The following is a 144,179-nucleotide window of genomic DNA, read 5'->3' on the forward strand; positions in this document are numbered from 1 at the left end:
GTGGTATTTGAATTGTGTTTATATAAAAGTCCTCAAACCCCAGGTGGCGGATTACCGCCTAGGTGTGGTATTTGAGTTGATATCTTTTATTCTACTTTTATGCTAAGTGATTATCTGTCTGGTTCCAATTATTAATGAGATCTCGTTTATTGGGGATAGGATATCGAATCCATTCTAGAACTGTATTGAGAGGTTTATAATTGATGACTAAGCGTGGAGTTCCTCTTTCTAATTCGGCATTTTTCTGCACATAAAAGGCAGGACATGACCACGGGGATTTACTTTGTCTGATGATTCTTTTGTGAAGCAAATCTTGAATTTCTTTTTTGCAGAATTCCATGACTTCTTGATTCATTTGAATTGGACGGGCTTTGGTAGGAATATTTTTCTCATTGAATCCCTTAACATAAGGGAGAGTGACAATATGTTTTTTTCTATGCCAAAAGGCAGTAGGGATATCCGAACATAATTCATTAATGATTTTTTCTTCGAATGTTTTGATTTTTTGTTGGAGAAAAGGTTCTTGTAGTTGAGTATCGATTCTTTTGAAATTGATTTCTTCTTTAAGGAAGTTTATCTGTTTATATTTTGCTTGAATACAGTTCAGTGTTTTTGAAATAGAATTTTCTTGGAAAGCCTTTAGTGTATGTATTTCAGGATTGGATAAAAAGGTAAATTTGACTGGTTCACCAAATGGATAGGTGATAATCCCATCATATTCGGTGGTAAAAGGGCATATTAAAGTAATGAAGGGGAGTCCTAAAATTACTTTGTCGGTTAAATTTTTGACTAGGACAAATGGTGTTTTGAAGCATACATTATTTTGACAAACATGTGCTTTAGGGATTTCATACTTCATATCCATTTTGGTTCCATTAGCTGATCTTAATGTTTCTCTTGTTTTCTCAAAGTATTTGGAAGGTATTAGGCCTTCTTGGATACAGTTGAGATCTGCACCAGAATCAATGAGTGCTGTTGTTACTAATAAAAAGTCGTTGATTTTAAGTTGTACTGTGGTATACCATTTTTTAAGTTGAATTTGGCGAATAATACTAATAGTGTTCTGTTCTGATGTTTCTTCGTCATTTTGCTTCGGTGAATCTTCTTCATGAGGAGGCTGTATTTTAAGGAATTGATGTTCTATTTTAAGAATATTTAAGTCACGTTTGATTTCTTTGTTGTTATGACTGATTTCTAAATTTGTTGTTTGTAAGAATTGTATTTGTGTTTTAATTGTCTTGATTTCCTGTTGTAAATCTTGGATTGTTATTTCTTTTTTACTAGTTTTGAATTTGTCAAAAGTTGAAGTAAGACAAATTTTTTCTTGAGGGATGTTGACAACTTTTTCTTGTGTGATTAATTTTTTCAATTTCTTAAGGTATTCTGATTTTAATTCTTGGTTATCGATTTTGCCTATTAGATCAATTAATAACTCTTCCTGTTCTTCTTGTTTAGAAAGAACATTTATGGTTTTGCAACAAGTATCTTTGCACCCGAAAGAGATATCTGGTGAAGAGTGTTCATCAGAATCGGTTGAGGTGGAAGATTCTATTGGCATAAAATCATTTTCACTATGTTCATTTTCTGAGTCAGTATTTCTTAATTCCAAAAGTCGGATAAGATTTTCCTGTTCTTCTTTGCTGATTTTTAATTGTTTAATAGTATTTTTTACTGGGCAGGTATTTGCAAAGTGACCAGTTTTGTTACATTTATAGCATTTGGTTTTACTTTTGTCAAAAGGCTTTTTTGAATGATGATTTGTTTTTCTGGGCCAAGGTTTTCGAAATTTGTTTTTAGAGTAAAATTTGTTTGGTTCAAAATCATTTTTGTTTCTTGAGTAAAATTTATTGCGGTTAAATTTTCTTCTTGTATGATGGTAGTCAAATTCATTATTTTTCTTTTTATGTCGTCGGGAAGGAGGTAAAGATGGGAGACCATATTGTTCACAAAAATTGCCTAATTCATATTTGGCTGTTTTCTTATCGGATTTGACTTGAGAGTTTAGTTTCATATCTATACACATTTTTAATCCTTCTTTTTGGATAACGGTAATAATGTTTCCATAAGTAAGAGTATCATAATTAATGTGTCCTATTTCATTACTTAAGACTTGTCTAATTTTGTGGGCAAATAGTTTAGGCAAACCGTTTATAAATTTTTCTTTCCAAAAGGGTTGGTTACTATCATCTCTAAGCATAACTCTAGAAATAAAAACATCTTTATACCATTTAAAATCACTTAAGGTGGGGCATCTGAGATTACTAAGTTGATCATGGATTCTAGAGGTAATGTGACTAGGTGTGCCTATGAAATGTTGAATAATTTTGATAATTTTATTAGTAACAACAGCACTCATTTATGCTTAAAAACAATTATTTAGAGTCACTATCAGAAATTGTATTAGAGTCACTATCAGAAATTTTGATATTTGCCCAACTGCTCCCAAAAACACAGTCAAACCAGAATCATCAACACCAGTCAAACAAGAGTCATCTTCTAGTTTAGTCCCATATGCTGGACATCCACCCCTACCATTACCACCCAATAATAAATTCAATACCATTGGTAGCACCCTTGGTACTAATCGTCCCAATTACCAGTCAGCCCTAGTTAACCAATATGACCCATTCAAATCCGATTCCCAAACAAATTACAAAAAAACCTCTCCTTATTTTCAGCGAACTGTTCATCATCTTTTTTATGTTGAACCAACCATGAGTCATCTAAAAAATCCAATGTCTTTAGTCAAAGCTTATTACCCTCCTGGTTTTCACTTTTTACCTAGTCACCCTTCCAAGTCATTAAAATTTTACAGAGATATTCTTTTTGAAACTAAGTCGATCACCATTAAACCTATTCCTGACAAAAAAGACCCAACCAAAATCTTATACCATTCTCTCTACATAGTTCGCATCATTTCTCTTTCTCAATGGGGTGATCCTCCTTTCACCTACCACAAATGCGGAGACCTCTCATTCAATTACTATGATTATGAAGAAGCATGGAATACCATCTTCCTTCATCAAACTGATGATTCCAGTCATTCATGGTTCTTAAATTTCAATTTCAAATTCAACAGACAATTTCCAATGTGGTTCCTCGGATGGTGGAGGGCTCATGGTTGCCCCTTCGATATCCTCCCACAAGAAATTAAGAATGCAGTCACCTGTTTCTCAACAGTCATGAATTTCACAAATTATGACTTGAATTTTCCAGTCGCATTACATTTTATGGCCAAATACAAGCTCCCCTGGATCTTTAAATGGCATTACGAAGTCAAAGATCATGTAGTCTCCAGACACTTCCTAGTCAAATGGTGGGATAATTTCAAAATTGAAAGAATTATCTCCCAATTCAATGAAGAATTTCGAGTCACTTCAGCACAACCTTCTCAGTCAAGATCTCCAGTCACTCCAATGCCAACTCAACTGGTCCCCACTCCTCAGTCAAAGCCACAATCCCACAAGTTACCTTCCTCTTCAAAATCCAAGGGGAAAGCAAAATCCGATACATCATCCAAGTCAGAAGAATTGAAAGAGTTAGCCAAGAAACTCTTAGAACAAGCTGCTAACCTCAGTAACGATGAAGAAGAAGAAGAAGAAGAAGCCTCTTCCCGCTCCTCATCCTCATCTCGCAGTCATCACAGTCATCCAGGCACTCCCGGTAAACCAAGCAGGTGGGCTGATTACCAAGATAGTCAAGATCCATATGAAGATTTCGAGTAAAGCCAATACCAGACAGATTCACTATTCATGAATAGTAACTTTTTACTATTCACTCACGAGACAGACAATTCACTATTCATGAATAGTAACTTTTACTATTCACTCACGAGGCGAAAACACAGCTAATCGTGCTGCTTCCTGTTTTTGTTCTTTTCCTAGTAAATGAAGATTCCCTGATCCAAATGCCGGGACGTCAAGTCCTATATAAGGAGCATCCCTCCTTCAGTTAAAGCAAGTTAATTTTTTCAAGTTCATTTCCTCCTTTCATTTTCTCTCTAGTTCTGGCAGAGCAACTCATGTGTTGAGAAGCCTCTGCCTTAGTTACCTTTCCCTTCTGTACTCACTGTAAACCCTTCATGCATTCAAACTAGTAAGTTTATGTTTTATAAACTAGTAAGTTTATGTTTTATATTAAGTCTATGTTTTATATTATCAGATTTCAATTCAATAATCAGTTATATTATCAATATTTTATTATTCTCCACTTCCGCTCGGTTTCTGGTATCAGAGCCGTAAGAGTTGTGTATATTTGATTAGTTAACTAATAATTATTTGATTAGTTAAAACTTCTCAGACCCCAGGTGGCGGGTTACCGCCTAGGTGTGGTATTTGAGTTGATATCTTTTATTCTACTTTTATGCTAAGTGATTATCTGTCTGGTTCCAATTATTAAGTTTGTAAACGCCTATTTTATCTTTTCTTTTCCACCTTTAGCCTATACCTTTCTCCAACCAAACAGTAAGTCCAGGTCCAAACAATGAGTCCCGGGTGAGGCATGAGCAGATGCGGCATGAGCGGAGAAGAGAGATGCCTAGATTAAGGTAGAAAATTAAGGTTTTTTAGTCTTCCAAACTTAACATTTTGTCCCAGCCTTTCTAATCACTTCTCCTAATGAGTAGACTATTTAGATCCAACTCAGTTACCTCCAGTGCGTCTAGATCCTCCCTAAATAGGATCCCTGACATAGTTAATGAAGAACAAATTGAATATCAGTCAAATGATAATATAGATATGAATGATTGGAATATACCCAGAGTCCCTAGTAACGAAATCTATAAGAAAAAATGGTCTCTTTCTTCATTCAAAAGTGAACACCATATTAAAACAGTAGAACAAGTCTATGCCCTTAGCAAACAACACGAAACTTGTCAATTATTTAGTCTTGAGTCAATTAAAAAACACAAAAAAGATGGTCACAATTTCCTACATGTAGGTTTAGTCCAAATCGGCGTTAAACCATTAACCCGAAAAGTTCTAAATGCCTCTATACTCCTATGTCTCAGAGATGCAAGATTCACCGACTTTAATGACAGTACCCTAGGCATAATTGAGTCAAGCCTATTCAACGGTCCAATCCATTTTGATTGTTACCCAGATTTTACAATTAGTCTTAGTGATTCTCACATCTTAAAATCCTTAACCTTAAATATTAAAACTTCAGGTTACAATGTCCTCGAAGGAACCCAACCATTAGCCTTAATTTATAGAATTCACTTTAAAGTCACTGGTACAAACATGAATTTTCAAGCCATAAGTAAAAGCCCAAAAGATCAAACTCTTTTAATTCAAAGTAGTAAAGAAAATGCTAATATTAGAGTTCCACACACAATCAGATGGTCAGATGTTCATCTACCTTCTGAATGGTCTCTTACTAGTGAAAATCAACCTATCAACATACAACATAATTTACCTGACTTAAACTGTATCCAACAATATAATGATGGTACAGTAAGAATCAACTTCCATAATCCTAGAATAAGTCAAAATCTTAGGATTCAAGAATTAGGTCAATCATCAAGACATTCAGAATTAGGTCAATCATCAAGACATTCTTTCACAGCTCCAAGGCATTCTTTTGCAGGATCCACATCTGCTGAAACTATGTCTAGACAAGACTGTGATTTAGATAAAGAAATAAAAAATATTAGAATAAGAGAATTAGAGGATGAATTACAAAAACTAAAAATTAAAAATATTCGAACTGCCTCACAAGTCAGTTACCCCAGTTATGCAGAATCTCAACCTACCTTAGATGAGGAACAAACATCTCCCACAGCTACTGATTTTGAAGTCGTTCCTCCCATAAATCCTCAATTAAGTACACTTAGTAAACCATTTACAATTGATTATCCCAAATTAGATAAAGATCTTGAATCTGAAGAGAATATTCATCGACGAAACCTTTATAGAAAACAATATCCCTTAATCGAACAACGAAAACAATTATTTAAAAATTGGCAAGCTTTTATGCTTAAAAACACCCATGAGTGTTTAGGGTTTAGGGTACCTTTATATATATATATATATATATATATATATATATATATATATATCAACTATGCATGTTCAAAAGTTGATGCTACATATCTCCAAGTACTAGTTAACCTACACACTAGTTATCTTTGAACTTAAGAACATACTTTGCCCACTCTGCCCGGACAACATCAACATTCTCCATTGTGTAATAGTGACTAGAAAGTGTGCCGGCGCTTTGCGGCGAATAGGGTATCTGATAGTGGAAGTTGAAATGGATCACAATATGCTCTCAAGCTGCTTGACATTCACAGATTCGTCAAGAAGGTTGCAAGAGAAAGATAGAATGGCATGAACTCGATGCTCCTTGTCTTGATCACTAATTTCTGAAATAATGGATATATGTTAAATCACATGTGTGGTAAATGTGAAATTAAAGCAACTCAGAAATTACAATGTCTGAAAGCAAGTTAAAAGTGATCTGTTAGCGGTGAAGTAAACATTGAGATAAGTGAAAAAACACTCGAATATCTGATACATGTTTGCCTTCCATCATAGTGTAAAACTCTTAAGCTCACAAAGACTATTTATTTTGTTTTGAAAATTCTGGTATTAGTTTTGCCTAACAGTAACTAAAGCAAGGTAAAGAAATGCCTATCAGGGGAAAGAGCTAACATGAGGAATGAAGTAGATGCCTTTGATCTGTCATACCTGCTTTCTAACATGCTTATGGTAATCTGGATTGCGAAAAACTGATCAGCTATTGCTCGAAACTGCAGCATGTTGACTAAGTATATTACAAATCATAGGTGCAGTATGTTTGACTTAATCCAAGCAAACAAATAAATTGAGGTGACATATATGTCTGGTATTGAACCTGGCAATTTCCATCACCCTCAATTTGCAGCTCAGATAGATCATAGGTAGCCAACCTAAATAAATAAACAAACATTACCATCTAGTATATTCAAAATTCATGTTTATTTTTCTGCTATACTATCAGCCACTATGAACCCAAGTATGCTTTTTTCCAGAGATCCCTATGAATCAAATAGAGGCATCAATATGACATCTCACTGCAACAGGACATTTTAAGACATGACATGCATTTCATAAACCATTCAAGTTACTTACCTAATCAAATCATGTTCAAACTTGGTGATTTCTTGAAGCATTTTCCAGAAGTATGGGTTGAACAAGTTCTTCTTTTCTGCAAACAAGCTTGAGAGACTATTTCGACTACCCCATTCACAGCCTTGTCCTTTATCTAAACTCACTGAGAAGGACATGTTGCATGTCTCCATATCAACTCCAAGGCTCTCAAGAACTCCATCATATTTGGATACATTACCTACATTCTAATTTTAAATTTTCATTTCACGAGTCCACAAACCAACATCAACGTTATTCATATGTATTTTATTGTGTAGTAATTGATAGGTTTTTTGTGACGATGATGAGGAGAATTAACATTGACCAACTAATCAAGAAGGCTGGATCATTGAAGCTTCTTTTGTATTGTTTAGAGTTAGTATAAACTGTCTAGTGCAAGTTTAAGGATTGTGTTTATAGAAGTTGCACAGCTGATCTAACATATAGAACTAACTCTCTGCATACATTAACATTATGTTCAAAATTGTCAAGGTATGACCAAGGAAACCATAGATCTTTTCAGCAACATCAACTTACCTAGTATGGTGTCTTCAACGGCCACGATACTTCGGCTATGGGATGACTTTGGAGCTGCCAAGGTATGTGGTGGCCGTCTTGACATACTATTAGTTAGTAGAATTTTTTATCTAATACATTTTTCCATACATGCTTAATTTTCAAATATCTGGCATGGTGAAATAAATATTGTTAGTTAGTAGAATTTTTTATCTAATACATTTCTCCATACATGTTTAATTTTCAAATATCTGGCATGGTGAAATAAATATTGTAGGATGAGGACCAAAACGGGTTTGATGGATCATACATAGAGTGCTACATGAAAGAACACAAAGACTCTTCTGTTGAAGAGGTGCAAGCATATGTAATCCAAAAGATTTCAGATGAGTGGAAGTGCCTCAACCAAGAATGCTTCTCTGCTTGCAATCCATTTTCAGAGTCCTTTACACAATTCGCTCTCAATATTTCTAGAATGGTTCCCATGATGTACGATTACAATGCCCATCATTGTCTTCCAAGCCTTGAGGAGAATATGAAGTCGTTGCTTTTGGATAGTTTTCTTGCCAAAGGCATCTACGGGAAACCCATGCAGTAGATCGATTTATGAATTGAGATCGGCCATAAATAAAAGCTAGCTATCTAGATATATGTAAAAGAGCCATTTAAATGTCTTTTTTTTAATAGAAATTGATTTCATTAGTAATCAAGCCATGAAAACAAAATGTATTATCCTAAAATATTTATATTATAATTAAATAATAATATCGAAGATGTTCCAAATTAAAATTTAGTAAGTTAAACAATAAATTTAATGTTTTAGTAATCTGATTTATATAATAAATCTTTCACTTTCCCTTCTCCAATCGGGTCAGGCGAGTATTGCGTATCATTGTCAAAATAAAATCTCAATGAATTGTAAGTGAATTAAAATTCTTTCTGGCAATTCAACGTCACATACCACAAAAAGTTTAATAAGGTAGACATACATCACGACATTTGTATTCAACGAAAATTATACATACATCTAAAGCCGAATCACTATTCCTAGCACTGTTCATTACTGTTCCTAAGCACTGTTCATTTCGAATTGGCGGTTTTGCCCTCGCTTGAGATTTTTTTGCAGCTCTGCCACTGAGTTGGATATATCGCGTCTTCCCGTTGATTTCCCCTTTCTTCTACAGTCCTGTAGTCATCTTTTTCAATTATCAAGAACGATCGAGAGAGAGAGAGAAATCGGGTGTGTTTCTTTGCTTTGCACGAAGAGATAGAGAGGGAGATCAGAGGCAAATCCCTAAACTGTAGGGTCGTCGCCGAGTCAATCCAATTGAATCCGACAATTTCAAGCTAGGGTTCCAAAGTTCGAACCTTTAGTCCGGTAATTCTCTCATCTAATTCTCAGGTCTGATTGCATCCGGATCTGAATATTGTCTTGATTCGAGTTCTTCTGGGCTCGGTCATTCTGGGTTTTGTTTAAAGTTGTGGTCTTTGGATGGAAATTGGGGGTTTCGAATTTCTGGGTTTTCCATTGTTTTGTTTTTTGGTGAAGTTGGAACCGCGTGGTAGTAGCTTCTCGCATTTGAATGTAAACTGGCTCCATCTGAATTCATCTCTTCTGATCTGATCCCATCTATATAGGCATTAGCTTTCATTTCTTTCTCAGTTTGCACAAGAGAAAACTGAGAATTGATATATCACTCTTCATTAGGCTCAGCCATTGTCACTTGAAATTGGGGAAGTGGTGACCCTTTTAGAAATGCAGTTTTAATGAGGGAAATTTGATGATCATTCTGATTAATGATCAAGTATCGATAACTGGTGTTCCACTAGCCTAGCAATTACTTAATTTTTTTTTTTTTTGAAGTCGTATTTTGTCTTCATTGGCACAGAAGAGTTCCAATTTATCTGATTTCTGTTTATTATGGTTGTCTTGCAGTTGGCTACTATTTGGTTGGAGTGCAAGGGTTCCTTAGCTGGTAATTTTTCTTCGTCAATAATGTTTGTGTTGATTCATTGATTTGATTGTATCCGGAAGTAATTCTCTCAGATGGAAAAGAAAAAGTAGGATTGTTTTGGGTTCAATCTTCTCAGGATTGTTTGGTTGGGAAAAAAAGAAAGAAAGAAAGAAAGAAAGAAAGAAAGAAAGAAAGTAGGATCAAGATGGGATTTTCCTTTCTGTTTTTATAATTTTCTCTTTGTTTGCTATATGTTCACTCCATTTTTGGTTTTCAGATGTAAATTGTGTTTCAATGGTAATTGTGTCAGGAAAAGTATTACTGATCATTTATGAAATATTAACATGGCTATTCACTTCTGCTTCCTTCTATTGGTTTCAGATAACATGTTTAATCACTTTGGGTTCCTTTTAATTGGTTTGAGATAATGCAGTCAGTCATTTAGCTGGTATTCCTTGAGCTGCAACTTTTGCATTGCCGTAAACATTTATTGGAGGAATTGGTTTGGGTTTATTTTGGGGTGTCAATTAATGAAAGCCAATTAACAACCCAGCCTTATGACAAATTTAGATTGACTATTTTTGTATCTTGCATTATTGACCATACAACTAACTTTAGATAATTAAGTGTTCTGAATTTTGATTAAATACGACTAAATGGATCAAATATATTTAAACTGTTGATATATTTGTTAGTTTATGATCTATACAGAACCCCCGACTTATTGTTTTCTTTGATCATATTTGTTAATTTTTGATAACTTTTAGTTACTAATACTCAGAACTGAGAAACTTAGTCCTTTAGTAGTGCCAATTCAAAACTGAATGTAGTTAGTAACAGCAATATGCAGATTATTTAAAACTATTGACTATGAGCATATTTATAAACTTGCCAGATGTTTATAATATTCTTTTCTTCGATGAATTTAATCCATAGTGTGGACAATCATTTACTTCTCTAAGGTGTTTCATCATTTGACTTTATAATCATTATATGTCTAGAAGTGTTCTCTATCAGTTTATCACTATTATATGCCAAATGAGTTCATTGTTGTTTTACTTTTTTATATTTAGTTTATACATAACTAACTGATCAATTTACTGTTTGTATTATCAGCTATACTTGAACGATTGAATCAACTTTTGTCATCAGAGGTGATCAACTTGGTAATCCTCTTGCCTTTTCAATTCATATGTGAACTGATTATTTAGTTGTAAGACGTTTTATCAAAAATATTGATCGAGTTTATAGACGTTCATATTCAACAACACCTTTGGTCAAAATTGTAGACATGTTCATATTGATCGTATTTTTGAAACATTGTCTCCAACATTCTTTTTGTTATGGTCTTCAATTAATTGAATTATTTTAGTGAATCCATTATAGTCTTTAGGAATGTAAATGCTTTGATTTTTTTTTTTAACTCTATAAATTCATATAAGGTCTTTATGAAACTAAATCGTCTTTAAATAGAATCGGACTTTTTAGTTTTGTTCTTCTTGCTAATAGTTATTAAGTAAATGTGGGTGTAAAAAAGTACAAACTTGAAGATTACAGGATGACATTTTTTTTTTGGTAGGACTTGAGTGTTCTTCTGTTATGTCGGATTATGGGTTTAAGTTTTAGTCTTCACATATTTTTCCTCTATAATTTTACTCTGCTTATCCATACACAACCTCCAAAATTATATCCATACACTTGAAAGTGAAATTCTGGTATGGGAATCAGTAATTTTGATTGAGATCTTACAGTTTTGCAGTTTTCTAAGGTTGAATTGCTCTGAGAAGGCTTGGAATTCCTCTGTTTCTATTTTCTTCAAGTTGAATATTGCATGTAAAATCTTTTTGTCAACTGAACCATGCTCTATTCTTACATGTTTCCTCTGCCCAAATATATATGTTAACAGAGTTGTAGGTTGGCCCTTGAAATTAAGGTAGCGCTCTTTTCAAATGGTTTTGTTCTGTATTTTCAGCATTTGATTTTGATTGGGTATTTGTTTCTGTTATAGGTGTGGACCGTGTTGATAGAAGTTGAGTCTGACTTTTGGCATCTCTGTATCAGGTAACATTCTGTCTTTCCTCTTTTATGTTTTTGTAATGTTGTTTTTAGTTTCTACGTTGTGCTCATTACTTAATTTTGTGTTTTCCCCTATTTTCTAATTTGTGATATTCCAATGAAACATGAGTGAGTTGACATTATGCTAGATTTCTTCTTCGTTTGTGCTCCAATCTATATCAATGTAAAGTCTGTAGTTTCACTTACTATCAGAGATATCGCTTTGCTAATGTACCAAGTAAGCCAATATATTGTGACACGGATAATAGATTAATCAACCAGTCAAATCTCGGTTGAATCTTTCAACCAAATCCCTCATCTCAATGTAAGCAACAGAGTATTATGTTTTAGTAAAAGGGACATGAAGAACTTACAATTTGAAGCGTTTTGATTTTTTTACAGTTGCAACGTTTGCAAGCCTCAGCTTCTCCAGTGTGTTCTGTCCTGCATCTAGCAAGTCCAAATAAAAATTTAAGTTGACACATAAAGGAACAAGAATCTTAACCAACATGACATGATAATCTAATCAAGAATGTGGTTGAGTTTACTCTTTTTTTTTTTTTTTTCTGGTTCTTCATGTGCTTTGACTCATAGGAATGTTAGTATTGAAATTTGTTTTCAGTCATGCATATATGACTGATTCGATGATTTTGTTGCACTTTTGTTCACTTTTTACAGATTTTATGCAAAGAAGTTCGTGTAGTATTACTTTGCCACTGTTCCTTGGTCTGCTGTTCAGCATCGTCTTCATCTTTTATTTGCATTCAGGTATACATTCTAAATTTTTGTTAGAATATTAGTCACTGGTTTCATCAGTTTTCATCTTTTATTTTTATTCAAGCGTCGAGTGTTAAATGTTGCTATTTTACTTTACAGATTTTGGGAACAGTGTGCTCTCAGATAGTTTAACTGTCTACAGTGCAGGTATGCATTTAATTTAATCTCTTCTGTACATCATATTATGAACAAATCTCCTCTGTACATTAAATAATTCTGTACCACCTGAATCATCGATTTCCTGGATATCAAGATAAGTACCACCTGAAACAAAACACATATATTAAAATGCACATTTCGGCATCAGATACATTAAAATGGTCAAGCTTTTTTACGTAAACGACTGGGTATATGGCGATCAATGCCGATAATGTCGATACTCCTATACTTTCTTAGCAACCAAGAGGAACATGAAATGATTATTCTCTTTTCATTTTCAAGTAAAATTAACAAAACATTTACCGCACAGTATTGAATAAATGTCCCTAGGGAGCTGCCTAGTCGAATCTTCTGCATTCAAACACGAAATCCATATTTCAAAATCAACAAACGCAACTGAAACCAGCCTCAGTGAGAAAGCAGAGTAAAGAATTGAAGCCTAACACCATTTCAGCTCAATTTTGGAAGATTTTTTTTCATTCTTAACAAGCTTAAACCAGTATTTAGGGTTTCTAATTCTCCATTTTCGTTACAAACAGTGACGGAAACAAAGGAAGAGTTAGATTGACGATTACCGGAAGCAGAGACGAATTTGAGAGTGGCGTCCTCGGCGGGTGAGGGTAGCGATTTGGCGGAGGAAGAGGAGGAGGAGGGTTTGTATTTGATGGCTGAGCGAAAGAGAGTGCTTAGCTTCTTGGCTTTCATCTCATTCTGGGCTTTACTGCGCTTTCCCTCTTTGCCTTTTGCAGTTTAACTACTCTCACCTCTCTACAAGTGAAAATGAAAATCAAACTAGTGTTAATCTTTTAACAAAAAAAGGTTTTTTTTGTATGAAATTATGAATTGGGTATATAACCGTGTAACTAAATGAGGTTAAGCTACTTTTTAGTTCTTGGGAAAATTGGGACGGAGCAGAGAGCAAGATGAACGTCTAGAGCGTTTTCTGTGGTCAGAATGAGTCGAGAGAGAGAAATCAGAAGATGGATTTGTTTTATGATACCATCCTAAATGGATTTGTTATCCATGTCTGATAGGACACCAGATTTCCGGCCCAACCATATCTGGGCCTCCAAACATAACTAGTGATCAGATTTGACTTTTATTTTCCTATCTAGTCCTTATATGAAGGAAAACAAACACAGCCTAAAGGTTGCTTGGACTCGTAACTGGACTTACATATGCCATGAAACAGACTCAATATTGGTGGTGCATTATTTCAAAAACCCGAAATTAGTTTCTTGGGGACTTTGGGTAGCATGGAGCATATTGTTCGTAATATTAATTTTTTCATGTTTCCCATATTTATAGGGAGGCTAATTGTCTTGCTGACAAGCTTGCAAATTTTGGTGCTGCTCATGTTGATGCAAACAGTACCCAATTTATGGCCCACTAGTAACTTCAGTACCTAAGTTTTCAAAACTATCACAATGGTACCTGAAGTTCGGACCCCGACCCAACTTTAATACCTAAAACACTGTTGGCCGTTACGGAGTTAGTCAACTGTCAAACTTTGAAGGGTATTTTCGTCATTTCACTAAATTTCTTCTTCTTCCTCAAGCTCTCTTCATCTTCTTCATCCTCCTAACTCTGTCATCATCTTCTCCAGACCATTGGCAAAAGAATGAAACCCAGAATTTGGGCAAATTAACTTCATTTCTTGGATCTGATCAGGCATCACCCATCTTTCTCTCTTTTTTCTTCTCTTTGGGCTGGGTCACCAATTTTTTTTTTTTTTTTTTTTTTTCCACTCTTTCTCTCTTCTTCCTTTTTTTCTTTTCTCTCTTCTTCTTCCTTCCCCTGCTGGTAGATCGAGGGTGGGCAGGCTGTAGGCTTGTTGCGCTGGGTGGGCTGCGCAAGCGCAGGCCGCAGATGCTGGGGCAGTAGGGCGGAGGGAGATGTAAGCGCAGAGGGGGGGGGGGGCTAGGTGAGGCTGGGCAGCGCTCGGCCTGGTGTGCTGGTCTGGCTGGCTGTGGGGCTTCGCGACAGGGGTTGCGGCGGGGGGCTGGGCTGGAGAGGAGGAGGCGCGGGGCTGCTGGAACCAGCGCTCGGCCTGGTGTGCTGGTCTGGCCAGCTGTGGGGCTTCAACCAGCGATTCCGCCACCGAGATCGCTCACCGAGTTCCCTAAACTCTCCCTCTCTCTCTCTCTCTAGTTGAAAATAGAATTTTTTCCTCCTAATTTTCCATTTGAAACATACACACAAGATTTCTTTGGGTTGTAATTGAAAAATGGATTTGAGCCTATATTCTTTCCCTAACCTCCCCTAAAGATGCTTGCCGATTAGCCTTGGTCTCCTCTGCGTTTGGATCTGAAGATGGCAACCATGGTGGGAACTGAGAATGGTGGAGGTAAAGACAGAGGGTCGGTTTTACCCCTAAGAAAATGCCACGTGGCATGATAGTTAACGCCGTCATGGACAGTGGGTATGAAAGTTGGGTCGGGCAGGATATTTGGGGTACCATTATGATAGTTTTGAAAACTTTGGTACTGAAGTTACTAGTGGGCCATAGATTGGGTATTATTTGTATTTTTTTCCCTTATATTTATTTTTTAGTTACTTACGCTTACCAGTTAAGAGGTCTGTCTCTTCTGGTCATGTTCATAGTTGGGTTTTGGTTTGATGTCCCCCAACTTCGTGTATTTTTCTTTCTTTCAATAAGTTGAATTAAAGGAATAGGCGGTAGACTGCTATAGAGTGGCAGACCTTTTACCTTGGGGATTGAGGGTGTGCCTTATGACTTATAGTGTCTGTCTTTGAAGAGCTAATATTACCTAATCCTTTAATTTTAAAAAAAAATATGTGTAATCAATCATATTCCCAACTTTGTTAATTGATCAAATCAAAAAATTCTCAAATTCAAGTCTAAAATTAGCTTTTAACCTCTTTCTCAAGAACTAAAAAGTAGCTTAACCTCATTTAGTTACACGGTTATATACTCAATTCATAATTTCATACAAAAAAAACCTTTTTTTGTTAAAACATTAACACTAGTTTGATTTTCATTTTCACTTGTAGAGAGGTGAGAGTAGTTAAACTGCAAAAGGCAAAGAGGGAAAGCGCAGTAAAGCCCAGAATGAGATGAAAGCCAAGAAGCTAAGCACTCTCTTTCGCTCAGCCATCAAATACAAATCCTCCTCCTCCTCTTCCTCCGCCAAATCGCTACCCTCACCCGCCGAGGACGCCACTCTCAAATTCGTCTCTGCTTCCGGTAATCGTCAATCTAACTCTTCCTTTGTTTCCGTCACTGTTTGTAACGAAAATGGAGAATTAGAAACTCTAAATACTGGTTTAAGCTTGTTAGGAATGAAAAAAAATCTTCCAAAATTGAGCTGAAATGGTGTTAGGCTTCAATTCTTTACTCTGCTTTCTCACTGTGGCTGGTTCAGTTGCGTTTGTTGATTTTGAAATATGGATTTCGTGTTTGAATGCAGAAGATTCGACTAGGCAGCTCTCTGGGGACATTTATTCAATACTGTGCGGTAAATGTTTTGTTAATTTTACTTGAAAATGAAAAGAGAATAATCATTTCATGTTCCTCTTGGTTGCTAAGAAAGCATAGGAGTATCGACATTATCGGCATTGATCGCCATATACCCAGTCGTTTACGTAAAAAAGCTTGACCATTTTAATGTATCTGATGCCGAAATGTGCATTTTAATATATGTGTTTTGTTTCAGGTGGTACTTATCCTGATATCCAGGAAATCGATGATGCAGAATCTTTGGAGAGGGAATTGGACTTACCATGGTTTCCAGATTTATCCCATAGTGCGATGCCATTGCGCCGCAAAGAAGTTAGTCGCGAAAGGAAGCAGAGGTTTGCTTTCGGCAACACTCAGGGTATCCGTTTTGATAAGTTAGTCGACATGTGTGCCAATAGGCTAGGGACTGAAACCACTATTCAAGTGTTTGACAAATTGGGAAGAGAAACGGGTGTGAAAGAATGTAATGCATTGATAAAGAGATGCATAGAGGGAGCTAGGATTGCTCCTGATGAAGTAGTTGGAGAAAAGCATATGCAGTTGGCTTTTGAAATTTTTAAGTCAATGAAGGAACAGGGTTTCCCGCTTGAAGAGGAAACATATGGTCCGTTTCTTGAATATCTTATCGACATGGGTATGACAAAAGAGTTTTGCTTTTTCTGCCGAGTTATCAAAGATGACAACCCTTTGTCAGTTTCAAGATTAGGATACTATGAGATGATGTTGTGGATCAGAGTCAATGATGAAAAAAAGATTCAAGAGCTCTGTAATGACATTGAGAGTTACGATGGAGTAAACAAGTCAATTTTACAAGGTAAGTGCGTACACTTTCCAGGCTATCTATTATTTTTAGCCCAGTTCAAATTAAACTTTTATTGCCTAGAAAGATTGTTTGCTCAGACATAATAACTATTACTTTTCTAGTTATTGCAGTTCTCTTTGACATTCCTTGCCATTTAGTGTGTGCGTGTGGTTTTTTTTTTTTTTTTTTTTTCTGATAATGAAGATGTATACTCTTAACAAAGAAAAGAAGATAAGAAATGGAATGCAGAATTCGCCTTTTCATTCTCTTTGTTGTCACATCTAAGTGAGTTGGTCTCTCTTTTCAAACAACCTTCTTGGATGAGCGGCTTTTTTATGTGTTTGAGATGCAATGACGCATGAAGAGCAGAAATATATATCTTGTTATTTTGGTTCACTTATTTATGACAAACTCTAGAATGCTGGATTACTCACTGATTAGAGAGAATGGAAAGTGAATTCAAAATCTCGGATGTTCATTCTTTAAAATTCAAAGTAAATAGTTTCAGATTTTAAATGGAGTGACTGACGCCATCAGTTTTGGTATAAAAAAAAAAAAAAACTATATGCCAATATTAATATTAACTGAATATTCAGATTAACAACTCTATGGATGACATGGTTGCAATGTACTGTAATTCTTGAGTGATGTGTCAAGCATTTAGCTTATCAAATGTGTCCACCATTGATACCTTGTGCATCTGATAATCTGGATTTGAAAAATGGATACTGGTCTTTTCTAAACCTTAATAAGTTTTTATCACAAAAAATGTGTGACATCAATGAAAAGTTAACTGGATTTAACTTGTGTTGCAGAGAATTATTTGTTAGCACTTTGTGAAAGTGACCGGACGAAGGAGATTTTGAAGCTCTTAGAAAGTATGGACATCACAAAGTTCTCATCACCGGATTTTGTGGCACGTATCTTTAAATGCCTGGGAAGGCTCCTATTGGAGTCTTTTGCAGAGAAGGTCCTTCTGGAATTTAAAGCCAGTGGTATGTTCATGATTATTATATTTTCCTGACCTGTGGATTCTATTTTTTGCGTTGCAATATAAGATTCAGTAATTGAAAATACATTTTATAACTGATTTTACTTTAGCAAAATAGAAATCGATGAGTGTTACATTGATTCCTAGTATTTAACATTTATGACCTGAAAGTGCTTATAGCAACATCATTATTTTCCTTGATGCAGACTGTGCAGCAGGGAATACTTCAAACTTGATCTATAGTTATGTTGTTGGCATTCCGAATTTAGCGGTGAGGACCTTCTCATGAATGCTGCTGGTAATTTTCTGAAGTCCACAATTACAGGAGGCACTTCTGCTTTTCATGCAGTTTGCTTCTTTGTAAAAATTGTGCACAATTGTCTTATGGGAACTGCTATTAGTAGTATGAATGTATGATCATGATGATAATTCATCGCCATCATCATCATTATTATTACCTTTTTTTTTTGCTATAACACTAATAAAGCCATGGCTAGACATCAGTGTTTTGACCTTGCGGCTTTTGAAAACCTTACCCACGAGATGTACACTTACTATGTTAATGTGCAAGAGGCATACCCTTTAGAAAATAGGTGGACACTTCTTGAACGAGGCTTCCATGAATGAGGCATACAAAATCCTTTTGGGAACTTTGTGCAGCAGAGAGACCCTGAGCGCCTCTTAACTGAGGTGTACATGTCTTTAAACATGTGAAAGGAGACCATTTTCTGCCACTTTGCTGTGAGGCGCACCTCTGAACGCTATTGAAAGGACTGAATGTCTGTGCTGGATCTTTCCAAGTTTACGTATTTAAAACTCTCCCCGTGGTTTGAGGGTCATGAATTTAACTTTACGGGCATTTGGTAGGAAAAGGGGATGTGATTAAGGACTGGTTTTTTCCACTAGAGGTAGGAGTTGCTGAATAAACGACTGCCCTTCAGGTTACATAGATTTTATTCTGGCTTTGCATTCCTTAGAGAATTGATAGAGAAAATTAAAACTAAACGTAGGATGGTAGAAAACCTAATCATAATTTGTGGGAGAACGCAGTAGTTTCTAGACTGTTCTAGTGGTAGTTAAGAATATGATTTTTTTTTTCTTTGGTTGCACTTAGATAATGAAAAAAGATGTTTTGTGTGCCAAGATTGATGCAGGACAAGTAGCCAAAGAACTGTAGAACTAGGGTTTGTTTGCAGCAGTCTCAATTGTAGAAAGAAAAGGGATTTTGAGTAAGGGAAATTTAAGAAAGGGATAAGGCTACAAGCATCACACCAGTAGGGTTTCTAGGCATCACACCCAGAGGTTTTAGGCATCACACCTTAGATTAGGTTGCATCACACAAACCCGGAGAGAAGCAAAAGCTTTCAATTTTATTAACTCAATTCTGCTCGTATCCTTCATCAAAGATTGGGTCACGCAATTCAAACTTCATGTGTATCTTAATTGAATAAGAGACTTTGTGCTTTAATTGAGGAAAAGATGAATCCACAGAAGTGTTGTTGACTTGCTGTGTAGTTCTTTTTTCATGTGTGGACTTATTGTTGTCAGCATGTACTTTTTCTGAGTTTGTCCTGATTATGTCAGCATGTACTTTTTCTGAGTTTGTCTTGATTATGTTGATTTCTTCTCGATAGAAAATTAGAAAATGTGGTTGCCTCACAATGACAAAGAAACCACTTGTTCTGAATCTAAATGTCATCATTGTAGTTGTGGATCTTGAAGATCTAGCCTCTGGTTTTAGGAAAATATCATTCTCCTAACTAGTAGAAGGCCATTTCTTATTTTGGAATGATACATATTCTTGTTGGTATAAGTTTCTACATGTTCTGTGAATATCTGCATAAGAAAATTCAACAGTAAGTCTGTAATTAAAAATTATTAAGTGAGTAGATGCCTTGAATTTTTAATGTTAATTCAGAAATGGTGTTTTACGTGTATGATGTATCTCACAAGAGTTGGGTTTATACTAATCATGGGTGTTCCAGGTTGAGGATGTCATTTCAAAATTTAAAAACTTGCACACAAAACTTGAGGTGACACCTTCATCTGTGTCATATGAGAAGCTTATCATCTACTGTTGCGGTTCACTTAAGGTAAAGATTTATCTTTTGACTAAAAAGATTGAACAGTACATTATAGGAATCTCTTTGCTTTCTGGCTCACTTAATTGGCTATCCTGTATATTTTTAAACCATTTCCTGGTTTGAAGATTGCTTTAACGATTTATTTTTCCTTCCTTTTTCTTTTTCCTCATTCATTTAACCTAGGTGCATGTGGCTCTTGAGCTGGTGAATGAGATGTCTGAACAGGGTTTGACATTTTCGATGGAGGCATTACACTCCATTTTACAAGCTAGTAGTGAGAGTTGTGACTTTAATCTGGTAAGTTGCAATATTCTACATGTATATATTGTCCATGAATAAAGTATGACTTTGGCCATTTTACAAAAGTAGTATGACTTTTGCTGTTTCTCTTATCTACCAATGTAATAAATCATGATTCTCAAAAAAAAAAAAAAAAACACAAGGTGGCTGCTATCCATATAGCGGGCACCAGAAGCTAGAAATTTTAATAGGTAAAAGACCCTTAGATAAAATACCTTTAGTAGTTATAAGGCTCACAGACAAAGCCAAGAGTCCAAGACCCTTGCTTTATTCATAAACAGAAAAGGAATTCTCACCATACTGGATTATGCCTTTTGAAGCATTTTGACTTTGGCTGACTGAGAGATTTTTTAAAGTGATTATATGGACATAGGCATGGAATATCATATCTATTTAGAAACAAACCCCCCCCCCCAAAAAAAAAAAAAAAAAAAAAAACAGAGCAACAAGATTGTTGAAGATGGAATCATAGATGAGGATTAGCCACATTAAAGTTCCTTTTATTTATCGGCCAAAGAAAATATTTTTTTTATTTATTTTTTATCCCATTACCTGCTTTTGGCGGTTATTGGTAGCTGGGCTATCTTGCTGTAGTATCCAGGTCTGAGACCTGGAAATCTTAGTGATTTCTTCTGCATTTTTGTGCATAATATTAGTTTAGTAATCATTAAGGTTTATTCCATTACCTGTTACTGGCTGTCTTTGGTAGTTGGATATCTTTCGATGGTCGGAGTCGTGCCTGATGTTTAAGTGATCTTTCTTTATGTTATTGATTTTGTTCCATTGTTGTGATGTCTCTTTTGCCCACCTTATTTTCAGGTTCACCAAATTTATTCAGTGATTAGCCGAGGCAATTTGAAGCCCAATAGCGAAACTTTCAGGAGTATGATAAATCTTTGTGTGAAAATGAAGGATGTAAGTCTTTCTTCCTTGTTGCTGTCTGCCAAATATATATGTCTTGACAATCTTGTAATATGGAAGTTGAACAGTACCATACCACAACTTATCATATTTCCTTTTCACTGCAGTATGAGGGTGCCTATAGCATGCTGAGTGATTTGGAGAAAATGAATTTGACGCCCACAGCTGCCATGTACAATGCTATAATGGCTGGATATTTCCGAGAGGTAACTAGTTCTTGGTCTTATGAGATCCATCATGTGCTCGTTCCTTTGGTTAACATGCTTTTCATGTTCTCTCTTTTCTCCAGCTTTATATATACTCTTGCTTTTTTTAAATTCTCAAACAAGATGGGCATATTTAACATGATTTAGTTATTATTTAACATGTTTTATTATGCTGTTTCTAGTTTCCATGATTTTTGTGGTTGACACTTCCTTTTTTCTTTACTTTTTTCCTATATACTCTGCAGAAGAACTTGTCCGGTGGGTTAAAGGTTCTCAAACAAATGAAAGAAGCAGATGTAAAACCAGATTCCCACACTTTCAGCCATCTGATAACCAACTGCAACTCTGAAGAGGACATAAACATGGTAATCTGAAATTTTTATTCAGGCAAAAGTTCCATATCTGACTTGCTGTTGTATCATACAAAGTTCAACCTAGAATATTGCGGTTGACACAAGTGATTGGTCCAATTCACTTTATGAGTGTGATATGAGAATTTACTCATCTGATTGTAGTATTATGAAGAAATGAAGCGATCTGGAATTCAAGTTACCAAGCAAGTTTTCATGGCACTTGTAAATGCATATGCAGCTTGTGGACAGTTTGAAAAGGCAAAACAGGTATCTCTGCTTCTGGCAACTTTGCTGTACTAACATCTGTATTATCCAAGAGCAGGTAACTTTATGTAACTGTAATTAAGGTTGGACCTTTGATCAGTAACAGCATATGCATGCAGATTATGTTCTAGCTTATCATTGAATATGGACTTCTAGATTAGTTCGTGCTCATGTTTTTTGCTGGCTCCATTTTGGATTGCTTCTCAAATGGGTAAAAGTGCTTTTGGACTATCAAAAGCGTTTCTGACAGTGGTTGGCCAAAAAAAAAAAAAAAAAACTAGAAACTAGAAGTGCTTTTGGTGATAGAGAAGCGCTTTTTGGTGGATTTTTATGAAGCAGTTGGTGTGTGCTTTGTAGAAAAAGCACTAAAAGTGCTTGAAATTTGTATAGAAAACCTCTGTGTGCTTCTAACTACACCGCTTTGAGTGGAAGCTTCGTAACAAAAGCACTTCTAGAGAAGCAATCCCAAACAGTGTTGTCTGCCTGTCTACTATGTGATTACTGTTTAAACCAGCAGGCTCTCCATTTGTTCTTTTGTTTTCTTTTTCTTTTTTTCTTGTTGTATAAATGCCTTGAACCTTTTTTTTTTCTTTTGTTTTCTTTTTCTTTTTGCAGCCTGCAGCGATTAATCAAAACTTCTATAATTTGAGATAATTCTCATTTCCTGCCAGAGTATAACAAAATAAAATAGTCTGCCTCCTTACTTTACTTCTTTTTAATTTTTTTTCCAGTGAAGTAAATTGATTTCTTCTCCATAACATTCAATAAGGAACTTTTCATAAAGAGGGCAGGAGAGTAAGGAATATTATTTGAAAATTTTCTTCACTATCTAGTCTCTTTTCCTTTTTGTTAATAATTCTTTAATTCATGTGCTTTAGCATTGTTACCTGTATATTGTGTTATCAGTGCATTGTTCTTAGTTGGGTAATCATATGATTTTGTATTTGCCTGGATTCTAGGTTTTAGTGTTCTCCTCAGTCCTTACTAATTAATTGCGTATAAATTTTCAACTATAACTAACGAGATTATTATGTCTGTACAAAATACATATTTTTACTGATTCTTTCGTATGTAGGTACTCTTAGACAAGGGAATTCCAGTAAAGAGCTTCAATGAGATTAAAAGTGTGCTTGTCCAAGCCCTTGCATCACATGGGCAATTGTCTGATGCATTTAATACATATGAAGAGATCAAGCAAGCTGGATGCAGTTTGGAGCCGAAAGCTGTTATAAGTCTTATCGTAAGTTCTTATACTAATGCTTGAGATTTTTGTTGTGTGAAAGCAATTTTAATTATTTGTCAATTATCTCTTAGGAGCACCTTCAATCTGATGAAGAAGCATTAAGCAGATTACTCCTCCTACTTGAGACACTAAATGATCCAAACTATTGGCTTGATGGTTGCTTGAGAACTATCTTATATTGTGTTCGTTACAAGCATTTAAGGTCAGTTCATACAGCAGTTGTTGAGAATATAACATTTCACATCGGGTATTAACTCTCTCTTTTTCTCAACTTTTTTCCCAAGTGATGGGCCTTTTCATGTGCCACGCAAGTTGGGAAGAAAAGCTGAGGAAAAGTTGGAATAGATATTTTCTTTCAATATCTGAAATCATGGGCCTCCACCTATTACCAGTTGGTTTTGTGTTGGATACTCCAAGTTCAGTATCTTCTGTTCATTTGATTGTTTTTGGCTTCACCTAGTTTTAATGCCTCTCTCTTTCTCTCTGTTATTTGATTTAGACCTGCCGTCAATTTGCTTGAGCAACTCAGGGATCAGGTCTGTACTGACGAATTAGCTCTAGAAGTAATTTTTGATAAGGTTTGTTTCTATTCTCTCAGACATGATGTGTGAATGAACATCTTATTTTGGAAGCAGCAATCCACCATGATTTGGTTAAATTATTCTCTACCTTTGGGTGATCAGAGTTTTAAATTTTGCCAACTCTTTGAGAATCTATTTTGCTTTCTGATCTATGAATTCTGTTTGAACCTTCCAATTTGGTATTTAGACCTCCAATTTTTTCTTCTTATTATTATCTTTTATTTGAAAAAAAATGTTCTTAGTTTACCTTTACCCCAAAAGCCCAAGATTTATCACCGTCCATCCATGGTCGTCCAATTCCAACCTCAGCTACGCACTGTGGTTTACCACCTTGGTCAGCATCACCAGCCCTCCACAGGCATTATGATGCCATTAGAGTATAGTTGCTAATTTTCAATGATGATGATCAGGATTTGGCGGTAGTCACTGAATCCAACTTTTGCATTATTTTCAGTAGCAAATTGAAAATTATTTGTGAAGTTTAAATGAGGTCTAAATACCAAATTTGAAGGTTCATATTGAACTTCCCCATCTTTTTCTTTGTGGAAATTACTAGCTCTACAGACCTTCGAGGCTTTTCTTTTTCCATATTGATACTAACTGTATGTTATCATATTTGTACATTCACATCTCCATTTTATGAAAGTCTGTATGTTTCAAACTGACAAGACCATACATGGGGTTTGCTGTGACCAATTTGTAGGTGTTTTCCTTCATAGCAGAATCGGAGTCTACATCTTTAGAGTTTGGCCTAGATTTGCTTCATGCTATGAAGAGTGAGCTTGGCCTCACCCCTTCACGAAAATGTCTCGATTTTCTTCTCCACGCTTGTGTCACTGCCAAAGATCTGCAAAGTTCCCTATTTGTATGGCAAGAATATCAAGCCGCTGGCTTGCCTTACAATACCTTAAGCTTTTTAAGGTAATTTCCAGTTTTGCTTTCACTCTGGCTTGAGAATTTTGTTCCATGGAGGAAAAATAATTTCATTTACCTTTCGGTTTCAATCTTGGAATGTTGCAGGATGTATCAAGCCCTTTTGGCTGCAGGGGACCGAAAGGCTGCAAAAGTTTTGGGACGTAAAATTCCTAAAGACGATCCTCATGTTCGGTCTATCATTGAATCATGTACACTGACTTATTTAGAGAAGAAGGAAGAAAAGAAAAAGAAAAAGAAAAAGAAATGATTTAGGAATATTTAAATCAACACAATGATTAGGATTAGAGATGCAAGTTTTTGTATCAAACCTGGAGAAATAAGTCAGAAAAGGACCCCTTCATGTGGGAAAAGTCCCACACATCTAACTTAATTGAACGAATGCTGGTTAATATATCAGTGCCCATTGTCTCAGAGCAAGTTGTTTACTTCACCTCTTCATATTCTATAAGAATACTTCCTATGGCTGTCTGTTTCACTAACATGAACAATGCAGATTAGTTTTCACTTTTAAGACAGAAGATTTGAAGCTGCAACCTTTACCTGTAAACTTAACCATCTCATTTCACTTTACTCAACAGTTGAAGTTACCCAACTCTAAGTGAGCGAATATATTTCTCATTTGCAAAATTTTACGAAGTCGGAGGACCCATTTACCAAAATGTAATGTACAATTCGAAGCCTTTTTCTCTTTTTATCATTGAACCGAACAAAAATTATGAACCGGGCTGTTGCTAATTTAGGCTTCAAAACGATAAAGCAACAAGTATAGCTTGCCTGCACCTTGCTTTAGCCTGCTCAAGCCTCTCACTCAAAGTCTCGTCCTTCACTGCAGCCTTTACCATAACCATGTCCATCTCCATCAGCTTCAGCACCCTGAACAATTCGGTCACCATTCTATCTTCCACCTTACCATCATCTCTCAACACTTTTGCTTCCTCTCTTGCTCTCTCAGCCACAATCTCTGCAGCCTTCACCAGCAACTCTCTGGACCCGAATTCTCGCCCCATTAAGCCTTCCAACTTCTCCAGGAAGTCAGCTATGACATACCCTACTGGCTTCTCCAGTGGAATCTCTTTGGTTCTCTTCCAGCCAATCTCAAAGTTCGGTGGCTCGGGCTTTTCCAGGCCAGTTGAGGACTTCCTGTCTCGGGTGATTTCCGATTTCCTTCGCTTTTCGATTGGGAATTTCTCTGCACTGGTGGTGGTTTCAGAGTTTGGACTTGGGAAATCAGGTTGAGTAGAGTTTGGTGCAGTGCATTTGGTGACGAACAAGTAGTGTTTTCTGGGTGGTATACGGATGTAATGCTGTGATGGGTTTTTGGTGGTTTGGGAGGAGAGGAGATGGTTTCGTAGGTGAGGGTTAGGATGGGAGAGGAATTGTGGGAATAATGAAGCCATGCCTGAACCAGAGAAGTGGGAACCAAACTCATGAGGGAATGAAGATAAGCCTATATATATGTCCTGTTAGGTTCCTACAGTCACAGCCAATAATAATACGTCACTTCAATTCACACCCCATTAAGCCCTCCAACTTCTCCATAATTCAAGTTAATATAATTAATTAATTAGTGATGTTATAAAAATTTGTTTTGTTTTGGATTGAAATTCTCTCTTTTTAAAATAAAAAAAAATAAAAAAAAGAAGAAGAAATTCTCTCTTATTGGAAAAAAAAAATCTCGCTTATCAAAAGCTCCAACTTCCTTAGTATCGTTTTCGAAGAAAGTAAACTGTTCTGTCCGGCGGCACGTCTTCGAGATGTCGTCGTCGGACGGATAGTCCTGGATTCTGAGTCCACCGATGATGGTCTGAGGTAGGGTAGAGGCTGGGATGGTGAGGAACGATGGCAGACTTCTGGTTTTATGCGGAGTAAGCTACAACCACCGAATTGGGCTTTAGACGATTGGATCCTCCTGTGGCCGATGTCGTGGAAGCCTCGTCGAGGGCAAGAGTGACTCAGGTTGCAATCCGGATCCGACTAAAATTTTAGGGTGACGACTAAAATCCGGAAGTTTTAACTGACTTCAAGGCGAATGAAAATGCTTTTGTAATTAAGTCGATCGGAGGTCTGTGGAGGGAGATATGGCCGGACAAAGGAGAGCCCAGAAATGGCTCGGGAAGAGGGGAGAAGAGAGAGAACGGGGGGGGGGGGACTGTTTCAGCAAGAAAAATAAAATTTCGTCCTTAAATGAAAAATAAACAGAAACTTCCTATTTATAGAAAATTCCCAATTTTCAAATATTCATGACTTAATCATACGAACTCCGAATATTGCGTTCTACATATGCACGAGATCGTATCGACGAGCTCTACAACTTTCATGAAGGAAATTTTCCCAAATTCGGTACGTATAAAAAGTCACTTTTTGAGACCCCCTAAATAACGTTCGTTTTCGAAATAAAATAGTTCGAACTAATTTCACCACTCCTCCAAGCTTCGTACTTTCTCCCATGACCACGAAATCATGTCCGAAATGTCATCGGAAATTTAAGTTGAATTTTCGGGGTATTACACAAAATCACCAAGTCACCACCATTACCGTACACCCTTGCTTCGATAACTAGCTTCTATAATTCAGTCTCCTTCAACTTCTAAATATAATCCAAATTTGATTATATTCTAGTGTAATTTCTTCAACCCCGAAACACGAGGCACGCTAAGTTCAAATACTTACAAGCTCATATATCAATATCCTAGTAAGCCCATACTGATTCAAACTTGGAAAACACAGTAGAATCCAAACCACAGGCTGACCCATTAAGCTCTCCCTTCTTTCCCTTAGCCGAGCAAGTATGACCAAAATGTCCTCGGTCCACCTTCAAATCAAATTCCAGATCCACAGACGCGAAAACACAAACAACCAAAACCAGAGCAATCAACATCGATTCAAATCAAACAGAATAGAGGAAATTAAAAGACCGAGCTGTGACAGTTGTGCTTGCTGACAGTGTCAGAGAATTTGGTTCGCAGTGAAGCACAGAGCGATGAGCAAGGAGATGAGCGCATTAGCCCAAATTTGGGCATTGGGTCAAGGCCCCATTTCACATGTAATGCTCGGTTAGGTCTGCACCTCAAGGATTGGGTGTCTTTAGTTTCCCTAATGGGCCGAGCAAATCCCATTCCAAATCAAAGGGAGTGGGCCTAGCCTAATGGAGGTGCTCACTCCTTCAGATTTTGGTACCTGTTATTTGCAAAGGAGATGGATTTTGGTGGAGACTAATTTGGGACACGAATAAATGCTTGAAAATGCTTTGTTTTCAGGAACTCAATGGCTGACCTTTTATTCGTTACGATTTTAGGAAAACTTTCTTTAAAGGAAGTTGTAGAGCACGTCTATTCGAGTTCGTGGATATGTAGCACGCCTAAATCAGAGATTGTATAGAGAAGTTATGGTATGTGGAAGTTTTTACTATTTTGGGAAATTTCTGAAAATTTTGTCACAATGGTATTTTTTATTTTTTTTATGATCAAAATAAACATATACAACAACTAGTCTATTGTTAGTCGAACTCACGACCTCTTAAAAAGAAGAGACTTATGCCACTAGACCAAATGGTACTGGGCAGGAGGTAGTTATTTTTTGTTGATGAACAAAAAAAAAAAAAATTATGAAAATAAAAACTACAAAGAGAAGCCTCTAGCTACTCCCCTAACTAGCTGATTCAAATGTAATGCATGTGATGCAGTAAGGGAAATGCAATTTTGCCACACAGCAAAGAACCTATTCTGGAGATCAAAATAAGCCAATTTGTCAGCAACAAAATTGACTGCCCTTGCATGCATATTAGTTTAATCATCACATAGCAAACTCTGAGTTCACCTTTTATTTTATTTTCCAGCTGCTCGAAACCATGTACTTTTTGTTTATTGGGAGGTAACCAAAAAGAATATATGAAATATTTATGCTAGTAGCTTTTTCTCTTGTGCCCTAGAAGATATATTATTATGTGTAATTTTACTTCATTGTTAAAATAAATATTTTTGCTAAAGAAAAAGATGGACCCTAACCTCGAAACCTCATGAAGAAAACTAGTTTCTACAAAATTACTTATTGCATGTAAGATATATAATATCCTTACTTATTTTTATTGATAGTATATAAACTAAACTCACATTACATTTTAGGGGCCTTGACCATGTTAGCCAAATAGCCACCCTCAAGTATAAGGGGTACAAGTAATAGTATAGGGATTTAAGAAAGGTTGTCGAACCCACGAGGATTGGATTCCTTTCCCTAGCTAGGGTGTGAACCTAAGGAGAGCTAGAATATGCAAATGTACAATCACAAACCTAAATTCACAAGAAATCTAGGCTCATGGTGAGTATGTGCATTGTGGTGATAGTGAAATTGTTTTTGGTTTTTGAAGATAGTTTTGAATTGAAAACAACTAGATACTCAAATGAAAACTAAATTAGTCTAAACTAAAATAGGAATATAATGGATGAAGTTAGGGGTTGGATTGTCTACCACTAACCTCCCTTGCAAGTATTGAAGTTCAAATATGAGTGATGCTATTCTAATTTTCCAATTACCCTCTTTGCATCCGGATAAGACTACAAAGGCTTAAACTCCTTTAATGTTATCAATTCCAACCGGATAAGTCTAGAATTAACTACCTAAGAACAATTCCTATTACCGGATAAGTCTCAATTCATTGTTCCTAGATGCATAAAGCTTTGAGTTTAGATAATCATGCAAGCAAACCAATCCTAGATCTAGGTGATTTTAACTCACAACCTTCACATGCACATAGAGGATGCTATCATGCTATCAATGCTCAAGGTTAACTACTCCCTAAACATTTTTTCATGAGATGACAAACACAACACATTCAAATTAGTTAAGTTTGAATGAATGCATTCACTTCTTGAATTAGCATATGAAGATGAAAATAACAAATAACTTCAAATGTAAATTAAAACAACAATTCATACAAGTTTGGCTAGGGCTTTCAACCCTAGCCCCAACAAACTAACTACTCACTCATAGTCATACAAATTAGCATCAAATAGATAAAATAAATCAAGGTAAATTAAAGAGTTAAGGGAAGAAAGAACTAGTTGAAGCTTGACAAATCAATGGGTAGCTTCTCCTTCATTTTTCTCCTTCAATGCTCCTTGAATCCTCCTTGATGGTGGAATGGATGGATGATGAACTTCTTGATGGTGATGATGAATGGATTGTTGATGAAGATATGATGCTCTTTTGGCCAACTTTGAGTGGTAGTGATGGAGTAATGGTGGTGGTGATGGAGGTTGAGGAATATGGATATTATGGGTTTGGATTTTGGGAGGTGGAGATGGAGGTTTTGTGAAGGAGATGAAGAGAGAAATCAGATGTAATGGGATGAAGGAATTGGTTCTTGAGAGTGAGAGGAGAAGGTGTTTAAATAGGGAAGAAAAAGAAGAGTGAAATGATGAGATGAAGAAAAATAATGAAAGTGGAGTATGAGAGTGGTTTGTAAAATATGTAAAAGATGAGGTAATGATGAAAGCAAAGCATGAAGGTGAAGAAATGTGGAAGTGATGATGATCTTTTAGAGTAGAAAAATGTATCCAAGGAAAAAGAAATGCTTTCTTCATGTGGGTAGGAAACATGAACATGTGGTGTTGAGCTGTTTTCAGGTCAGTTTCTGCCCCTTTATTCCTTCAATTATTTCTCCAACAAGAATTCATATTTTGCTCGTGACTTCTTCAGATGAAATGATCTACCATGAGTTTGGATCATTCTGTCAAATTTTCAGAATTTATTTCCATGTATTTGGGCCAGAATCTCTGCTGGACTCCTTACAGGTCCAGTTTTCTAGTTTTGCCTCTGCTGAAAATTGGGCTGACTGTTTGAAGGCCTTCCACTTCTGTTTGGCCCTTGCACTCTTCATAAGAAATGTTTCTTAGGATGTCTAGAATAGATCTGCAGAGTTTCAGCTCATTTCGAGTTCATTTGGTCAGGCGGCCGCTCTTTCTTCCTTGCTTAGCTCACTTTCTTTTCTCCATTATTTCCTAACATGATAAGAAAAATAAATAAATATAAATAAACACAAAGATTAAGCAAAAGTACAAGATTAGAGAAATAATGAAATTGGATTTATTTAACATTAAATTTGGACTTTAGAACAAGTAATTTCCATGTTTTAGGGGACAAATATGTATATGAATTATGATCTAACAAATACCCCCAAACTTGAACTTTGCTTGTCCTCAAGAAAACTAACCCAAATCCGACACTATGACAACTACCTAATCCTTCCAACAATTTCCTCAAAGAACACAATATAGATAGGGCTTGGAAATCAAGTTAAGTCTTAAAGCTTAATGGATCATGGATCAAATGCTTGCATTTTGAAATGTGTAGTATGTCTTCAATTTGTCATTTCAACATACCGAAATTGAGAATGCATGTCAAACCATGTTAACCATAAACTCACAAGATATTCACTCTATTTTTTCACACAAGTGTTTATGGGTTAACTAATCTACACTCAAAACAATCTCATGCAATACCGCCATATGCTTGCTCTTCAATCTTATCTCCACTTATCAACAAAATCACATCTTGGATGAAAAAGGGCTTTTATTGGATGTAATGAGGCTCAAGGTGAGGAGTTAAAGAAATGAAATGGAATGGAATAACAATTTTCAAGCAACTTAATAAGCAACAATCCTTTTGAGATTAAGAACTTAAGAACTAAAGATGCTCAAAATTTCCACTTTCTCACCACTCCCCCAAACTTAAACAAAAACTAATTATTGAATTGAAATAACATTCTTTTGAGATTTTTTTTTTTTTTTTGTTTTTGTTTTTTTTTCTTTTCAATTTTTTTTTTTTCACTAAAATAAAGTAAAATTGCAAAACAAAGAATACCCCAACACTTATTCTTTTCCGAGTACCCCCAAACTTGTTTCTTTTAGCATCATAAAACAAACAATCTCATATTGCTCATTAAGAAAACTTGAAAGGGTAAGGCAAGTGTTTAAGTTAAGGGTAGACATTTATGGTGTGAAGAATTGAAAGGCTAATTACACAAAGGCTCAAAATGGCAATCTAAGGATATTCAATCTTTTGGGACATCCTCATTTGGCCATGGTGGATTCCTAGTTGCCTAAATCATTTTCAAAATGTAAAATTGAGACAAAGAGTTTCGAAAGATATGGAGCAAGTTCTAGAGATGCAAAGCAAATGAGTTGTTCACTCATGAAGAAATTAGTGCTTAGAACAATGCATGCACTTCAATTAAGCTCAAATCTCACTATATGGCATGTAATAGCTCCCACAAGTCTCACTATACTTCTCTACCTCAATATATTGATATGACAAATATGGATATAAATGAAATCAAACACTTGATCCATAATAATTTATTTTGAAAACAGAACGCTCAAAAGACCCAAACATTCTTTCTAGCCCACATTTATATTAAGCTCAAGTTCATCATTGGTGTTGGAAGGAACCTAGAAAAAAAAAAAACACAAAAAGTACTAGAAAAGAAAAGTATTTTTTTTTTAATATAAAACACTAACACACAACATTAACACACATTCCCCCCACACTTAAATCTAACATTGCCCTCAATGTTAAAATGATGCTCTTAAAATCTTATCAATGAAACATTCAAGCATGGATGGAGTAAAACTACAAAACTTAACATAATTACTAAAACAAAGCAAGCAAACACAAGCACAAAAACACAAAACACTTTAAAATTCATGAAAATAAAATAGAAGGAAGAGTTCAAGAAAGCAAATCTGCGTTTGATGGCTCCTCCACAGCTACAGTTGAAATGGGTTGCCTCCCATGCAGCGCTTAATGTTTAAAGTCTTTCAGCCTAGACTTATACCTCCATTTACTCCTTTGGAGGAGCGGTATGCGGGCGAGTGGCAGCCCTCTTGCTGGTTTCAGCCTCCGGAGGAGGGTCCTCATGGTGTGATGCAGTAGAGTCCTTGCGAGGAAACCCAGGAGGATAACTCTGCAAGTTATTGACTTCCTGAGCAAGCTTGTTTATTGCAGTGTGACAGCGGATCAAAGAGAAGTTCATCTCAGAGATGTAATCGATCATGCATGTGACTCTCCAATCTGTCACCATAATACCATCGCGGAGAGAGGAACGCAAATCATCAATCGAATCCGACAAGCTTTCCAGGGTGGCCACAGGCCGAGGAGCACGAGCAGCTGGTGAGGAAGAGGACTCTCCGGGATGCAGTCTGGGAGAGCGACGAGGCAGAGGAGGGGGACTGCGGTTACGCTCACGTATAGGACGATGGTCCCCAGGACGAGTGAGGCCAGCTCTAGCGGCCGCTTGACGACCTTCTTCCTCCAAAGAGACAACACGGCGTTGATTGACGCCCATGCGAGCGGTAACCTTGGTTCGAACCATGAGGAAGGAGAAGGAATTTGAAACTGCACGTTTAGACAAACCTTAGTAAAATCTGGAGGAGACAAAAAAGGAGTTATATATAAAGCACAAAATAAGGTAGAAATCTCAACAGGCACATAGTTTTAACAAAGCTTCTCCGGGAAGGAGAAGAGTTATGACATTTCACGGCCCAAGAAACACGTATGCACATGAAAAACTCCCCCACGCATAAATATTCCTTTCTTTTCCGTGATTTACGGCAATTAGACCGCTTTCGGCTGTAGCTTGTCTGTCACAGCTCCTCGAGAACAGTTTGATTCCCCCACGCGTCCTTTCTTTTCCTTGATTTATGGCATGCTTTCGAGATTCTCTGACGCGTAGTTTGACTCTCCAAGACTGTCCATCTAATGGTGGAGAATTGCACGCCTTGTTCCTTAAATAGGTGCATTTTGGGGATGGGACTGTTCACGTCAAAAACCTTTCTTAGAGTTTCAGCTCTTCTCTCTCAAATCTTCAGATCTCCCTTTGATCTTCAGTTCTTCTTTCTCTGATCTTCAGTCTTCTTCTCTCTGATCTTCAGTTCTTCTTTCTCTGATCTTCAGATCTCTTCTCTCAGATCTTCAAATCTCCCTCTGATCTTCAGTTCTTCTTTCTCTCAGATATTCAGATCTCTTTCTCTAATCTTCAGTAATGGAACCACAAACCCAGCAACCAACCGAGGATGGAGGAAGCAACAAAGCAGTCGGGAGCAGTGCTAACATGCATTGCAGGCGGAGCAGTACTAGGTGGGCTCCTACTGCAGATCAGATAAGAATCCTCCTACTGCAGATCAGATAAGAATCCTCAAGGATTTTTATGACAATGGAGGTAAGAACCCAACTCCAGAGCAGATTCAGAGGATCACTCTCCAGCTGAAACGGTACGGACTGGTCGAGAACAAGAACGTCTTTTATTGGTTCCAGAACCACAAGTCTAGGGAGAGGCAGAAGAAGAAGTTAACTTCGGATGTTCATGTGCCCATGCAAAGATCAGGGCTTGTTGGTGGATCCATTAATCTCAATTTTGGGTCAACTAGTTCAACTGGTGTTGATGGATCCATTAATCTCAATTTTGGGTCAACTTGTTCTGCTGGTGTAGGTGGATCCATTACGGAACAACGAGGAGAAGATCACCAGGAGATTGAAACCCTTCCACTATTCCCCATGCATGGTGAGGACATCTTTGGCAACATGAAGACTACTTCCGAGGGAGGTAGTGGCTATGGCTACTACTCCGGTGGTTGGGACGGCAACAACGGTGGTTCTCGCATTTCTCTTGAGCTCAGCCTCAACTCCTCCGGATCTGCTGACGTGGCTTAGTTACAATTTTATTTTTTAAATATATATATAAATTTTTTTTTTAAATAAGACTGAATGAATGTTTTTATTTTTTTATTTTTATTTTTTTTAATTTTTTTATAGGATCAAAAAATGAAAGACCAAAAATATTTATAGGACTCAAAATGAAAGACAAATATATAAATCCTAAAATAAAAACAAGGGAAAAAACTGGAAAATAAAAAGAATTAGGGAAAGAGAAAGCAAATCTGATTATATTCTGAATTGGGTTGCCTCCCAAATAGCGCTTGGTTTTAACGTCTTCTCAGCCAGACGGTACCTACATTAAATAAAGTTAGTGACTATAATTAACAAAGAAATACAAAATATAAACAAGTAACTATGAATTACAAACTACAAGTAATATTAACAAGTATGTTGTACAAAAGACACAAAAAAAAAATGATACTACTTTTTTTTTTTTTTTTTCTAAGTAAAGAGAAGAGGAATCCGATCTTTGGGTGTTGCCTATCGCACAACAGTTCGGTAATTCCTTTCAATGCGACCAGGTAAGGAGGGAAAAGATTTTGGTGGAGCAATGCTCACTTTTCAACCTTTCGGTTACCTTTCTCTTATTCGATCCTTGCCTAGACATCGCATTAATTGGGTAAGCCTACTTATGTTGAGTGAGTAAGCTCGACGTTACAAAGATAAAATTCCTAATCTAATTTACTCTAATTAATATTTTTTTATTTTTTTATTTTTTTATTTTTTATTTTTACAAATTTCTACCAAAAAGTGAAATTGCAATAAGCAAAAAGCAAATAGCAAATAGGCAAGATTAATTTTTTTTTTTTTTTCAACATGCTCACAATTTTTTCTTTTCTTACCACAATTTACTAATTTACTTACCCAAAGTACTTACCACAATTTCGAAAATAAGGTGACTATCACAAAAACTAACAAAACAAATAAAATAAGAACACAAGTTGAAACACAAGAAAAGAAAAATAATTTCTAGCCACCCGAAGGCAAACCGAGCTAGGAATCGGATTTTACTCCAATCCCCGGCAACGGCGCCAAAAACTTGTTAGCCAAATAGCCACCCTCAAGTATAAGGGGTACAAGTAATAGTATAGGGATTTAAGAAAGGTTGTCGAACCCACAAGGATTGGATTCCTTTCCCTAGCTAGGGTGTGAACCTAAGGAGAGCTAGAATATGCAAATGTACAATCACAAACCTAAATTCTCAAGAAATCTAGGCTCATGGTGAGTATGTGCATTGTGGTGATAGTGAAATTGTTTTTGGTTTTTGAAGATAGTTTTGAATTGAAAACAACTAGATGCTCAAATGAAAACTAAATTACTCTAAACTAAAATAGGAATATAATGGATGAAGTTAGGGGTTGGATTGTCTACCACTAACCTCCCTTGCAAGTATTGAAGTTCAAATACAAGTGATGCTATTCTAATTTTCCAATTACCCTCTTTGCATCCGGATAAGACTACAAAGGCTTAAACTCCTTTAATGTTATCAATTCCAACCAGATAAGTCTAGAATTAACTACCTAAGAACAATTCCTATTACCGGATAAGTCTCAATTCATTGTTCCTAGATGCATAAAGCTTTGAGTTTAGATAATCATGCAAGCAAACCAATCCTAGATCTAGGTGATTTTAACTCACAACCTTCACATGCACATAGAGGATGCTATCATGCTATCAATGCTCAAGGTTAACTACTCCCTAAACATTTTTTCATGAGATGACAAACACAACACATTCAAATAAGTTAAGTTTGAATGAATGCATTCACTTCTTGAATTAGCATATGAAGATGAAAATAACAAATAACTTCAAATGTAAATTAAAACAACAATTCATACAAGTTTGGCTAGGGCTTTCAACCCTAGCCCCAACAAACTAACTACTCACTCATAGTCATACAAATTAGCATCAAATAGATAAAATAAATCAAGGTAAATTAAAGAGTTAAGGGAAGAAAGAACTAGTTGAAGCTTGACAAATCAATGGGTAGCTTCTCCTTCATTTTTCTCCTTCAATGCTCCTTGAATCCTCCTTGATGGTGGAATGGATGGATGATGAACTTCTTAATGGTGATGATGAATGGATTGTTGATGAAGATATGATGCTCTTTTGGCCAACTTTGAGTGGTAGTGATGGAGTAATGGTGGTGGTGATGGAGGTTGAGGAATATGGATATTATGGGTTTGGATTTTGGGAGGTGGAGATGGAGGTTTTGTGAAGGAGATGAAGAGAGAAATCAGATGTAATGGGATGAAGGAATTGGTTCTTGAGAGTGAGAGGAGAAGGTGTTTAAATAGGGAAGAAAAAGAAGAGTGAAATGATGAGATGAAGAAAAATAATGAAAGTGGAGTATGAGAGTGGTTTGTAAAATATGTAAAAGATGAGGTAATGATGAAAGCAAAGCATGAAGGTGAAGAAATGTGGAAGTGATGATGATCTTTTAGAGTAGAAAAATGTATCCAAGGAAAAAGAAATGCTTTCTTCATGTGGGTAGGAAACATGAACATGTGGTGTTGAGCTGTTTTCAGGTCAGTTTCTGTCCCTTTATTCCTTCAATTATTTCTCCAACAAGACTTCATATTTTGCTCGTGACTTCTTCAGATGAAATTATCTACCATGAGTTTAGATCATTCTGTCAAATTTTCAGAATTTATTTTCATGTATTTGGGCCAGAATATCTGCTGGACTCCTTACAGGTCCAGTTTTCTAGTTTTGCCTCTGCTGAAAATTGGGCTGACTGTTTGAAGGCCTTCCACTTCTGTTTGGCCCTTGCACTCTTCATAAGAAATGTTTCTTAGGATGTCTAGAATAGATCTGCAGAGTTTCAGCTCATTTCGAGTTCATTTGGTCAGGCGGCCGCTCCTTCTTCCTTGCTTAGCTCACTTTCTTTTCTCCATTATTTCCTAACATGATAAGAAAAATAAATAAATATAAATAAACACAAAGATTAAGCAAAAGTACAAGATTAGAGAAATAATGAAATTGGATTTAGTCAACATTAAATTTGGACTTTAGAACAAGTAATTTCCATGTTTTAGGGGACAAATATGTATATGAATTATGATCTAACAGACCACTTACCCAATTTCAGCTTCAAAATTGTCCACTTACTCCACTAAATTTTTTTTAACCCCATTTACCCAATTCAATATTAAATGACAATTTTAACCTTCAATTAATTATAAAATTACAGCTTCTCTCTCTCTCTCTCTCTCTCTCTCTCTCTCTCTCTCTCTCTCTCTCTCTCTCTCTCTCTCTCTCTCTCTCTCTCTCTCTCTCTCTCCACCTCCGGCCGAAGGTGGGAGGTGTGCGAGCAAGCTCCCGCCCACGTCACATGCAAGGCCGACGATACAACTCTCTGCGTCACCTGCGACCGAGAAATTCACTCTACTAACCCCCCTCAGCCGCCGACACGAGAGTTCTGGTGGCTCCGTTCTAGACTCGCTGAACTCAGACGACTCAACCGTCGTCAAATCTGATGCTGCGGTCAACTTCCTCGATGACCGCTACTTGTCCGACGCAGACGGAGACGGAGAGATGACTGAGGTCAGCAAAGAAGAAGCTGAGGCTGCTTCATGGCTGCTCCCAGATCCTACGGATCTGAACTTAGGGCAGTACATGTTCTCCGACATGGATCCGTATTTGGATCTGGATTACGGGGCAGTGGATCCGAAAGCTCCAGCTCAGGAGGAGCAGAACAGTAGCAGTACTGAGGGAGTGGTCAGTTCCAAAAAATTATGGAACCATCTTCCTCAAAGATAAAGGAAGAAAAAATCGAGGAAGAAAACCTCGATATAAAAGAAGTAATCGAGGAAGAAAAACTCGATCCAACTTTTGAATTGGTTGAAATACCAGAAAATATTCCAGAAGAATGTAAACCATTCACACCTCAGGAACAAGCTCAAGAAAATGAGCTTCAACAATCGAAAGTCGTCTCTACTAGTAGATACAGCAACTACATAGAGATTGGACTCAAATTCCCTGATCATAAAAAATATCATCTACATGCCTTTGTAGATAATGGATCAGGATTTACAGTTGCAAAGAGATTTGCAATTCCGGAAGAACTCTGGAAAGAAGAGAAGAAAAGAACAGCTACCAGTGTTACGTTTGATGGAAGCCATCTTACAATGAATAAAGTAGCAAAAAAATGTTCATATCACCATTGGTGGAGGAACATTTATCATCTATAATGTTTGGCAATCTGAAGGCCAAGGATCAGATTTCTTGTTGGGAAATGATTTTATTCTCCAACAGAGATTCATCCGGGATGAAGAAGCGATAGGCTTCAGAAAAGGAGAACGGGTGTTCTGGGCGGACATGCTTACTCAAGCCAAAAGTGTAGTAGGTCCAAACTTCACTACACAATATCAGAGATCGCAACAGAATAGTGGTGGTCTTACCCCTTACAAACCCAAATTTGAAACCATCCTCCAAATCAAACAACAAGAAGAACTACTTGTTGAAGAATCATCTTCTGAAGAAGAAGAAACAACTAGCGCAGATGAAGAAGCTAGTTTCATCCATGAGCATAACCTTAAGCACTTTCAGAATAAGCTTGAGTCTCAGAAAATTCCCACTCTTGATAAAATCAAGAAACTAATCGAACAGAATATCGATGTAGACCCTTAGAAGTTTTGGGAAAAAGACCCAGTGGTATGTGAATTAAGATTACATGACATGAATACTATCTGTCATGTCAAGGCCATTCCTCAGTACAAAGAGGAAGACCAAAAAGAATTCAGAAAAGACATTGAAGATCTCCTGAACAAGAGATTAATTCAGCCTTCCACTAGCCCTTATCATGCTCCAGCATTCTATGTGAGAAACCACACAGAAAACCTCAGAGGAAAAGCTAGAATGGTGATTGACTATAGAGATGTCAATAAGAAGACTGTCAAAGACGATTATTAAATTGCTCAAGTAAGAGTACTGATCAACCAGCTCAGAGGAGCTAAGGTCTTTTCAAAATTCGATGCAAAGTCGGGTTTTTGGCAAGTCAAGATGCATCCTGAGAGTGTTCCTCTCACTGCATTCGGAACACCACAAGGTCATTATGAATGGTTAGTAATGCCTTTTGGTCTAAAGCAAGCTCCCTCAATCTTCAAAAGAAAGATGGACAACATCTTCAAACATATTGTGGAGTTCTGTGTCGTCTACATTGATGACATCCTTGTCTTCTCCAAAAACAGAGAAGAACACATGAACCATCTCCGAGAGGTTGTAAAGCTGATAGTTCAGCATGGAATTATCCTAGGTGAAAAGAAAATCTTCTTAATCCTCGATGAAGTTGATTTCCTAGGAATAAACATCAAGAATGGAGTAATAAAACTCCAACCTCACATCCTTGAGAAGATCTGGAAATTCCCAGATAGAATTCCCGATGCCAAGAGTCTAGAGAGATTCTTAGGAGTAATAAACTATGGGAGAGATTTCATTCCCAAAATCTCAGGACTAACAGCAATATTATCTCCTAAAACAAGTTTAAAGAGAAAATGGAACTTCACTGCAGATGATGAAAAAATTGTGAAGCAGATAAAAAATCTCTGCAAAAATCTCCCTCCTCTACAACAACCAGAGGAAAATGATGAAATTATCCTCCAGACAGATGTGAGTGATAATTACTGGTTCGGTGTTGTTCTGGAAAAAACGCTTGGAACTAACATTGAAAAGATCTGTAAATTTTGTAGTGGCAAGTTCAGCCCTACAGAACCGAATTATCCCACAGGGGAAAAAGAAATTTTGGCTGTCAAGAAAACGATTTTAAATTCTCTAGATTTTCTTAGAAAACTCTTTACTGTTCGCACCGATTGTGCTAGAGTAAAGAATTTCAAAAATTTTAAACTTGATAAAGATGCTGATAGAGGAAGATTAGCCAACTGGCAATTGTTTCTTGACCAATATGATTATATTGTTGAATTAATTGCAGGAAACAAGAACTATCTTTGTACATACCTCCAACAATATGGAGTATTTACTACATCACCAAGCATAAGTAACACCCTCTTTGAGACACCCACAAGCCATGGTTAGGCCCAACCGAGACATGCATCTTGTAGCCCTATGTTCAAGCTACGCTACGGTATCCGGAAGTCGCAAATCCGTCGCCGGGAAGCCACCTTCCCGGCCTTGCCAAGTTGCCTCCACAATATGTTTCTCTAGACTAGAATAGTAGCTTTGAGTCCCACATCTAAGAAAATGTAAATGAGAGAGCTTCCTTCACCTATAAAAGGAACTCTCCTCCCACAACTCAAGGGATCCCATCACAACACACTTTGTGATCATGTTAGGCCGCAAGGCTCGACACACTAGTATAAGCTTTCAAGTGGACGTAGTCTCCCGCTAAGGCGGGAGATGAACCACTATACATCTTGTGTCAATCTCTCCCTCTCTCTTACTTATCGTTAATTAGATCCCCCACGGATCCAAGCATTAACATTGGCGCCGTCTGTGGGAAGCCAACAAAAAGGCTTCGTCACCTACCACGAACTTTGACCCGAAAATGTCGATTCGACGCTCATTCAACATCAAAATGTGGCCGGTCAACGTCCGGCGGGGTCGGTCAACGCCCGGCATGCTTGGTCAACGCCCGGCGGGGTCGGTCAACGCCCGGCGGAGTCGGTCAACGCCGGGCTAGCTTGGTCAACACTGACCATGGTTAGTCAACGCTGAACTTCCAAAAAAAAAAAAAAAAAAAAAAAAAAAAAATTTTGAAAAATTGGAGGCAAACTTCTCTGGACACCCAGAGATTTGCTTTGGACACCCAGCCACTTCCGCCAGAACTCCTCCTCCGCTGGGAACCATCTCCGCCAGCCCCGCATTGCTTCCGCTAGCAGCCAGCCCGCTCAACAGCTCCAAAACCTCCGCTGAGCACCAAGTCCTCAACTAGCTACAGCACCGCTAGCATACACCAGCGGCAGAACCTCCGCCAGCCGGAAACCGCTAGCCAAAACTACTCCAGCTGACTAAAGCACCGCTAGCCTCCACCGCTGAGTGAAACACCGTCGAGCACCTCTGCTCCATTCAGTTCCAAGTCTCCACCGAGCTCCAAATGCTCCGCTGAGTTCCAAGACCACCGCCAGCCACCACTGTTGACCGAGCAGCTCCGCCAAAACTTCTATCAGAGGTCACCGCTAGCAATCCTTCACCAGCCATCTTGGCACACTGTGCAAACCTCCGCTAGCACCAGCAGCTCCGCTCCACCCAGCTCCGTCGAGTGCTCCGCTGGACTCCACGGCCAAGCTTGGGCTCCACAAATGTCCGGCGGCCTTGCACTGCCAACCTTCTTCGTCAGCGGATAGCGAACATGGCAGCGACCCAGGGGTACATGTGCTCCGTCAATATTACGCCCTCTGTCAATGACAAGCTCGTCAACTAGCACACCAACGTGCCAGCAGCTTCGGCGGCACCGCTAACCTGAGCCAGCGGCAAGTGTTGAGTCTCCGCTGTCTCCGCCGTCTCCGCCAAGCTCCAAGTGAGCACCAAGCTCCGCTGACCACAGCATTACCGCTGACCAAGCACCGCTGCCACTAGGCATCTCCGTCGAGGCCCTCCCATCCTCTTCGGTCCAGCTGCAAAGCTTCTTCAATAATCTCCCATGATCAGCGTCATATACGACGCCTTCGGTTATCCATTAAACCCGATCGGCAACTCACAAACACCACCGCTGACCACAACACCGCCGATCTGATTGAGCTCTGCCGAGTGCTAGCCATCTTCGTCGGATAATCCTCCGCTGCCATCCAGCTGCCTCCGCTAGGCACCACCGCCCAACTTCCTCCGTTGAGCATCTCTGGACACTCAGTCCTCATTCAGCTCCGAGCATAAAAGAAAATCTGGGGATCACTAGGCACCTACAATCGACCTTCCATTCTGGGCAATACCATCACAACCGCTATGGACACCCCGAAGCATGATGCAAACACCCAACTTATTCTCTTCAAAGCATCTAGCGAGCTGGTCCGAGCGTTCGATAATACTCCCAGCAATCAAGATAAGTTTTTTCAAACCTTTAAATATTGCCGCGGTAGATAGCCAAGCTCAGTATCTATAATGGTTGTCGTTTACAACAGGATATGGATAAGGCATGCTTGCACGTAGTATCTTTAGCTCAAATATATTTAACGTGGTTTATTGCCTGTTATGCTCCAATTATGATGCCACGCATCAAATGCATGCCACACTTGTCCATCTAACGCATACTGTGATCTCACAGCCTTACACATGCCTTTACACTTGATTATTTAGATTAATCTTTCTCAGTTTTGTCTTCTTCTTAAGAGCAATTTATATAACTGTGGGTATAGATATTTATGTTAAAGACTACACATATATACCATGCATCTATGCCTTCACAAAACTCATTTATCTCAAATAGCATGAAACTAGCATGTACATGCTACATATATGTGTCGATGCTCTGTCCATGTTCTTTCATGGTTGATTTGCTAGCTATACATAACAAATCCATATATGATTCATTACGTACTACCACAGCATGCAACAATTGTTCTTCTATGAACACGCAACACACAACCACATGCATAATTGCTTTCTATATGCTCTACCACTAAAGCATCTAATTGGTATTCAGTACATGTGCCCTTAATTTGTCTCTCTATTGGCATTCAAAATCTCTCTAAAACAAACATGTCAACTTATACACTTTGTTTAAAATTTTATCAAAGTACCTATGCAAATTGTTGATGTTGATTTTACAAATCCACATATTAATCATATATCTTGTTTTAGGGAAATTCAATTATTTCTATCGAGCATTCAACCTCAACTACGAGTTGACATACATTATCGGAGCACTTTATCCACCAAGGTAATGGACCGTCATGCTCGGCCAACTCCGCTAGCCTCCAACTTAGCATAAGATAAGTCACTATGTCTTATCTCTTACGCTCTCGCAATTAGAGCCGTTACATGCTTTCACTACTTTTAAGCATACTTATAGAATATCACACTTGGTATATCTTTACATGCTTCCATAAACTTTTAAGCATGCCTACAACATTTCGTAGATTTGGCAACACTTTCTAGACCTCACATACTAGATATGCCATGCTTCACATACCGGTCTCAATGATCCTTTGGCATATCTACAAAAATGCAAAAATGATATCAGCATCCACATTACAACTACATGCTATATACATATGCCATGCTCCTATTTAATTGCAATCCAATTAAATAAACAGGGGACATAAACAAAATATTATTCCTTGCTCTATGTGTTTATCATTTTTCATACAGATACAAACTTTACGAGTCTATGTTCTACGACCAACCGCCAGGCGGTAAGGCAACGCCTCATAATGACAATGACCGCTACGCGGCATTGCAGTCAAGTTTCTCTTTCGAGAAAACAGCTAGGGACTAGTTAACACAGCCCACGGCAGCCATTGATCCGGCAGTTAACCCCGACGCTTGGGTATCTAAGATTGGGCTCGCTACCCAACACCCTCTGCTCCGCGCAGCTCCCCTCATCAAACAATTTTCCGACCATCCGGAGGTCTATAGCCAGGAGTGGGGGACTCCTCGCAGGGCCTAGCAGGGGCCCACCCGAAAGGGCAAAAGCGTTCGCTCCAACCAATTCTAGATGGACGACGCACTCGCACTAATTATGCTTGATATACGGCACGAAGCTACGCTTTGGTATCAACCCGCGAGAACACCCTCCTTGACTGGGGACTTCGGGGACTTGTACATACAGCCCAGCATAATTAGCAACGGCCACGCTCATGCCTCAGGGCATCACCCACGAGCTTCCCGCTCATGCCTTCCCGGCACCCCGAGCTTCCGCTCATGCCTTCCCGGCACCCCACGAGCTTCCGCTCATGCCTTCCCGGCACCCCCGAGCTCCCTCTCATGCCTTCCCGGCACCCTGAGCTTCCGCTCATGCCTTCCCGGCAACCCTTGAGCTTCCGCTCACGAGCTTTCCGCTCATGCCTTCCCGGCACCCTGAGCTTCCGCTCATGCCTTCCCGGCAACCCTTGAGCTTCCGCTCACGAGCTTTCCGCTCATGCCTTCCCGGTACCCACGAGCTTCCGCTCACGAGCTTCCCGCTCATGCCTTCCCGGCACCCCCGAGCTTCCGCTCATGCCTTCCCGGCAACTCCCGAGCTTCCGCTCATGCCTTCCCGGCAACCCACGAGCTTCCCGCTCATGCCTTCCCGGCAACCCCGAGCTTCCTGCTCATGCCTTCCCGGCAACCCACCAACTTCCCGCTCATGCCTTCCCAGCAACCCCGAGTGTTTCGCTCATGCCTGCCCGGCAATCCTCGAACTTTACACTCATGTCTACTCGACACACCACACGTTAATGGAACATTGAATTCTTCTACCATTTGTCGCTTGTGACAAATCGAATTCTTTTCACGTTCCATTAATACGAGCGACAACCAAACAAACACAAGCGTTCAAGCATTCAACACTCACGAATTACAAACGCTTACCTCCGCAACGCTCATACAACTTACATTTATCGTATGCAATCCATATGCTCACACGACCATACGCGTTCTCGAGTTTGTACGTCATAAGCGATCGTACTCGGTGCCATTCGAGTGTATACATCAACATGTATCATGCACCCCGTACGTTCGTATATGCCAACGCATATAAGTGCAACTCACATTTGTTGCCCAATGCAACGAGAATCCTACATATGCCTGTTTTTTGTCTTTGTTTTGCAGGTTCACGAGTCCCTTCTTGCTTATGGAGTTCGGGGACTTGTAGGGGCTCCGTGCCGCCCGGTTACTTATGCTTGATGACATCGTGGTTATAACTCCCCAACCAAGAAGCTCCTCTTACTTGGGGACTTCGGGGACTTGTACATACCTCCAACAATATGGAGTATTTACTACATCACCAAGCATAAGTAACACCCTCTTTGAGACACCCACAAGCCATGGTTAGGCCCAACCGAGACATGCATCTTGTAGCCCTATGTTCAAGCTACGCTACGGTATCCGGAAGTCGCAAATCCGTCGCCGGGAAGCCACCTTCCCGGCCTTGCCAAGTTGCCTCCACAATATGTTTCTCTAGACTAGAATAGTAGCTTTGAGTCCCACATCTAAGAAAATGTAAATGAGAGAGCTTCCTTCACCTATAAAAGGAACTCTCCTCCCACAACTCAAGGGATCCCATCACAACACACTTTGTGATCATGTTAGGCCGCAAGGCTCGACACACTAGTATAAGCTTTCAAGTGGACGTAGTCTCCCGCTAAGGCGGGAGATGAACCACTATACATCTTGTGTCAATCTCTCCCTCTCTCTTACTTATCGTTAATTAGATCCCCCACGGATCCAAGCATTAACAATCTTCCAGACGCCTTAACCAGAGAACTGGCCATGTTCAGCCGAAAAGATGACGACGAAGGTCGCAATCCTAGAAGCAGAAGAACTGGGAAAGAACATGAAACTAATGAGGATCCTAAAGAAAAAATCCTCAAAAGGTTTTTGCTAAGTCCAAAAGGCTTGGCTCCAACTGATCAATCCCAAGGTAAAGGATTGGCTAGCCCGTCTCAAACGGCAGATGGTAAAGGCTCATCAATACCGTTGACGGCTGCTGCTTTGCCAAAAAGCAGACCTACTCCAACTGGAGTTATAAATGTTTTTAATTATGAATTAAGAACCTTTGCTGATCCTGTGTTAAGAACTGGCAGGAGGCTAGCTTACAACCAGAAGGCAATCTTAGATAATCTTTTATTTGCCTTTCAAGAAAGAAACAGTGGTATCATGTTCCCAGCCCTGTTTGTCTTAGCTGAAGAACTCTATGAAAATGCTAGACCACAACACGAACCTATGCAGCAGAGTGCTGTTAGAAGTGAAAAAATTCACTATTTGGAAGATCCAGATAGTGCTAGAATTCCTATCATAGCGCTGAAGGAATCAGATTGGTTCGAATTCCATAATCTGATAGGAAAGCATAATTCTGAGGCCTATATTCCTACAACTCTCTTCATTATTTCTGGACCTTATGTTGGAAGGTACTTAGTCAATGTTTAGAGCGAACATCCTCAAGAACACAAGCTTTGGCTTGTTGAAAATGGTTTTGTCCATAATCTGTGGACTAAAACAAATGATGATCTCAAGGGACTGCCCCCTATAATCGTCAACACAGTCAAAAATGTCAGAAAAAATGACTGCATGCTGAGACTGAAGTTCAGATCCACTCCGCTAGAATGGTTTCCGAAAACAAACGGTGAAGTTGAATATATTTCTCCGTATCATTATCTAAGAATCATTCAAAGAAGATATCTTCAGCCTGCCTGTGTTGCTTACAATGGCCAGCCAAATTCAAGCATTCCATGGATGAAGGCCATGTCACTGGAGTACATAAAAAAGATCATCTCTGAAGACTCCAAGAATACTTTCCTGGCAGCAGGAGTAAAAATAATTATCACTGCTTACGATCATCCTGACGTTGTTAGCAGTGACCTTTTCCTATCTCTCACAAGAAAGGAGATAGACTCGACGCTGGCATGCTTACAGTGGGTTGAAAAGCTTGAAACAGACAATCACTACAAGATGTATGTTGATACAGATGTTGAAGATAATGCAACAACTGCTCGTATGGCCTAGGCAGATAACAACTCGTTTGTCCTTGGTCACAATTCAGAAACAGACAAGAACATGTGAAGCAGCAGGTGTAGAAAGCACCGAAAGTACTTTTGGACTTTTCTCAAAAGTCACTTTTTCTTTTCAAAAAGATAGGTGAAAAAACATTTCACCTAAAGGAATCTGCTTTTTCCCGTCTGACCTCCACCATCAGGAGCACTCACAAAAGCAGATAATCACAGAGTTGTTTTGTACATTTTGTTGTTTTGAATTCTAGTTTGAGTTCCGCTCCCTATATAAGGAGCTTTAGCTTCAGTTGTAAGGCATTTGAAAAAATCACACATCAGTTTTAGATTCGAAAAAATCACACATCAGTTTTAGATTCGAAAAACCTAGATAGATCAGAAAATTGAGTAGAAGAGTCTTCTCTCAAGAAGTAAGAGAGCCATAGTAGCAATGTGCTCTTCTCTTCCTGTCTGGTGTGAAGTAGTGTGCTTTCATTACAAGTATCTATAATCATTCTTATGAATAGCTAAACAGCTTCTTAGCTGTTTACTTGAGAATGAAGCTCTGAATTCTAGTCTATAAATTATGTTTGAATAAATAATTTCAGATTGCTCATCCACCTTGTCAATTATGTTTTAAACTTTAGTTTGATGTTTTAAAAGTTTATATCTGTTTCTGCCTCTATTCCTGTACTATTTTTAGGCTTAAAACTTTCTGCTTCTTAGGAAAAATTGCGTCAGCTTAAGATAGAAACAAGCAGCAGTGATTCCGCCTGTTAAAATAACCGTTAGGCAGGGAGCCGTAGGTGAAAAACTTGGGCATGTTGAAGGCTAGTTTTGTTTTTTTTTAAGAGTGTGAACAAGTTTTCCTAAGAAAAAGCAAAGGTTAAACTCAAAAGTCAGCATAGGACATATTAGGCACTGGTTTAGAAAAGACTACCCCTATAGGTCTTTTTCTCTAAGATTTGTGTAAATGGGCACAATACAACTTATTGGTGCAAGTGGACAAAATACATATGATTTCTGGATAAACAGGAATTAACCCTATATTTATATATCTACATATACATATATATATATATATATATATCTATATATATATCTATAGATATATATATAGATATATATATATATATATATATGTATATGTACACACACATATATACATATAAATATATATATAAAAAGAGAGAGAAGAATAAAAATATATATACGCACACACATATACATATATATACATACATACATACATATATACTCACACACACATATATATATATATATATATAATCATTCTCAGGTGCGGATATCCGCACCTAAGAAAAAAGGTGCGGATTTCCATTTTTTCCTCACTTTCCGATCACATTTTCACATCTTAGCCTTTCAGTTTTTAGGTCCTAATGTATAGATCATCTCTACAAAATTTCAACCAAATTGGTAATCGTTAAGGCATCCAAAACTGCAATTTACACGAACGGACCGAATCTGCCAAACCGGAACCGTTCGTGTACATTATTGTAAATTGCAGTTTTGGATGCCTTAACGATCACCAATTTGGCTGAAATTTTGCAGAGGTGATCTATACATTAGGACCTAAAAACTGAACGGTTAAGATGTGAAAATATGATCGGAAAGTGGGTCAAAACTGGAAATCCGCACCAATGAAAAACTGCGGACGTCCGCAGTGGAGAAGGCCTGCATATATATATATATATATATATAAAGAGAGAGAAGAATAAAAAATACACACACACACACATATACATATATATAAAAGAGAGAGAGAGAGAGAGAGAGAGAGAGAGAGAGAGAGAGAGAGAGAGGAATAATAATAAAAAAAAGAATAAGTGAGGGGTAAACTGGTCATTTTAGACCAAATTGTGTGAAATTTGAATGTTTGGGGAGTTATCTGTTAAAATTGGAATAGCAGGGACTGAACTGTCGAATCCCAAAAAGTACAGGGGGACCAGTAATTTTCCCTTATATTTAAATAGGACAAACATGGGGTGGATTCCCAGAGTGAGACAAGCCTTCTCCAAGATTGACGGTGAAACTCGTTCCAAACAATGCTTGCTTCCAATGAATTAATATGGCATTTTTTTAGAAGAAAGAAATGAATTGCATTGAAACGCAATTTAGATAGTTACATAAGTTCTTAGTACATGCCCAAACTCGAAATGCAAGAAACAAAACCGCGTTTCTAACTAATACATGCGCTGTCTGATTACATTTTCATGGGCAATATGTACAAAAAAATTTAACTGATGTTAAAGGAAAAACAAATTATGTGCCTTCGTCAAAGTGACTGACAGAGAGAGAATCAAAGAATCAGCGATTACCATCAATCAGCAAGGATTACGGATCAATCAGCGTTTAATGTCATCATTGTAATTAATATTTCCGTTGTAATTCTCTCCCTATATAAAGGGCCTATGAAATGAAATGAGTAGACCAATTCCAATTCTCAATTTAGTTTTACACATTATCACCACGCTCAGAGCCAATAGCCAAGAAAAAAAAACCCTAGTTTTCTAGTTTCTTTCTTCTTCTTGTCAGAAAAAAAAAAAACAAAACCTAGAATTTTTTTTTTCTTCCTTCTGCTGCCACCATAAATTAAAAAAAAAAAAAAATTCTACCGATAGCAGCCCAGCCAGCCGCCCATCCCTTGCTGCCCAGCCTGCAGCCCAGTCGCCTCCACCCTGCATCCTGGCACCTTGCAGCAGCACATCACCCTTCACCAGCCACAGATCCCAGTGCAGCACCGGCCAAACCCGCCTGCAGCAGCAACCCGCCTGCAACACACCACCGACCAGCAGACCCCCGTGATCCCGTCACTGCTGCCCAGCCGAGCCAGACCTCGCCTCCCCGCAGCCCAGCCGTGCTCGGCCTAGTGCCTGCATAAACCACCCATCACCTGCAAACCAGGAGGAAGAAGAAGAGAGGGAAGAAACGCGAAGGAGAAGAAAGGAAAAAAAAAAGAAAAAAAAGTGAGTCGGCCCAAAGAAAAGGTTGGGCCCAGAGAAAAAAGAATCCCGGCCCAACTTAAAAAAACAAAAAAAAATAAATGGGCCTTGAGTGGTGACGCGGCCCAGTAGAAAAAAAAATCAAAAGAAGCAAGCCTGAAGCCCAGAAAAAAAAAAACAAGGCCTTGAGGCCCACTGGAAGAGGAAGCAGCCCAGTTTTTCTCAAGTGCAAAAACATCGCTATGCACTTCTGCATCAACACGCGCGTGCTCTAGGATTGTTTTATTTTCTCCAAACCAAGTATGTTCTCTTTTATTTATTTAATTTCATACTATGGTATAATTAATTGTTTATAATTAAAGCTTTTGAGCATGTTTACTTAGATAATATTGATTTTTTTTTTAAGCATGCCTTGTTATTTATGTTTTATATAATTATCTTTAAGCATGATTATATATATTTTGTTACATAATATTTATGAAATTTTGAGCACGTTTTGTGATTTTTATTTACGTTTATATAATTATTCCTAAGCATGTTTTTATATTATACTATTGTTTATATTTTTACGCATGATATATTATGTGTAGCATATATTTTATTGTATATTTGTGAAATTTGAGCATGCCATGTAATTTTTTATATATATGCTATGTTTTAATGTGCTATGGTTATTCCTTATTTAGCATGCTACATATAAATTGCATCTTGCCATGATAATGAAAATTTATGCGCATTATAAACACATAATTACCGTGATAAAGTATTTTCACATAGCAATGAGAAAAAATGTGACCATTATGAATCTTGGTCTTTAAATCTAATTCATATTTTTGAAAAATAATTCACGTGGATGTCTTTATGACTGCGTAATTTATAGCTTCCCTCTTGTTTATGTAGATGACTGATCCAACTCGACCTGAATTTGACATCTTGGACTCAGAAGGACTTGAGTACCATCGTTGGGTTTCAGATGTGGAAACTGCCTTTGTGGTAAAAGACTAACTGCCACCATTACCGACCCCAAAGATGATGAACCATCTACTAAGGTCAAAGCAAATGCCTTAATGTTTCTGAGGCGACATATTGATCCTAGCCTACGCTTGGAGTACATTCAATTGAAGACACCCAAAGAACTGTGGGATGCCTTTAAGGGACGTTTTGAGAACATTTATGACACATTGTTCCCAGAACTAACCGTTCAGTGGAATGAAATCCAGTTACTTGACTACAAAAGGGTCAATGACTTCAACAAGGACATGTTGCGCCTAAAGACACGTCTCAATTTATGTGGAAAGCAACTCACAGAGGAGTAGTTCGTAACGTAGAATTCTCTTCCATTGATCTCTTTCGGCTGGTCCAGATTGGGTTGATGCGATTCGTTGTTCACACACACATAATCTCACAACGCTTTGACAACCGAGTCCACTTCACCTTCGTCTTCACCGTGATTTGCCAGTACCTTCACCCGATAAATCTCTCTCTCGTCACTTGAACGTTTGAGTTTACCCAAGAAGTGAACGTGGTAGAAGATCCCGGTTAGGATTAACACTTAACTGAAGTCCTTGCAACAGAGACATTAGAACCTGACGGTTGAGAAGGTTCCTTCCTCGGCCTACAATCACTTGAAAGTAGTCAGATACAAGCGCAAATCAGATCTGAACCTCAGTCGGCCATTCGGCCGTGAGTTGGTACACCCGCGCAATATTTAGAAGGACGATTCAACCACAAGTCCCTCGGCCCTCATTTCGGCTGAGACAATTTTGAGGCAAACAAATTGATAATCATGATCAACTACTTCCCAAACTGGATGGTTCTCATCATGATCGATCATGCAAGGTGGCCACTCTTATCTACGGGTTATATCGTAACTGGTTATCAGGGCTCTCCATGTGCGATCGTTAATACTTGTCGCCCTGGGTATTCTTTTCTCAGAATAATATGCCATGGCTCATGTGATTGCCCGAGTATGAGGTGATGCTGGCCTGTGAATTTTTAATTAAATAGTACATAAACTAAATATAGGAGAGGCTCTAGTGATGACTTTAAAATGAGGACTTAATGAAGACATTCATATCAACGGTTGAAAGAATAGTACTAATTTTAAATTTTAAGTGAAATATTAATTGTACAACACACTTGTCATTCAACCGTTGATTTAAAAGTGCTCATAAAATCCTCATTTTAATGTCCTCATTAGAGCCTCACCCAACTAAATATATGATATAAGAACTGAAATAAAAACGAGCCACATATAGTTCAGTTGGTAAAGGTGTTTCTTAGTTTGTCGTACTGGTCGAGTCCTATTCAGCCCTCTCTTTTTTTCATGATTTTTTTGCAGTTTTTTTTTTTTTTGGAAGTTGAATTATATTCTCTCTTAAATGGTGCAAGAGGGAGTGAGGCATCTCTGAACTGTAACTCCTTACTCCTTTAGTATTCCCATGTAGGGGACGCCATGATTAGTAAGGCCGGCTATTCAACTTTGCATTAGGCGTCCGAAATCCCAAAACCAAACTGTGATTGATTCCTAGTATGTACGCTTCTTAGGGCGAGTTTGGCCCCAAGGTGATTAATTTAAAATCGGCTTTAGCTGTGCTGTGAGAATAATCAGCTGTGAAATTAAGTAGCGGGGTGTTTGGTAAACTGTGCTTTTAAAAGTGCTGTGAGTACAAAAGCAGTGTTGAAGTGTTTGGTAAACTTTAGTGTAAAAGTACTGTGAGTTTAGAAAATGACCAAAAAGGACATGATGTTAAAATGATGTTACTTATATATATTTTTAGAAATAATAACATTTATTATCTTTATAAGTTATACTCTACTCATTCATTTATCGTGACTTTCTGAAGTTCTGGGAAATTTTCAGAGAATTTTTCGGATACTCCGACCATTTATCGTGACTTTCCGATGTTCTAGGGTTTTGAAAATTTATTTAAGGAAATAGAAATCAAGTGGCGCGATCTGAGCCACCAACTTCCTCCACCATCCAATCTGGTCCGTTGATTTGGCTTTAAAAGGAAAGGAAACAGATCAGATTGTCGAGCTAGGTGAAAGGGAGCTTGGAGTTAGAAGGCCACCGACCCGGAAGAGAAGCCTGACCGAAACTTTCACCTCCGACCACCCCACAATGGCGCACGGGCACCATCCTCTTCGTCTCCTCGTACCCGTCACGCTTGTGGCCTTTGATCGTCCATGCACCAGACGACGAAGAAGAATCGACGGTGAGAAGTTCTTATTGCTCCGGCGAGTTTCAGCGAATTCCGGCGACTTCGGCCACCAATTGGCTTGCATGTGGTATGAAATCTCATCTTCTCGTCATGGTCTACATACCTGTGTGATTAGTTTCTGAATTCGATTGGTTCTGATGATTTTCGTTTTTGGGAATTCTCCGCTCCGTCGCGGTTCCTCGACGCCGGCGACTTTTCCGGCTCTTCTCGGCTTAGTCCTGGCTTCGTTGCATCTGTAGAAGAAAGCTGACCACGATTGGAGTTGGAAGTCACGAACTTGCTGGGTTGTAGGTATCGAATCCTCAGTCCATCTTCAGTTCGGAGCTGGAATATAGATGAGGGCAATATAGGTAAATGATCTCAACTTCTAAAATCTGTTAATCTGAAGCATCACTTTTGCAACTTGTGGATTATAACATTGGGAAGTGGGAGATTGAATTATAATCCATAATCTCTTGTTTTACCAAACACCTCTTCCAGCTTAAATTATTGAATAAGCAGCTTAAGCAGCTTAGACCTCAGGGCCAAACTGGGCCTTAATAAGAAACAAATCACACACTTCACCCTTTGTGTTTAGTATATAAATTGGGTTGGGTTCAAAATATGATACAAGTTTTTACACAAAATCCTAGCCATTCAATTTTATGATAGTCAATGATGTAAATTATGGATAACATGACATATTTTTGTAATTATTTATCAGATATTTAATGGTTTTATCCTAGCAAAATTAAAATTACTTTTTTTTTCTTAAAAAAAAATAGAAATAAAAGATTTATTTGATATATCATATATGTCATCATTCATAATCTACACCAACAAGAATAGCTTTTCAATGAGAAACCCTAGCACTCTATTCCCCCTAGTGGCACTCACATTCACGCTCATGCTAGCATTGCCACCGTCCTGCGGTGACAAAAATGGTAGATCTAGCCATCCAAATTTTGAATGACTCCATCTATCACCATCCTGTGATCATCCTAGGCATACATGGTCCCCTGATAGTCGGCATTTGCCATGGCGGCCTCTTGCCCGTCAATGGCCGACGGCCTGCTTGGTTGCGCCATCTACTATAGCCAACGAAGCCAAATCCAAGGGTAATACCGTTCACTCCATCGGAGACTTCGTTGCCGCTAGTACCCTTCTCAAAGAGGCCATCAATCTAGAAGCTACAGCGGCTTGTATGCCTCCTATCGGGTCGGTTCTTTTAGGCGACGGTGTTTTTTTCTGTGACTTCCATGAGCGGCTGCACTCATCACACTACGCTTGCAGGTTGGTCATGGCCAGAGTTGCGAATGCTACTGAAGCTTCAAGTGGAGAGCAGGCGACTTTGGGTGTCTAGATCAACATGGAGGAGCATGTGGTTGAGCTGTCTTTGAGCTCAAATCCCAGCCCTGATCTCGGGGAGGTATGCAAAGGAGGAGGACGTGTGGCTACCTTCGAATTGGTCGATATGGGAGGTTGGCCGGCCGGTGCCATTATTGCTGATGGTGGCAAGATCAATTGGGAGCAGCTAGGTTTTGTTCTTGATGGACTTTGTGGGCTGATGGTTGGGCTTCGCAATTGATCTTGGGCCTGCTTTCTCTTGGGTCCATAATAACTTATGGGTTTTTGTACCCATTATTTAGTTAGTTTCCTCTTTTGAATTTGCTAGCCTATTACTATGCATTAGTACTAGTCCATAGTTTAATAGGCTTTCTTTAATAAGTGAGCATGGGAACCGTCAAATGATTGGACCTAATCTATGTATCGCTGTGGTAATACGACAAACTTTTTATCTACCCATAGATGGTAGAGGGATGTGATGCCCCGGAAATTCGTATTTATTTTCCAAGGATTTTCCGGAATCTAATTTATGGTTATTGGACGGTTTCTTGGCTCGTGGACGGAGCGGATGTAACGTCCCGAACCTAAATCCACGTGTTTACTAGTCATTTGGACGGTAAACGACCTTTACTTTCACTTTTACTTTCGGTTTAGTACTTTTAGTGGCCCTAAAAGTTGACTTTTTATTCGGGTCAAAATTTGAGAAAATGTTCTTCATGAAAGTTGTAGGGGACGTTAAACCGAGCGCGTGCATATGTGGTTCGTAAAAATCGGACTTCGTATGCGAGAGTTATGGCCAAAATTGTAAAGTTACTGTTCATGGTAACTTTTGATAAAAAAGGAAATTTACCCGGGTAGGTTTCCATTTCCGGAAACCACCCCAACTCTTTCTCTCTCCTCTCCCCCGATCTCTCTTCCTCCGGTTCGGCCATTTTTCTTCTTCCATCAAATTCCGGCGATTCCGGCCACCAACCGGCGTGCCACCGGTCACCAGAGGAGCGCCTCCTCCCTCCGAGCACCCCAGCAGCCTTGATTTTCCACGATTTGGCCGGAAAACCACGGATCGAAGCCAAAACCACTCCGGCTGCAGTTTGGGACTTTTGCCGATTCCCGACGATTCCGGCCACCTCCGGCCCCCATTTCTTCGTCGAAGGTTTGGTTTTTACCACTGATTATTTCCCCTATGGTCTTGTAACACGATTTGAAGTGTAGAGGCCGGATCGAATTAGGGTTCTTGAATTTTCTGGGTTTGTGTTCTTGGATCGATTTCGACTGTTTGTAGTTGTTATTTGTAAATGTTGTAGTTATGAAGTGGAATCAGTGTGTTGAGTAGGTGTTGCACCTGAAATTTGGTGACCGGAGGTGGAGGTTGGCACCGGCACGTGAAACCCACGCACCGCCACTGTAGGTGGCGCGTGAGTTGGCGTTTTGGCCGGAAATTTCGACTTGTTGTTACTGTAATTAATCCTTTTTACGTCTAGTTGATTAATCGAAGCTTGGAAATGGATTTGGAGGTGAATTGGATATGAATATTGGTGTTTATTCAAAGAATGGAGAAATTATTAAACGAATTATGAGGAATCCATCCATCGGATTTCCTCGGTTTGGCCTTTGAGCCTATATATTAAGGAGATAATATTATTGAAGAAGATTGGGAGAAATTGGGCAATTAAAGTTGATATTAGGGTTGATTTTAATTAATCCAATTTAGTTTTCCATCCCGAAATTAAAGTTACGAACATTATATTGTACAGGACGTGAGGAGGATTTCCTTGAGGAGGGTTTGGATCGACGGCAAGCTTAGCCGTACTTTGTGAGTGGACGTTTGTTTTAAATAAGTGATGCATGCATTTATTTATTAAAGCCTGTTTTATTTTATTAACGTATTTTTTCCGAGCATATAAAGATAATTATGATTTATCTTATGGAGTTACTTCTAAATATTATTTTCCATGAAGTGATTATGATTTATATCGGTTGAGAATTTGGTTATAAAGTATTTATGCTCGGATTCGAATTTTTATTTGAGACTTTATTTATAAATGGAGTTCGTTTGAAATAAATCTCTATGATTATTTATTGATTACGATTTTGGCATTGGGAATGCCTCGTTGTTGATTTATTTATTTCTTTAGCGTGTGGGACACGCTGTTAATTTATACGGCTTTTTACGAAAATCAGAGTACGGTTGGGAATCGTACCCGTATGTCCTTTATACGTGGGACTTGGGGAAGCTTTAAGGATTTAACGGTTTTTAAACCGCCATACCTAGGGTCGTTATTTATATATTATATTACTGGCTAGCCTATTATTACTCCTCCCTACTTACTATGTGTTCGTAGGTGAGTAGAGGAGAGCATGGGATGCTCAAGAGTGTGGGACACTCCGACCCGAGCCAATAAGGCTCCCTTCTTTCGTATGGTGAAAGTTTTTCCCCATCTTTTATTATGATTTGACTAGCGGGGCTAGTCCGGTTTATTTTATCCAGCGGGGCTGGAATGTTTTGCACGAGTTGTGAACTTAAAGAAATACGTTTTATAAACGTTGCATGCATCGAGACTTTATATTGTAAACTTGTGGGAAAGTATAAATTTATCTTTATTGATACTTATTTATTTTGTCCACTCACTCTAACGTTTTTATGTACTTTCCCCCTGGGCCCTTTGGTTTAAATTGCCCAGATCACAGTACTGTGGACCGGCATAGGAGCGGAGGCTAGTACCACCTTTGTCATCCATTCTCAGTAGGTTATTGATTAACCTACTTATTGTATTATATTCCGAGTCTGTTCCTTAGATTGCTCTGAATACTTGTTGAGAGTGGATTTATACATTTGTATAATTATGTGTGTAAGAGAGTGGTTTATTTTGGGAGATTGTTGAACGATTGAGTTACGGGGTTGTATTTGTTTAAGATGTTTTGGTTGTGAAGTTCGATGTTTTTTATTTGGAGAATTTTTGGATTGTTGCTAGGAAGCAGGGCGGCTTCAAGCGTAGAACTTAAATTATTTTGAGGAGTGTTTTCAGCAGGTTTAGGGTTGCCCATTTTTAGGGGAGATTCTGTCGAATTTTCTCGAAAAGTGGGTCCCGCAGGTCCACCTGGGAGTTAGGAGGGTAATTCCGGGGTGGGTCCTGACAGTTGGTATCAGAGCATTAGGTTATTAGGTTCTGTAGACTCGTTTCTATTCTGTTACCTTATATACTTGGTGTTGCCCAGTACCTCTCGAGTGATGGCCCGACTGCAGCGGTTCCCCATCGTGTGCTCTTCGGTGCTGTGGTATTCATCAAGTGTGTAAGGTACAAAGTTAGTTGGTTTTCTTCTGGTACTATGCCTCTTGTACGCCGACCTCCTAGGGTTTTCTTTCCGTATTCGATTGGTTAACTATCATGCGCCTATCCCTGGTGATGGTAGAGTAAAACTACTCTACATTTTCGAGTTGTGCTACGAAATGTGATTCGAGGAAAATGTTGTGGTTGTCTTTTCCTTGATGCCAACAAGTTTGTTGGGGCAGGGATTAAGGTGCGGAAACCAGAGTTCGAGTTGTGTTTGAGTGTCTGAGACGAGCGACAATAGCTTTGGGCTGTCTCTAGATGATATGATTGCTTCGGGAATCAGGATTGTGGGTAGAAATGGACTTGGTAATAATGGTGGTTTTGACTTTGAACCAAGTTTCGGGAAAGATGTTGTGTGATGTGATTGGTTGTTAAGTAGCATTTGAAATATTATTGGAAGTTTTTGGTGGTTCTTTGGGAACCTCAGTGTTGGAAACCATTTACAGAGAAAAATTGAATAATTATTCTGGGTTGTTATGGCTAGAGTCTTTGTTTTCGAGTGACTTTGGTCACTGATGATGGCAAGTGAGAGGTAACGACAGTAATTGAGAGATATAAGTAGGACGGGATTTTTAGAAATTGTCATTTTGGGTCGTTGACCTAACCAAGGTGTATGAGCATAGTTTTGCTCGAAATAAAAGAGATTGATTTTTGATACCATGACTTATAGTTTTGTCTATCTGAGTCTTGTATGGTAGCGAGTAGGGAGATTAACAAGAATGGGCTTTTACAGTTGATATGTGCTTGAAGTGCAAGAATTGGAAGAATGCTTAAGGTTCTATAATAGAGTTACGACTTTGGTCGGTAAATAATTGGGAGAGTTGGAATCAACTCTTCGTATGTGGTATTATGCAAATGGATTCCTTTGTTTATCCATTTTTGAATGAAACGGTTGTGGGGAATAGTGATAGTGACATAGTTCGGTGTTCTTAGAAGTTCAAACGGAATTACTTTGTGATACGGAATCTGATTTGAGTTTTGAATCACGGAGCCTTGAAGGTTGAATTGTGATAGACTCTTAGTGGAAGTTTGCCGGACGAATGGGTTGTGATATTATATTAGTGGATGGTGGAAGGAATAACTTTATGGAAATAAGTTTTCTGTTGGCTCTGGAAATATTTTAAGTTAAGGCTTGACCAAGACTCTTGTTATCTTGGGTGGAAGGTATTGTAGTCTGTTTTAAGTGACGTACTTCAGTGATGATTATTTGAGCAAATTGGATCATTATTGTGGTGGGACCACGTTCGGATCCGAATATCGATTGGTGTGACACAAGCTGTTGGACGGGTGTCCTTTGTCTTATATTAAGGATTGTTTGGGAAAGAGCTTGTGAATTGTGTTAGCTACCTTGAGGAATTAGTTATTACTTGAATCGGTTATGTGTAATGGATTTCTTTGGAGGAAATGAGCGAACTTTGCCACCCTGGTGACCTTTAATTGGAAATGTATAGGAAGTTGTTGGTATGAGTGAAATCCGGTCACCACTTATCTAAAATTAAGACGACTTGAACAGGAAGTAGGAGTTGAATTGAAATAAATTGATTGGGCTTATGCTCTATCATGGGTTCAATATATATTTAAGTACTACTTGTTGAGCTACTATGATTGAGTTATGTTATTGGAATAATTCTTAGTGAGAAGATTTGGAAAGTTTTTGGTGCAATTTTGGTTAGCACAAGGAAGTCATAGGAATTCTTGTTGTAGCTGAAATTTTATAAGTTAAGCGTCGATTGAGGAGTGGATTCGTGGTTATCTTATCCTCTTTTTGGTAAGGGCAATTGTTGTTTATCGGTTTTGGCCTTAAGTTAAATAAAAGGAGTTGGCTATATTCTAGCACTTGCAAGTTCAACGCGGTTTGACATAACTGATTTCCATTGATTCTTGTAACATCAGACAATGAACCTCTTCGATATCATATTTTCCTATCTTGGGAAGTAGACTCCGTTTCTGTGGTACACAAGTGCTATTTGTTTAATTAAGTGACTTTGTGAGTTTTTCTATTTGGGCACTTATTCGACTTTCTCTCCAGGTTGTTTTGAGCAAAAGAGTTTTTACGAATTTTTGCTTAGCAGTGGCTAAGAGTTATTGGTAATGCTTGAGGGCATATCTATACTTTAAAACTGTTGAGTCAACAAGGGATGCTATTTTATTTGAGTGTGATCGGAATTCCAATCAAGTATTGTTTTCGGTGGTGAGAATTATATTGGCATACGAAGTAGAATTATCATTTGTGGCGTAGAGACCAGCGAGATTGACATGGATTCAACTAAATTTTTGACCTATGACTAAGAAGTGTAGCCTCAGCTAAGAACAACTTTGGTGTGATGTATCTCCTCTTAGATTTGAATATTTGGGCTGGAATTGAGCGAATATTTATGGATTTTGCTTTGCATCAGGTTTCGGAAGATGTAGTACATAATGTGAGCAGTTTCGATTTTAGACATTGGTAATTGGTAGACTCCTTGGAATGCATGTGATTTAGAAGAATTTTATCCCCACATTATAGTTATAAGAAGTTTTCGAGGGACAATCTTAATTTGCCCGTTTGAGAACTATAAGTGTGGCCAGCGGGATAACTATTAAATGAGTTTTCTTGTTACTGGGAATGTCATTTCAAGGCGTGATCAATGTTCCAGTCAGTTGTCTGAGTAGCAAAGAGGAAGTGTAGTGGTTCCATAACCTACCTGCTTAAGAACTTATGGGTTTGTCGGAGGCTACCCTTTGTTATGCTTGACAATTGTGGGACCTTTACGTGAACGACATTCGATCAAAAATTTTTATATAAATAAATGGAATGAAGTGTTGTTGTGTGTGGTAGTTAATAAATTACTTGTTTTGGACTTTTTGGGTTTCTGTAACCATGTTGTGATGTCTTAATCGTGTTGGCTTCCCATTAACACCGGTGTAATTTGGAAAAGGTATTGTGTGTGGGGTCAATGACTTATAACAATGTTGTTGGTGAACGGTTTGGTTCTTCACCGTATGAGTTATATGCAAGATTATGAATACGTCTATTCCAGTCAAATGGCTTGTGACGTCAATACCTCGTGCTATCTGAACTATAAGCATGTTTTGATTTGCTTGAGTAGTTGGAATTATAGGAAAATCTTTGGGGTTGTCAAAGTAGTTGACTTGTGATTGTAAGAGAAAAATTTGACCAAGGATAAGTCGACAAGCTTCAAGGTTTTGGAAACATTGGATGAGATATTGTTTTGATTAGTCTTTTAGGAGACTATGAAAAGAAGTTCATTCTGGTTGTGGGTTATATCTTTATTTCCACATCTTGGTTTTCTTGACGGGCGAGACGATTATTCCTTATGCAGTATTCAAGATTACAGTGACTGGTCATATTTCTGCTTGAGGACTGTTCCTTTTTATATGTTGATTCCCTTATTTTATTTGGCCACCTCTTGGACTAGATCTAAAGTTAGTTTCTGCATGAGTTGAGCAGACTTGCATATCGATCGTGTGATATCATCCCCACGTTGTTATGATCTGAGTACTAGTACTACCTTCGTTGAGGATGTTGCATTGCAGATTAGTACATGTGTGCTACCTCTACTTTAACAGTATGAAATTTCGAGGACGAAATTGTTATAAGGAGGGGAGATTGTAACGTCCCGAACCTAAATCCACGTGTTTACTAGTCATTTGGACGGTAAACGACCTTTACTTTCACTTTTACTTTCGGTTTAGTACTTTTAGTGGCCCTAAAAGTTGACTTTTTATTCGGGTCAAAATTTGAGAAAATGTTCTTCATGAAAGTTGTAGGGGACGTTAAACCGAGCGCGTGCATATGTGGTTCGTAAAAATCGGACTTCGTATGCGAGAGTTATGGCCAAAATTGTAAAGTTACTGTTCATGGTAACTTTTGATAAAAAAGGAAATTTACCCGGGTAGGTTTCCATTTCCGGAAACCACCCCAACTCTTTCTCTCTCCTCTCCCCCGATCTCTCTTCCTCCGGTTCGGCCATTTTTCTTCTTCCATCAAATTTCGGCGATTCCGGCCACCAACCGGCGTGCCACCGGTCACCAGAGGAGCGCCTCCTCCCTCCGAGCACCCCAGCAGCCTTGATTTTCCACGATTTGGCCGGAAAACCACGGATCGAAGCCAAAACCACTCCGGCTGCAGTTTGGGACTTTTGCCGATTCCCGACGATTCCGGCCACCTCCGGCCCCCATTTCTTCGTCGAAGGTTTGGTTTTTACCACTGATTATTTCCCCTATGGTCTTGTAACACGATTTGAAGTGTAGAGGCCGGATCGAATTAGGGTTCTTGAATTTTCTGGGTTTGTGTTCTTGGATCGATTTCGACTGTTTGTAGTTGTTATTTGTAAATGTTGTAGTTATGAAGTGGAATCAGTGTGTTGAGTAGGTGTTGCACCTGAAATTTGGTGACCGGAGGTGGAGGTTGGCACCGGCACGTGAAACCCACGCACCGCCACTGTAGGTGGCGCGTGAGTTGGCGTTTTGGCCGGAAATTTCGACTTGTTGTTACTGTAATTAATCCTTTTTACGTCTAGTTGATTAATCGAAGCTTGGAAATGGATTTGGAGGTGAATTGGATATGAATATTGGTGTTTATTCAAAGAATGGAGAAATTATTAAACGAATTATGAGGAATCCATCCATCGGATTTCCTCGGTTTGGCCTTTGAGCCTATATATTAAGGAGATAATATTATTGAAGAAGATTGGGAGAAATTGGGCAATTAAAGTTGATATTAGGGTTGATTTTAATTAATCCAATTTAGTTTTCCATCCCGAAATTAAAGTTACGAACATTATATTGTACAGGACGTGAGGAGGATTTCCTTGAGGAGGGTTTGGATCGACGGCAAGCTTAGCCGTACTTTGTGAGTGGACGTTTGTTTTAAATAAGTGATGCATGCATTTATTTATTAAAGCCTGTTTTATTTTATTAACGTATTTTTTCCGAGCATATAAAGATAATTATGATTTATCTTATGGAGTTACTTCTAAATATTATTTTCCATGAAGTGATTATGATTTATATCGGTTGAGAATTTGGTTATAAAGTATTTATGCTCGGATTCGAATTTTTATTTGAGACTTTATTTATAAATGGAGTTCGTTTGAAATAAATCTCTATGATTATTTATTGATTACGATTTTGGCATTGGGAATGCCTCGTTGTTGATTTATTTATTTCTTTAGCGTGTGGGACACGCTGTTAATTTATACGGCTTTTTACGAAAATCAGAGTACGGTTGGGAATCGTACCCGTATGTCCTTTATACGTGGGACTTGGGGAAGCTTTAAGGATTTAACGGTTTTTAAACCGCCATACCTAGGGTCGTTATTTATATATTATATTACTGGCTAGCCTATTATTACTCCTCCCTACTTACTATGTGTTCGTAGGTGAGTAGAGGAGAGCATGGGATGCTCAAGAGTGTGGGACACTCCGACCCGAGCCAATAAGGCTCCCTTCTTTCGTATGGTGAAAGTTTTTCCCCATCTTTTATTATGATTTGACTAGCGGGGCTAGTCCGGTTTATTTTATCCAGCGGGGCTGGAATGTTTTGCACGAGTTGTGAACTTAAAGAAATACGTTTTATAAACGTTGCATGCATCGAGACTTTATATTGTAAACTTGTGGGAAAGTATAAATTTATCTTTATTGATACTTATTTATTTTGTCCACTCACTCTAACGTTTTTATGTACTTTCCCCCTGGGCCCTTTGGTTTAAATTGCCCAGATCACAGTACTGTGGACCGGCATAGGAGCGGAGGCTAGTACCACCTTTGTCATCCATTCTCAGTAGGTTATTGATTAACCTACTTATTGTATTATATTCCGAGTCTGTTCCTTAGATTGCTCTGAATACTTGTTGAGAGTGGATTTATACATTTGTATAATTATGTGTGTAAGAGAGTGGTTTATTTTGGGAGATTGTTGAACGATTGAGTTACGGGGTTGTATTTGTTTAAGATGTTTTGGTTGTGAAGTTCGATGTTTTTTATTTGGAGAATTTTTGGATTGTTGCTAGGAAGCAGGGCGGCTTCAAGCGTAGAACTTAAATTATTTTGAGGAGTGTTTTCAGCAGGTTTAGGGTTGCCCATTTTTAGGGGAGATTCTGTCGAATTTTCTCGAAAAGTGGGTCCCGCAGGTCCACCTGGGAGTTAGGAGGGTAATTCCGGGGTGGGTCCTGACAGCGGAAGTGTTTCGGACGAATTTTTATTCGAAAAGTGTGGATTTAGGGGGGGGGGGGGTTCAAGGTTGACTTTTGATACGTTGAGATTCTCCAAAAAACTTCCTTCACGAAAATTGTAGAGCGCGTCGATACGAGCTCAAGGACGTGTGGAACGTGAAAATCGGAGTTTGTATGAGGAAGTTATGGCTTTTGGAAAAAGTTTCCATTGTAGTATAAATAGAGGACTTCTGGAAATTATTTCATAATTTCAATTTCCATTTCCGGAAATTTCCTTCTCTCTCTCTTCTCTCTCAACTGCACCTTCATAATCAAAGAAACCCGACTGACCCGACCCAGACCCGGCCGATCCAACCCGGCTTTTCCTGCGAGCTCCGGTAGTCTCCGGCGGTGAAATCTTCTAGATCAGCTCGCCTCCTTGATCTGGTCGTCCCTCTGGCATCCTCTAGCGGTGATTCTCCTTGGTGGCGGGGCTAGAAGGCGGCGAAGTTTGAGGAAATCGGACCCGATCGGTTCTCCCATCTCCTACGTCAGCAAAGCTTCAAACTAGGCTTGGGGAGCTTGCAGCAGCCTCCTGGATCGATATGGTCGTTTTTTGGATCGATTCACGTGGAACTTAGTTCAATTCGGATTAAACAGTAATCCACGGCTTGCGAGGTAGTTTTCGACCCTTTACGCTTTGATTTTGATTTTGTACTAGTTATGAAAATGGATAAGCATGCTGAGATGAACAACTTTGATGTTGGGAGTTTTAAGAAATTTTGAGTTTTGGCCGGTGGCAGTGCTCCACCGCCTGTGGCGGCGTTCCAGCCATATGAGGAACTGTTTCTGGTATTATATATCTTCTACTCGTTGATACGAGCGTTTCGGTATATAATATGCAATTTTTGGAGTTCGTACAAATTTATTATGATTTTTACGGTTTCGTACATGTTAATTTATTCGATTCGTGAGGGTCTGAGCGTCTGATCGACTTGTGATTTGGACATATCGATCGTGGAAGTATTCCAGAGACTTTGGGAGGTCTCGGATGTGGTAACCGTATGTGGTTAGGTACTTGACAAAGTATTTTGGACGATTATTTTGTGGATTGGCTGCTTTGTTCTATATTGAAGACGCAATGGGGGTTTCGAGGTGAATAATCTCACAAGGTTCATTCATGAACGGAATACCCTTATTGTTTTGAGAGTTATTTATTAACTGCAAACTATAGTTGGTATTAGTAGGCATTCCTGAGCGGATGACTATGTATATATATATTTACGTGAAATATATATGTTTTGGTGGGTTTGTGGATTGACAATCGAAAACAATATGCATGAATTGATGCTTTTTATTGTTTTGTGTTATGGCTTTTCGGAAAACAAATTATTATGGAAATGTTGATTTCGATTTGTTTTGAAAAGCATTGAGATTTGTGTATGAAAACAATATGCATGATTATGCTCATTTATTGTTTTGGGTTATGGCTTTTTGGAAAACAATGATTGTGGAAATGTTGATTTCGATTGTTTTGAAAAGCGTTGAGATTAGTGTAACATTTTGGGTCCAGTGCGACTCCTTTAATGTTTTATTCCAAGGGACTGAAAAGTTCGAGGAATGAAGGTCTATGACCTTGGGCAGAATATCAAGTAATCACGTCTTTGGTCGGACGAGTGGTTACGAATTCAGTTAGAGCTCTAGTCTGTCTGCCACAATTGTGATTCATGGGGTAACGAGAATTGGTTATATCTAACTCATGAGATTACGTGTTTTTAGGGAACAAGGTGTGAGCTGCTTCCTTATTAACGAATTTTAAGGTAACAAGGTACAAGTTGTTTTCCTTATTAACGATTTGATAGAAATCAAGGTGTGAGCTGCTTTTTATGGTACGATTGATAGAAATCAAGGTGTGAGGTACGACTGATAGAAATCAAGGTGTGAGTTACTTTCTATGGTACGATTGATAGGATTCAAGATGTGAGTTGTTTTCTATGTTATATTTGATAGAAACCAAGGAGTGTGTTACTTTCTATGTTTTGTTTTAAAAGAAACCAAGGTGTAAGTTGCTTTCTTTTATTTCCATTTTAAAGGAAATTAAGGGTGGGTTATTCTCCCTTATTTTGTGTTTTAAGGGATCAAAGCGTGAGTTGTTTTCCTTATTTCTGGTGTAAGTTGTGTTGACTATTTTGAGTTACTCATACAGGCTTGCAAAAGCTTACCGGGTTTGTTGTGTGGCAACCCAGTGCACCATTCAAACGGTGTAGGGGTTAATCCTGCAGGTCAGGATAATCGATTCGTGGCTGAAGCTGAGGTAGCGCCTTTGCAGTTTTACGGTAGGAAGCCATTTTTGTGACTTTACCGTTGATAAAGATTTCCCGTGTGTAGTAAACTCTGAGGAGCATTTAAGTTTTATTTTGTTGTTGACCATTTAATTCGTAAGCTTGTGTGATATATAACTCTTTGGAGCGAGTGTATATTAACTTTGAGGGTTCAGGGCATCAGTATGTACTTGGTTTAAAGGGAAAAAGTTTTCAGGTATTTTGTATTGATGGCTGAACGATCACGCATGTATAATTATGAAATTATATATCAATTTTTATTTGTGTTAAAAATCAGGGGCGTGACAAGGGAGGATATGTAATGGCCCTTTCGGCTTGAGTTAATGATATCAATGTTTTAAAAGGCTGAGGCGTAGCCGAGGCGTAGCCGGGAGAGCCTCAGCAAGGCGTAAGCCTTACGTATAAATTAGCTGTATTTATGTATAGAACTAGTCTTATATATAGAACATGTATTGTAACAAAAAAAACATTATAAATTGTCATCCATTCATAATAAGCAAGTACTAAAACCATATGATTCAACAAAATCACCAAACATAAAATAAATCCAAAGATTTAAAGTTGAATGGCCAAAGAACATGAACAATTATTGAAATCAACTTCATCCATCGAAATCATCATCCTCATCAATTAGAAGATCACCATCCAAACTATCTTCACCCAAACTATCACCTCCATCGCCAAGCATGATCTATCTTTGTTGTCCCACTAGTACTAGAACTCATTGTGCCTAGCTACATTACAACAATTTCAAAACGTATATCAATTTAAAGTGGGAGCAGGACAACTAAATACACAATGCCAATCATAAACAGAACCATGTTTTCATTGTTCTTAAAATTGTTAGTTTTTCACTAAATTCATGGATGTGATAAGGGTTAGGTAGATTTAACAACAGATATAGTCCAGGGTCACCAACCACTAAGTACAAGTCTTGATCAATAGAAGTGCTCCAAACAGAGTTCTTTTCAATAGATAATTTGGAGTCAAGCCAGTAACAACACTTCTGTGTAATATTTTAGTTGCAGATTAGGTGTCTTTTAATCAAATATCAAGTTTAAACAAGAGGATGCAATGCAGTGAGTAGATATATATTCCCTGCAAACTTTGTTAAAGCAGAAAATACACAGACGCCAAAAGAAACGCACATAGATGCATGAAAAATTCAAATGCTAATGAGTATGGCCCATTAATGATTCTCATAACAAGAACAAGTATCCTCATGCATTCAAATCATACCAACTTTAATTGCAAGAAACTTGTTATTACCATAAACTTCGGCCATAATGAAACACCATTACCGAATTTGCATATCATAAAATGCTGTGGTAGCAGACTAGCAACTGATCCAAATTCCAATATTTCCAATTGCACAAAACAAAGAAACACGAAACCATCCACAGAAAACAAGGAAAGTTGATCGAAGCATGATCATATTCATACCTTAAATTCCTTTTCTTCAAATCGAACTACAACTCTCCAACTCTCTTCAAATCGAATTTATTTCTTCCTCCAATTCTGCAAATAGCCTCCTTTAGAACCAAATTCTTGAGAAAACTTATGGGTTCTTCATGATTTTATCAAATTTTCGAGTAAGTATTGGGATTGGCTGCTTTGAGAGTGTATATGTCGGGGAGGAGGCAGCTTGGACTGATTTGGGGCTTGGCTCGACTTCAGAACTCAACCTAAATGAATTTGTCCCCCAAAACACCAAAACGACGTCGTTTTGGTGTTTAAAAAAAAAAAAAATACCCAGGCGTGCGCTCAAGACGCCTTAAGGCGAGCTTTGGACGCCTTTCGCGCCTTCAGCAGCGCCTTCAACGCCTCTACGCCTCAGCTGCAAAACAGAGGCTTTCTCTTGTGAGCCTCACGCTTTATGAGCCTTAAGGCGCGCCCGTGGCGCGCTTTTTAATACCTTGAATGATATATCGACATGATATTTTAAAAAATAATAATAATAATAATCTACACCATCAAATGGCATAAAATCTAATGATCAGGAATTTGTGTAAAAATTTGTGTCATATTTTGTAGCCATTAAACCTAACCCAAATCTTGCTTATAAAGCTAAACTAAGATGCCTAGTACCATTTGGTCTAACGGCATAGTCTCTCATTCGTAAGTGGGAGGTTGTGAGTAGGTTGTGAATTTGATTTACGAAAGACTAGTTGTAGTATTTAAGTTGCTTATCAATAAAAACAAAAAACAAAAACAAAAACACATGAAACATAGTCAAGTCATGTCATATCCCAACCAAGTACAATGAAGTTTTTGTGACTTCCATAATTGGGTTTTACGAGCTATTCTCTCCTCAATGAATTGTGTGAACTGTAATCCTCTTTGTTGAATAATATTCTGTAATAGTTGGACACAAGGAATGTTCGGTTGAACTGTAAATTTGTTTGATCAGTTGCAAGAAAAAAGAAATGTTGATAGAGATTACAATAATTTCTTCTAATCACGCTCAAATACGCCCAAACCATCTAACTTTATCTGTAAATTGTGACCATCACCCACATCTCCAAGCAAAGTGCTTTCCTTCATGAGGCCAAGCACAACTTCAAACATGTATTTCTCCAGTTTTCTCTCTTAGCCCTTTTGGACTTGATACGGAGATGAGAAAACAAGAGTCTACAGGCTTCAGGGATGGAAAACGTTTTAACCAATTGAGAAAGAAACAAGAAGGTACTGATGTGAAAAGCAACCTCCACTCCCAGTCCCATGGTATGCACGAATTGCTGATGGGGCAGCACATCTCTAATTCCTGTTGTGAATGCTATTGCAGTCGATTGTAGAGCAATATATGTAAGAGCAGCGGCACTTGTGAAATAGTAAAGATAGCACTCCTTGCTGTTAACAGCTCCCCAAAATAGGAGGCAAGCTGCACTAATTGAGCAAGTCATAGCAACAGTGTCTGAGACAATGAAACTTTTTAGATTTTCGCTCGACTGCAGAAGAGCCAGCCCTCGGTCTGATGAGCCTGCATCATTGTTGTATCCTCCAGGCATTGTGAATACTGCTGTAAATGTTACAGTTGTAATGAGTGTTGCAACCATTAAAAGGGTCTGACCCGTTTTCTTGTAAGTTTGCATTGCTGAAATTGCTTCTTCGTGGTCCGCTCTTGCTGAAATCTGCGAGTAAAACGATTAAACCAAATTAACAAGCTAGCTGTCAATAATTTATTTATAGTTACTTAATTAGAATGATGTCCATGCAAGGAAGTGATTTAGAATGAAACCCATTTTTGTCCTGCATCTTAAAATTTTTTAAGCTTTTTGGAACAGTAGAAAACCAAGAGCTCTATCTGTAGATTGGGAGATGATGAACAGCTCTACCTTGTTGCACATAAAACTGAGAAATATTCTACACTAGGGAGGTTATGTAATAAGTACTCACCATGGAAGATGTAATACTAGATTCTTTAATTGATCTATCACTGTCAAATGCTGTTTGGCCATATTTGTTCTTGGATCTTTGATTTACTCTTCCATCCCACATCAAGTACCAAAGAATCCAAGTTTTTCTCGCAATCGCCGCTAGATGCAAAGGGGTGTTTCCATCAATATCAGACTGATTTATCAACCCTTCTAGTTCTGGTGTTTCTAATATATATGTGACAACATTAGCTTGTCCACTGGAAATAGCAATATGAAGAGCATTCTGTCCATAAGGGTCAATAAGTTCTCCCGAATCTGGGCAATGTTGGATAATCTCTCTAATCACACCGGTATGACCATTCCTAGCTGCAACATGAATTGGTGAACGACCACCTTTATCCAAAACATATGCAGTAGAAGTATCAAGTTCTAGTAATCGCTTAACTGTTCTGTGGTCACCTAGGGATGCTGCATAGTAGAGAGGAGTCCGGCCTTGTCGATCAGCTTCTTTGGCAAGTTCTTGTTTGAATGCTACCAGAGCTTCCATGACACCTTACAGAAATAGAGTTAGACACGACAACTTGAGTATAGGGAGACTAAATTTATGTATATATATTACAATACATATGGGACCAGAATCTTATTCTGTGAACATGTGCCTAAGTCTTCAAGACCAAAATAAAAGCGGAGCCAAACCGAACTATCTAAGTAATAGGAGCATAGCTAAGTGAATGTAACTAATGTTTTATTAAAACTCAATACCACAGGCGTCTATATACAGAAAAAATGTATATAAAATCTCAAAGAAAATGATATAATAGTTGTTGTAGAATATCAGCATAACTAATAGCTAAACCATGTAATACTTATATAACTGAAAGAGATCATAACAGCTGAAGGATCGATCATGATATACCAACATGCCTTTCAACCACAGCAGCATGCAAAGCTGTTTGGCCAAATGAACCACCATGAGCTGATGACGGATTTGTCCTTATAATTTGATTCACAATCTCTAACATTCCGCCTCTTGCGGCCAGATACAATGGAGACTCACCCTCATCATTTTCAACAGAAGCCAAGTTGGGATCAACTTTGATTAAGAACTCGACCACTTTATAGTGACCATTCCTTGAAGCTTCGTGTAATACTGTGCTGTTCCCCCTATTTCTAATTCTCAGGGTCTCAAGCCCCATGTCTACCTCTGACACTGATGAAATTATATCTCTAACCAGATAGTTGACAATAGAGAAGTGACCAAACCTTGCAGCCACATGTAGAGGTGTATCTCCATCTAAGTTTTGCTGTTTGAGAAGTGACCTGGATCTGCTATAAATCTCAGCCGCGACATTTTCGTGTCCGAATTGCACAGCTATATGGAGGGTTGTGTTTTCTGGAGGTGTAAGTTATATAGAAGGCTAGGATTATCACTAAGAAGTTTTCTGAGGAAGCAAACATCCCCTGATTTTGCAGATTTGTAGAGCCTTGGATCCATGGTATTTTTGTTCTAGGCACCTACAGTAGTACATAATAATGTCGGTGCTCTATATAATTGTGGGAAGAAGACTTGAAAGACTAGCTTGTCAAGCATTTCAAGTTTTGCGCGCTGACAATTCAATATTATGATAAATCGACCTCTAAATTCTCACGTTGTTTATAAACAATGATGCAGATCTTCTGGACAATTGGAAGAATCCAAGTCTGCAAAATGTTCAAAGTCTAACGTTTTTTTGGTCAAATTCAACGTCTAACAGTCTAACTTGATACCCTATTTCTAATTCAGTCTTGTGGACAGGGGCGGATCGACATTGCAGTCTACTTGGGTCGTAACATAATCTAAAATTCTCATGTTTCATATAGTCTAAGTTACAGGTCTAGAAAATTCACAGAGATCATCAAAAAAAGCAGTAGATTTTCTTCTCCCTTTGTTCTTTGCTCACAATACTTTGTTCTCTTGTTTTTTTTTTCTTTGCTCTTTCCCCTATTTTTTTCTCCATGTTGGAAAATTTGGTCGATGGATGCTACTTCTATCACCGGATTTCACCTCCTACAAAATCTCAAAAATACAATATATTAATAACAAATAATAATCAAAATATTATTGTCATAATCATGGTTTTAAATATCTGCGATATTTCCGATATCTCCTTTTTTTTTACGGACCGATATATTTAGGGGGTAAATATCTGATCTTTTACCGTTTCTGCGAAATTTCTCCGACATCGTCAAATATTCCCGATATATTAAATATTTGTGATATATCTCCGATAAAGTGAAGAAATATCTCTAAAATTTGAGGTAAAAATTAAAAAAAAAAAACTCAGTAATTCTCTAAATGAAAATCTGTGTGAAGAGAGATCTCCTAAAGGCAAATCTGAGTGAGGAGAAATCCCTTCAAGCTGAATCTAGGTGAGTAGAAAATCCCCTCAAGGCGAATCTAGGTGAGGAGAAATACCCTCAAGGCGATTTTGGGTGAGAAGTAATTCTCTAAAAGTCTAAATGCAAATCTGTGTGAGGAGAGATTTGGTAATGTGTAGTCTGTGACTATGTTTGTAACTCTGTATGTAGTTTATAACTCTGTAGTTGAATAATAGAAAGAAGATAAAGCCATAAAGGTACCTGATATGGGAGGGGGACTAGAGGTGCAACTGATGATCAAAGTACCTCATCTGATGTTTCTTCAATTGCCTAAGTTTTGAGTACTCTATCAGTTTAGGCACAGAGCGGAGTGGGATCTCAAATGAATCTTATGAAGGCAACAATCAATTTGGTTATGATGCTTATGGATATAATCAATATAGAGAAGTATATGATCAGTCATCCAGTTGGGTTCATCCTTATTATCCCCTTATAGGGGAAACAGTCGGCAGCTCTAAAGAGATCTATAACTATCATGTTCATCACTACAATTCGTACTATATGGATCATATGTCTTGGTCTGATTATTGCATTTTCGTAGACCAGCGAGCGGCTTTTCAACCGCCTAGAGTCTCTTTTTGGATGTAGATGAAGTTGACATTCATATGTAGTTCTAAATTTCTAATAAATTGACTTTTTTCAAAAACGACATTTTGTTACCCTGTATCCCTGATATTTTCGATATCTCACTTTTTCAAAGTACCGATACATATGAAGATACTGATATTTAAAACCTTGGTCATAATAGATTAAAATAATAAGAATTATAGGACTTATCTCTTGCATTTGTAGACTTCCAAAGGACACATCATTCGAAAAGAGTTTAAGGTTGAGGCGTGTAAACACTGTCCTTAAGTGTAGATTTCGCCCTTTGGAGACAGTTTCTCGGTGTAGCAGGTTAGTGGTGCCCTACACTCTAGGATACAACAACCGTTAATCCTTGTAAGCGTACACTCGCAAACTTGGATCCTAGAAATGCTTGATTTTTTTCTTTGGCATAGGAAAGAAGGAATATTGAGGGCATAAAATTGACAAGAATATGAGAAAAGAACTCTTGAGGAGAATGTATGATGATCATACACATGCATCCATAATAGGAAGGAAACGAGGGTATATATATGACTCAGCAAAGAAGACTAGTAATTAAAGTATGATAATGATCATCAATATTCATGTTGGCTTCTGTAACTGATATGGAAAAACTTATTGGTCAACAAGGATAAAGAAGCAATTAACATGCCTCACAATTGTAACGGATGTAGTTAAAATAATGCCTCACAATTGTAACATATGTAGTGAAAATGAAGGATATACCAACTTATGCAATAAAGGTTTTATTAGAAAATAAAGCACCAAATAATTGGCTATGATTAAACTCAAGAAATAAATATTGTATTTTGAATTATTATAACCAAAATTCCAACAATCCCCCACATATTTCAAAATACAGAAAGTCTAGCAAACTGAGAGAATTGAAAGAGTGCTAAAGGAAAGTGAGAATACAATGCGTCTAAACTGGTGTCTTTTCGACTATGAACCAGCCATAGGATAAGTTAGCCGTGACTAACAGAAATTTGGTGAAAATAAAATTTTCTATAAACCAGAATTTCTTGATGTGAATCAGAGAGCTACTATCCACATTGAATCTCTATCAAACTTGTTCTGCGGGTAGGCACGAATAGGCCATGCGCCCCTACCTAGATATTCATGAGTGCTCTAGAAGACTTGCCCAAGATTCATAAGAAGCGGCCCCACTTCCACACTCATATAGGTTAGTCCATCAAGTGTGTACTGGAATCGAACACACCACCCATGTGTAAGGGCTATGGTACTTATTAAGAACAAAGTTCATCCTCATACGTTCCAGTTAAAGCACTATCTATGCATCATAGGGATGGACTCCAAATTTTATTTTGATAGTGCATCACTGATCAACAAGTGACTTGTTGTTACCCATATGAACCTACTTCCTAGGATCGCCATTCACATAGGTTGGGTTACCATCACTCTTGACCTTTGTTATATGCATAATCTCATCCCCCTCGATGTATTAGCCACTAGCTTTGGCCTTTAGCCTAGTGGTTTTGTCAGAGTATTGGCCAAAATCAACTCTGACCTACAAAGCTTATTGAATAATCTCAACAATAAATAATCTTCATTGGATTTTTAGTTATCCAATCTCATTTAAATATAAGAGCCTATTTTTTCTTGTTTTTTTTCCTGACCCCCACATTTTGAGTCTATATGAATTAGCCTCAGGCTCATATATATATATATATATATATATATATATATAGGCAAGATAATATCAAGTCATATATATTCAGGCAACGAATCTTCGCAGGTCAAGGAATTGAAATTTAATAGGCAACATTGTCTATCCGGTTTCGTAACTTCAGATATTTTAGTCACCCCCACATTTGTAGCCATCAAATGTCTCTCAATTCTTGATCAAAATTAAATTTGATCATGGAGGTACATCGAATGTCTATTTTCTCAAAGCATAAACCACATGAGATAGTTTTTCAGGGCATTAGCTTAAGGGACAATATCGAGGTGTCACACAAATGAAAAGTGCATATATTTATTTGTTTTGAGGCAACATTGACCGAAAGGCAACCCAAAACCTTTAAGGCAACATACTGAGCTAATCATCCGAGCAAAAACCATAGTAAGCAACAATATATAATTGTGGTAATAATACTAACGTACACCTTCAATGGCTAGGCAACCATGTTCAAAGACTTGTTGTCTTTGAATTATATCCGGAAGCATTGATAATATATAATCAGGCAACTGTTTTCTTGGTATCCAAATTCTCAAGGCAACCATGTTCATTACCATTAAAGTATCTAGGCAACCGTTATATCTAATCCATAGGATAGGGTCTGATTCCTCATTCAAGATATAAATGAGGCAACTCTTATTACTTGTAACCAAACTTTAAGGCAACATTATTATTTTTTTCTTTCTGAAGGCATCAACCGAGGAACATTTATATTCCGAGGCATCAAATTACCATAGGCAACCGTCAATGTAAAATTGACAAAATAATTTCTCAATGCATTATTCATGAGAACACATTTATTTTTCAGGCAACCGAGGCATCATCTTAATCGAGAGGCAATGGAAAGATTGAGAGGCAACAACTTTATTATTTCCGAAGAAACAATAACCCGAAGGCAACATTTCAAAAAAAAAAAAAATATTTTTTCTTCCTTGAAGAAAAAATACTTTGAAGGTAGGCCTCATCAAAAAGCCCGCGGATCAAGTGGGCCGATGGAGGCCCGCCGGCCCGCAGGGCTTTTGGCCTGGCCTGGCCCCTCAAAAAACCCGCAAAAGCCCGCCTTGGTGGGCCGATGGAGGCCCGCAAAAAAGCCCGCAAACACCCGGCCCGCCAAAAGCCCGCTAGGCCCGCCCTGTAAAAGCCCGCTAGGCCCGGCCCGTAAAAGCCCGCAAAATATTATATATATATATGTGTGTGTGTGTGTGTGTGTTTTTATATATATGTGCGTGTGTGTGTTTATAAATATATATATATATATATATATATAGACACATATAGATATATATTTGTGTGTGTGTTTATATAGATATATATATATATATATAGTCATATAGATATATATATATATATATATCATATATGTGTGTGTGTGTGTTTATATAGATATATATATATATATATATAGTCATATATATATATATCATATATGTGTGTGTGTGTTTATATATATATATATATATAGAGAGAGAGATATATATATATATATATGTGTGTGTGTGTGTGTGTGTGTGTTTATATATATATATATATATATAGAGAGAGAGAGAGAGAGAGAGAGAGAGAGAGATATAGATATATATATATATATATATCAATATATCATATATGTGTGTGTGTCTTTATATATATATATATAGAGAGATATATATATATATATATATGTGTGTGTGTGTGTGTGTGTTTATATATATATATATAATATATGTGTGTGTGTTTATATATATATATATAGAGAGAGAGAGATATATATAGATATATATATATGTATATCAATATATCATATATGTGTGTGTGTTTATATATATATATAGATATATATATATATATATATACGGGCGGGTTCTAGAGAGGACGTCCGCACTTTCGTTAAAGTGCGGACGGCTCTGCTGCAGCGGCTTTCAGGCGACGACGGCGAGGCGCGGCTTGCCGGAGGGACGCCGGGGGTCGTGCGGAGGGGTCTACGGTCCGGTGGAGTCGCCGGCGATGGTTCTGCAGTGCTGCAGAGAACCTGCAACTGCAGGTGAGGTGGCTGCCCAGAAACCGGCAAGCCCGACCTCCTCCGACCTCGAACGCCGCCCAGAAGAGGTCTGGGACGCCTCTGGCCTCCCTCCGGCCAGCTCCGCGCCGCCGTCGTCGCCTGGAACCGCCACCTGCAGCGCCGTCCGCACTTTAGCGAAAGTGCGGACGTCCACTCTAGAACCCGCCCGTATATATATATATATATATATATGTGTGTGTGTGTGTGTGTGTGTGTGTTTATATATATATATGTGTGTGTGTGTGTATATAGAGAGAGATATATATATATATATATATATATAGAGAGAGAGAGATATATATATATATATATATGTGTGTGTGTGTGTGTGTGTGTGTGTGTGTGTGTGTGTGTGTGTTTATATATATGTGTGTGTGTGTGTGTGTGTGTGGAAGTTCTTATACTATTATACTTCTATATAAAATATGTGCATATATATATATATTCTAAATATCGGTTGACCAATTCGATCGGATTCGAAAATATGGTGAAATTGACTAATTTTTTTACCACACTCATAATTTATTGTAATAAACTCATCCAACGGTCGGTTTTTCCATTTTCTTTGAATTGATAGGGGTTGCTCTTTGGAGTGTATGATATATAAATATAGATTTATAAGAGTAACTACGTTTGACCTAGTTGATCGAATTCGAAACGAGAACCAAATTGGCTAGATTTTCTACAACCACCATAAAACATTACAATCTCTCCATCGAGCGGTTGGTTTCTCCGAATTCATTTTCTACTTCATGGTTGCTTTAGAATGAACCTAAACAATTTAAATGCAATGTATAAGTTATACTACTTTAGGAATAAAATTGGTATAGACCAATGTGTTTGTAATTAAAATTAATTTTTTTTATCTTATGTCCACGCACATCCATTGATGGAATATATACAAACGTGATGTGAAAAAATAAGCACGTTTCGCGGTTGTCACGGCATTGGTCAACCAATAAAACATATAAGTGACTACGGTTGACCAATCCGATCGGATTCGAAAATATGGTGAAATTGGTTAAATTTTTTACCACACTCATAATTTATTGTAATAAACTCATCCAACGGTCGGTTTTTCCATTTTCTTTGAATTGATAGGGGTTGCTCTTTGGAGTGTGTGATATATAAATATAGGTTTATAAGAGTAACTACGTTTGACCTAGTTGATCGAATTCGAAACTAGAACCAAATTGGCTGGATTTTCTACAACCACCATAAAACATTACAATCTCTCCATCAAGCGGTTGGTTTCTCCGAATTCATTTTCCACTTCATGGTTGCTTTAGAATGAACCTAAACAATTTAAATGCAATGTATAAGTCATATAACTTTAGGAATAAAATTGGTATAGTCCAATGTGTTTGTAATTAAAATTAATTTTTTTATCTTATGTCCACACACATCCATCGATGGAATATATAAAAACGTGATGTGAAAAAATAAGCACGTTTCGCGGTTGCCACGCCATCGGTCAACCAATAAAACATATAAGTGACTACGGTTGACCAATCCGATCGGATTCGAAAATATGGTGAAATTGGCTAAATTTTTTACCACACTCATAATTTATTATAATAAACTCATCCAACGGTCGGTTTCTCATTTTCTTTGAATTGCTGTATGTAGCTCTTTGGAGTGTATGATGTATAAATATAGATTTATAAAAAATTAGTGTCTTAAAAAATTTATTTATCAATAAATTAGTATCTATATATAAATATAGATTTTTTTGGTACAATATAGTTATATAGATATGTTATCTTTGGTTATATTTGATCATTATCCATTGAATTTCCAAAGCTTGATTAAAAAAAAAAAATACTTGTGTCTTTAAATATTTATTTATAAATAAAGCCCGCAAGGCCCGGCCCAAAAAAGCCCGCAAGGCCAAGCCCGGCCCGGCCCGAAAAAGCCCGCAAGGCCCGCTTTATATGGACGGGCTTGGATCCTTTGATTTTTAATAAAGCCCGGCCCGCAATTATTTAAAAATATAGCAAGGCCCGGCCCGGCCCGTTGACGACCCCTAGTTCAAATTCAAGTAAAAAAGTACCAAAATAAGCAGATTGTTAAAGGAAAAACACAGTATGTGCCTTCGTCAAAGTGATTGACGGAGAGAGAATCAAGTAATTAGCAATCACCATCAATAAGCATGGATCAAGGACCAATCAGTAGTTAATGTCATCATTGTAATTGATATTTCCATTGTAATTCTCTCCCTATATAAAGGGGTTATGAAATGAAATGAGTAGACCAATTCCAATTGTCATTTTACTTTTACACGTTATCAGCACGCTCAGAGCCAATAGCCAAGAAAAAAAACCAAAACCCTAGAAATTTTTTTTTCTTCTTTTTTGCCGCTGCGAAAAAATAAATAAAAATTCTCCTCGCCCAGCCACGCGCCTAGCCCATCTCAATCTGACAGCTGCTTGCAGCAGCAGCCTGCATCCCAACCCGCGCAGCTACACGAAGCCCCACAGCCGGCCTCTGCCTAGCCGCCAGCTCCACGGGCCCTCCAGCTCAGATCCCAGCGCCTTCCAGCCTCTACACCGCGCCCTTGCAACAGACCGGGCTCGAGCCCCACCGCCAGCACACGGCTTCGGCCTTTCACCAGCAGCGCACGGCTCCGGTCTCCCACCTGCAGCGCACGGTGCCCGCCTCTCACCTGCAGCGCACGGCCCCAGCCCACTCGCTCCTCGTGCCGAAGTGCACGCACGCCTAGAGGAAGAAGGAACAGAGAACTAGAGGAAGAAGAGAGAACCAGAGGAAGAAGAAACAGAGAACTAGAGGAAGAAGAGAGAACCAGAGGAAGAAGAAGAAGAAAAAAAAGAGAGAGACGAAGAAGAGAAAAAAAGGGTGCCCGGCCCAGAGAAAAAAAACAACAACAAAAAAAGGAAAATAAAACAAAAACAGGCCCTGCGGCCCAGACAGAACCAAAAAAAAAAGGCCTTGTGGCCCACTGCCCAAAAAAAAAAATGAAGCGGCCTAGTTTTTCTCAAACCCAAAAACATCACTACGCACGCCTGCATCAACACGCGCGTGTGCTAGGATTGTTTTATTTTCTCGACAGCAAGTATGTTCTCTTTTATTTGTTTAATTTCATACTATGGTATATTTCATTATTTATAATTAGAAATTTTGAGCATGTTTTGTTATTTATGTTTGGGCTAATTACTAGTTACTAGTTACTACCCTGTGGTTTAGGTCCAAAATCAATTCAATCACTGGACTTCTAATTTCATCAAAAACACCCCTGCCATTTCAATTTTGATCTAATAGGTCCAATTCGTTAATATTCTGTTATGAGTTCAAGTTATAGTCGGATTATTTGTTAAAAAACTATTTATTTTATAGTAGGACACACTCCTAAATTGACTATGCTGGCCACCTTGACACCACATCATAAAACATAGGACATATATGAGCCACATTAACAAGTTATTTAACTTCAATTATTGGAAAACTAACAAATCGGACCTATTATATCAAAATTGAAAGTGCAGGGGTGTTTTTGATGAAATTAGAAGTTCAGGGATTGAATTGATTTTGGACCCAAACTGCAGGATAGTAATAAGTATTTAGCCCTTTATGTTTTACATAATTATGTTTAAGCATGTTTTAATTATGCTATTATTTATACTTTATTTTGAACATGCCATATATATTTTATTATATATTATTTATGCAATTGTGAGCATGTTTTGTGAATTTTTTTACGCTTATATAATTATTCCTAAGCATGCCTTCATATTATGCTATTGTTTTCATTTTATTTTATGTATGATATATTATTGCTAATTATTATGTGTAGTATATAATTTGTTGTATATGTGTAAAATTTGAGCATGCCATGTAGTTTATTTTTATATATGCTATGTTTAAATGTGCTATGGTTATTTTTAAAATGCATCATATACAATCCTCTTTGCCATGATAATGAAAATTCATGCGGATTATCCATACACACTTACTGTGATAAAGCATTTTCACATAGCATTGAAAGAAAAAATGTGACCATTACGAATCTTGGTCTTGAAATCTAATTCACATTTTTGGAAAATAATTTATGTGGATGTCTTTATGACTGCGTAATTTATATCTTCTCTCTTATTTATGTAGATGGTTGATCCAACTCGACCTGAATTTGACATCTTGGACTCAGAAGGACTTGAGTACCATCGTTGGGTTTTTGATGTAGAAACTACCTTTGTAGCAAAAGACTACACTGCCACCATTACCGACCCTAAAGATGATGAACTATTTAAGGTGAAAGCAAATGCCTTAATGTTTCTGAGGTGACATTGGTCCTAGCCTACGCTGTGAGTACCTTTAGTTGAAGACACCCAAAGAACTGTGGGATGCCCTTAAGGGACGTTTTGGAAACATTCATGACACTTTGCTCCCAGAACTGGCCGTTCGTGGAATGGAATCCGCTTGCTTGACTACAAAATGGTCAATGACTTCAACAAGGATATCTTGTGCCTAAAGGCACGTCTCAATTTTTGTGGAAGGGAAATCATAGAAGATGATATGATCTACAAAACTCTTTCCACCTTTCCTACTTCAGCGCTTATACTATCGGACCAGTATAGGCTCGAGTATGACAATAAAAGAATCACAACCTTCAATAAGCTGATCAGCCTATTGCAAGTGGCGGAAAGACATAATGAGGTTCTCTTGAACAGCAATGCCAGGCCCATTGGTACAAAGAAAATTCCCGAGGCTAATTATGGAAAAATAAAAGGTGGAAAGAACTCCAATGCAAAGGGGTTTGGACGTGTTGATCCCTACCTACGTGGCAACAATGCACCAAGTGGAAAGGGACGTGGAGGTGGTGGAAACAAGGTGCAAAAGGCACCTAAGAACCCTTTAGTCAAACAGGATAGAGTTGGCAATGAACCATGCTATAGGTGTGGAGTCATTGGGCATTGGTACAAGAACTGCCAAGCAAGCAACCTAGTTGCAGCCACTTACAAGAGGTATAGGGAGTCTAAAGAACAAGAGGCTCACTATATGGAAGAAGAAGGTCATGACTCAGATGTTAACCTCACAATTGCAGACTTCAATGGCAAAGAGGAACTTGCTAAGTCAATGGATGCTCTCAATCTTGACTGATCTGCTTTATTCATTTTATTTTCCAAAGACAATTGTGAAGGCATAATGCCTCATTTTTAATTAGACTATTGCTTGGTCTTAAAGAATGGTTTGATGAATTAGATTTCTGAACAAGACCTTGATTTGATTATCGTTGGCATATTAATAAATTTCGAATTTTATTCTGAAGCATTGAATTTATTCAAATTTATTTGCTACATATATTTGCATGGTTCGAAATAGCACTATAAAGATGTAAAGCAATACATCTAGAAAAAAGAAAAATTTAGAATGAAAAGATTATCATTCTACCTAAAAAAAATACTCTAAAGAAAATGAGATATGCTCTGTATGGACCAAGAGCTAATCGAACCTTGTTAATTTTCAAAGATATTTGTGCCAACGGTTATCTAGTAGAAACACACTGTGAGAATGGAACTGAATACCTTGATATTAACTATAATGAATGTGGAAGGAAACAAATTTTAGAGAAACTTATGAGTCAATCTAGTGGACTGTACCTCACTACGATTTGGATAATTGAATCCTATGCTGTCACCAACAATGAAATATGGGACACTGACTCATACATGCTTTGGCATGACCGCCTAGGGCACCGAGGTCATGACATGATGATCCGTATTTTAAAGAACTCATATGGACATCCCCTTTATTTCAAGTGAAAAATAAAGTGGGAGAAAAATCTGTCACACTGCAAGGTGTCGGTCCTAGTACTGCTCAAATGTAGTCATTGCTTTCTGAAGTACCAGAAGCACTACATCCCATTATGCCTCATTGACTATTTCAAAGGCACATCACTCGTTTTGTAAAGCCTGCTCTTTAGCAAAAACAGGATTGAGACCTTCCTATGCTAAAGATACAAAACAAAACATTTCATTCTTACAAAGGATACAAGGAGATATTTGTGGACTTATCCATCTAGGATACGGACCATTCAAGTACTTTATGGTTCTGGTGGATGCTTCGACAATCTGGTCACATGTCGCTTTATTGTCCACAAGAATTGCTGCAAAACTCCTAGCACAAATTGTACATTTAAGGGCTCACCACCCTGATCACCCTATCAAGTCTATAAGGCTTGATAACGCTGGAGAGTTTACATCAAAATCATTTGATGATTATTGCAAGTCTATCGAGATCGATGTAGAGCATCCTGTACCCCATATGCATACACAAAATGGTCTCACAGAAGCCACCATAAAAAAACTACAGATGGTGGCTAGGGCATTGGTTATGCGCACCAACCTGCCTATATGTGTCTGGCGTTATGCAGTATTGCACACATCTTTACATATGTGTTTCAGACCCACTGCTAGCCAACCATTTTCTGCATACCAGTTGGTAACTGGATATGAGCCTGACATTTCACACTTACAGATATTTGGTTGCGCAGCATATGTGCCTATTACGCCCTCACAGCGCACCAAAATGGGTCATCAGAGACTATTAAGTATTTATGTTGGAATCCCCAACAATTATCCACTATTTGGAACCCTTGACAGGCGATCTCTTTACCGCTAGATTTGTGGATTGTCAGTTTGATGAGACAGTCTTCCGGTCGTTAGGGGGAGATAGGAAAAAGGATTTTCCAAGGGAACGACAGGAATTGTTGTGGTTTGTCCCCACGCTTTCTCATTTTGATCCCCGCACTTCACAAAGTGAAAGTGAAGTGAAAAGAATAATCGATCTTCATAACGTAGCAGATTCAATGCCTGATGCGTTTACTGATATCGCAAAAGTGACGAGATCACATATACCAGCTGCAAATGTGCCTGCAAGGTTAGAAGTCCCTGACAAGGGGCATGGTGCCACAGATAGAGGCACTGCAACCACACTTAGTGGAAGTGTGGTTGAGGCCGTGGCTCCCCAAAGGAAGAGGGGGAGGCCACTTGGTTCGATTGACACTCACCCAAGGAAGAAGAGGGTGAGTAAGGCACAAACCGATTCATTAATCATCATTGTAGAGAATCTCTCTCCTGAGATTGTCTCTTATTACAGTTATGTCCATGAATCAATACTGGAGGATGCTCCGATGTTTGAAATGATTCCAGAGAACAAAGAAATCTCAATGGATTATCAGAGTGCATATGAGTTGATAGAAAAATCTTCCATACACATTGATGATGAATTTGCATACACTGTTGCTCAAGAAATCATAGAGCACCATGATATCGAACCATGCTCTATTGCAGAATGTCAACAAAGAGCAGTTCGGCCTAAATGGAAAGAAGCAATCCAGGCAGAATTAGATTCTCTGATAAAGAGACAGGTATTTGGTCAAGTAGTGCTAACCCCACCAAGTGTAAAGCCTGTAGGACATAAATGAGTCTTTGTCAAAAAGCGTAATGAGAAGAATGAAGTCCTGAGGTACAAAGCTCGCCTTGTGGTGCAAGGTTTCTCACAACACCCTGGAATTGACTACGAGGAGACATACTCTTCCGTAATGGATGTTATAATGTTCCGCTACTTAGTTAGCTTATTAGTTTCTGAAGGACTGGAAATGCAACTCATGGATGTGGTTACTGCATATCTCTATGGGAATCTAGATTCAGAGATATATATGAAAGTGCTTGATGGCCTTACATTACCCAAGTCAAGTGACTCTAAACCACGGAGTGCGTTTGCAATTAGGTTAAAACGCTCACTTTACGAATTGAAACAATCCGGGCGGATGTGGTATACCCGTCTAAGTGACTACTTGATTGGGAAGGGATATAAGAACGATGAATTATGCCCCTGCGTATTCATAAAGAAAACAAGTTCCGGATTTGCAATTCTAGCAGTATATGTCGATGATATGAACATAATAGGTACTCTTGATGAGATAAGAGAAACCACGAGCTATTTGAAATCCGAATTTGAGATGAAGGATCTTGGGAAAACTCTATTTTGTCTAGGCCTTGAACTAGAACACCGAGTTTGTGGAATACTAATCCACCAGTCTGCGTATGTCCAAAAGTCAGGCAATTTAACATGGACAAAGCGCATCCTACTAGCACTCCCATGATCGGTCGAAGCTTGGATTCAAAGAAAGATCCATTTCGTCCAAAGGAAGATGACGAAGAGGTGTTGGGAGCTGAAATTCCCTATCTAAGTGCAATAGACGCATTATTGGACTTAACCCAATGTACTCGACTAGACATTGCATTCTCAGTGAACTTGTTAGCTAGATTTAACTCAGCGCCAACATAGCGTCACTGGAATGATATCAAGAACAATTTCTATACTTAAAAGGAACCATTGACTTGAGACTGTTCTTTCCCTACAGAGAGACAAGAGGGACTGCAGCTGGAACTGCAAACCCTAAAGGACATTTTGATGGAGAAAACGCCACTTACTACACTAAAATGCCAAATTACGTTTTGGTCGGTTTTATTGATGTTGGATACGTCTCTGACCCACATAAAGATCGTTCCCAAACTGGTTATGTATTTACCAATGGGAACACGACGATATCTTGGAGATCAACCAAGCAAACCCTTGTGACTACCTCCTCGAACCACTCATAGATCATTGCTCTACATGAGGCAGTTCATGAGTATGTATGGTTAAGAACTATCATTACACATATTCAAGGGACTAGTAGTTTGAGTTCTACCAGTGAAGAGCCTACTTGCATGTATGAAGATAATGCAGCTTGCATCGAATAGATGAAGCTAGGATATATCAAGGGTGATAATACAAAACACATATCGCCAAAGTTTTTCTACAATCAGCAACAACAAACCCTTCTCAAGTGAATCAAGTAAGGTCTAAGGAGAATGTGGCAGATTTGTTCACCAAATCATTACCTAAGGCCATATTTGAGAAACATGTGAAAAGCATAGGAACGCAAAGACTTTCCAAGCTCCCCTGATTAATGTAAGTATCAAGGGGAGGTGTAGACGTCAGGGGGAGTCTAACACACACATGTTATACTCAAATGTAAAAGGTGCGTTGTGCTCTTTTCCTTCGACCAAGGTGTATTTTTTGTCCCACAAGGTTTTTTTGTTACTTGGCAAGGTTTTTACTGAGGCAACAACCCATGCACCATTTCATCTTTGACTTGGCACAAGGGGGAGTGTTAAAGGAAAAACACATTATGTGCATTCATCAAAGTGATTGATGGAGAGGGAATCAAGTAATTAGCAATCACCATCAATCAGCATGGATCAAGGACCAATCAGTAGTTAATGTCATCATTGTAATTGATATTTCCATTGTAATTATCTCCCTATATAAAGGGGCTATGAAATGAAATGAGTAGACCAATTTCAATTGTCATTTTACTTTTACATAGATGGTTAATAATCGGATAATAAAAATATATTTGTAGAATTAAGGAAAAGATCGGACTCAAAGAACAACCAGAGTGCTACTTACATGATTGAAAACCATGAAACCAAGGTCCAAATCAACACCATCAAAGCCACTTTCATCTTTCACTTATCTTAGTTCTACTTCGAATCCTCATGCATGAATATGTATGTGAGTTAAGAACCAGAGAAATGTATGTGTACTTACTTAGGAGTATATATAGAGAATATTGTAAAAATTTTCACGAAAATATAGGAAAATTTAAAGGTTGAACCTGAGCAGAATTTCAAGATACTCTACTTTCTCTAGTCTGTTCAGATTCAGAAAAGAAATAAGCCAATTAATTAAGTTTAACCTCAAGCCAACTGTTTTTTTTTTTTTTTTTTGCAGCTTTGAGTCTTAAATAAAGAAAAAAAATTATAAAACTCAATGGATTAATTTCAGTTTACCTACTCTAATTTTAAGTCAGTCCTATTTGCAGTGAGATGTCATATTCATGCCTCTATTTGAACCCAAGTTGCAACAACCAGAGATCCCTCATATGATTCTTTCCAGTACACCAAAAAACAGTGATTACATTTTATTACAATAAGGCATGACATTCTAGCTTAAAACTATTAGCTGACATAGCTAGATAGATATGGTGTAAACTCTTCTAAAGAAAGGATTCAAATTAAGCACTATCACTGAGACAAATCAAATCACGGTTCATATCACTACTATTCTTCAATTAGGAACTGAAAGTTTACTAATTAAAAGCAAAAAAATATTAGTATCATCATATACAATACCTTTCCAAACTAATCTCAGTAAAAACAAATAGCAAAGACCCTTTTAGCAATTATATGAGAAGTCAACCCATCCAATAACAAAGAACAAATGAATGAACAGCAAAATCTATTATCACAGGGAACAAAGTTTTGGACATAAATTGATTAATCTACGTAGAAAGACGAATTAAGGTAGATAATTTCGTAATAGAAATCAATTGATTGTATGAAAGGGAAATTTTACCCAGGGAGGCTTTGATGGAGACTTCTCGAATTGGAAAGCTGATGGTAACTTTGATGGAGGCTTCTTGAATTGGAAAGCAGCTGGAGATGTCGGTTTTATACACAGGGATTCAGAGCAAAAGTGTAATCCGAGAGTGAATCCCTTTTCAACACTGTATGTCTCTACTCCAAATTTTTGAAAGGGAATACTCATTATCATCCTGCAAACTAAAATATTTTTTTAGGATATTAAGGTTGAAAATCAAAAACAAAAGCTTGGAAAAAGAGTTTCAATAAACTCCAAGTCTAAACTTTTCTACTATGTTATAAAGAATGTCCAATCTTAAAGTCTCAAACTTTCAATCACAAAGCTTGATACTTGATTCTAGTCTGTGATTTTATATAGCCAATAAAATCAGTAAACCAAATATGTTTGATTAAGGACCTCGAAGATTGTAGAACCTACTATTACGCTAGACCTATTCAACAAAAACAGAACAGGAACACCAAAAGCTTATTACTATCATTCAAAAACAAAACAATGAGCTACTGAGGACTAAAGAGTGACACAACCAATGCAACCAAAAGCACAGTATACATTCAAGCAATCGCAGCAAAACTCTCAATTTCAAGCTGCAAATCTCATTTTGATCAAACCTTTTAATCTAAAGGGCCCCCTAATCTTGTGACTATCTGATATGCAATGAAATACCACATTAATTAGAAAAGGTAATGTAATTGTAAATAAGATGGCTCACCTATTTTAAAACCATTATATTAAATGATTGAAACATCTGGTCTTGCATTTTCTTTGCTCTCGGAGTCCATCGATATGCCCAAGCATCCACCCTGTTTAAAACCAATTGTCAAGCATAAATCTCAAAACCAATATATGATAAAGGTTACATTGTTGGAAACTAAAGAGCAAAAACTATTATATTTTTAGGATTACATCTCAGACGAAGACAGACCAACATAGACCACTTGCAGAATGTATACAATTGTCACTATTCAGTCAAAAGTGGAAATGAGTAGCTCTCCCAACTAAAGATATCAAAACGCAGAAAACTCAAAACACCCGAGGCTACAAAACTCTATATACCAACATTAGTAAAAGAGAAAAAAAAAAACAAAAAATTATGCGTATAGGGATGCAAAATGAAAATGAAACCACTCAATTCTATAAACACTCCATAATGCTTCAAAGAATATGAAAGTTTCTATCTTTACACACCGAACCTAATCATAATACTCCTACTGGCCATTTAGTTTTATTTGCTGAAATTAACAAAACCCAGAAACATTTTTATGGAAACAAATAAACAGGTTTCTGTTTTCAAATATATTTCAGTTTCAAATTGGATAATAGAAAGCGAAAGCTTACCCAGTCTCTCTCTCGATTGATGTTGATGCTAGATTTCTGCAACAGTGCAGCAGTTGAAGTCAACTTTGACCGATGCTTCCCGAAAGAGCTAGAGACTTGGTTCTTTGGATTATATATTGAGGGTACATGGCAAAATTGTGAATTGCCAGAAAAGATGGATAAAGCTGTAATTGAAATCAGCTTGTCGGTAAAGACAAACTGATCCGAAAAATTGAAGCTTATTCTGAATGGTTTGAATTGTCAATACCTGGGAATTTATGCATGCAATAGTAGCTTTCAGTATCACTGTGAGGATCAGAACCTTGAATGGTTATAATGATGAGATGAAAGAAACTGAAATCTCAACTGCCATACATCTTCTGTCTTTGTCCAGTTGCCTTTAGTTAGCTGCAGTAAAGGTGATAATCAAGTTCCAAACTATTGCAAGAAACATACAGAGAAATCATCCAAAAGAATAATAGAATTCATTATGTGCTACTAAAAGATGATAAGCGAACAATATTTCCTATTATACTGACCAGATGAAGAAGCATAAGAGTTTTCCTATTTACAATGATACAAATGAAAGACTCAAAGAAGTAGTATTTCACCTCTTTCGTAAACTTCGTTTTAAAAAAGATGGATTGGTTCTGAAATCTTGGATCTCTTTCTTCTCGATCTGCATGAAAACTCTGAATCGAACTGAGGGGCTTCAGTCGAACAAAGATGAAGGCCACTGCATATATAGTAGCTTTAAGTATCATTTACCATCAGCAATCTTCATGCATTTGGGGCTATAATCCTTAGAATGTTACTAATCATTCGGTTTTAGCAGAAACTATGAAGAAGTATCAAAATTAAAGTAAACAACTTTCATTGTACACAATTCTAGAATAGGGTAAAGTGATTGGTTACCTTCAAGACCCAAATTAATCAAGTGAGATAGACCCTAGGCTGCAACAGTTTCCTGACAATTCTGTCTGGTTCACCCAAGTCTCATCCTTCCTGTAACAAAAAGAAAATTCATGAATAACTCAGAAGCTCAAATGAGAGCATTCCAGCAATGACATGAAACCTAAATGTAATGTACTTTAGGTTATGAATGCTTATGTAATTCACAACTCTCCTACCTAAGTTTTCTCAAATGTAATATACATAGTTTTTGTCTTGTTGCTGATTGTAAAGAATGGAACTTTAGTACATTTTGGACTACAGAAATAAAATTTTTAGCTACCAGAGACCAATAATAGAAAGAAAAAAAAAAGAATCAACTTATGTCTATTGAAAGAAGCATGATCTTTCTGTACTACCCAAAATGTTGCAGACCAGATCATTGAATTTGATAATATCATGAAACATCTAATCCATCACTTTTATAAAATATATAAAACCTCTAAACATATATGAAATGAAACAGAGAGTCACGTGGAAACTGTAAAACACCCAATCAACGAAAACGACAACTAACAAAAACCATAGCAAGAGAAAAGTTGCATACCTGCAATCCTCACTCTCCCAAACCCACCAACACAACGTCTTCTGGGTGAAGAATCTGAAGGTATAGATCTGCAAAAGAACCGTGTTTCAATTAAACGTACCAATTTCATCTATTCAGAAACAAAACACATGCATTAAAAACTCAATAAAAATCAAATTGAACGAAACCCAGATCATATAAATCCCAGAAAAATTCACTAAAGCCAACACCTTTCTCAAAAACAAAGCTTAAACGACCAAATTGAACTAGCGCATGATCTAATTCGAGGAGAGAGGGTCGGTGCAGTCGAGCTTCGAGGACAGAGGGAGAGGGCTAGTGCCGGCGATCGTCCAGGAGAGATTGAGAGAGAGACGACGACGACTCACAGAGTGATTGACTTCGGATTCAAGGAGACACCAAGCAGAGTCACTGAATGTCGCCGTTTCGCCGCCGTTGACTATCAAGGAGGTTGAGAGAGAGAGAGAGAGAGAGAGAGGTCTGGGTTTTCAGTAACCAGAACCCCGAACGGTGTTCGTTAATTTGACGAGGATAAAAGGCACCCCATCCCCAAATAGAAAAGAACCGAATCGAAATCAACTGAGAGAGAACCGAGATCTGAGAGAGCTAAGTGAAAAGGAGAGAGCGAGGCTGGTGTTTGAGTTTTCGCGGGTTTTAGGTCAAGATGAGAGAGCTGATTGATCTAGTGAAGAATGACAGAAAATGACGTAATTGTGAGGGACCTAGATATGTCAAATAGCACAAGTCCCACATTCAAACAACATTTAAATGTTGCCTGATTGTCACAACAATTCCAGTCAACTAGGGCGTGGCTATTTGAGAGGGAAAAGACTCAAATCAACTTTTGGATATCCCTCCAAATTTGAGATAGGAAATCACCACCTTCTACAATTACATAAATGTGTTGTCTGAATGCGCACCATTTTTCCAAATTAAACTAGTATGGTTTTAGTCTATATTCAGACGACAGAAAAAAAAATTATGTCGTCTGAGTTTCTCAGACGACATAAAACAATACTTATGTCGTCTGAAAGCCTTTTTGGCATAGTGCATGTTGATCTTAAATATAATTTTGATGTAAAGTACTGATGCATTAGCGATGTGGAGAAATTTTAAATACACACGCCTAACTACTTAATACACACTCCTTACTCAATACACCATCTATTTAATTTCTCATTCTAATGTTTTACTTGATACACAACCCAAAGTACCTAAAATATTTTTAATCTCAAAAATCATAAAATATCATATTATTTGACTATATTAAGGCTACTATTTAATACGATTATTATATATCAGTATATTGACGTTTTGTAAATGAGTTTTTCTATTAGAACCTCCAAATTTACTCACTTGACCTCTATGCTTTTTATACCTCCTATCAAATTTTTAAATACTAAATTTACTCATTAAACCTCACTAAAGTTCCTCAAATAACCTCACTCATATAATTTACAAACAAACTAAGATCTTTATAATAATAAAAACTTAGTCATTTCAATGATTTAATTACTCTATAAATCTTAATTACATCTCCATTCCTTAATCAGACAACATAAATCTCTTATCCAATAAAAAAAAACCAAATACAAGTATTGAGTTTTAAAAATTAATAAAAATAAAATAACATGAACTATTATGTGATTTTTTTTATTTACTTTTTCTTTTTAGCTGTTCAAAAAAAGAACAGCTAAAAAAGAAAACAGATTAACCATTTTTACTTAAAGTTTCTATATTTTCTGTACCTCATGATTAATTATTTAAATATCTTATTTATTTATTTTTATTTGCTAGCTCTATTTTTTTTCTTCTTTTTGCAAATATAATGAGATAGATTTAGATTTAGGTCATAATACAATTTATTTTGTTCTCCCTGACCAATATGCGTTCAATATGCATATCATACATTTTTATCTTAATCATAGTTTTATTTCTTATTAAATATATATGAATGCTTTAATGAGTATGTAGTGAAATTGGAAAATGAAAATAGATAGGGAAAATAATAAAGAATGTAATATAATATTATTGAATTGGTAAGTTTAGAGAAAATAAATATAACAATTTTTTGGTATAATTGTTGTCCTTAATAGTCATTTTATAGTAGGTTATATATGTCATTTAATAATTGATAATAGAGTGAGGTCAAGTCAGCAGATTTGGAGGTTCCAATAGAAACTCTCTTTGTAAATTACCATATTGATTACTTAGGTTAGTTATTGGGAAATCCATAAAGATTTGTTATCATTTCCTTCAAATATCTAAATTTTGTATTATTTGAGTTCTCATCCACAAACACCCTATTGATCAAATATTAAATTTTGAGTTGAACATTCAACAAAAACTATTTAAATATCAGTAGTTTCTCCAAAATGGATGAACTACGAAGTTGTCATTGGATGGGCCAAACAAATATACAATTACAAAATTTTCTACATGTGATGTTTTGTATTAGATAATAAACTGACTAATTGATCATAACTTTTAGGTCTCGTTTGGTTCATGGAAAGGAAAGTAATTTCTTTGTCTTTCCCATGAGAATGGAAATGAAATTTCTCAAGAACTACTTTCTATTCCGATGTTTGGTAACAGTAGGAAAGTTATCAGAAATTTTGTTACAAAGTTTGTATTAATGCAATTAAATAATATTTTGTGAGTAATAAATGCAAGGAAAGAATGAGGAAAAATGATTCCTTTAATGTTTGGAAGAAAACACTTTCCCCCTTATTTTCCCTTCCTAAAGGAAAGTATTTCCTTTCATTTTGAATCCGAAACAAAAGAAATGAACAAGTTTCCTGTCATGATGTTTTCTTTCTGTGAACCAAATGTGCCCTTAGAGCGCAAAAAGGAAATAACCTAAAAAATAGGAGTAAAGTGATTTGTTTAAAACATTTAATGCCCTTGATTCCGTTATTCTAAATTATGTTTCTCACCCTATTTAATTGCAGTTTATTTAAGAAAAATGTAAATAAGATGGTTTCTAACTTCATTCTTGTATTAAATGGGGAGATCAAGAATAGAAATTATTTATTGCGCTTATTTAACTAATTATACATAGTTATAGAATAATATAAGGAAAATATTACCTTTTTTTTCCTAATACATAGATATCTGTTTTGGTCATTTGCCCTACCTATCAAATCTGATTTGAAACATAAGATAATAGAGATGTGTATTTTTTATTTTATTTTTTGAAATTGGTTGGTGCGGCTACCCTCAAGTCTTGATTAATGAAACTGAAGAATACAAGGGTTGGGGGGACGTAGAGCTTGAACCCCAAATTACAATAAGCATAGTGAGAACATCCTGAAATAATACCAAGACTCTCCACAGAAACTATGTATTCTAACAAGCACCAATTAGCAAAGAGTGCACAAATGGCTACTCTATTTGCTTTGACATAGTGGTGACATACCGGAAAGATAACTCTATTACGAAGAAACATCATTGCAAATAACACAGCTTTCCCACTATGTTGTTACATAGAAGTAAATCCGACGACACTTAATTTCATTCTACCACTAGGAGATTGCGTCCATTTGATCAAGCAAATAGCTCGCCACCTCGCTAGGCTAGACAAGGCACACAGAGTGTGCATACCGAAACCAAGCCCACATCTCCCTATCATAGAGAGATAGGTAGTTATTATCGGTATAAAGCCACAATCTACTAAAAAACAATAATAAAAAAAGCAATAAAGCTAATAGCAGGCCAAAAAAGGCCGAAAGACCTATTCTAGGCCCAATCTCTGTCTCAGCCAACAAAAGAATTGCAGCACCCCATCAACCCAGCCTAGTATTGCCCATGACTTTCTGCCACCGTCACATCGTCATCACCTTTACACCACCACCACCGTCGCACCTTCGTATTCTCACCACAACCCTCCTCGCTCCAAGCAGATCCGCCCCCCACCGTCCCTCCTAACCTCATCGAAGCCAATGCCTCCAGACCATCGGAACCCGCCACCACAGCAACCCAAACCCGCACCCAAACCAATGATAAACACTAGTAGTGCAAACCCATCCAACCAACCCTCGAATCACGCAAGCCAGAGAAATTCTGATCTAACGAATTCGAGCCCTGATCCAAAAGCACCGATCCAGCTTCATTGGTATTGAGCGCCCGTAAGGGAGACCCACCACAACCTTCGTCATTTGAGAGAAAATTGGGAGGAAACTCACACGTCCAAGAAGGGAAGAGCCCGTCCGGCTGCACGCGCCACATGCCGATGTGGGAGCACTATCGGACGAGAGAACTGACGACGCAGGAAAAAAACCTAGCTTCTAGAGAGAGAGAGAGAGAGTCTTACTAATTATCATTGGTTAATAGATGTTAATGCTCAAAGTCTAGCAGTAGCCAAACCTTCGTTTAACGCGGGTCCGGTGGGCGGACCGCTACTCTGTTTACTCGGTGATCTTCGCTAGCTGTCAAATAAAAGATAGGGCGTCAAAGGGAGACCGCGTTGGGCGGTCTTCACTTCTCTGATGCCTAAGTCAGTCAATGCATATAGGCAGCATAACAATAAATGAGTAGTAAATGCATGATTAATGAGGAGAGAGGAGAGAACCTTTTATAGGTGAGGAGAAGGCTGATCTTCTTCTTGTTTTCGATGTGGGACTGATGTGCTTCAGTTCTCAGCTTCTGGTGCTATCTTGACACGGCGCGTGGCGGAGCGTAGGCGGTGATCTGAGGCTCAGGCGGTAGCTTGCCTGGCTGTGTGTTCGTAGGCTACTCATTTGGCGGGAATCAGTACCTCTGGCGGTGCAATGAGCGTAGCCCAATATAGCTAATTATGCATGTAAATGTACATGAGTGTACAAGTCCCCCAAGTCTCCAGTCAAGGAGGGCAATCTTGGTTGGGGAGTTGCTCAGCGGTTTGAAGCGTTATCTTCCGCTAGACTTGCAACAGCATAACTAGCGTCAGTGCGTTGTTAACCATGGATTTTCTTAGCAAACTCTTTATACCCTCTCGGGTGGGCCCCTGCTAGGCCCCCCAGGGAGTCCCCCACTCCCCGGCTAAGATGGACCTCCAGATGGTCGGTAAATTGATTGTTGAGGGGAGCTGCGTGGAGCAGAGGGTGTTGGGTAGCGAGCCCAATCTTAGTACCCAAGTGACGGGGGTCAATGTGCCTGATCAGGGCCGTCGTAGACTGTTGACAAGTCCCCGTGTCCCGTAGGGACGGTCTGACCGTAACGCCGCGTGGCGGTCGTTGTCAGAGTGAGGCGTGGCCTCGGGATCCGCCGCTGGCGGATATCCCCCCGCTGGTTGTAGCAAGAAGCAACGTCCAGTAGACATGCTTGGCGGTATTTTATTGAGCGGTGTTTGCGCTGAACAAAGTACGTAGCTTGCAAGATGAAAAAGGGGCTTCCGCTAGCGGTATGTCGTGTAGTGGGAGACGCCCCCTTGCATGATGACAAGGGAGAAGTTCCACTGGCGGGGTTTCTCTCAGCGGAGACTTCGACACCTGGAAGGTGACAAGTGAGAAGTTCCGCTAGCGGGGTGTCGCTCAGTGGGGACTTCTACACGTGGCAAGTGATAAGTGAGAAGTTTCGCTAGCGAGGTTTCGTTCAGCGGAGACTTCGACACTTGAAAGGTGACAAGGGAGAAGTTCCGCTGGCGGGGTGTCGCTCAGTGGGGACTTCTACACGTGGCAGGTGATAAGTGAGAAGTTCCGCTAGCGAGGTTTCGTTCAGCGAAGACTTCGACACTTGAAAGGCGATAAGGGAAGAAGTTCCGCTGGCGGGGTTTCGCTCAGCGGAGACTTCGTCGCTTGAAATGTGACAAGGGAGAAGTTCCGCTGGCGGGGTTTCGCTCAGCGGAGACTTCCGACGGTTGGCGATTTCCTCCCAAGTGGTTACTTCCATTAGACGCTTCGTCTGATGGAGGTCGACACGTGGCCCTCTCCCAGAGGGCTAGCGTCTGGGAGCGTGTCTCCTAAGCCTGGTCATCTTCTTGCCATTAATGCGAGTAATTATGGATTTTGTAACCGAGGCAACGCCTCGGTTAATCTGGAGAGTAAGTGGAGACATAGGACACGTGTACGGCCAGTGCGCGATGTCGTTTTTCAGTGGACGGTTTAGAATGCTTTGATGTTAACATAAAAGGGGGGGGGAACCCAGCGAGATTTGACACTTTGCCAAAGCTTCAAACTCTACTGTCGTCTACAAGCCTTGTTCGTCCGAGACTCAAGAAGGAGGCTGCTGGGATTGGAGTTATCATACCCAGGAAGAGAAAGATTTCTCCCATCGAAGATCATTTCCTGCCACCACACCGGAGTTTTCGCCTTTGAGGTTGGTATCTTGATTCTCTTCCCTGTTTCGCTGGTTTAGTCGATTTCTGGGTTTTGTTGTTTCTGTGTTTTGGGGTGTTATCTGTTCTTCTCTGGTGTGCTCTGAGGGTGTAAAGTGAAATTCAGGGGTAGGTTATGGTGTTTGGCAGAGAGTTGGTGTTTAGGGATTTGCTAGATGGTCGAATCTGGGTTGCGTTTGGTTGTTCTTGTTTTGGCCTTTTCTGGGTAACTGTTGTTGATGTTCTTGGCTATAACTGATATAGGCATAGGGTAGATCTTGTTTGATCTAACTGATTTGGGTTTTAGGGTTTTGGATGGCTACCGTCGTAGAGATTTCGAGCAGTGAGGATTTCGGGTCTGACGTGTCGTTTGGAGTGGCGGATAGAATATTTATTGACTCGTTGCGTCCGTCTGCCCATGTAGGAACCTCACTGCCAGAACCGCTAGAGGTTGAGCCGCTACAAACCATACCTTGGGAAGTAGCCATGGGTCGTGCCTCGCGTCCAGTGAGTTCTAGGGCATGGGAGGCTGCCGCTGCCAAAAATAGGCGTGATGAGCGGTTAGCCAGTAATAGTGCTGCCAGCGGTTCCGCTGATGGGGGAGACGCGGTGGGGGAGGATACCGAGTCAGCGTGGGTCTTTACCGACGACACCAATGTTAACGAGGCAGGAGGGAGAATGACTGTTGCCGCCGTCAATCGGTTGAAGAAGACGTACCGTTTGCCAGGTGCGGTGAAGCTGCGTCCGCCGAAGGTGGACAAGAAGGCATCGATTCTTCCAGCGGGGTTTGCCGCCGTGCAGGAGGCGATATTCCGCCAAGGAGTGACGCTCCCGCTGGTGCCAAATCTTCAAATCTTGGTGTGCGAGTTTGGGATTGCCTTTGGGCAAATTTGACCCAACATGTGGCGGTTAATGTTGGCGCTGAACTCACTATGGCGGCTGTCCTGCTGTGAGGGGCCGACCGTGGCGGAAGTGCTGCACTTCTACGAGCTGGTGTACGTGAAGCGCCAAGGTTGCAGAGGGCAGGTGAATTTAAGCCGCTGCCAAGGGGCGCCCAAGCTGATCGAGAACCTGAGGGATTCCATGTCCTACTGGCGGGGACCTTCTGTGTTGCCATGGCGGGGTGGGAATACCAAGCTGGGTCGAACGAGGGGGAGCCGACGTTTAGGATTAAGTCAGAGTTTCAGCCTATCCGAGGTTGTTTGCCGGTCTCCGCTGAACATAACTGGCGGTTTTCCTTATGTATAGCCTTGTACTCCACTAACGGTTACTGTTTTTGCTTCTGCAGCGGGATTGCGCTACAACCTGACTCGTGAAGAAGAGTGCCACGTGGCACGTATCACAGGCTGTTGGCGGAATCGCAACTTGTTGGACTTTCGCCTCCTTACTGGTTGGGAGTTGTTGGTCGATCAACGACTGACTCGTGCCGTTGGTAAGTAATCCCCGCCACATTGTACCTTCGATCAGACTGTCCCAGGCTGACTGGTTTATTTATTTATTTTTTTTTTAGAAAATCCGCCAGGTAACAAAGAGAGCAGTGACGCTTTCAACAAAGCCATGGACTGCGTTGAGATAAACAACTTCCTGGAGACCATGTATGCCTCCGGGCTAGCTGCTCAGCAAACGGTTGTGGACCCGGAAACGCTAGCATTGAGTCTGTCCGAGGTTCCAGTGGTGCTACCCATGCAGCATAACTCCCACCTGGGTGACGACGGTCTTGCCGTCGTTCAGGCGGGGGCCAATATGGTTGGCGGGAAAAAGGGATCTGTTACCGCCGCGCCGCAGAAAGAGAGAGAGCCTGCCAATAGGCGTAGGCCACAGAGGGAGAGAGTGGTGCAGCCGGCGGGGACCGTCACCGCCGCCTGGTTGGAGCAGCCGCCGAGGGGGTCGAGGCCTGTTGCTGGAACCACAAGGGTACTTCAGCGAAGGCACAGGCAAGATGACTCCGCTGATGAGGAAGAGGGGGACGATGCGGAGACCATCAGGGCCCGTCAGAAAAAGAAGGGTCGACAAGCTCCGCCCAAGGCGCCAGTAGCTGCTGAGAGAGAGGTGCCTGCGAGTGACTTGGACTCATTTGCCGCGTACGCAGAGTTCATGACCGACGGTGAGCAGGAATTTGTTTACCACCTCTGCGAGCGGCTGGGGTTTGGCGGCCTTGGGGGATTTCGCGCCCAACGGCCATTGACCAGTCGCCCTTTAGCTCGGCCTTCGGTCACCTGTCGGTTGGGCTGAATGAAATGTCCTGGCGGCGTCGAAGCAGCCCCGGGTTGAGCGGGAGCTCAGGGAGGAGGTCCAGGGTATTCAGAGAGAGCTGGCGGAAGTAGAACGGTGCCTGACAAAGGCGGATTGTGATGCCGCTGATGCCCGCGGCAAGCTGGCGGTGGCCGTCCAGCGGGACTTGGAGCGGAATGATCATGTCTCCAAGTTGGAGCAAGACATGTCCCTGCTGCAGGGATGGGTGGCCGCCAAGGATAAGAAGATTGATATCTTGCAGCGGGAGTCCGCCGCCAGGCTAGCCTAGGTGAAGAAGCTGGAGGGTGAGGTCGCCCGCCTGAGAGCTGAAGAGAGCCGCGCTGCGGCCGCCGCTGTTGAGGCATTCAAACAGTCGGCGGATTACAAAAATGCAATGACTGAGGCGGCGAAGGCTGGGGCCCTAGCCAACGTGGAGATGTTGAAACAGAAGGGCGCTATCGACTGGGTGAAGGCGTCCCAGCCCACCGTGCCGCCAACTCATAATGCCCCGCCGGCGAAAGGTGTTGTCCCTGCCCAAGCTGATGGTGCTTGCTCGGGAAGTGGAGAGAGGGGTGCATGCCCGTCGGATGGTTCCCAGCGGACTCCTCCTACCCAGTCGGAGGTGTCCCGTGCTGGTTTCTTGGCGGCTCATACTCGGGCGGATGGGACAATAAAGACCCCAAGTTCCACTGCCCGAGGGTCTGACCAAAAAAGTCGCGCACCCTCGCCGCCACATGCCGAAGGTGAAGATGCTAAGGCCAACCCCTGAGAGATGCTGAACTCCTTTTTGTAGCCGCTGAGGCGTAAATTTTTTTTTTTTTTTTGTAATGAACACTTTTGGGTGGGGAGTCCCAGCCCTTTATATGGAATGCAATTTAGGAATTTGGTGTTTGTCATGATATGCTTGTACCGCTAGGGTTTTGACTTGAGTTTTCTTTTGCTAATCCATAAAACATTAAAGGAATTACGATTGGTCCAAGTGCACAATGTAGCGGATGTGGTCCGCTGACGATTACTGGCGTTGCTAGTTGCCCTCAGTGCTAGACTTGGTAACAATGGTTTGAATAATTCTTCGTTTCATTGATAGGTGACTGATTAGCGTTGACAAAAGCGGGGTAGTACCCATTGGGTAGCTTCCCTTAGCTAAATATTGAACAAAAATTTAGCTAAGTCAAGATGCTCCTGGGTAGCGGCATGACTATTTGTAGTAATACCGAAGGTGTTCGGTATTCCAAGGGTGGGTCGTTGTGACGCCACCCTTGTCCATTAAGTAGAAGGTGCCCGGGCTAACGACTTTTACAATTTTGTATGGACCTTCCCAAGTTGGGCGGAGTTTTGTTGGCGGTGGAATTACTTCCTTCATTACCTAGTCCCCCAGTTGGAGGTTCCGGGTCTTGACCCTGGTGTTGTAGAAGCGTGATATCCGCTGCTTGTTTTGCAGATTGTGCAAATGGGCCTTGTGTCGTCTTTCCTCTAGGAGGTCCTTGTCGAGGTTGACACCGTCGCTGTTGGTCTCGGGGGAGTAGCCTTCGACCCTAGCGGTAGGCTGAGTTACCTCAATAGGTAGGACAGCCTCGGTTCCGAACATCATACAAAAGGGCGTTTCACCAGTGACGGAAGTTGGGGTTGCCATGATGGCCCATAGCACTTCTGGAAGCTTCTCCGCCCACAAACCCTTGGCAGTGTCGAGTTTCTTTTTTAGTAGCTTCTTGATTATCTTGTTTGCTGCTTCGACCTGGCCGTTGGTTTGGGGGTGAGCGACAGATGCAAAACTCATCTTGGTGCCAAGATTGGCGGTGAAAGAGATGAGTTCCTTGTTGTTGAACTGTGTGCCGTTGTCTGTAATGATTGTATGTGGGACACTATAGCGGCAGTAAATGTTCTTCCAGAGGAAGTGAATTACCATGGCGGTAGTTATTGCCGTTAGTGGCTCTGCCTCTATCCACTTGCTGTTGTAGTCGATAGCAACAATGATGTACTTAAACTGGCCCTTGGCGGTTTGAAATTTCCCCATCAAGTCGAGGCCCCACGTAGAGTGGACCCATGGGCCGATGATGATTGACAGCGGTTCTGCTGGTGCATGTGGGAGATCAGCATACTGTTGGCACTTGTAGCAAGATCTCGATATCTGCCGGGCGTCATCACCGAGTGTAGACCAAAAGTACCCTTGTCGCATTGTGCGATTGGCCAAGGATCTGGCGCCCGAGTGGTTGCCGCACTCTCCGCCGTGGATTCTTGCCAGCACGACATTTCCCTCCTCTGGGGTTAAGCAGCGGAGGTTGGGGTGGGTGAACCCCTGGCGGCAAAGCTTGCCATTCTGGATGTTGTAGCGGGTTGCTCTCCGCTGAAGCTGTCGTGCCTTGATCTCGTCCTCTGGCAATGTCCCGTTGCGCTTGTATTCAATAATCTCGTTCATCCGGCTGGGATTGACCTCAATGTTAAAGATCTCCACCAGGGTTTTTGTGATACTTGGCTTGTCAAGACATTCCACCCTTGTGTCCGCTGGACTCTGATGTGGTTGGGTGGTAGCCAGTCTCGCCAGTGAATCAGCCTTGGCGTTCTTTTCCCGGGGGATTTGTGTGATGGTGTGAAATTTGAATTTCTTGAGCAGTGTCTTGACTTACCCCAAATATGCTCTAACTGTTGGTCTTTGGCTTGGAAGTTTTCGTTGACCTGGTTGACGACCAATTGAGAGTCGCTGAAGATATTGACACTGTCAGCACCTGAGTCGATGGCGAGGAGTAGGCTGGCGATGAGTGCTTCATATTCCGCCATGTTGTTTGAAGCCTTGAAGTTGAATTTCAAAGCGTACTCCGCGTTCAGCCTCCCTAGTCCTGTTAAGATGACCCCAGCGCCGCTGGCCTTGGCACTAGCGGAGCCGTCCACATGCAGGTTCCAATCTGACTGCCGGGGGGCCGGTTCTTCAACGGTCACCACTTCCGTTCCGGGCTCCGCCTCCCTGCCTGGTTCGAGTTGGCACTCGGTGAGCTCAGCAATGAAGTCCGCCACCGCCTGGCCCTTCATGGCGGTTCTTGGCTTGTACTCAATGTCGAACTCGCTAAGCTCAATGGCCCACTTGCTGAGGCGGCCTGAGTGTTCAAGGTTCTGCATTACCTGTTTTAGCGGTTGATTGGTTAATACATGGATTGTGTGGGCCTGAAAATACTGACGGAGGCGCCGGGCGACAACGATGAGTGCGAGAGCGAGTTGCTCTAAGGGAGGGTATCTTGTTTCTGCCCTGTTCATGCCTCTACCGGCATAGAACACTGGGAGTTCCTCCTGGCCCTCACGCCGGACAATGGCGCAGCTTACCGCTGATGCTGATACCGCTAGGTATATGTACAGTGTTTCTCCTTGCACAGGAATGGAAAGGAGTGGGACTGCTGCCAGGTATTCTTTCAAGCCCTAGAATGCCGCCTGACACTCTGGGTTCCAGTTGATGACCTTCTTGTGAGTCGTTTTGAGGATTTTGAAAAATGGGGCACACCTATCAGTGAGTCTGGAGATGAATCGAGAAACGACAGTTAACTTGCCTTGGAGGCACTGGACGTGTACCTTATACTCAGGGTCTTTTAGGTCGAGGATGGCTTGTATTTTGTCCGGGTTAGCCTCGATGCCTCGTTCGCTGACGATATAACCCAGAAACTTGCTGGCGGTGACGCCAAAGAAACACTTTTCTGGGTTGAGGCGCATACCATAGGCCAGGAGAATGGTCACTATGATCTTGAGGTTTGCCACATGTCCGCTGGCTTTTATGCTCTTGACCAGCATGTCGTCCAAGTAGACCTCGATTATTTTTCCGAGATTTTCCGTGAACATGGCGTTCATCAGTCATTGATAAGTTGCGTCGGCGTTCTTCAGACCGAAAGGCATGACATTGTAGCAGTATAGGCCCTTGTTGGTGGTGAAAGTGGTGCACTCCTGGTCGCTGGGATTCATTTTGATCTGATTATAGCCGGAGAAAGTGTCCATCATGCTAAGGAGCTCATGTCCGGCAGTTGCATCAACCAGTTGATCAATGCGGGGTAGCGGGAAACTATCCTTTGGGCATGCTTTGTTGAGATTTTTGAAGTCGACACACATCCGCCACTTGCCGCTGGGCTTCTTGACCATAACCAGGTTGGAAATCCACTGGGGATAGATGACCTGGTGGATGAATCCAATGCCCTGGAGTTTGGCAACCTCCTCTCCTATTGCCCGGTATTTTTCCTCATCAAAAGCCCTCCGCTTCTGCTTGATGGGATAGAAGGATGGTTTGATGGTCGACTTGTGTGTGATGATTTCAGGGGAGATACCTGGCATGTCCGCGTATAACCATGCAAAGACGGCAGCATTGTCACATAGGAATTGAGTGAGTTCCGCAGCTATCTCTGGGTCCAATTGGGAGCCTATGCGGACTGTCCGCTCAGGGTGCTCGTCCGAGATGCAGACAACCTTCAACGACGTCTCTGGGTTGACTGGCTCCTTCTTTATATACTTCTTCTCCACATCCTTAGGGTCCTCGAAGATATTCGGTGGCGGTGCCTGGTTTCCTACCGTCTGGATTTCATGGCGGCGCGTTGACCGCGCTATAGTCGTTGAATAACATTCTCGTGCCAATTGTTGACTTCCTCTCACACAGCCCGTGCTGTTGGGTGTGGGGAACTTCATGAGAAGCATGTATCCGGCAATGATGCACTTGAGCTTGTTGAGTGCCGGCCGTCCGATGATGGCGTTATACGAACTAGAGCAATCAACGACTACGAACTCTGTATATATCTCCGCCATACATGGACTGATGCCAATAGTCAATCGCATGTAGTCAGAACCCAGCGGTTGCGTGAATTCACCGGAGAAGCTGAGCAGTGGTTCATGATCCTGGAGTAATTTGTTGTTCCGCTTGAGGTGGTTGTAGCAACCGCTGAAGATGACGTTGACCGCGGACCCACTATCCACCAGGATTCTCCCCACTGAAAATCTGCCAAGAATGGCGTTGACCAAGAATGGGTCGTCATGGGGTAGATGCACTCCGCGCTCCTCCTCCTCTGAGAAGGTAATAGGTTCCCAACCTGACTTTGGGAGTTTGGCGGATCTCTCATAGCGGATGTTGCAGATTTCTCTTGGGTGATTAGCGCGTGCATAACGCTTCCTAGCCCTGTGAGACATGCTAGTGATTGGAGCACCGCCGTCGATGGTGTTGATGCGGCCCAAGGTCTCAATGTTGGCGATCACAGGTGGCGGTTGGCGCACCTTGAACTGCTCCATCTTGCAGTCACGGTACAAGGTCTCAATGGCCGTTTTTAGAGCGTTACAGCTGTTGGTATTGTGACCGCTGTCCTCGTGGTACTTACACCACTTGCCGGTGTTTCTAGGTTCCTGTTTTTGGGTACCTTCCTGGGGGTGGCGGTGGGATCTGATCCTTGCACTAATTGTATATTTCCTCATATGAGGCTGTGAGGACTGTGAACACTGCATACCGCTGAGAATATTCCGTTTGTTTGTTGCGGTTATCCCCATGGGATGGGCGGTTGCCCTTGTTGTAGTGTTGGTCCTTCTGCTGCTTGCTCTGGTAGTGGCCCTGTTGCCACTCCCTTTTTTTGTCAGTTGGCGGCGCAGCAGGGGTCTTGTTAGCGGTCTCCTGATGACTGGAGGAGGGCTGTGTTGTCTTTGTTGGTGTTGCTGGTGGCGGTGGGGTTTCTCCATATGTGATGAATTCCGCCTGGGCGTGAATGACCGCTTCACTCATGACGTGGTCATATGCCGCGTTTGGATGATTGTAGTTAAGGTGATAGAGGAATGGCCCCTTAAGGAGTCCCTGCTTGAAGGCCGCCGATGCCATTGATTTGTCTAGATCGCGACACTGAGATGCTGCCTCCCGCCATCTTGTGACGAATGCCTTTAGTGATTCGTCTGCCCCTTGTTTGATGCTGAACAGCTGACTTGTGTTGTGATGTCCAGCGGACAATAGGATGAACCGAGAGAGGCAGGCGTGTGACAGTGCATGGAATGAGTCAATGGGTCCCGGCGGACACTCGAAGAACCAGTTCATTGCCTCACCGTCCAACGTCTCGCTGAACAAGTGGCACAGGGTGGCGTCGTCAAATCCCTTGTTGTTGGTGACCTTCTTGAAGGTGTCCATGTGGACGAAGGGGTAGGACATGCCGCTGTAGTATGACATCTTTGGAGATTTTGCGTACGCCGGTCTGATAGCTTGCAGAATCGCGGCGGTGAAGGGCCCTGGTCTGGACGTGAAAAGCAGGCTTTGAGTTAGCGCCGGGGCGCCCGACTCCGCCCGGACTAATCTCTGCTCCAATTGTTGCATCCTTTCCAGTATTTGGCTATTGCATTGCCGGCGGAACCTGATTGGATATTCCGCTGGACCTGTCTGCGCCTTGGCGCAGGCGGATTGCCATCGGTCCTCGCCCTAGCTCCGGAGCGGTTGGTCTGCGTCATTGATTCCGCCTCCTGCTATAACATTAGCTGGAGGATGGGAGGTGGTCCCATCCCCAATAGTTCAGGTGGGTCCAGCGGTACCTGCATCTGTATGATTGGTCCTGGTACCAATGTGCCAGTGTTGGGCCGACTACGCCTGGTGCTGCGTGATTGCTCGCTCTGCACTGGATTGGCGGTTCTTTCCAGCGTCTTTTTTAGTTCATCAAAACGTGACATCAGCGTAGCCACCTATTTTTGGGCCTCAGCCTTCTCTCTACGCTCCTCTTCACGCTCTCTGTTTGCCTTGTGAAGGTCCGCCAGTGCCAGCTCGTACATAGCGGAGAGATCCTGGCCCGGTGGGCGGCTGCTGCTTGGATTTGCCTCACCGCCGGGGTTGGCTGGGGTGTTGAAACCGCTGGGATGGGCGGTTGGGGGATGGCGGACTGGTCCGCCTGCTCTTCAGCGTTTCCCCCGCTACCGCTAGTCATGGTAGTTGTGGTGGGATGACCTTTTGTTCAAGGATTTCCCATAGACGGCGCCAATGTTAATGCTCAAAGTCTGGCGGTAGCCAAACCTTCGTTTAACCCTGGTCCGGTGGGTGGACCGCTACTCTGTTTACTCGGTGATCTTCGCTAGCTGTCAAATGAAAGACAGGGCGTCAGAGGGAGACCGCGTTGGGCGGTCTTCACTTCTCCGATGCCTAAGTCAGTCAATGCATATAGGCAGCACAACAATAAATGAGTAGTAAATGCGTAATTAATGAGGAGAAAGGAGAGAACCTTTTATTGGTGAGGAGAAGGCTGATCTTCTCCTTGTTTTCGATGTGGGACTGATGTGCTTCAGTTCTCAGCTTCAGGAGCTTCTGGTGCTATCTTGACACGGCGCGTGGCGGCGCATAGGCGGTGATCTGGGTGTGATTCGAGGCTCAGGCGGTAGCTCGCCTGGTTGTGTGTTCGTAGGCTACTCATTTGGCAGGAATCAGTACCTCTGGCGGTGCAATAAGCGTAGCCCAATATAGCTAATTATGCATGTAAATGTACATGTGTGTACAATAGAGATGTGTATTAAGCAATTAGGAACGTGTATTTAAATTTTCTTGTTGGAAATTGGTAAAGAAAATTTACAGCTGGAAAGCAAGAAACATCTCTCATCAAGTTATTCACATTTCCCGAATTACACCATAGAAAACAAAGAATTAGAAAAACAACGACAAAAGAATTGAACGAATTGAAAGGAAAATTTTTTTTGAAGGCCAACAATAAGCCAAATCTGAAATAGAGCAGCTAGCTCATTGGTGTTGACGATGCTGCCTCTTTCAATTTCTCACAGTTCTCTTCCTTATCATCTCCTTTTATCTTCTCTGATTCCTCTTCAAAACTAGTACTTTTAGTAGGGCAAACCGGAATCGGGGTGGCCAAGTAAGTAGAGTTCTCATTTCCGGCCATTATAACCAAAACCTTGTCTTTAAACACCTTCACAGAATCACTACCCGACTCCAAATCTCTGTCTGCACTGCTGTCTTCTTTATGTCTCTTCCAAAATGAGCAAGCCAAGATCAAGAGAGCACAAACAACAAGAATAGCCATTGTAACTAGACCGCCTAAAAGGTATGGGATCGGAGAGTGCAAAGGTGAAACCGGCGGAGCCAAGTCCGGTGGTCCTTTCATCGAAGGTAGTTTTGTTGGTGAAATAGTAGCCGTTATAGTGGTTCTCATTTTTGGAGATAGTGGGGATCTTGGTTTTGTTTAGAGGGAAAGCATGTGAAGAATGTGAGCTTGGGGGAAAGATAGCCATGGTACTTATACCAGGAAAAAAAAACATGTATGATCATAAAGAAACTTAAAGAAAATGTATGATCATGTGTTTAAGCCTGACATCACCGATGGCGATGAGCAATAATACTATATAAATTGGCGAATATCTCTTTTTCCTTTTGAAGGTGGGAGATGGAAAAAGCTTAATCTAGAATCTGGTCTCATTAATGGTGGTATAATGCCAACCGACCCTAACTATGAGTTGGAGCTGAGCTGTTCTAAGAGATGAACCAGCAGGATTTGAAAATGGGCAGGGTTGGAGTTACCATATGGTGTGCGTTGAATTTACCTTCTGGACTTACCCGATTTATCACAATTAATCTCGTTCGATGTTATTGTTTTTATTGTGTAAATGTAAAAATAAGGAGAAATTTTAAATACACACCTCTAACTACTTAATACATACTCTTTACTCAATACACCATCCATTTAATTTCTCATTCTAATATATTACTAAATACAACGAAACAAGGTAAAAGCTTTGAAGGCAGCATCCATCTGTGGTGGCTCTGAGGCCATGGCGTCAGGGTCCATTGCTGAAGGGTCTGATGGTATGCATGGGGTGCAGGATGGGTAGGGTTCAGAGCCCATTTCCCAGTCTAGGTAAGAGATGATTTCCTGGTTCATCTAGGGTGTGATGTGTCTTGCTTGGTGATGGCGACGTACACCAGAAGGGTCTTAGGTGTCAAAGTGATTGAGGAAGTGTCTCACACTAGGTGGCGGAGGTCTTCGTAATTTTCGTAGTTTTTTATTGCTCTGGCTAGTTGTTTTCTTTTTGGAACCTTAGTTTTTTGGATTTCCTTTTGGTTTTAGTACTCTTATGAGCATGCATTGTAATATGATGGGTGTTTGTACCCTTCATACTTGACCAAGCGAGGTTGTTGTGATTTCTATCAATAGATTAGTCTTCCGTTGCCCTCAAAAAAAAAAAAGTACACAACCCAATGTACCTAAAATTTTCTTAATCTAAAAAATTATAATAACAAATTACAAATAAGTTATTGACAAAAGATGACTTAACAAATACATCCTTTAAAGATTGAATTAAACATATAATGAGCACTCCACTTGCCACATGTCATGAGTTAATTTACTTTTTTACCTTTAACTACTTCTTTTGACTTGTCCCTTCATAATGAATAAATCTTACAAATAAGGACAATCTGGTCTCCACTTGTAACATGTCATGAGTTAATTTATTTTTTTACCCTTAACTACTTCTTTTGACTTCTAATCCTTTATGTTATATTTTTTTTTAGAATAATCCCTTTATGTTACTTTTTTTTTTCCTTGAGAATAATCCGTTTATGTTACTTTTTTTTTTCTCTTGAGAATAATCCATTTATGTTACTTCACAAGACCACACTCTCCTACTACTCTCATCTTATCGTCTAATCCTACTACTGCCCTCGTCCAATCCTGCTACTGCACTCGCTGCACTCATACTCTTCAAGTTCTGCTACTGCACTTGTACTCGTGTCTAGTTCTGCTACTTATGTTCTACTACTGCACTTGTCATTACCTAATCCTGCTACTGCACTCGTCCAATCCTGCTACTGCACTCGCTGCACTCATACTCCGTCTAGTTCTGCTACTGTCCTCGTACTCATGCTCTGCTACTGCACTCGTCATCGTCCAATCCTGCTACTGTACTTGTCCAATCTTGCTACTACAATCGTTGCACTCATACTCGTCCAGTTCTGCTACTGCACTTGCACTCGTGTCTGGTTCTGCTACTACACTCGTCATCGCCCAATCCTGCTACTGCACTCGTTGTACTCATACTCATCCAGTTCTGCCACTGCATTCTCATTTCAAGTAAACCAACCCCATTACTCACACCAATTTCGCAAATGTTAATCGAAAACACAACAAACTAAAATCACAACAACATTAATCAGCAACTGAAATCAGCAGTCTCAAACTTCAAAGTAAGCTACACAGACATCCACGACACTAAAAAAGCGCCCGAGCTTATCCAGATTTGAATAGCAATTCAGTTAATCAAACACTAAAGCTACTCTACCACACAAAAATCAAAAGCCAATTCATTATCATAATCAAATTGAGCCAAATCACGACGATTCCCAATTAGATCCAACACAAAATGCAACACCAAATTGAAAAAACAGTCGATGCAAGTAAGAAGCAGCAATCCAACTGTATTAGAAGTCATAATCTTCCTTATTTCGGCATTTGATTTTTCCAGAAAAATGTGAGAAAGCTATAGCAGAGACTATGGAATTAGAAGTGGATGTGAAGCTGAGAGTAGAGACGAACCTCTAAATAAAAAAAAGGATTGAAGGATCGAAGGAGATTGGGGCCTCGGGATCGGCGAAGTTAAGAGGAGGAAGAGTAGCTGGAGGTGGAGAGAACGTGAGATCAACCACTGGCATCAGAGCTACGGGTTGGACTCGCTGACATCTGACTTGAGATCGACGATCGGCACAGGAGCTACGGTAGTCTCCTGAGTCGGACGAGGCTACATTGACGAGTCGAGGTCTTGAGTCGCCGGAGGCAGCTGATGAGAGAAGAGAAAAGTTTGGGTCTGAACGGAGGGAGTCGAGAGAAAAAAAATCATAATATTTTGATAATGGCATTGCAGTAATTTTAATGAAAAATTGTATTGATTCGTAATTACGGATGAAATCTCAGAGATTAGGTCTATTTCATTCTCTTTGGGCTTGGGCTTTGTGTGCTTATTTGTATAAATCTTATACAAGATGGGTTTTCTGTTTTTGTAAATTTAGTCTGTTACTTATATGTAATTTCTAAAATTATAAAATATCCTATTGTTTCACTATATTAAGGCTACTTATTATGATTAGTATATGCTAGCAAGATTGCCCGCACTTTGCTGCGTGATTTACTATTGGCGATGAATTTTTTAGAAAACTAATTGTTTCTATACATAAGAATATCATTGATTTTGTAATGTTATATAGTACAAACGGTTTCGTTTGGTTTGTATATTGTTCTGGTTTAAAATTTTTGGTAATTGTGGACAAATTTAGGTAAACTGCACCTGCTCTCAAGTGGAAGTTGGTAATCTGTATCTGATCTCAAAGGGTACTATGAAGACAGATACAACACAATGAGGTTGAGATTCCATTAGACGTAACATAGATTGAAGTTATGTCCTAATTGAATCTCAATCTCATTCCGGTGTAGATATCTTCATGGTACCCTTTGAGATCAAGTATGTCCTATCACCTACCTTTTGAGGTTAGGTACATTTTACCTAAATTTTTCTATTACAATAAATAAATCCAAATCAAACTCAATGCATGAAGACTTTTTAATGGATGGCTACAGCGCGTTGTTGGACCTGCAATTAAATTAATTATTTGCATAAGTAAATACATAATAAAGTTGTATTATATTTGAATCCAAATGATTTGAGTGACAATATGTGAAATAGGTAAATAGAATAGTATCTGTGTTGAGGACATACCTGAATATAATAGTATTTCAAAGCATAAATTTGTTGTTATTTTTGGTAAATCTTTTTTTTTTTTGAATAAAGGGCTGGTGCGGCTGCCCTCAAGCCTTGATTAATGAAACTGTCGAATACAAGGGGGGGACATTGAGCCTAAACCTCGGATTACAATAAGCATCTAAAGAATGTCCTGAAATAATATCAAGAGTCTCTACCAAACAAATGTATTCAACTAGGCACCAACTAGCAAAGAGTGCTCTACTGGCTACTCTATTTGCTTTAACATAGCGGTGACATAACGGAAAGATAACTTGATATGTAACTCGATTACAACGTAGCATAATTACTAAAAGCACAGCTTTCCTACTATGTTGCCGCCGAAAGATAAATCTGACGCACTTAGCTTCACCCTGCCACTAGGTGGTAGCGACCAATTGACGAAGCAAGGAACTCGCCACCTACCCAGAGCAGACAAGGCACATAAGATGTGCAGCTCGGGACACAGCCCACGTCGCCCTACCCTAGCTTGGGAGGGACTTATTGCCGGCATAAAGCCACATCTAACTAAGAAATAACAACAAAAGAAAACAATAAAAATAACAATTGACCAATAATGGCCCATTGACATCTTCCAGGCCCAAATACCAACCCATTGGGCCCACTAGTCATATCCAGGCCCAAGAGACAAGGGCAGCAAGTACCACTAGCCAAATCCCAACCCACTACAGCAACCGCACCAGAACCTGCGCCGCCGCCCAACCCCCGGCATCGTGCCCCCACTACCAGCGCCTCACCATCTGCCTGTAGCAATATGAATATATGGTGGTGGCTTATTGGAACCAGTTTGTGGAAGAAAAAAAAAATCACTGAAGAGCTATTTCTCATTAGAATTAGTCTACTGAAGGCAAGTTCTTTATGACTTATTAGTAATTATGTATCTAGATTTCAGTTTCAAATAATTTTTATCTTGGGACCTAAGAGTATAATGTCAGTTCATAGCTCTAAAGAGATTGACCTTGGGATTCCCGGAAGGCACTTTCAAGCATTAGTTATAACCCTTGAGTTTAAGCTCAGCAACTGAACTTCATTGTTCCTATATCAAGAAAACAAAATTAAAATGTCCACAGCACAAAACTAAACCAATCAAAGAAACTAACAAATTTTTAAACATATAGTTCTACCTCTCACTGCAATGCTGACAGTTGAAAGCTGAAAGCAAAATCTGTTCACAAACAACACTTATAGCCAGACATAACCACAATAAACAGACGCTGCAGAAGATTGATAATCAAATAAAGGAATTACTTTTGTGAAGTTTGGAATTACAGTGAACAAAAAGTTGGTTGTGCCCTACAAAATAAACATTAAAAATCACAACTTTGATGAATAAAATCAAGGACAAAATACTGTTTACTCCCTATACTTATAGGGAGTCGACGTTTCAGTCCCTCACTTTTCAATTTCACCTAGAAAGTCCCTAAACTCTCTGATTTCACCTGTTTGGTCCTTACCGTCAAAATCTCCTTTAAGTTGTTGACGTGGCATTCCTTGCACTCTAAAATGTCTATTATACCCTCACTTATTTTTTTTCTTTTATATTTACTCTCTCTCTCTCTCTCTCTCTCTAACCTCTTCTTCTTCGTCCCCTCTCTCCTCTCACGCAATACACACATCAAAAGTCCCAAAACAAAAAAACTAAACCAGAAAACCCAAAAAAAAAAAAAATTCTGAAGATAGGAAAGGCCCCATGAGCGATCAATAGTTCAACACCACCACCACTACCACCTACAGAGCACGCCTCAGCTCCTCCTCCAAGCCTCGGCCTCCTTCTTCTCCAACCTCCTCACCTTCCTCTCTTCTCCTTTCGCACCTTCGTCGAGAACGGCATTCACCTCTTCACCGTCTTCCTCTCCCTCCTCATCTTCTCCTTTCGCACCATCGTCAAGAACGGCATTCACCTCTTCACCGTCTTCCTCTCCCTCCTCATCTTCTCCTTTCGCACCATCGTCAAGAACGGCATTCACCTCTTCACCGTCTTCCTCAAGTCCCTCCTCTCCCGCCTCGACCTTGCCGCCAACCCTCCTTCCGATCCCCCTCGCCAAAATCCCCTTCTCCGGCCACCTCCACCTCTACCATCGCCCCTTCCTCCACCTCACCAGCGTCAGAACCCTCGACGAGGACTTCTTCTCCAGCGACGACAACGACTCCCGCGCCCTCTTTGACTCCACCCACAAAACCCCAATCTTCATCTTCTCTCACTTCACCTCCAAATTAGGGTTTAATGGAACTAGAGTTTCTGACATGGCCATCTCTAGCCTCTCCTTCAAAGCCGACCAATTCACCATCTCCGTGGATTCGAGGTTTCGAGAAGGAGATTTCCGGGTTTATGTTGATGTGGATATTTGGGATACAATTGTGGCGTTTATGTCTACTGTGGATGCTTGGATTGCTATAGTGGATTCTAGGAAGAGTGGGAAGGAGATTGTTACGGAAGGGTTATAGTTGGTAGGATCGATGTTCTGCCAAGCTCTGCAAATAAAGTGCTAACCTAGAACAAGAAGAAGATCCGGAGAGGAGTTGGAACATGAAGAATATTCAGATCAGGATTTGGGAAGAGGAGTCGGAGGAGGAATTGGATGAAGATTCCAATGATGATGATGTGGAGACGGTGGTGGAGAGGAAAATGAAGGTGGTGGTGGCTGATGAGGAGGAGGAGATAGATGAGTTTAATGATCCAACAACAAGAGAAGAATGCATGGAGGATCTGTTGCTTCTGTGCTGTGTGCTGTTAGATGGGATTGAGTATGAAACAAGGCGATGCAGGGGAGATAAACAGAGGAGAGAGGGGAGGAAGAAGAAGAGGTTAGAGAGAGAGAGATAGAGAGAGAGAGAGAGAGAGAGAGAGAGAGAATAAATATAAAAGAAAAATAATAAGTGAGGGTATAATAGACATTTTAGAGTATAAGGAATGCCACGTCAGCAATTTAACAAAGATTTTGACGGTAAGGACCAAACGGGTGAAATTGGAGAGTTTAGGGACTTTCTAGGTGAAATTGAAAAGCGAGGGACTGAAACGTCGACTCCCTATAAGTATAGGGAGTAAATAATATTTTGTCCTAAAATTAAAGGGAGGAAAAAGAAAAAAAAAAGGATTGAGAAAGAGGGAGTACATTTTCACTGCAGTGCATACAAAGGCTTTTAGTACTCTATTCCAAGTGTGGTATACTTCTGACACCAAAGGCATTGTTCTAATAAACGGTTGTAGCTGAACCAAATCTTGGTTGGTAAGATTTTCAATGCTGGAGATTAGTGTAATTGAAAGTATACCAATTAAAGCATTGCGTACAAAATGAGAAAAGAAGAATAAATCTAAGACAAAATAATGTTTACTCCCTATACTTATAGGGAGTTGACGTTTCAGTCCATGACATTTAATTTCATCTAAAAACTCTCTAAACTCTCCAATTTCACCCAATTGGTCTCTGCCCTTAATTTTCCATCAAAAGCTCTGTTATCTTGCTGATGTGGCATTCTGTACATGACCAAAATGTCTACTTTACCCTCACAGATTTTTTTTTCTTTTCTTCTCTCTGTTTTTTTTTTCTCTTTTTTTTTATCTCTATTTTTTTTTTCTCTTTTTCCTTTTATGTCTTCTTGCTCTCTTTCTGTCTCCAAACCTTCATATCTTCCTTGGCATTCCTTCCGATTCCTCTCTTGGCTAGGGTAGAGATCGCTGCCATAGGATGGAGACTTATAAGCGAGGCGCTGGGTTCCGGCAATTGAGCTTGGTAGTTCCAATGGCGGCCTTGCTCGTAATCTTCTCTTCTCATCAATCAAATCTGGTATGGGAGGTTGTTTCGGATGCAGTGGTGTGGAGGTGATGGGGCAGCAAGTGTTGGCCAATTGATTCAAAGGGTAATGAGGAGGCTAGAGCTTTCGATGTGTTGGCTGATTCGTGATCTTACGGTGGAGGGACGCAAGTATGATGCCATGAAACGGCGCGGCAAAGCAGGGTATTAGGCAAAGTCTGGAAGTAGCCATAACCCAAGAACTCAAACTCAGCCTCGTGGCTTAGCAGAATGACCTCTTCATCACTTCCAAGATTTGGTCTAATGATCGATGCTCACTGTGACTTGGTTCTTCCAGCTCTAAAGAAATCCCTTTAGTAAGTCTAGCTAGAGATTTAGGAAAACGACTTTCTCTTAATGTCTGGGTTTTCAGTTGACACCAAAATCGATCTGTCTCTCACTCTGTCATGAATTTCTGAGTTTTTGGTTGAAATCTTGAGCTCGTGGTCAACTGGTCTTGCTCTTGGTTCTATTCAGAAATCTTCAAGCATGGTAATTAAGTTGCTGCCTTGCTCTTGGTTCGAATAATGTATGTACGAATTTCAGTTGTTGCCTTGATCAAATTTTATGATTAAGCTGTTGACAAGTTGGATAATTAGCTGTTTGAGTGTTTTCCCGTTTCCCTGAGCTTTTTGGATGTTAGTTTAAGGATGAGATTATTGAAATGGTGATTGACATTGAATAGGCCTCGCCAACTGAATGCCCTTAACTTTGAAATGATTTCTCGACTATTGGAACTTTTCCTTGCATATGAAGAGGATGTTAATGCCAAGTTGGTGATTCTGAAGGGGAAAGGAAGAGCATTTTGTGCTGCTGGTGATGTAGCAGTTGTGATTCGTGATATTAATGAAGGAAATTGGAGATTAGATGCACATTTTGTGTTAGTGGTGATGTAGAATGGTTTGTCATTTTTGTGAGGAGAAGTCAACAAGGATTTCAGATAGGGCTGCATAGCTATACTGTCGGACAAGGATAGGAACCCAAAGTGGGAGCCTTCTAAATTGGAGCTCATCAATGATCATATGGTTGGATGATGAAAAATGGGAATAGTTAAAGCTCCCTGCAAGATTCAAAAAGAATAAACAGAGAAGGAGAGAGAGTTGGAAGAAGAAGAGGCAAAAAGAGAAAGGGGGAAAAAAAAAAAGAAGGAAAAAAAAAAAGTTTGTGAGGGTAAAATAGACATTTTGGTCGTGTACGGAATAGCATGTCAGCAAGGTAACAGAGCTTTTGACAGAAAATTAACGGCAAGGACCAATTGTGTGAAATTGGAGAGTTTAGAGAGTTTTTAGGTGAAACTGAAATGTCAGAGACTAAAACGTCGACTCCCTATAAGTATATGGAGTAAACAATATTTTTTCCATAGTATCAGCTATAGAAATCACTTTTGTGCTTGTTGTGCTCAATCCTTAAAGATGTAAACTTTAATGTGCGGATATGAGAGAGGAAGCATACTTGACTATGGGATTGACACCGTCAATGATTCTAAATGCTACTATGGAAAACGGATCCATTCAAGCCAAGTCCAAGTTCTTAGCTACCTGAATATTCTTGAAGGACAACTGAACATTTAGTCTTATCTTCACCAAGTCCATGTTCTTAGCTACCTGAATATTGGAGCAGTAAAGAAAGGTAGTTATGCTTGAGGTTTTAAAAGCAATTCCATTTGTATCTTTGATATATTGATATTGTTTTTTTTCTTCTTTGAAGTAATGATAATTTCATTGATAAATAACGCATGTCAAGAAGGTCATTACATACCCACCCGCTGCCACATAACAAGGGACAAAACAAGGCTTCGTGGGGGAGTCACAATTCTACATAGGATAGACCAACTATATTGGAACTTATCGTTCACTTATTTAAAGCGAGCCTATAACTATGAACTAATCTCGCATAGTAATAGGCTAGTTAAAAAACAAAACTAATTAAAAAATGGGTACAAAAACCCAATGCTCATCCTGTACCCAAGAGATCCCGACCCAAAACTTGATTTCAGTGCTGCAGTTGCAAACAGCGGCCCAAGAAGCCCAAGGACCCACCAGCATGCCTCCCCCGCCACCAGAGTCGCTGTCGGCCGTTCAACCAGCCATTATTTGAATACTGACGTAGTCGATGGTAATTCCACAGTTTCTGCCGTCAAAGCCACCGAGAGCTGGGCTCAGATAGGAGCCCAAAAGCGGCACAACGCCTACTACACTGATCTGGACACCCAGATCTAGTTATGTACCCGAGCCCATGAAAATCCGCCACCAGCAGCCCCACCGCGACAGCATCATCACACACTTGTAGTGGGGCGCCTCCATCCTTCGCATTGGTCTCTGGTCTGAACAGATCAAACCCCAAGCAGTGGCGGAGGGAGAAATGTTTTTGAGTGGGGGAAAAAAAAATTTACACTAAAATAGACCATTGATCATGATCACAATTCACAACATTACAGTAGCTAAATATTAATAATATTTCAATTAAATACATACCCTGCATTTGCAAACAATGCATATACTACACAAAAATAGAGACAATATACTGCTCAAGTCATCTATAGCTGTCCTCGACGAGGAGCCATGTTTTGGAATCGTTGAATTATAAGCTCATTGTCAATGACATTGAATATATCTTTCTCAAGGTATACTGTTAAGCTATCATTCAACCACTGATCACCCATTCGATTTCGCAGTCGATTTTTTATGATATTCATGGCAGAGAATGCTCTTTCAACTGTGGCTGTTGTAACAGGAAGTACTAGTGCCAAGGTTATGAGTAGATAGACAAATGGATATGTCTTGTGCTTTCCTGCCTCAACAAGTTTCTGTGCTAGATAAGAAATTCCTTGCAAGTCTTGAAACTTTGTGTTAGATTGCATATCATCCATATATATATCAAGCTGAGACTCTAGTACCAACAAAGCTGATGTAGAAAAATCATTCGGATAAAATTGAGCAAGAAGCATCAAACGTTGCTTGTTGAAAGCAGAAAATGAGTGAAGAGGACTTAAACATGCCAAACAAAGGAGTAACTCAGTATTGACCTCATTGAAACGATTGTTTAGCTCTTGAAGTTGGAGATCTATCACAGCACAAAAGAAATCAAAGCGATAATAGTGCATATTTGTGATTTCTGGACTTTTGCGTTTTGATTTCCATTTACATAGATGTTGATCACTCATGTTGGGAACCATAATATTTTCTTTGCCACAGAAGGCAACAACTTGCTGTAATAAAGAATCCCATCCATTATCCCTCATATCTTGCAATCTTGTTTTGCAAATTTTCACTAGATCCATTGCATTTACTATATCTTGATCATCTTTTTGCAAGGCTTGTGACAACTCATGACTAATTCCAAGTACAATCCTCATCAAGTGCAGACTAAATATGAAATCAAAAGATTGCAATAACCCCAATGAAATAAATGCATCATGTTTCTGATCAGAACCTACTTTGTCAAATGCTATTTCATCTAGCACATCAATTATGGATGAGAACATGGCAGTAAAGTTTATGAGCGTACCATAATGGGAGCCCCAACGTGTATCAGATGGACGCTTAATCTTAATTTCTTGATTTAAGCATCTTCCACTTGTAAGTTCTCCATCTTTCAATGCTTGAATAACTTTGAGAGCCTGCTTTTCTCAAAGAATATCACGACGTTTAGAAGATGCACCAACAATGTTTACAACGTGAGCAACTGATGTGAAAAAAGCACCTACAATGCTTTGTTTCTTTGCTACAGCCACCAAAGCTAACTGGAGCTGATGCGCAAAACAATGGACATAAAAAGCATTGGAATTCTCCCTCAAAATAAGTGTTTTTAAGCCATTAAGTTCCCCACTCATATTACTTGCTCCGTCAAAACCTTGGCCACGTAAACTTGATATGCTTAAACCATGTTTACAAAGCAATGCATCTATAGCTTCTTTAAGTGTTATGGCAGTGGTATTAGCAACATGTTCAATGCCAATGAAACGTTCAATCACACAACCATTCTTATCCACATAACGAAAGATAATAGCCATCTACTCTTTTATAGAAACATCCCTAGCTTCATCAACTATAATAGAGAATAATGCATTATCCATGTCTCTAATTATAGTATTTGTTGTTTCAACTGCAGCAGCATTTACTGTCTTTCTGAATCATAGGTGATGTCATTTTGAGGTTTTCAGGAGCATTTTTCAAAGCAACAGCTCTAACTTCTTGATCATGATCAGCAAGAAATTATAAGAGTTGAAGAAAGTTACCCTGATTGCTTGAATTGTCCGACTCATCATGGCCTCGAAATGCAAGGCCTTGTCTTAGAAGAAACCGAATGCAATCAACTGATGCAGTGAGCCGAATTCGATAATTTGTTCTGGATTGCTTAGCATTCTTGTGGATAATATTTCGAATGTGTTGATTTTCATTCATCAAGGCTTCACACTTCTTCAAAGCTTGATTATGAGCACTGCTGTGGTCTCCGACATGATCATATAATCTTTCTTTCTTTTTCCAATTTCGAAAACCATCACTAGTAAAGACATCACCACCTGCTTGATCTCCAATATTTGCTTTAAATAGGTAGCAGCACAGACAATATGCTCGATCTTTGTCTATACTATATTCCAACCAGTTAGGAAAATCATCGAACCAAGCAGATATAAACCTTCGTTTGGTAGCTCCAAAATTGGTTTTAACAAATTTGTGTTCTATGGGCTGACAAGGACCCCTTTGCAGATATTCTCTTCGAACTTGGTCTCGAATATTCGGATCATAATCTGAAATTCCGATTTGTAATCCAGGATCTGAAGGAAGATTTGCCAATTTTATTTCTACCTGAATACGGCTATCTTCAAGGGGTGGTAGCATGTCTGATTTTCTTTTAAAGAATCTTTCCATGACTTTTTCACACAATTCACCACTGCATTATATAATTAAAGTGTAAGTAAAATTGTTGATAGTAATAGAACTATAGAAGTATAGAACATCGTAGATTCATCATTCATTCATTCATAAATTCATAATCCTACAAGAGTACCAGACTACCAGTAGAACAAATTAATAGATTCCCAAAATCCAAATCATGAATTCAATAATCAATACACAGTTTTCTCAATTGGAATTTGGAAATATACTAGAACAGAGGAGCAAATATACTAGAACAGAATTTGGAAATATACCTGAACTCCTGAAGAATGAAGAACCGAGCTGGCGAGCAAATTGCACTCGGGTACTTGTGTTTGCATAATTGCATTTGACTGTCATTTGTGGAATTGTGAGCTATGCATGTGCCGCTGTGCGCATGTAGAGTGTAGACTTGTAGAGTTGTAGTGATGTTTTGTTTGATCCACCCACCAATTAAAAGGTTTGTGTGTTGTGGAATGTGGGAACACATATAACATGTTTACCGGTTTATGGGATGTGGAATGTGGCCATGTGGGAACATAAATATATTTATATATTGTAAACATATTTTTTCAGTGGGGGCATATTATTCAAAATCTCCCTTACAGTTAACAAATTTCATAATCTCAGTGGGGGCAATGGCCCCCGCTCGTCCTTAACTGGCTCCGCCACTGACCCCAAGGACCCAAGATCAACACCGCCGCCATATCTAGTGGCATCACCGTTGCCGAGTTCGGGACAGGAGTTCTGCATTATTCCTTGATTCAGATTAAGATACAGCAACCGCCTAGAATTGGAAGAGAAGGCAAAAGCCAGCCCCGTCCAGATAAGATGAGATGGGAAGCAATCAGCCCAAGGGGGGCGTCCGATCATTGCTTAAGCAGAAACACCATCACGTAGATCAAGGGAGAGGGGCAGATGAAGACGCCTTGAGATTGGTTGGCTGGAGCTGTGTTTGGCGCCGTCTCATGGGAACGACCTTTTAGTTAGCGCTAGAGAGAGCACCGCAAGAGCGAGAATAGGGTCAGCCATGCTAAACCTCTTTTTGTTGGTACGATATATTGATATTGCTTAACCTGCACAGAAACAGTATAAAAAATAGATAACTATTGGAGAGTATTAATGGTTTTAGGAAATATTTGTTTTTGTGAGTTTCAACAATTGATAAACATAAATTCATAGAGTTCAAAGTTAAAGCAATATATCATAAATTTATTAGACTGATTGAGGCATATAAGATTGATAACATTCAGAATGACATGCTATACAAAAAAGATATATAACCAACCTTAAAATGTGAAAAAGTTGAAGTTTTTCGTTGATCAATCTAGCAACGTACTTTATCACTAATTTATCAAATTTCGTAGTGATGCAGATCGGCCAAGACATTAGAATGATAATTAATTAAGATACTATCAGTATCAATGCTATGAAAGAGAAAGGCATGGAACAAATAACAGAATTTGGTCAGTTAAAAAGGAAAATGAAAAAATATGACTAAATATATTGCAAAAGGATATGTCATCGGACTCACCCTTTCATCAATGATTGACAATTTTTCGAACACAGTAAAGATCATACCACAGGCACTTCAACTATAAATGTCAATAAAGTTAGCCTAGAACTTGAGTTAGAAGTCGCCACCCAATGGCTCTCTTTCTTGGTCCTTGGGGGAAAAAGGAGTAGTGATCTGATCCTAGGTTTACGGACAACTAATGCTATTTCGTAAAGATAGTCAGTTTGGACACACACAGTTGATCACTTCTCTTTAGGATAAATGCAGAAACTAAGCCTTAATGGGTGTGTGAAGGTATACCTGCCAAACTAGGATCGTCCTATTCAAATTGATATGCAAAATGATATTTGACTTTGTTAATTGCAGGCACAAAAATAAACTCGCATTATTAGGGAATTTTATACTTCAGTCATCTCTAAATCTATTCTAAATTCATAATTATGATTTTCCTAAATATCAAGGGAAAGACAACAAGTAAAAAGATCAAATCCAAAATGACATCCGACTTTGTTAAATTGCAAGCACAAAAACAAACTCGCATTATTTTGTAACTCATTGTACTAACAAAAACCTGCTGATTTTCATTAAATGATATCCAAAATCCAAAACATAGATTACAAAACAAAGCCAAATTACATGTATACAGGTAATAGTAACAAATCCTGCAGTGTAGTTCGGGTACATGTATCAAGAAAGTGAGAAAATTACCTAGTTGGTTGGTTCTGATGACAAAAACTGATTCAGTATTTTCACTATAGCTGCAAATGTACACAATAAATTTAATTAAAGAAGCACACATAGAAAATTGATCTGTAAATCTAATAACTGCCAAATAGAATTCAAAGACAGCAATTTAATGTCTAAAACAGTAGATTTTATTTTTGCATAATCTCACCCTCCTTCAGATGTAAAGTTGAGTGTGTTTGCTTTCATTTGCATGTTTGATTAGTTACTGATGCAATACAGAGGCAGAAATATTTATGATGCTTAATAGAATTGAATTTTAGCAAAATAGGTGACACTATGCCAATAACCCCATCAGACGACAGAGCTCAAACGATAGACATGCTGTTTTCTGTCGTCTGATATATTTTAACGACAGACAGTCCAAAAACTATTGTCTGACTATAGCATTAATATACCATGGTAAGTAAGTTTTGAGAATTAGGTTTGTTTTCAGACAACAGTTATCTGTCGTCTACTCAAAGGAGATAACTTGATTTTGGTTCGTGTCGTAAGCTATTTTTTTTAGTTTGTGGTCAGACAACATTTATCTGTTGTCTCTTCAAAAGAGATAAATTGACTTTGGATTTTGTCGTAGTTGTTTTTTTTTTGGCACAACGTGAAGGGATTTAAGACAAGCTTTTAATGATTCTCTCTCCTCGACAAATTTATCAAACTCAAAACCTCGACAAATTTATAATCAAACAGAACAAAGACAAAGAGAAAGTTTGGGAATTTCTGATATCTTGATCTTCTCCAAAGATGGAGTACATATACAAAGTATACACATTCCTAATAGGAAACTAATTACACTGTGATATTCTCCCCCTTAACTACATGATATCCTCCTTAACTATACAATCCTAATTATACTACAATTCCTACAATTATGGAGAGTGACTCACGCCAACACTCCCCCTCAAGTTGGAGCATACAGATGACGGATGCCCAACTTGTCAAGTGAGTAACAAAACGCATTGCTAGAAACTGCCTTTGTAAGAATGTCCGCCAACTGCTCCTCAGTAGGTATGAAAGGAAAAGAGATGATTTGTTGATCCAGCTTCTCTTTGATGAAGTGTCTATCAACCTCCACATGTTTTGTGCGATCATGTTGGACAGGATTATGAGCAATTTCAACTGCAGCTTTGTTATCACAGAATAAGGGCATGGCTTTCTTCTGCTTGAACCCCAAATCCCTCAATAAGTGCCTTAACCACAACATCTCACTAACTCCACGAGCCATTCCTCTATATTCTGCTTCAGCACTAGAACAAGCCACCACCTTCTGCTTCTTACTCTTCCAAGTAACTAAATTCCCACCTAAAAACGTAAAGTATCTGGAAGTGGACCGTCGATCAGTTATACAACCTGCCCAGTCTGCATCTGTATATCCCAAAACATCCAAATGCCTATGCTTAGAAAACACCAACCCCCTTCCAGGAGTAGACTTCAAGTACCTCAAGATCCAAACTACAGCTTCCATATGAGCCTTACTAGGATTATGCATGAACTGACTCACAACACTAATTGCATAAGCTGAGTCTGGTCTAGTGTGTGACAAATAAATTAATATCTTCCAACTAACCTCTGATATCTTGCCTTATTCGTGGGCACTTGATTTGGATACTCAGCTAACCGATAGTTTTGCTCAATAGGTGTGTTAGCTAGTCGGCAATCGAGTATACCCGTCTCTGCTAATAAGTCAAGGACATACTTTCTCTGGCTCAACACAATACAATCTTTTCCTCTAGCAACTTCAATTCCCAAGAAATATTTCAAACTCCCCAAGTCTTTCATTTCAAATTCCGCTGACAATGCACTCTGCAACTTCTTAATCTCCTCAAGATCATTACCTGTCACCACCATATCATCCACATAAATAATCAAAGCTGTAACTTTACCCTTCTGATGCTTAAGGAAAAGGGTATGATCTGAATTGCTCTGCCTGTACCCAATCCTCCTCATGAATGTTGTGAACCGACCAAACCAAGCTCTTGGAGATTGTTTGAGGCCATATAGAGACTTCCTCAAACGAAACGCCACCTTAACTCCAGTGGAAGTACCATATCCCGAAGGCAAGTCCATGTATACTTCTTCATTCAAATCACCATGCAAGAAGGCATTTTTAACATCAAATTGTTGCAGAGGCCACACTACTAGAATTATGCCATCAGACATCACCACTATTAAATCAGTCGGAATTGCACGCGATGTAAAAAATACATCCTAACATCGGTTTATGAAATATCAATTTCTATTGTGATTATAAACATCGGTCGTTAAATTAATCGATGTGTAAAGTCTTGTTCAAAAATTTTGAAAAAACGCGGAGGGACTAAGTTAAGAAGTTTGAGAAACGCGGGGTTCAAAATTTTAATTCCCCCCAACACTTGTCTGAAACTTTCGAACCCCAACACTCTCACTTGACTACGATTGACACCAGCACAGAAGCCTCAAGCTCGTTCTCCGGGTTCAGCTCTTTGTTTCTCACTCTTCCCTGAAACCCGAGAGCTCTCCTCCTTCTTCTCCTGCTCTCTTTCCACGGCTACTGTCTCTCCCTCGTTAACAGCCTCTGTCCACTCACCAGCGCCATCGCCTCTGATGGCGCTTCTCGTCTAACGCCACCACGTCCTTGCTCCAAGATCTGAACCCCAACTGGTCCAACCGGCCTCCAAGGAGTCTATCGTCCTCGATTGGTGCGACTTCGAGCACCAAATGCAAGGGACAGAGGAACCGTACACAACCGCGATGACGACGGCGCAACTGGCATCAGGTACTCTGTTCTATGTTTCCGGGTTTGCAAATTCTGGGTTCTTCCTGCTTCCTCTCTGTCTCTACCCATCTCTTTTCTGCTTAAAGATAAAATCGCATAATTGCAACAGCCAGGGCCACCGCGTCGCCCTTGGATTCTCCGAAGACTGACGCCGAAGCCGCCGACATGGAGCCAAACCCTAACCCTAATCCTTCAAACACATTTTTCCCTGTTTCCCCAAACGGCTTTACTGTCTGCCTTCTCAGGTTCGCTGGGGACTCCGGCGGTGCATTCATGGACTCTATCTTTGGCTATGGTTTCGCCTCTTCCTCTTTCTCTTTCTGTTTATCTGCCTATTGCGTGGCCTATGGGAATTTGAGTTATTTTGGATGTTGATTTTGAATTTTTGACAAGATATTATATGCAGTTTTCATTTGGGATTTTGCTCTTTCCAAAGAATAAAAGGATTGTTCTTTTTGTTCAATACTGCTTATTTTTAAGTATGCTAGTGTTTGAAAGTTTGATGTTATGGTTTGTATGGTGGAATTGAGTTAAGGTACTTAATTTGATGCATGAAGGTGTGATTTGTGTTGCGAATGGATGAATCAGTAATTGGGATTAAGTTGTTAGAACTTAAAACAGTATCAAAGGTTAGAAATTGCACGAGTCTAAGGTTGGAGATGGATTGGTGCAGGATACATGACTGGTTTTGGCCTATGGTGTTATTGGTTATGTAATACCATGTTTTTCCCAATGCAAGTACCAAACCTTTAAAATTTGTCATGCAAGACACTTGTTTTTTACAGTGTTTTTTCAATCATTGATTCTATCATGAATTGACAGCGTCATTGATTTATGGGTAATCATGCACACATGGCAAGGGATGAAGAACAAACCATCCCTGTTAAATTTGGCTTTTGATTTGAAAGTTTGTACTTGTAAAAAGAAGAGATTCAAGGATATAAGTTTAGCACCAAATCAAATATGCACAGACCCTTCTTAAGAATCTATGCTCAACTATCTCAGTTAAATTGTTATATGTATATATGCAATACATAGATCAAACTTTGAGAAACTTTTAAGAGAGATACATGTAAATGTGTCTGTGTGCCCATGGTTATATCATTATAGTTCGATGTTGTAATTCTGGTGGCGAAATCTTTTCTTTATCAACTATGTGATTATCTGTGTAATTCAGTACTTACTGTGCAATTGCATCAGTATTCTTCTATGAATGTTGTGTCTCAATAATTCAAACTTCTTCACTACCTGAGTCATGGGATTTTGCAGGAAGTGTAAATACAGTACTGCGTTTCTTTATATCATGTATATAGTTATTATTTTCTCTTTATGTTTTAAATATGTTAGTCTGGGAGTTCATCATGTACTATCAAGAGTTGCTTTTACAGTAGAAATAGACAGAGATGAATCCGCATGCATTGTCTATTTGTATTGCTAAAATTATTCTGTATCACATAATTCATATTTGGTTAAGAGGATTTTTGTGTTTCTGAGTTCATTCTCTATGTTCTGCAGGTTGACAACATATGTGGAGAAACATGAGTTTGTTTTTGATGCAGTGCTGAATGAGGAAGTGTCTAATGATGAGGTTTATACATATATATTTGCATACATATTGCAATTAAACTTGGAGTAGAAACAAGAATTTGAAATCATGTATAAACATTAGTGGTATTCAGAATATTGGTCTTTAATATGTTTAAGGTTACTTATCAACTGTTGTCATTCTATACTAATATGTAGGCTTTGTGCTCAACTTGGAAGGATGATGGGGCGACTGTATTCTCTTGAGGCTGTGACAAGCAAGCTAAGATGTGGTCCTTGGCTACTAACCAAATAATGACTGTTGCTCTGCATGATGCCCCCATTAAAGACATGGCTGGGATCCCCAAGTTGAACCTCTTAGTCACTGGAAGCTTGGACAAGACTGTAAAGTAAGTAATACATGTAAATGTTTTGAAAATGTTATGAGCTTGAACCTGTATAGCTGTCTTTCTAAAATGTTATGAGCTTGAACATTTTGGACATTTAAAGCAGAAATATGGAGCTATTTGTTGCTTGCTAATGCTTGATTTTCTTTATTAAATTTTATTTGCAGGGGCTTTCACAGCATTATTTGCAGATGCAGTTGTATTCACAGTTGTATTGGCCATCATGTCTTCGCTTTATGGTTTTCTTTGGCCTCATTGTAGTTGGAGGTGCCAACATATGATTGGGAAGGCATGGCATGGTGATCTGGTCTTTCACAAGCATGTCTTGATCCCTTTAAGTCTCTGTGTTTCTGCTTGTATCCGCTTGCTCGACAAATAGTAAGATTTGCCAAATCCTTGAAAGCAACAATTGTGGTCCTGTTGTTTGCAATATTTTCCTACTGCTGTTTCTTATGTGGACTCCTATTTTACTTTTTTGGCTTTATCTACTTGAAAAAGGAAAACAAAAGACATATACTTTGTTTAGTTAATTAATTTGGTAACTAAATGCTCATTTCTTTATGCAGTCGTTTCTGTGGTAAACATTTACAGTTATTTTTCAAATTAGCCATACTGTTAGAGTTTCTATTCAGTGGATAATGTAGTGAAAGATGGTAAAGTAGTAGTCTAGTACCCAAGTTTTGGTGGGCATGATTATTTTAGTGAATATTGAAATGTCCAGTCATTCAATCTTACCAAGCTGTCAGTCGGTTTGAATTGAAGCTGGCTTCAAGTTTGTAGGTAAATAGTGGTCTAGAGGTAAATATATTCTTTGCAATCTCTCTGTGAAATTTAACTGCTCATATTCGTTTGTAGGTAAGCCTTGATATGGACCAAATGATGAGGCTGCTTCATTACTGTGGATTACCAGTAGAGGATGTTGACTTTATCAACTCTGATGGGAAGACAATGAACAAACTATTATTGAAGTGGTCGACTACTTACAGACTTTGCAGTAAATTCCGACTAGTTTCTTGATTTTGAGTAAGGCTTGTGATTGTTTACCTTTTTGTAGTAGATGAAGTGACTGCAACAATTGTGAACAAAACCGCAATAGTAATTGCTAGGCTAGCCTAGCTTGTAGTAGGTTAATTGGGGCTTTATTTTGCCTATTTTGTGAACTGTCAAAGATAATGATTTTGGACAGAATACCTCAATATTCAAATTACTCTTGTCAAATGTGGATTGCATTTTATAGCAGCAGCAGCTACATATTTTGTTGACATCATCCTCATCTAAAGAACATGATGTCTGTACATAAAGTTTAAATCAGTTATTACCATAAAGACTGATGTCCATCGAGAGAAATATATCAGTCTCAAAATGAAAATCGATGTCTCATTAACCATAGGAGATCGAATTATTATGGTGGAACCAATGTGCCACAAACTAGTGCACATCGTGTTTTAGATAGAAATCGATGTCCAGTATAAGTATTGTCACCGATGAAGACTAGAAAACCGATGTGTGAAACAGTATCAGTCATCGTTTTTAAACGAATAACAATGTTAAAATGCATAGTTGTGCTATAGGATCTATATTTCTTTAAGCATTAAAGGCAATAAAATGAGGTTTAACAATATATAGACATACAAATTTGTTATCATTTAAACGTATTTACATCAATTTATAATGAGAAACCGATGTGTATAATGATACTAGACATCGGCTAAAAACCGATGTCTGGATTTTCCAGACCTTTCTTATCACCCACTAAGACGTCGAAATTCTTTTTCTCATCGGTTTTTGGCCGATGTCTGAGGCCATAATTCTAGTAGTGCCAATCAAGATTAGCAGCTAGAGACAGAAGTACCCAAATTGTATTGATCTTTGCTACTACCGCAAAAGTTTCATCATAGTCCACACCATATTTCTGGGTATAACTCTTCGCTACTAGCCTTGCCTTACATCTATCCACCGAACCATCTGAATTGTGCTTCACTGTATACACCCATCGGCACCCAACTGTTTTCTTTCCAGGAGGTAGTGATACTAACTCCCACGTTTGATTTTTTTCAAGTGCATCCATCTCCACAGCCATTGCTTTTGCCCACTTCTCATCCTTCATCGCATCCTGCACTTTACTAGGAAGTGACACAGAAGATAATTGATTCACAAAGGCTACATATGGTTTAGACAACCTATGAGTAGACAACCTATGAGTAGACACATAATTAGCTACATGACATTTTCTCTTGTAGTGCCTTCAACGATTGAGATGGCAGCATTTGAACGGTTCATTTGCAGAAACACCAATTACCGAGCTCCCTGCTACTTATTGTCAAAATACAGATTGCAGAAAAAGCTTCCGAACCCCAATTACTAGTCAAATCCCAGTCAGCATCCATTCCACAAAATCTTCAGCCTAAGACAAGAAAACCCATGCTATGGAAATTAGACATCAAAGCTAGTAAGACTAGATTCTTTGAAAACTAGAAGCTGTGTAAATTGAAGCCTTTAAAGTTTAAAGTATACATAGGATTACTTAAGATGCTGATAAAAGTTACATAGTTTAGGTGAAAGACACTTCAATCATTCAAATGGATACCAAAATTCCTGTATGGTGTACGACAGTGTTAGAGTCCCTCCTGATAGAATGTTTTCATCAAATCATATTTATTTCTCCCCCAGGAGTGAAATCTTATGACAGTTCAATAAATTACCAACCAACGTCAGTAAACATTGGATTGCAGTAAGATGGCAAATGACTAAACATTGTATTCTTATTGAGAATATATAATAGAGTATTGCTAACCCAATAATATGAATACCTAATGTAAATATATCCTTTTAGTGAGTAGAAACTAGAAAGAGATAAAAATAGTAGGACATAGACATGAATATAAAAAAACAGAAGCTCTAAGATTAGATCTAATTGCGAGAACTTTATTTCTGGTTGAAGATATGACACAAGGAACACTGATTTTAAACAAAACAATATCAGATACATCAAACAACAATTACAAGGAAGGAAATTTTTATAACGTCACAATCATAAAAATATAAAATAAGCAGAAAAATATCAGACACATTAGATACCAATTACAAGGAAAGAAAACTCACCACTCCAACAGACTCATGCAGCTCCAACTTCTGAACCACCATTACCTTCAACTGATTCAGCATCTTCAAATCCCTTCTCCTAGTAAAATACACTTACCAAGCGTCAGACACCATACTATTAACTTGCAAAGTAGTTGAAATCCAACAATATAAATACCTGAATAGGAATTTATAGAAAAAAAAAAAACAAAATTAAAGTAGTAAATTGTTGATTAAAAGTTGCACCCATAAAACATATAGTCAATCAAACATGCAATATAGCTAATTGAGAAATATATAAACAACAATTCTTTTACACAAATAAACTTATGCTCTCTTTATTTACTGAATAGACTTCATGTAACCAAGAGCAACAAGATTTTCATTCACTAGTCAACTTGTTAAAGCTCAAGTCCCTAAGTCCCTATAAGAAGATCGAAAAAGTCACATATGAGCCTACAAAAGAGTTATGTCTTGATAAATTACAAATATGGGGTCATCACTGAGCTACTCTCTTTGTGTATAAAGCAACAAATTTCAATTGATGATTGATATTTGATTGTGGAATAGAATCAGAACCAAAAACCCTAGTTGCTCGCTAGATCAGAAATCATGGATTAATACACTACAACTAGTAACTCCAAGACCAGTTGAGTACCTACAAACATTGATGAAAGCACAACAATACAAATTCAATTAAACGGTCAAGACATAAAAAATGCATGAGAATATATATTTTTGACACACATCATACATCTACCAAACATCTGTTCTGTCATCTCCCAGTTCTTTGTTTACCAATTCTTATTTGTTGTATAACTGACATCATAAATTGAACTGAGGAAGAAAGATGCATTCAAAATGAATATCATTGTAACAAGAGCAGGACTCCCCAAAAATTGTCAGGGAAATAACTAGCTTTTTGGTTAAAAAAAAGGACAATAAAGAGGTTTCTAGAGCTAGAGAGAAGAACAAAAAAAGAAGAAGAAGGATTACCATCCAAGAATGACTTCCTTAGGATTCACCTTTTGTTGAGATATCAACATATTCTGATGGTAATCAATGTCTAAAGCAACCTACAATATAGGCAAAACAAAAAAAATGTCTAAACACATTATGGAGAATCTCAATATGAAGAATTAACAATAATTATACAGATGAATGCCAACGGTGTAGCAAACTGATTACATCTATTGTATCCTAAATCATAACAATGGGTTACATACTATTCATAATTTCTTTATCTTACAACCAACTTTTACTTTCTCGAGAAGGAAATAACAATATTGCTAGGATAACCAATAATCCTAACTTTTCACCTTCACTCTTCAATTTAACTCATTCCTCTCTCCATATACATTTTCAGCATAAACTTCACCATATTCACAATTATCCACAACTAGATAACTAGATATTGATATCAGTAAAGAACTGAGATTTGGAGACAAATTGCATCTTATCAGCAACCAAAATTGAAAACCGTAACAAACAAAATAAAATTGAAATCAATCTAAGATAAATCCAAATTCAAAAACCTAACCTAACATCCAATTCCATCTAATCACTAAACAAATTCAAACAAACACATAAGGCCGATGGGAGGACCTGCTCGGAGTTCTCGCTGTGAGGAACAGTGTACGAGTTTCTGCTTTCGACTGTGCCATTGGGAAGAACGGAGCCGAACACTTAAATCTATTTTGATAACCCCGCATCCCCAATTCGAACATAACCCAGCAAAAACAAATCAAATTTCAAAGGAAATTTCATATAAAAGCCCTAAATCCCCAATCCAACAAAACCCCTAAATAGATGAACACTGGATCTAAGGGCTTACCAGCATAGATAAAGAGCTAGCCATGAAATGAGTGATGAGGTTTGGACGATTTTGCTATATGAAACAAAGTCTCAGATGCGGAATGAGGTTTTCTGTCTTTCTCGAAGAGAGATGGGGTATGGATTGAGGGGTTAGGTTGTTCTGGGTTTTCAGTTTGGAATGACAAGAAATTTGGATTCAGCTGGATTTTTGATTCTGGGTGAGGACTTTTGATTTGCATGGCAAGAAATTTGGATTCAGTTTGAGAGAGCTGTTGTGTGAAGTTTTGGGTTTGATATATGTTGGCGTGAGTTACTCTCCATAATTGTAGGAATTGTAGTATAATTAGGATTGGATAGTTAAGGAGGATATCATGTAGTTAAGGAGGAGAATATCACGGTGTAATTAGTTTCCTATTAGGAATGTGTATACTTTGTATATGTACTCCATCTTTGGAGAAGATCAAGACCTCAGAAATTCCCAAACTTTCTCTTTGTCTTTGTTATGTTTGACTTGGTATCAGAGCAGAGATCCGTCTGGACTCTGTTCATTTGTTTCCGCTGTAAATTTGTCTTTGTACTCTTTAAGAGTTTGTCCTTTGTCTTCATCCTCTGTTCCTTTTGCCCTAGAACCCTAAAGTTTGCAATACCTTGCCGTCAGCCTCTCCTTCCTTAGCTGTGTCAAATTTTGTGGTTTGTGTTGCTGCTTGAAGAAGAAGAATGGCATATTTGTCCCTTAGTTTGTTGTTCAACAGTCAAGTGACTTGCAACTATTGTAAAACTGTTGGCCACTACAAGAGTCAATGGCCCAAGTTGCTAAGACTCAACTCCAATAACCCTGGTGGAAAAAGAAGTAACAATGGTCAGAAAAGCACGGCGGCAATCCAACTGGTGCAGGAGCAAGAACCTGATTTCTATAATGTGGAGCGTCTAGATCAAACTATGTATAATGTTTCCCTAACTCAGGAGAATCGAGGTAAAATTGGTGTCGCTTTAAATGTTTCTGGCTTTACTGGTAGTAATACATGGATAATTGATTCTGGTGCGTCTGATCATATGACCTATGATAAGTCTTTCTTTGTCACGTTGTCCTCCCCATCCATAACACATGTCTCTAATGCCAATGGTGAGTCCTTTCTGGTCTTAGGAATTGGGTCAGTCCAGGTTACACCGTCCATTACTCTTTATAATGTCCTCTATGTACCCTCTTTATCTCATCATCTTTTGTCTGTGTCTCAATTAAATACATAAAACAAATGCTCTGTCACCTTTTATCCTATGTATAACTCTTTCAGGATCTGTGTACTCGGGTGATAATTGGCAAGGGAGATCTGAGGGAGAGACTGAAGAATCGACATTTGTTAGACATGGGTCAAGCCCTTCTCCTTAGTGCCAATATGCCTAAATACCTTTGGGGAGAGGCAGTGTTGTGTGCCCCCCATCTTATTAATCGTCTCCCATCTTCCTCTCTTCAAGGTCGTATTCCATTCGAGGTATTGTCTAGTTATGTCTCTATCCCATCTCTTAATACCCTTCCTGCTCGTGTCTTTGGTTGTGTAGCCTATGTCCATCTCTATAAGAACCAACGTTCTAAGTTAGATGCAAGAGCTCTCAAGTGTGTCTTTGTCGGGTATGGGACTCAGCAGAAAGGATACAAGTGTTATCATCCTCCCTCTCAATGATTTTATGTCACCATGGATGTGACATTCAGTGAGGATACATGTTATTTTCCACCTTCTACGACTCATAGTCAGGGGGAGCATGGTGTTTTTTTATGAAGGACAGTGCCCAACAGGGCCCACGATCGATCACTTTATCTCAAGCGATCAATTTGTTAGTGAAGTGGAAGTGTCCAATGCCCTAGAAAACAATGACACTCCTGCAGAAATAGAAAAGGCAATTGCCAAACAGAGCGTTGCGAGTTCCGAAACAGAAAAGGAAATTACTGAATTGTCTAGCCTTCGCCATGGAACTGCCGAACAGAGCCTTACAAGTTCCGAAATAGAAAAGGCAATTACTGAATCGTCTACTCTTCGCCATGCGACTGCCGAACAGAGCATTGTGAGTCAAAAATATTCATTCTCATGCATTTTTTATGTCTTGACCGTTTAATTGAATTTGTATTGTTGTGCTTTCATCAATGTTTGTAGGTACTCAACTGGACTTGGAGTTACTAGTTGTAGTGTATTAATCCATGATTTCTGATCTAGCGAGCAACTAGGGTTTTTGGTTCTGATTCTATTCCACAATCAAATATCAATCATCAATTGAAATTTGTTGCTTTATACACAAAGAGAGTAGCTCAGTGATGACCCCATATTTGTAATTTATCAAGACATAACTCTGATAGGAGCATAAAATGCGATAAATATAAAGTGCAATCCCTTACACTTTTCTTAGTTAATTCCTTTAAAAAGTCAGTTTTAACTTTGTTTTCTTTTTAGGTAGTTCGTGGAGTGATTCAAGAGAAATAAGAGCTAAAAGGGAGCAACGAAGCAATGAAACATGAAGTACTGATGCAGAGGACCAATTTTGATTAACCATTTGGCCAGAAATTACAAGAGAAATCCACGGAAATCGTTGTGCAAAACAGTTGCTGCAAAGCAGAAAACTGCAGTTTCAGAATCAGCTTTCTGGGAACGGTTTTGAGGAGCAATTCTTGCACCCTTCCAGATGCACCTTTGAAGAAAGGGCCAGCGATCCTTGAATATATGATGTTATACTTCAACTACAGCCAAAGAACAGGTCAAAATCATCAACGAGGCAGTAGGAAATCAAAGTCGAAGTATGCTTCCCGATAAGGCAGAAACTGTCAGCTTTTCACGAAGCTTATTGGGAGATCTTTTCCGGCGATTTTATTGGAGTTCTTCCAGAAGGTTATTTATCATTCTAGATTATATGATGTCATAGAACACGTGGGAGTCAAGAACCATCCAGAAACTTGACCAGAAGAAGTCGTTCCTTGTCCAAGAAGGAAGCTTCAGAGTCAGAAATCGAATCCTAGTCAAAACAGGGCATTTTGGCCGAGATTCTTCTTTGGACGGATTTCCAGGGCATTTTTGGAAGGTTATTGCTGCTGAAAATATGAAGGAGAGTCCTAGAATGATCCTTCAAGATTTTGGGAAGATTATTAAGGCTTGAAAATCATTTAATTATGCACCAAGTAGAGTAATCCTCAAGCAATTAGGAGAGGCTTTCAAAGCGGAATTGGAAAAGGAAACTTGGGCTGTGTATTCTATATATATAGAGGCTCTGAACACGTTGGAATTGACCATCCGACAGCGCCATCTTCTGCTCCCAAACCCTAGTACACAAAGTCTAAAATTCCCAAGTCTTCAAGAAGGAAAACCGAGCACATCACCATCCATCTCCATCAAGCTTCTGCCGTGACCCATCTTGAGGGATTGCCTGCATCTAAGGCTGCCTAAAATTGAATTCGTGGCTCTCATACTCTGCTCTTTACGGTTTTTATCATCTTGTAATCTGATACTCATGTTTTTATTTGTTGAATTTAAGACGATGTGTGGCTAGTTACCTTTTGTTAGGGGCGAGGTTTGAAGCCCCAATTATGTAGAACATATGTTTGTTTAAATTTAGTTTCTTGATCTTTGGTGTGGATTGATTGTTTATCTCTGATTGATTGAAAACTTTCACATGTGTTTGTTTTATGGTGGCCAACATAGGATTTATGCATGTAATTGGAGCTAGGTTTAGAAAATAATTCACCTAATCGTCTTGTTTTCTAATCCACAAGTATGCAAGGCTTTGAACAAAAGTTGATGTTTTAAACAACTAGAAGAGCATGCTAGGTAGGCGTTCCACACTAGATTGCAACTCTATAATCAATCGTTTCCATGAGATCTTAATGCTTCAAATATGTTGACACTATATGTGTTGTTGATAGGATAGCGTTCTATACCTTGATTGCATGTTTGATAGGCTTAGCTATTGTGCGTTCACGTAGACTAAGTAATTAGGGAAACATTAATAAGGGACATGATCTGCTCCGACTTGTTTCTTGGTTGATTTCTGTTCACACCTTAGTAATTGAAACTAGGTTAACTTAACATTGTTCGAAAGTAATTGGTGGTGGATTTCCAAGTCTCTAACATGTTCTCCATCTTGTTTTCTCAAAACCTAAAATAAAAATCATTTTTCTTTTATATTATCTTTTATTTTCGTAGGAACATAAAAACCCCAAATCTGTTTCAACTTAGGATTGCAACGCACCCTTCTATCCCCATCTTGTCCTGCCATCTTTTTCCCTCTTTGACGTTTTTCTTTTTCTTAGTTTTGTTATTTTTTTTGTGCTTTAGTTAGTTTTGTTTTGTTTTCTTTTGTGTGAATTATAAAGTTACCCTCAATCCCCGGCTTGAACGATCCCTGCTTACTCTATATTGCTAACGACTACATCTTGCAGGGTTAAGTTGAGCGCTTGTTTCTAGCGTATCAATTTTTGGCGCCGTTGCCGGGGATTGAAAAATACTTATTTTTCACATTCACATTGTTTGGTTTATTTTTGTTTATATTTTGATTTTTAGGATTTTACACATTCTTTTTGTATATATTACTAACTTCAATTTCTAGTTTTGTTTTTCAATGTGGCATCAATCTTCTGAGGTGTGTTCCATATGCTCCATGGTTGGTCATTCAATGGAGACATGTCCAAGCATCCAATATCAAGGATACTATGATCAAAATACCATGCTTGGAGGATTTCATGACAACCAAAGGCGTTGGAATAATTACTATTCTCCTCCATACAATCCGGCATGGGATAATCCTCCTTACTTTTCGTGGAATGGCGATCCAAACGTGCAACAAGGATCTTTCAATGAGTTCGAAGCTTCTCCATATTCATACCATGACTATTGGCCACAAGGCCCACCTCTTCAAAACTCAGGTATGTCTAATAATGATGATGAGATTATTAAGGAACTAAATGCTGCTACTCAAGCTTTGATTCAGGGACAACAAGCTTTGAATGCTTCTATTCAGCAAGCTCGTGAGGGTGATGATGCTTGGGCAGAAACTCGAAGGAGTTGGGAGGCCTTTATATCTCAGGAGCACCCTTCTAAACCGATGGCAACTTTAGGGGAGCTCCCGACATCTACGGCTTTGTGTCAACCTCATGATGCAGTCCATGATTCAACATTTGATGAGGATGAAGTAATGGATTTGGAGGAGTCTTATAAAGAGCCACTCAACGTTGAGATTTTTGAGGATCACTACATGACCGAGCTTGAAAAGTGGGAAATGGAAGATCCCTTTGATGATGAGGAATCCTATCATGAAGAAAGTAAGGATGAACTTCATGCAAATGTGCCCCAAGTGCCTGAAACAATCATGTTACCTAATGAAGATCCAAAAGGATATGAGGCCACAAGGGAGGATTGCTTAAAAGAGGAGTCCATCAAAGCTCCTACATTTGGACCTTTATTGCTAGCACATGGAAGACCATCTGATCCTACAACGCCTCATTCAACCTCTACACGTATTCTCCACATCCAACCAATGGATGAGTTTGTTGATCATGTGGAGATGGTCATAAGTGAACATCTCAAATCACATAAGGAGATTATTCTAGCCGTGATTGTTGAACCTAAGAAAAGAAGGAGACAATGGAAGAAGAGAAAGAAAAATAAAAGCATCAAATCCTATCTTTCCATTGTTCCCAAGTTACCTAAGTTGCTAGCAAGGGACCATGAAACATCTTTGAAGAGGCTTAAGCATCTGATCGAACCGCGGCCTAAACCTCCTGATTACTCTTGATGAAGAGCTGCTATGTCAGGCTGAAGACTTTAAACCAAGCGCTTCTTGGGAGGCAACCCAAAAGATGTTTTCTTTATTTCTTTGTTTTCTATTTAGTTCCTTTTTATGTTTTTCGTTTGTGTGCAGGACATAGGGTTGTAGAGAAGTGTGAAAAGTGTCCCTTCTGTACAAACAGAGTGCTGACCATACAGTCAGTCTACTTTAGACGACTGCCATTTTTCGCTCAGATGGAACCAGAATATGTACCATACATGTATGGAAAGATCTTTGAGTGTAGTTTCTGTAGGTTTTTACAGAACTAGATTCGGAGTTCATATACGTTCCCAGTTCCAGTTTGAATGCAGGAAGGTCAGTCCAGGAAAACAGAAAACTGTGCAGTTGTGTCACAGAAAAGGAAAAACTGGGCATATTTCCGTGGTTGAAATGAGGAGTTCTTTAAATGGACTCACAGCTCTATATGTATACTACCTTCAGGCCGAAAATCTCGTCCATTGGACCAGTGACGCTCCCGGAATAAAGGTTTGAGTAGGTAACGGTCACTTTGCCAGGTTTTCTGTTCCAATTTCTGCTTTTTCTCTAACTTTATAGGGCTATAACTTTCAAACCGCTTGGAGTTAGAAGGTGTTCCACATATGCACAGAGAGCTCGCAATATCGACTTTCACCTCCAAGTGGTATCATCGTCATCTGAAGCTGCATAGAAAAATTATGGGACCTGGAACATGGGCTGCCGACACAAACTTATGGGTTCCGAAGATGCAACAAGACTTCGCATGGAGCTTATGTTAGGAAGTCAAGACCTTATGGTCTTGAGGTTGGGGTTTTTTGTTGTCATCTCCAAAGGTCGTGAGCATGGGAGGTCTACAAGGGGGAGCTTTTCTATCAACCTTCTCACCTTTCTTCTTTTATTTTTTTTTTTTTGATTTCCTCTTTTTACGCTTCTATTATGCATTGTTTGATTAAATTTGCCATACATTGAGGGCAATGTATGATTCAAGTGTGGGGGAAGGGAATCCAATTTTGAGTCTTATTAAAAAACCAAAAAAAATTGAAAAATTTCAAAAATCCAAAAAATAAATTTCGTTAGTTATTTTCTTTCTTTCGGAGTCTTTAGTTCTTATTTTCAGTTTTTGTTTTGTTTTTCGAGTCTTAGGTTGTCTTTCAACTGTCTAGGATGAACTTAATCTCTAAAATTATGGATAAAAGAGGATCACAATATTGAGATGATGTTAAAAGAATTCTTAGGTTAATTACGATATATGTAAAGCATATGAATGTGTAGTAGATGTGGTTTTTGTTGACCTTGGTACAGAACTATGAGCATGTTGATGATGAGTTTTGATTCATAATAACCCTTGTGAGAATTTGAGCCATGTGCCCTTTCTTTGTGAGTGATTAATGAAAAAATGAATTATACTCTTATTTTCTTGGCGATGATTTTGTTGATCTCATTATTCTTTCACTTTGATTGACTGCTTGCACAGATTAAGTTTGACGGACTCTAGAGATTACTAGAACTTGCTCTTGTACTGGTCGAAACTTTTATCAATACATGTCCCTGATTCTGGAAAGGATAAAGGCACCTAGGAAATTCCATCAAAGCCAAAAATAGCATGTGTCCATATTTGTGCCCGTCGTGGGACTCCCCTAGCTTGCCCTTTTGAGCCTATATTTAAACCTTTTTCTTTCATCACCCTCAAAATCCTAACCTTTAAACCTTAGTATAGTTATATCCCTACCCTTGTTCTAAGGATTTAGTGGAGCTAATTCGCGAGACAGATAAGATTTTGAAGGCACTACAAAGGAGATGATGAGAAAGAATAAGTGTGGGGGAAAGACTTGTCCATGATGAAGAAAAAAAAAATTGTATGCCAAAAAAAAAAAAAAAAAAGTGCAAATATTTATGGATTTTAGTCCCCCCAATTGTGGATAAGGAGTTTGTTTTGAAGTGAAGGCCTAAGTACGATGAATTTGGTCTTTGTCCTATTTCACAAGTGTTCAAAGGAATGTTAGAATGAAGCAAGGGTCCAACACAATGACATCCGGCCCTTAATAAAGACACACAAGAAGTTCAACGTTGCAAGATGCCTTGGTGACTAAAGGAAGACGTTTCAATGCTTCAATGAAAGCTCCGCTAGGTTTTTAGAATACTTTGTGATTTTTCCTTACCCCTTCGTTTCTTTAAACCCCTAAACCTTGGCCCCATTACAACCTTGAAGTAAGACCTCTTTGATCCTTAACATGGGCAGCCTTTGATCTGTGGAGATTGGTTACAAGAGTTGAGCATATGGTTCGGTCCATCCGGCAAGTAGTTGGTATCCTTCATGAGATCGTAAAAAAAAATACATATAAATTTCGACATAGCCTTTCTTTCTTTATATATGTGAGCTTTTTGTTTGTCGAAAATATTATCATCTCTCACATATATTTGAGTGAAAAAGCTTTTAAGCATTAGCCTTGATCGGAGAGAAGAAAGAGTGGTGAATCCTGTGAGGTTTGAATCATACTTGTTGGATACATGCTAAGCTCCACCCATCACCATTGTCACATCCGTGTCTTACATGTTTATATGTGGAATATATGTTTTAATTAACTCTTGAATTACTTATGATTGATTCTTGGTTGCGTGCTAATCTTGATGCTATGAAAGTAAGAGATTTCTGAGACAACGATATTGAAGGCATAGTTTGTTTTGAGTCTTTTGAGTCTTTGTTTTATTTTCTTTGTTTTGATTTTGCTAAGGGACTAGCAAAAGCTAAGTGTGGGGGAATTTGATAGGAGCATAAAATGCGATAAATATAAAGTGCAATCCCTTACACTTTTCTTAGTTAATTCCTTTAAAAAGTCAGTTTTAACTTTGTTTTCTTTTTAGGTAGTTCGTGGAGTGATTCAAGAGAAATAAGAGCTAAAAGGGAGCAACGAATCAATGAAACATGAAGTACTGATGCAGAGGACCAATTTTTATTAACCATTTGGCCAGAAATTACAAGAGAAATCCACGGAAATCGTTGTGCAAAACAGTTGCTGCAAAGCAGAAAACTGCAGTTTCAGAATCAGCTTTCTGGGAACGGTTTTGAGGAGCAATTCTTGCACCCTTCCAGATGCACCTTTGAAGAAAGGGCCAGAGATCCTTGAATATATGATGTTATACTTCAACTACAGCCAAAGAACAGGTCAAAATCATCAACGAGGCAGTAGGAAATCAAAGTCGAAGTATGCTTCCCGATAAGGCAGAAACTGTCAGCTTTTCACGAAGCTTTTTGGGAGATCTTTTCCGGCGATTTTATTGGAGTTCTTCCAGAAGGTTATTGATCATTCTAGATTATATGATGTCATAGAACACGTGGGAGTCAAGAACCATCCAGAAAATTGACCAGAAGAAGTCGTTCCTTGTCCAAGAAGGAAGCTTCAGAGTCAGAAATCGAATCCTAGTCAAAACAGGGCATTTTGGCCGAGATTCTTCTTTGGACGGATTTCCAGGGCATTTTTGGAAGGTTATTGCTGCTGAAAATATGAAGGAGAGTCCTAGAATGATCCTTCAAGATTTTGGGAAGATTATTAAGGCTTGAAAATCATTTAATTATGCACCAAGTAGAGTAATCCTCAAGCAACTAGGAGAGGCTTTCAAAGCGGAATTGGAAAAGGAAACTTGGGCTGTGTATTCTATATATATAGAGGCTCTGAACACGTTGGAATTGACCATCCGACAGCGCCATCTTCTGCTCCCAAACCCTAGTACACAAAGTCTAAAATTCCCAAGTCTTCAAGAAGGAAAACCGAGCACATCACCATCCATCTCCATCAAGCTTCTGCCGTGACCCATCTTGAGGGATTGCCTGCATCTAAGGCTGCCTAAAATTGAATTCGTGGCTCTCATACTCTGCTCTTTACGGTTTTTATCATCTTGTAATCTGATACTCATGCTTTTATTTGTTGAATTTAAGACGATGTGTGGCTAGTTACCTTTTGTTAGGGGCGAGGTTTGAAGCCCCAATTATGTAGAACATATGTTTGTTTAAATTTAGTTTCTTGATCTTTGGTGTGGATTGATTGTTTATCTCTGATTGATTGAAAACTTTTACATGTGTTTGTTTTATGGTGGCCAACATAGGATTTATGCATGTAATTGGAGCTAGGTTTAGAAAATAATTCACCTAATCGTCTTGTTTTCTAATCCACAAGTATGCAAGGCTTTGAACAAAAGTTGATGTTTTAAACAACTAGAAGAGCATGCTAGGTAGGCGTTCCACACTAGACTGCAACTCTATAATCAATCGTTTCCATGAGATCTTAATGCTTCAAATATGTTGACACTATATGTGTTGTTGATAGGATAGCGTTCTATACCTTGATTGCATGTTTTATAGGCTTAGCTATTGTGCGTTCACGTAGACTAAGTAATTAGGGAAACATTAATAAGGGACATGATCTGCTCCGACTTGTTTCTTGGTTGATTTCTGTTCACACCTTAGTAATTGAAACTAGGTTAACTTAACATTGTTCGAAAGTAATTGGTGGTGGATTTCCAAGTCTCTAACATGTTCTCCATCTTGTTTTCTCAAAACCTAAAATAAAAATCATTTTTCTTTTATATTATCTTTTATTTTCGTAGGAACATAAAAACCCCAAATCTGTTTCAACTTAGGATTGCAACGCACCCTTCTATCCCCATCTTGTCCTGCCATCTTTTTCCCTCTTTGACGTTTTTCTTTTTCTTAGTTTTGTTATTTTTTTTGTGCTTTAGTTAGTTTTGTTTTGTTTTCTTTTGTGTGAATTATAAAGTTACCCTCAATCCCCGGCTTGAACGATCCCTGCTTACTCTATATTGCTAACGACTACATCTTGCAGGGTTAAGTTGAGCGCTTGTTTCTAGCGTATCAAACTCTTTTGTAGGCTCATATGTGACTTTTTCGATCTTGTTATAGGGACTTGAGCTTTAGCAAGTTGACTAGTGAATGAAAATCTTGTTGCTCTTGGTTACATGAAGTCTATTCAGTAAATAAAGGGAGCATAAGTTTATTTGTGTAAAAGAATTGTTGTTTATATATTTCTCAATCAGCTATATTGCATGTTTGATTGACTATATGTTTTATGGGTGCAACTTTTAATCAACAATTTACAACTTTAATTTTGTTTTTTTTTTCTTCTATAAATTTCTATTCAGGTATTTATATTGTTGGATTTCAACTACTTTGCAAGTTAATAGTATGGTGTCTGAAGCTTGGTAAGTGTATTTTACTAGGAGAAGGGATTTGAAGATGTTGAATCAGTTGAAGGTAATGGTGGTTCAGAAGTTGGAGCTGCATGAGTCTGTTGGAGTGGTGAGTTTTCTTTCCTTGTAATTGGTATCTAATGTGTCTGATATTTTTCTGCTTATTTTATATTTTTATGATTGTGACCTTATAAAAATTTCCTTCCTTGTGATTGTTGTTTGATGTATCTGATATTGTTTTGTTTAAAATCAGTGTTCCTTGTGTCATATCTTCAACCAGAAATAAAGTTCTCGCAATTAGATCTAATCTTAGAGCTTCTGTTTTTTATATTCATGTCTATGTCCTACTATTTTTATCTCTTTCTAGTTTCTACTCACTAAAAGGATATACTTACATTAGGTATTCATATTATTGGGTTAGCAATACTCTATTATATATTCTCAATAAGAATACAATGTTTAGTCATTTGCCATCTTACTGCAATCCAATGTTTACTGACGTTGGTTGGTAATTTATTGAACTGTCATAAGATTTCACTCCTGGGGGAGAAATAAATAGGATTTGATGAAAACATTCTATCAGGAGGGACTGTAACACTGTCGTACACCATACAGGAATTTTGGTATCCATTTGAATGATTGAAGTGTCTTTCACCTAAACTATGTAACTTTTATCAGCATCTTAAGTAATCCTATGTATACTTTAAACTTTAAAGGCTTCAATTTACACAGCTTCTAGTTTTCAAAGAATCTAGTCTTACTAGCTTTGATGTCTAATTTCCATAGCATGGGTTTTCTTGTCTTAGGCTGAAGATTTTGTGGAATGGATGCTGACTGGGATTTGACTCGTAATTGGGGTTTGGAAGCTTTTTCTGCAATCTGTATTTTGACAATAAGTAGCAGGGAGCTCGGTAATTGGTGTTTCTGCAAATGAACCGTTCAAATGCTGCCATCTCAATCGTTGAAGGCACTACAAGAGAAAATGTCATCGGCGACAACCCAAAGTTGTCGTAAAAAGTCAAAATTTCTCGCTGAATTGAAAATGCGACGACTTTGGGTTGTTGCAACCAGTTGTCGCCTTATTTGTTTTACTGATTGTCAAAAGCGACGAAATTACACGGTTGTCACTTTTCCAATATGCGACGCAATTGGTTCCTCGCATATCACAAATTGTGACACTCACAAATGTGTTACCAAAAACTATATGCGATACTTTATATTTGTGACTATTTTTAATATACGAGGCTTTGAGGGAATTTTGCCTCACCCAGATTCACCTTGAGAGGTTTCATCTCATCCAGATTCGCCTTGAGTGAATTTCACCTCACTCAAATCAGCCTTAAGGGAATTTTGCCTCACCCAGATTCACCTTGAGAGGTTTCATCTCATCCAGATTTGCCTTGAGTTAATTTCACCTCACTCAAATCCGCCTTGGGGGAATTTTGCCTCACCCAGATTCACCTTGAGAGGTTTCATCTCACCCATATTAACCTTGAGAGGTTTCATCTTACCCAAATTCGTCTTCATGGGATTTCACCTCCCTCAAATCCGCCTTGAGAAGATCCACCTCATCCAAATTCGCCTCAAAGGGATTTCATCTCACCCAAATCTGCCTTAAAAAATTTCATGTCAGACAAGAAAATTCAAACAATAAGCGAGTAGTTGCACAAAAAATAAATGACAATTCGTATAAACCGCCGCCTAATTGGTTTTCAGAGCCTAAGTTAAACTTGTCACGTAATCACTAAGCAACAACCCGTAAAAGTCGTTGCCTAATTGTTTTTTTGTGAGAAAATTAAAGTTGTCACATAAACATTAACCGACAACTCGTACAGGTGGTCGTCTAATTGGTTTTCAGCGAGAAAGTTCAAGTTATCATACAAACATTAAGCAACAACTTGTACAAGTCCTCACTTAATTGGTCGTTTGCAAGAAAATTAAAGTTGTCACATAAACGTTAACCGACCACTAATAGAAGTTGTCGCCTAATTAGTTTTTAGCGATGAATTTTAAGTTGTCACATAAACATTAAGCGATAACCCGTTGAGCTCGTCTCCTAATTGGCCTTTTGTGAGAAAATTCAAGTTGTCACATTAACATTAACTGACAACTCGTAAAAGTTGTCGCCTGATTGATTTTCAGCGAGGAAGTTCAAGTTATCAACCTTATAGGCCTTTTGTGAGAAAATTAAAGTTGTCACATATACATTAATCGACAACTAGTAGAAGTTGTCGCCTAATTTATTTTCAGTGAGGAAATTCAAATTGTCTCATAAACATTAAGCGACAACCCATTAAAGTTGTCGCCAAATTGATTTTCAGAGAGGAAATTCAAATTGTCACATAAATATTAAGCGACAACCAAATAAAGTTGTCACCAAATTGATTTTCAGTGAGGAAGGTAAGGTTGTCACATAATCATTAACCGACAATTCACAGAAGTGGTAACTAAATCAGTATTCAGTGACAGAAATCTAGTTATCACATAAACACTAAGCGACAATTCACAGAAGTCGTCGCCTAATTAATCTTTCGCGATGATGTTAAAGTTGTCACATAAATATTAACCGACAATTGGTAGAAATTGTCGCTTAATTGATATTTTGCGAGGAATTGGGTGTCGCATAATGTCATATGGGCGACAACTGTCAATTTCTTGCAAATTCCTACTTTATGCGACAAATT

At 39.1% G+C, this 144,179-nt stretch overlaps 6 protein-coding genes and 5 long non-coding RNA genes across 25 annotated transcripts; 5 read left to right on the forward strand and 6 right to left on the reverse strand.

Moving 5' to 3' along the window:
- Window positions 1-6,290: 6,290 nt before the first annotated feature.
- LOC112201092 lies at window positions 6,291-7,006 on the reverse strand. Its single transcript, XR_002936584.1, has 3 exons — window positions 6,856-7,006; window positions 6,690-6,751; window positions 6,291-6,364 (listed from the first exon to the last, which is right to left on the reverse strand). It is a non-coding gene; the product is annotated as an uncharacterized LOC112201092 (long non-coding RNA).
- A 1,812-nt stretch (window positions 7,007-8,818) lies between these two features.
- LOC112197790 (pentatricopeptide repeat-containing protein At4g21880, mitochondrial) lies at window positions 8,819-25,216 on the forward strand. Of its 14 annotated transcripts, none has more exons than XM_024338626.2 (22): window positions 8,820-9,024; window positions 9,583-9,622; window positions 10,718-10,767; window positions 11,610-11,662; window positions 12,059-12,193; window positions 12,335-12,424; window positions 12,533-12,580; window positions 16,024-16,071; window positions 16,270-16,887; window positions 17,691-17,870; window positions 18,073-18,137; window positions 19,852-19,959; window positions 20,134-20,247; window positions 21,070-21,165; window positions 21,279-21,377; window positions 21,623-21,742; window positions 21,893-21,997; window positions 23,070-23,234; window positions 23,309-23,439; window positions 23,737-23,815; window positions 24,522-24,739; window positions 24,839-25,216. In XM_024338626.2, exons 6-22 carry the CDS (start codon window positions 12,340-12,342, stop codon window positions 24,999-25,001), a joined length of 2,442 nt encoding a protein of 813 aa, XP_024194394.1. In that variant the 5' UTR covers window positions 8,820-9,024; window positions 9,583-9,622; window positions 10,718-10,767; window positions 11,610-11,662; window positions 12,059-12,193; window positions 12,335-12,339; the 3' UTR covers window positions 25,002-25,216. The 14 variants fall into 14 exon arrangements, with proteins under 14 accessions (XP_024194407.2, XP_024194394.1, XP_024194398.1 ...); XM_024338630.2 differs by having other exon boundaries at window positions 10,718-10,755; XM_024338628.2 differs by lacking the exon at window positions 12,059-12,193.
- Window positions 25,217-25,289: 73 nt separating this feature from the next.
- LOC112197792 lies at window positions 25,290-26,203 on the reverse strand. Its single transcript, XM_024338641.2, has one exon. The coding sequence runs from the start codon at window positions 26,149-26,151 to the stop codon at window positions 25,498-25,500; it is 654 nt and encodes a 217-aa protein (XP_024194409.1). The 5' UTR covers window positions 26,152-26,203; the 3' UTR covers window positions 25,290-25,497.
- Window positions 26,204-33,093: 6,890 nt separating this feature from the next.
- On the forward strand, window positions 33,094-34,534 carry LOC121052835 (protein WUSCHEL-like). The gene is made up of 2 exons (XM_040518730.1): window positions 33,094-33,102; window positions 33,887-34,534. Exons 1-2 carry the CDS (start codon window positions 33,094-33,096, stop codon window positions 34,457-34,459), a joined length of 582 nt encoding a protein of 193 aa, XP_040374664.1. The 3' UTR covers window positions 34,460-34,534.
- Window positions 34,535-51,953: 17,419 nt separating this feature from the next.
- On the forward strand, window positions 51,954-66,342 carry LOC121052990. Its single transcript, XR_005810469.1, has 3 exons — window positions 51,954-53,294; window positions 53,444-53,577; window positions 66,287-66,342. It is a non-coding gene; the product is annotated as an uncharacterized LOC121052990 (long non-coding RNA).
- Window positions 56,307-57,483, forward strand: LOC112196663. The gene is made up of 2 exons (XR_002935309.2): window positions 56,307-56,366; window positions 57,235-57,483. It is a non-coding gene; the product is annotated as an uncharacterized LOC112196663 (long non-coding RNA).
- LOC112196662 lies at window positions 62,681-63,857 on the forward strand. Its single transcript, XR_002935308.2, has 2 exons — window positions 62,681-62,740; window positions 63,609-63,857. It is a non-coding gene; the product is annotated as an uncharacterized LOC112196662 (long non-coding RNA).
- Window positions 66,343-66,834: 492 nt separating the features above from the next.
- On the reverse strand, window positions 66,835-68,104 carry LOC112196122. Its single transcript, XR_002934993.2, has 2 exons — window positions 67,826-68,104; window positions 66,835-67,116 (listed from the first exon to the last, which is right to left on the reverse strand). It is a non-coding gene; the product is annotated as an uncharacterized LOC112196122 (long non-coding RNA).
- Window positions 68,105-68,631: 527 nt separating this feature from the next.
- Window positions 68,632-71,350, reverse strand: LOC112200337 (protein ACCELERATED CELL DEATH 6). Of its 2 annotated transcripts, none has more exons than XM_024341360.2 (3): window positions 70,676-71,350; window positions 69,779-70,311; window positions 68,632-69,513 (listed from the first exon to the last, which is right to left on the reverse strand). In XM_024341360.2, the coding sequence occupies exons 1-3, from the start codon at window positions 70,953-70,955 to the stop codon at window positions 68,923-68,925; spliced, it is 1,404 nt and encodes a 467-aa protein (XP_024197128.1). In that variant the 5' UTR covers window positions 70,956-71,350; the 3' UTR covers window positions 68,632-68,922. The 2 variants fall into 2 exon arrangements, with proteins under 2 accessions (XP_024197128.1, XP_040375015.1); XM_040519081.1 differs by having other exon boundaries at window positions 68,633-69,513; window positions 70,817-71,349.
- Window positions 71,351-105,981: 34,631 nt separating this feature from the next.
- LOC112199159 (protein GLUTAMINE DUMPER 5) lies at window positions 105,982-106,284 on the reverse strand. Its single transcript, XM_024340217.1, has one exon. It carries the CDS (start codon window positions 106,282-106,284, stop codon window positions 105,982-105,984), a length of 303 nt encoding a protein of 100 aa, XP_024195985.1.
- Window positions 106,285-116,335: 10,051 nt separating this feature from the next.
- Window positions 116,336-117,811, reverse strand: LOC112199160 (zinc finger MYM-type protein 1-like). The gene is made up of 2 exons (XM_024340218.1): window positions 117,506-117,811; window positions 116,336-117,418 (listed from the first exon to the last, which is right to left on the reverse strand). The coding sequence occupies exons 1-2, from the start codon at window positions 117,809-117,811 to the stop codon at window positions 116,336-116,338; spliced, it is 1,389 nt and encodes a 462-aa protein (XP_024195986.1).
- Between the last annotated feature and the right edge of the window lie 26,368 nt (window positions 117,812-144,179).

The sequence above is a fragment of the Rosa chinensis genome, chromosome 4, assembly GCF_002994745.2.
Source record: "Rosa chinensis cultivar Old Blush chromosome 4, RchiOBHm-V2, whole genome shotgun sequence".
Taxonomy (NCBI): Eukaryota; Viridiplantae; Streptophyta; class Magnoliopsida; order Rosales; family Rosaceae; genus Rosa; species Rosa chinensis.

Coding starts and splice junctions, on each gene's coding strand:
- LOC112200337 (XM_024341360.2), bottom strand. CDS start 70,955: ATGGGGCTTGAGACCCTGAGAATTAGAAATAGGGGGAACAGCACAGTA. Junction 70,312..70,675: donor TGTGGTTGAAAGGCATGTTG/GTATATCATGAT, acceptor TATTTCTGTAAG/GTGTCATGGAAGCTCTGGTA. Junction 69,514..69,778: donor CTAGTATTACATCTTCCATG/GTGAGTACTTAT, acceptor TTTTACTCGCAG/ATTTCAGCAAGAGCGGACCA.
- LOC112199159 (XM_024340217.1), bottom strand. CDS start 106,284: ATGGCTATTCTTGTTGTTTGTGCTCTCTTGATCTTGGCTTGCTCATTT.
- LOC112199160 (XM_024340218.1), bottom strand. CDS start 117,811: ATGGCTATTATCTTTCGTTATGTGGATAAGAATGGTTGTGTGATTGAA. Junction 117,419..117,505: donor TAGCAAAGAAACAAAGCATT/GTAGGTGCTTTT, acceptor TGAGAAAAGCAG/GCTCTCAAAGTTATTCAAGC.
- LOC112197792 (XM_024338641.2), bottom strand. CDS start 26,151: ATGGCTTCATTATTCCCACAATTCCTCTCCCATCCTAACCCTCACCTA.
- LOC112197790 (XM_024338626.2), top strand. CDS start 12,340: ATGCAAAGAAGTTCGTGTAGTATTACTTTGCCACTGTTCCTTGGTCTG. Junction 12,581..16,023: donor TTTAACTGTCTACAGTGCAG/GTATGCATTTAA, acceptor GTTTGAATGCAG/AAGATTCGACTAGGCAGCTC. Junction 23,235..23,308: donor AAGCTGTTATAAGTCTTATC/GTAAGTTCTTAT, acceptor ATTATCTCTTAG/GAGCACCTTCAATCTGATGA.